This window comes from Melospiza georgiana, chromosome 17 (genome assembly GCF_028018845.1).
Source record: "Melospiza georgiana isolate bMelGeo1 chromosome 17, bMelGeo1.pri, whole genome shotgun sequence".
Classification (NCBI taxonomy): domain Eukaryota; kingdom Metazoa; phylum Chordata; class Aves; order Passeriformes; family Passerellidae; genus Melospiza; species Melospiza georgiana.
Window position 1 is genome coordinate 12,587,172 of NC_080446.1, and position 139,155 is coordinate 12,726,326.

The following is a 139,155-nucleotide window of genomic DNA, read 5'->3' on the forward strand; positions in this document are numbered from 1 at the left end:
TCTGCTGGAGCAGCACCCACAGGGGGTGGAGAAGAGCTTTGGGGTGGTAGCAGGTCCCAGGTGAGTGAGGGCTGGGGGTGCAGGCTGCACAAGGATGCACAAGGATGATGTTCTCCAGGCCAGGGGGGTGGCTGGCTGTGGGAATCTGACCAATCTCATGGGGCTGCTTAGCTCTAATCACAGATCTGCTGTGCCTTTTGCAGCTTTCCCCAAACCCTCTGATTTTATGGATGCCCACAGCTGGTGTCCCTCCTGTCCCCTGTGCCATCCCACTGTGGAGGCTGTCACAATGCATTTTCCCCCAGCTCAGCAGAGGCTCTGCTGCTGCAAGGAAAGCCCCAGTGCCCCCTGGAGCAGGTGGCATCTGCCCCAGCCCTCCTCCCTCACTCATTCCCCTCACCCCAGACCCCTTCCCACTGCCTCAGCTCCACTGCTGGCACCACTGCTGGGTTTTGGGAGCTGAGCAGGGACTGGAGCCCCTCTGTCCCTCCCTGGCAGTGCTGGGGACAGCTCCAGCCATGGGCACAGCTGCTGGGGCACAGTGCCAGCCCCAGAGCCACGTGCTGCCAGCGTGGCAGGCCATCAGCAGGTACACCCTGCCAGGAGCACTGCAGGAAATATTTTTTCCCCTATAAAACACGCTTGACAATCCATATCAGGCCAGCTGGCTCCCTGGGCTGGGTGTCACAGCTGGCCAGTGCTGTGTCCCCTGCCCATCCCCGGGCAGCTCACAGCCAGGAGGAAGAGGAGCTGAGTGCAATAAGGACTGAAGGCTCCTGGGATGCTCCTGGGCTGCCACTCCACCCAGAGCCCCCCAGGCAGCTCAGACACCGGCTTGGGAGCAGGAGAAATAAATAAATAAATTCACATGAAAAGAGCAAAGGAGCAAAACAGCGGCAGGGCCGAGGGCAGGCAGCCCCCGCTGGCCACAGGAGGGAATGGAGGGACAGGGAGGTGACAGAGGTGACAGAGGCTGTGCCCACGTCCTCCCGCATGCTGGTGGGGTCCTGGAGACGCTGGCCCGGGTCAGTTGTTGTTCATGATCCACCAGGAGGCTGGGAAGAGAGGGAAAGCAGGGAGCTGAGGGCAGTGTGAGACTGGGAGTGGGGATTTGGGGTGGCAGAGATGGGGGACGTGACCCTGCAGGTCCCTAAAGCACCCACCCCACCCTGGGCAGGGAGCCTGGAGAGGGGGGAACCCCTGGAGCTGTGGCAATTCTGCAGGAGAGCACTGGGAATGGGGTCAGGGGCACTGGGAATGGGGTCAGTGGTACTGGGGGTCAGTGGCACTGGGGGTCAGTGGCACTGGGAATGGGGTCAGTGGTACTGGGAGTGTGATCAGTGGCACTGGAATGTGGTCGGGGGCACTGGGAATGGGGTCAGGGGCACTGGGAATGGGGTCAGGGGCACTGGAAATGTGGTCAGTGGTACTGGGAGTGTGGTCAGTGGCACTGGGAGTGTGGTCAGTGGTACTGGGGGTCAGTGGCACTGGGAATGGGGTCAGTGGCACTGGGAATGGGGTCAGTGGCACTGGGAATGGGGTCAGGGGCACTGGGAATGTGGTCAGTGGTTACTGGGAATGTGATCAGTAGTTACTGGGAATGAGGTCAGTGGCACTGGGAGTGTGGTCAGTGGCACTGGGGGTCAGTGGTACTGGGAATGGGGTCAGTGGCACTGGGAATGGGGTCAGTGGCACTGGGAATGTGATCAGTGGCACTGGGAGTGTGGTCAGTGGCACTGGGAGTGTGGTCAGTGGTACTGGAATGGGGTCAGTGGCACTGGGGGTCAGTGGTACTGGAATGGGGTCAGTGGCACTGGGGGTCAGTGGTACTGGGAATGGGGTCAGTGGCACTGGCAACTCAGGAGCAGCAGGGTTCTTCAGTCTAATTTAATCCATGTTTTATGGACAAATATTTTCCAAGACCCTGCAGTGATCCCTGAAAGCAAACCGGGGCTGAATTTGGTTCCCAGTCCCCACAGTCCCCACATTGCCATGGGTACCCTGGCAATGGCACATTCCCTGTGCTGGCCTGCCCTGCCCCAGCTGGGCTGGAGCCCCTGGCACTGAGCTGGGAGCAGCAGCACTTGGCAGAGCAGGTTCAGCCTCAGGGGAAACACAAAATGAGGCTCCAGGTGCATCTGGGCCAGGACTCAGCTTATCTGCTGCCTGGGCAGTGTCCCTGCTCCTGGCTGTGCCCACCTTGGGCAGGGGACAGAGCCCAGCTCACACAGCCAAACCTGCTGGGGACAACAGGCCTCACCCTGAGGACTGAAAAATCTCATTGAGGTCACCCCAAAGGGATTTTGTGCCCTGAAGGGAGCCCCAGTGCCTGCTCCTGCCCTGTGCAGCAGCAGAGCAGGGCTGGGGCAGCCTCACCTGGGAACAGCATGGTGGTCAGCAGCTCTGGGGACTCCAGCAGGCTCAGGATGGACTGCTGGAAGGTCTTGCTGCAGCTGGACTGCAAATGGCTGGAAAACAGGGTGTGGGCTCAGGGGGAGGTGGTGCCAGGCCCTGTGCCCACACAGAGCAGCTTCTGCACCCCCAGCCCCTGCTCCCCACACCCTTTATGGGGGTGCTGCCCCCGCTGGGAGCTGCAGCTGCCCCAGGGCACACAGGGCAGGGCAGGGCAGGGCTGGGCACGGGAAGGGAGCAGGGGGCACCCCCTGTGAGCCCCCAGCCCCTCACATGGGCACTGCCCCACCTTCTCCACGAGGGCACGTCCTGCCAGAACTCGTACAGGATGAAGCAGGGCTCGTCAGTCAGCTTGCAGGCAGAGACACTGTGGGGACAGAGGGACCCTGAGCCCTGGGCAGGCTGGCACGGCCCTGGCATGGCCCTGGCATGGCCCTGGCATAGCCCTGGCATGAGCTTGGCATGGCACTGGCACAGCAGGGCACTGCTGTGCCCATCACTCTCCCCACAAAGCTCCCAAAGCACATTTTGGGTGCATTCACATCTCCAGATGATCCCAAACCCAATTCCTGCTGCACAGCTCCTGTGTCCAGGTGGCAGAGGAGCTGTACAGCACTCACACTGCTCTTTGCTGCTGCCTAGGAACCAGCATCTTCTGTATTTTATTATTTCTTACTCTATTTTATTATTTCTTACTGTGTTTTATTATTTCTTTCCCCTCCCCAGCACTACCACATCGCATCCCTCCAGCCCCTTGGAGCAGCTTGGTGTCACCCTTCACACGGGGGGAAACTGAGGCAGGGGGGCAGGAGCTGAGCCCCCCAGCACAGACCCCCAGCTCTCTGTGTCCAGAATGATGATTCCCCATTCCCTGGTGCCCAGGAGAGGCTGGGGCTGGTGCTGGGGAGGAGTAAGAAATAATAAAACACAGTAAGAAATAATAAAATAGAGTAAGAAATAATAAAATAGAGTAAGAAATAATAAAACACAGTAAGAAATTGCCCCAGAGCCCTGCAGTGCTGGGGTGCAGCTGAGCCAGGGGAAGCAGCTGTGCAGGGCAGCAGCAGCAGCAATCCCAGCTGAGGCCAAGCCTTTCTGCAGCTGCTGAGGGGCCAGGCCCTGGGGGACAGCCCAGAATGTCACCCAGCAGCTCTGGGGCTCTGTGATGCCCTGCAGGGACCCGGCCCCACAGAGTGTCCCCAGGCTCAGCTTTGTGCTCACAGCCCACACACCAGCACCCTGCTGCCTCCACAAATAACCCTGATGAGATAAAAACCCATCAGTTCCAAACAAAACCCCTCCCGTTCTCTCCACCACACGTGTCACAGCGAGCATCTCCCTTTTGTTTGGACTGAAAATGTGGATTTGTGCTGTTGACAGTGAAGAGCTGAGGAAGGACACTCGAAACGGGAGCAGCAGGAACGTTCCCTGCTGGAGGCAGCCTGGAGTGCACAGGGAGTGCCAGCTGTGCCAGCAGGGCCAGCTTGGCACTGCCATGGCCCTGCAGGGCTCTGGGGCAGCCTTGGCCTCCCCAGGGCAGCTTCAGGTGCTCGTGGCAGCTCCCCCAGGCTCTGCATCCACCAGAGCTCTGCAGGAGCCCTGCCCTGGACCTTCCACTGCTGCTGAGTCCCTCAGTGCTGTATTCACTCACAGAACACTCCACAGCCACTCCTGCTGGCACAAACCCCCCGCTCCTCCCCAGGCACTGGTTCTTACTGGGAACACCTGCAGCGGATGGGATGGCACTGGGGGCACGCTGCCTGCCAGCTCCCAGCCCAGCCTCGCACACAAAACACCCCACACACCCCCCTGTGTCCCCCTAAAAGCCTGGCTGTGAGGAGCAGGGCTGGGGACAGGGCTGGGCACGTCCCACCCGGTACCTCTCGTGTTCCACCCATTCCCACCTCTCCCGTCCCACCCCAGTCCGTTCGTGTCCAATCCTGGTACTTCTCCCATCCTACCCAGTACCTCTCCCACCCCACCCTGTCGCATCTCTGCTGTCCCACCCCGGTACCTCTCCTCTCCCATTCCATCCCAGTACCTTCCCTGTCCCAGTACCTGTCCCGTCCCAGCCCAGCACCTCTCCCATCCTACCTTAGTACCTCTCCCACCCCGGTACCTCTGCTGTCCCACCCTGTTCCCCGCCACCAATTCTGGATGGGAACCCCCAAAACACCCCAAAAACACCCCCAAAGCACCCCCAAAACACCCCAAAAGCGCCCATAAAGCACACACAGCACTCACTGCAGGCAGCTGCTGTGGCCGGCCGTGCCCTCGGTGTAGGAGCGCACCGCCCTCCGGAACTGCTCGATGCTGCTCGTGGCCACCGAGATCTGCCTCTTGGCCACCAGGATGTGCTGCCAGGGACAGCACAGGGTCAGGGGCTGTCCCCTCCCGCCCCCTGCTCCCCTCCGGTGCCACCGCAGCGCTGGGGACAGCGGGGACACCGAGGGGCGCTGCCCACCTGGACAGGAGATGCTGCATCCCCCTGGGGGGGTCCTGCTGCAGATCCCCCCAGAAAGGGGCTCGGGGACCCCTCCCCTTGGGGACCCCTCCCCTGGCTCTGTGGGCACTCACAGGCACAGGGTGCCACCCTCCGGGCTGGCAGGGACACGAGGGAGCTGCACTTGTCCCCAGGCTGCGCCATCAGCGGGGCACGGCAGGGCTGCAGGATGGGCAGCGTGGGACAGGGGGCACCGCCCACCAGGGACAGGGACAGGGATGGGACAGGGATGGGGACAGGGAAATGACAGGGACAGGGACTGGGACAGGGACAGGGACTGGGACAGGGATGGGGACAGGGAAATGACAGGGGCAGGGACAGGGATGGGACAGGGATGGGGACAGGGATGAGGATGGGGACAGGGGTAGGGACAGAGGGACAGGGACAGGGATGGGGACAGGGACAGGGATGGGGAAGGGGATGGAGATGGGGACAGGGACCAGGACACGGAAAGGGACAGGGAAAGGAATGGGGAGAGGGAAATGACAGGGACAGGGACAGGGAAACGACAGGGACAAGGATGGGGACAGGGACAGGACAGGGACAAGGACTTACTGCATCCTGTCCCTTGCACATGGCTTCCTCCTTCAGTGGCTCCAGGCGGGGGCTCTGCGTAAGCACCAGGGAAAAACAAGATTTACCATGAAAAAACAGCATTACTGGGATAAACCTGAGTTACTGGGATGAACCAGAGTTACTGGGATAAACCAGAGTTACTGGGATAAACCTGGGTTACCAGGAAAAGCCAGTGTTACTGGGATGAACCAGAGTTACCGGGAGAGCTCTGCAGCAGGAGTGGCACCAGCCCAGGGACAGCTGGGCACCGCCCCAGGGACACTCCCTGTGGCACCTGGGCAGGGCAGGGCTGTGCCCTGCTCACCTGTGGGGTCACTGGGGCCTGGGGACTCCTCAGCCCCCCGGGGAAGGCAGGACAGGGTCAGCAGAGGAGGGGAAGGGCATGCAGGGCTGGGGCAGCTCTGTGCCAATGCCAGGGCTGAAGAGGGGGTGCTGGCACTGATGGGAGGGGGTCCCAGCACTGCTGTGGCCGTGCCCAGGGGTGGGGCAGCCCCAGCACCCCCTGGGCACACACACACCTTGCACTCCAGCTTCTCGATGAGCTGCTGGAGCCTGTTGATCTGAGCCATCCACTGGCTGTTGTCCTCAACACAAACACCTGCAGGGCAAAGGGCACAGAGGTGTCACCCAAAAAAAGCTCAGCTTTGTCATGGCCAAAGCTTGCTCAAGACCCAAACCCCACAAAATCTTCTAAACCTCGGATTTAATCCAAAAAACTTAATTTTTTTCCTACTATCCAAGAGACACAACATCCCCAAGAAGCTCCAGCTGGCACCTGGGTGAGATGCTCCAGGCTCCATCCTGGAGGAGCCCTCACTGCCCAGTGCTGCTGGAGATGTGGCATTTGGGGACACAGGTTACAGGTGGCCCTGGCAGAGCTGGGGGAATGGTTGGACTCAATCCTGGAGATCTTTTCCCACCTTACTGTGATTCTGTGCTGGTCCCACACCCCCTCCAGGCTCCAGCAGGACACAAAGAACTGAGGAACAGCAGGTACCTGTTGTCAGCATCCCAGAGTAGGGGTCTGTTGGGGACAGACAGACGTTCTTCTGTCCCCTGCGCCCACAGCGCCTCCCTGACCTCAGGCCAACCGAAGTCTGCGGGTTCTTGATCTCTTTTCTGGAATTAAACAAAAAAAAAAAAAAAAAGCAAAAGGAGGGGTTGAAGCCATTCCTGGAGGTGTCAGCTCGGCACTGGGCTGGGAAAGGGCTGCTGACTGTGAGGAGCAGGGCTGGGGACAGGGGCTGGACATGTTCTACCCAGTACCTCTTGTGTCCCACCTGGTACCTCTCATGTTCCACCCATTCCCACCTCTCCTGTCCCACCCTGTTCTCTCGTGTCCAGTTCCAGTACCTCTCCCACCCCACCCTGTCCCATTTCTGCTGTCCCACCCCAGTACCTCTCCTCTCCCATTCCATCCCAGTACCTTTCCTGTCCCAGTACCTTCCCTGTCCCAGCCCAGTACCTCTTGTGTCCCATCCTGGTACTTCTCCCGTCCAACCTTGGTACCTTTCCCGTCCCACCCTGTTCCACCTCTCCCATCCCATCCCATCCCATCCCATCCAGTACCTTCCCTGTCCCAGTACCTGTCCTGTCCCAGTACCTCTCCCATCCTACCTCAGTACCTCTCCCACCCTGATACCTCTTGTGTCCCACCCCAGTGCCTCTCCTGCCCCATCCTGGTACTTCTCCCATCCAATCTCGGTACCTTTCCCGTCCCACCCTGTACCACCTCTCCCATCCCATCCCATCCCATCCCATCCCATCCCATCCCATCCCATCCCATCCCATCCCATCCCATCCCATCCCATCCAGTACCTCTCCCATCCCAGTACCTCTCCTGCCCCATCCTGGTACTTCTCCCATCCAATCTCGGTACCTTACCCTGTCCCACCTCTCCCATCCCATCCCACCCCACCCCACCCCTGTACCTCTCCCGCCCCGCCTGCTCCTCCACGGTGTCCACAGCACACTCGAGGGACGCCTGCAGGGACTGCAGCTGGTGCATGGTTTCCCGCAGCAGGAACCGCGTCAGGAACTGCTCCATCTTGGAGGCTGTCTCGTACCTCTGGGCAGAGGGGACAGCACCTGTCAGACCTGCCCCTGGGCAGGGCCACACCTGGAAGGGGCTGTCCCTTAAACAAACAGAACGGGGCGGTGTGACGGTGCTCACAGGGGTTTTCAGGTGAGGGAAGAGATGAGGATCTGACTCCATGTTTCAGAAGGCTGATTTATTATTTATGATATATATTACATTAAAACTATACTACAAAGAACAGAAGAAAAGGTTTCATCTCAGAAGGCTAGCTAAGCTAAGAATAGAAAAACAAGAATGATAACAAAGGCAGCTGCCTCAGTCTGTCCGAGCCAGCTGACTGTGATTGGCCATTAATTAGAAACAACCACATCAGACCAATCACAGATGCACCTGTTGCATTCCACAGCAGCAGATAATCAATGTTTACATTTTGTTCCTGAAGCCTCTCAGCTTCTCAGGAGGAAAAAAAATCTTAAGGAAAGATTTTTAATGAAAAGATGTCTGCAACAGGGTGGGTTTTGATCAAACTTTAATTATCACCACAAGTGACATTTGGGGGTAGAAGTGAGGCTGTGGGGCAGGAGAACCCTCGGGGTGCATTGCTGTGAGATCACAGCAGGGCATGCAGCCATGCTTCCATGGGCACCCCTGCCCAGCACCACAGGCCAGCCCTGCCAGCCCTGCCAGCTCCAGGAGGGCACATGGACACCAGCCACAAGGTCAGGGTCACCCTCAGGGACAGCCCCAGCCCCAGGGAGGGCCCCAGGCTGGCACAGCATCCCCTGTGCCCCTGCTCACACACTGCAGGGCTTGGAGACAGGCTGGGAGCCTGTGGTGGCCCCTGGGTGCTGGCAGCTCCTCCAGAGACCCTTTCACCACTGGCAGGGCTGGCTTTGTGCCCTCTATGCCCAGGGAAACAGTGCCAGCCTGGCTGCTCCCATGAGACACTCCCTGATGAATTCCTGATGGGTGGTGTAAAAGTGCAACCAGAGAGGCATGTGAGAAGCTATGGGGAGAACTAATCACAGAATCACAGACTCACAGATCACAGAATAATGAGGTTGGAAGAGACCTCTAAGACCATCGAGTCCAACCTCTGCCCTAACACCTCAACCAGACTACAGCACCAAGTGCCATGTGCAGTCTTTGTTTAAACACATCCAGAGATGGTGATTCCACCACCTCCCTGGGGTGCATACTTGAATGGGAAGAGCACTCCAGTACTTTATTATTCTTTTGGTGAAAAACTTCTTCCTAATATCCAACCTACACCTTCCTTAACATAGCTGGAGACTGTGTCCTCTAAAGGGTCACCTGGCCTGGAGAGTGCCCAAAGAACAGGTCAAGAGGCACACCATGCCACAGGAGCAGGTCTGGGAGGCACAGAGAGCCAGGGAAGGGCCTCGACACACACAGAGGCACCCCAAACTCCTGCCCTTCTCTGCCAGCTGGGATCACAGCTCCTCTCAGCTCCTCTCTGTGTGCTATGGGCTCTGCTGGCAGCACCATTTATGGAATCAGAGGATGTTAAGGGATTGGAATGGACCTCAGAGATCATCCAGTTCCAATGTCCCCTGCCATGGCAGGGACACCTTCCACTGTCCCAGAGGGCTCCAAGCCCTGTCCAACCTGGCCTTGGGCACTTCCAGGGATCCAGGGGCAGCCACAGCTGCTCTGGGAAATCTGTCCCATGGTCTGCCCACCCTCACCCTCAAAGAACTTCATGCATTTAATATCCAACCTAAATTTCCCCTTTTTTAGTTTGATCCCATTCCCCTTGTCCTGTCACCACAGTTCCTGACAGAGTCCTCTGCCGCTTCCCTGTAGCCCCTTCACACCTGGGAAGGTGCTGGGAGGTCTCCACACAACCTTCTCTTCTCCAGCCTTAACTGACCCAGCTCTCTCAGCCTCTCTCCAGAGGGGAGGTGTTTCAGTACCCTCAGAAACTCTGTGGTCTCCTCTGGAATTGCTCCAACAGTTCCATGTCCTTCTTACAGTGGAGACACCAGAACTGTGCACAATATTCCAAATGGGGTCTCACAAGAGCAGAGCAGATGAGCAGAGTCACCTCCTCTGACCTTCTGGCACCTCTCCTTCAGATACAGCCCAGGATTTGGTCCACACACTTAATTTTCCTGTCCAGTGTTCCCTTGCTTCCTTAGAACCACCTGAACTTCTGTCCTTGCGCTGTCACAGAACCTCAGGGGATGGAGACAAGGAGGGATGCTCAGTGAGACAGGGAACAGGAGGGACAAACCCAGCCACTTCCAGAGCAGACACTGCTGTCCTCCAGTGGGGCAGAGCAGGCACCTGAGCCTGCTCTGCCCTCACCAGACCCCTCCTGTCCCACTGCAGGCTGTTCCTCCATGCCTGTTATCCCTGAGGAGCCCCAGCCATGCTGAAGCCCGCGGTGGTCATCGACAGCGGCAGCCGCTTCACGCGGGGCGGCTTCGCAGGCCAGGAGCAGCCCCAGTGCGTGCTGAGGACGCTGCTGCCCTGCAGCCTGGGCACCCCCTGGGACCCCTGGCAGCCCCGCCCTGGCACGGAGAGCCCGCGCTGCTTGACCCCGGCCCCGCGGCGCTGCCCGCTCAGGTACGGCCTGGTTGAGGACTGGCACAGCATGAGAACCCTGTGGGACCACCTGATCTGCTGCTGCCTCAAGGTGTCCCCAGAGGAGCACCCAGTGCTGCTGGCAGAGTCCCCGTCCTGCCCTGGCACCGACAGGGTGAAGGCGGCCGAGGTGCTGTTCGAGGGCCTGGGGGTGCCCGCGCTGCACCTGGCCAACACCGGGTTCCTGTCGCTCTGTGCCCACGGCAGGGTCACGGGGCTGGCTGTGGAGGCCGGGGCGGCCGTGTCCCATGTCACCTCCGTCTGGGGGGGCCAGACCCTGAGGAAGGGCACCCGCAGCCTGGGGGTGGCTGGGGATCACCTGTCCAGGTACCTGCAGCAGCTGCTGCTGCAGCAGAGCCACACGGCGCCCTCGGGGCTCCAGGCCCTGACGAAGAAGGTGCTGACCCAGCTGAAGGAGCAGTGCTGCTACGTGTCCCTGGACTATGAGGGAGACCTCCAGGAGGAGGGATCCCATCATCCAGCCAGATTCCAGACCCCTGACGGGCGCTGGATCACCCTGGGCAAGGAGCGCTTCTGCTGCCCCGAGCCGCTGTTCCGGCCCGAGCTGCTGCAGCTCAGCTGCCCCGGCCTGCACCAGCTGGCCTGGCAGAGCCTGCACACCGTGCCCCAGCGGGCCAGGAGATACGTGCTGGGCAACATCGTGCTCTCAGGGGGCTCCTCCATGTTCCCTGGCTTTCCTGAGAGGATGTGCTTGGAGCTGAACCTGCTGTTCCGAGGAGCAGGAGTGCACATCGAGGTGCTGGCCAGCCCCAAGAGGGCCACGGCAGCCTGGGCTGGGGGCTCCATGGCAGCCTCACTCACCTCCTTCCAGCACACCTGGATGACAAAGGGAGAGTACCAGGAGCACGGGGCCCAGTATGTGCACACAAAATTCCAGTAGGGAGGTGGCAGCCATCCCTTGTGGCACTGAAACACTGCCCTGCCCCAGGGGCAGCTGCAGCAGTGCTTGAGTGGCTCCTGTGCTGCTGCAGGGCTGCAAAGTCAATAAAGTGCCCCAAAAGAAGCAAAGTGCTTTCATTGACACTCCAGGTTGTTTCCTGTCTAACAAAGGTGTCTCCTCTCAGGCTGGAAAACAATCAGGGCTCATGCTGGGGATGCAGGCCATGCTGACTGCCTCGTCTGGGTACATTTAGGCAATCCTAATGCTCCAGGCTGCATTTCCCAACTGGAAATGCAGCTGCCAGGATGAGGAAGGGAATTTCTCCAGCTGCAGGACCCCCAAGGGGAGCCACAGGTGTGGGAGGAAGGAGCTGAGCAGGGCAAGGTCCCCAGAGCACCTGCACTGCAGCCACTCCTTGCAGGAGGTGATTCCCCACCTGGCACTGGAACAGGTCAGCACTGGCTGAGGAGGATGATCTGAAAAGCAACTTTCACTCCTTTAATTTTGGTCTAAAGGTCGTTTGGTGCTGCAGGTAGCCAACTCAGCTCCCTGAGCAGGCATTTCCTCACCTGGCACTGCCTGCCTGAACTCACTCAGCTGGGCAGATGATCTGAAAGGGATCAGAGGTGGTGAAGGAACAGCTGGGGAGCACAGCCCAGCTGTCACAGCACACTGCTGTCCCCATGGCCAGCCCCGTGCCAGCTCCCCAAGGGACACAGAAACCACAGGAGTCACCGTGAGCTCTGAGAAAGACAGGAGCAGCAGTGGGAGGGCGAGGAAGGAGCCTGCACATGATGCAGGAGGGCTGGCTGCTCCCCAGGAGCATCCACCAGGAGAAATCCACCCCTTTCCTGGACAAGACAAGGCAGAGCAGCATCCCTGCCCTCCCTGGGTGTCCTCGTGTGACCCCTAAGGCTGCAGCACCCAGAGCTGCCCTCACCCCCCCAGATCCATGAACCACATCCAAAATCATGTCCAGCAATGCCACCCCATCACTGGGGTCAAATATTTCCAATTCCTGCTGAGTTTCTCTCCAGCACACTGAGGATCTGGAATTCCAGAAGCTCTGCACAGATGGATTTCATTGTAACCCTTCCACTGCTGGTGCCAAAGAAAGGGAGCAGTGGGGAGGGTCCTGAGCCCCTCATGGCTCTCTGGTTGCTCTGTGCCAGTCCAGGAGCTGGGTCTGACTGGGCACAGCTGTGGCTGGATGGGAAAGGAAGGGAAGGAAACTGGAGAGAGTGGAGAGGATGGATGCTCATCCCCCAAGCTCTGGGCTGGAGCCAGCAAAGGATGGTCACAGCTCCCCCCAGCACCAGGGGCCAGGGGGATGGGGCTTTCATCCCTGCTGGAAAATGAATCTCATTTTCCTGCCTCAGAGACAGGATGGCAGCCACACTGACAAGATGCAGCCACAGCAAACTGAGCTCCAGCTCTGCATCTCCCAGCCAAGCATCATCCCATGTGTACCTACAGCCCCAGAAATGGAGATCTCAGGGCCGGGGATCCCTGCCCACCCTTCTCCTCCTCCTCCCAGGGTGTGCAGGCTTTCAGTGCCCTGGCAGCACTGCCCCTCTGTGCCTGCCCAGCTCCTGCCAGCCTGGACACTCCCTGCTTGAAGGGGAACAAAGATACTCCAACATCCCCAGGACACACCTTGAGGGAGAGAGTGCCCAGGGGGCACAGCAGGAACATCATTCACCCACCACACAGCCCTGCACAGTCAGTTCTGATGCCTCAGGTTTTAGCTTTTCTATTTTTCATATTCTGTGCTGCTTTAGTGTGTGGGTCTGAGCTTCATATGAGGGGATGGTGAGCTCTGTGCACAGAGCAGGGAGACAAAACAATTCCTGCTCCAGCTGGGCACCAAGGACAAATGATCCAAATCTCAGCCCAAGAGCACAAACACCGTGGGCTGGAGAGAGAAAAACAAGCAGGGTGGGACTGCCTGGGCTAAAGCTGGAATGGGACAATGAACTGCAAGGTGCAAATGGAGCAGAACTGATCACAGTGACAGACCCCGTGCCTGGTTGTGCATTTTGGGACCATTTTGGTTCATCTTGGGTGCAGCCCTGGCTGGGCTCTTGTGCTGCCCAAGGTGAATCCATGGAGGAGATCCTTTTAATAAATCCCTGCTTTATTCTTTAGCTCTGCCCAGTCTCTGTTCTAGGTCAGCCTTCACAGGGCATCAGTTTCAGTGCCCAAAATCCAAATCCAAGCCCTGTCATCCCTCTGGCACCACCCAGGGCCCTTCCCCCAGCATCAGGCAAATGAGGTGTGCTCCCTTCCCTGAGGTGTCCTTCCAGCCCTGGGCACACAAACACTTCCCCTGCCCTGGGGCTTGGAGGCTTCTCCCCAGTCACGTCACTCCCCTTCCTGTGGGAATTTATTTAGTTTACTAATTTTATTTTTAGGGGGTACTGAGGTAGTATAATTAATTGTACTACAAACCTGAGTTTCTGTATATAGGATGATGGGGAGTAACATTTAATTATGGATTTTTTTTGTACTGAAACTCAGTACAAAATTGTATTGTTACAGTAGAATATTGTTATTGTATTGTTAAAAATAGAATAGAAGTTTTTAAAACACCTCTCAGATGCCCCATCTCTGGGTCAGAAAAGAGCATAATCTGGCACCAACCCTTCCTCCCAGCACTCCTCATCCTCTCAGCTCCCATCTGAATGCCCCAAGCTCCACATCCCCCATGGATGGAGTTTTATGGCAGGGGCAGAGCTGCTCTCACCAACACCACATATCACCTGCCCTGAGCCCCACAGCTCACCCAGGGCAGCCCCCACACCATGAGAGGAACAGTGGATTTGTCTTTCCAAACAAGCTGTGGGTCTGCTGGTAGATAAACAATGAAAGAAACAATGGGAAGGATTGCACTGATTGATGAACGGAAAAAGATATTTGCCTTTACAAATAAACTGTAGGTTGGCTGATAAATGAAATTGGATATTGAAAGATGAAAGAAACAACGGGTAAGAAAAACCCCTAAATTCCATAAGAATTGAAAATCAAAAAGGAGGGTTACATATAAGAGGGAAATCTTCAGTATCAGGTGATTCAGTCTGTAACTCCCAAGTACCTCAGCCAGTGGGGAAAGAGAGAAGGGAAATGTGGCTGGGAAGTTGGGACAAAAAGGAGGCTGAGTCCTCCAAAAATTAGAGACACCCCAGGGGAATGCCCCATGGCCTCTCCCTTTATTGGAATAAAGTAAAAGGACTCCTGTGTCTCCTTTTTGGACATAAACCTCTGGTGTTTGTGGATGGATTTCCTAACAACCCCAAACACACAGGCACAGGCAGCAGTGTGGGGTGGCACCCCCAGACCCCCCTGGCAGCCCAGGGCAGGCTGTGCCAGGAGGGGACGTGGCTGCACAGGGTCCCATGGGGACATGGCAGTGCCAGCTGCCTCATCAAACACAGCACACCCAGGGGAACGTGCTGGAAATAGCCATCCCCAGGAGAGCTCCAAATGCTGCTCCACATTTCTGCAGCAATTTGGGAAAATTTGTGCCAGGGAGAGAAAGAACTTAAAATCCAGTCCCCATTGCACTCCTCATTTTGGGGCAAAAACCCCAAATCCTCTCATCAGATGCTGCACAGAGGTCAAACCCTCTTATCAATAAACTCACCAAGCACAGCATTTTGTGCTCATGGAAAAGGAAATAACTCAGCAAGCTCAAGACAAAGGAATTTTGGTCCTGCACTGGTATTTCAGCCCTGTTTGCCCAGCTGAAAATCACCAAGTTGCCAAGAGCTGCTATAATTTTGCTTTTGAGGGGTTTTACTGACTTTTTTATGATGATAGTTGAGCTCAGGACAGAATGGGTGGCCACATAATTCCCTGTCAGAGGGTCAATGAGGCTGCCTGCCTTGGAGAGGTATTTATGTGAGGGCTTGCAGTGTTTGCACACTGGAGAATGGAAAGATTTCAGCACACAGACCCCCTGTGAGAAACATCAGGCTGTTTTCTGAGCTATTTCCTCTGTTCACCTCCTACCCCTACACAATTATACTGCAAACATGAAGTTCAGCCACAAAATAAGGTGTAATTAGCACACTACAGCACAGCTACCAAGTAATATTTTACAAATAAGTGGGAATGACAGAATGTGAAGGAAAAACTCTTTCCTAGACAAGGCAAATTTTCTTCAGCATGTTCCTAGTGAGGGAGGATGGAGGCATGGGAACCCCTAATGGTTTGGTTTCCTCCTGCTGACCTGTAAATTCCTAAAAACAACCAGGAGAGGGTTTGCTGCTCACACACACACAGAGCTCCTGCAGTGTGGGATTTATAGAAAAATCTTAAAATCTGACAGAAGGTTCACATAGTACATATTTGTATGTAAACATTGAGATAAGAAATAACTTATAAATATGATAGAATAAGATAGACATTGTTGAGAGAGAAATGAAACTAAAAATAAGTTTTAAAAGCGTTAGCATAAATATAAAGTATATAAGTAAATCTTTTATATATGTAAGTATATAATAAAATATATATAGTGTATATTATATACACTATATATTTTTATATATTATATAAAATATATATTATATAATATTTATATTTCATATAAAATATCTATAATATATATTTTATATATTATATATAAAATATATATTACTATACTCTATAATAACATAGTATATTATTATATATACTATATATACACTATACCTACTATATATATACTATATATACTATACATATAGTATATATAAAAATATATAGTAAATATACTATTTATTAAAATACTATAATTAATATACTATATATTATACTATATATTAAAATATATAGTAAATATACATATAGTGTATATATACCACATATACATATTAAAAAGTATTTTTATGAGTATATATAAGTATGAAGTATAGTATAAAGTAAGTTTTTAAGTTTTAAATATATATTTTATATATTATATATATTTTAATATGTAATATATCTATTTTATATATTATATAAAAATATATAACTGTATTACATAATATTTATATATTATATATAAAATATATTTTTATACTATGTAATAATATAGTATATTATTATATATATTATATATTATATATACACTATACCTATTGTATATAGTATATATAAAAATGTATAGTATATAAAATATATAGTAAATATACATATAGTGAATATATACTATATATACATATTAAAAGTATATATATAAGTATATATATTTAAGTATGAAGTATAGTATAAAATAAATTTTTAAAATAAGCTTTTTAAAATATATATTTTATATATTATATATATTTTAATATATAATTTATATATTTATATTCTAAAACCTTAAATGAAAAGTTTTCTACTATGTGATATTACACACTTCTATTTAAATTACACATTCATAATATTAGTTATACTATTTAATTTTGGAAGCTTTCTCCATGGCCTCAGGTTAAATGCAGTGTTCTCTTGGGGACCAGTGCCTGTCAGCACAGAAAGTCTGAAATTCTCAGTGACCAGGGTTCCAACACTCCATTTTTCTCTGTGCACAAGCAGCTCCCAGCTCATCTGGTTCTTCCACGAGGCTGCTCTGTCTGCCCAAGGGGGGCTCAGAGCAGTGTTTGAACCAGAAGAATTGAGGGGCAGGTGTAATGTGGTGTAAAATTCTGAGGGGCAGGTGTAGAATTCTCTGCCCTGGCTCACAGAGCTGAGAGCTCTGGCTAAAATCCAGCCCACTCATCCCATCACAACTCAACCTCAAGTCCAACTCTGCAAATACAAATGTGGGAGCACACTCATGTGCCAGCAGGTAGGAATGCAGCATTTATCATCTCTGCAGCCTCAAGGCATCCCTCCCAGAGCTCCTGCCCAGAGCAGAGCCCAGCAGAGCAGGGAGTGCAGGGAAGGGACCCCAGGAGCACCAATTCCTGCACTGGGCACTGCAGGGCTGGGTGAGAGCCCCTGATCAGCACAGACCCCTCCTGGGTGGGAGCAGCGCTGGGAACTCTGCACTGCCCCGGCTCCAGGCACATCCAAACACGTGGAGAAACAGGTCCAGCAAAATTTGCTTCAACAGGAAAAACCTGCTCATGATTTCCAGGGAACAGCAGTGGCACAGGAGCTTTGGGAGTGAATGCCTCACAGCAATACTGGGGAGCAGAGAGTGACTGTGCTGCCCTTTGCAGAAACACAGGAGTGTACACATTCAATACCCAAAAAACAGAACAGAAAGGCACTGAAATAAAGCACAGCTCTCTGGTGAGGATTCCTCCTCTCCGTCTGGACTTTTATTTAATAGCTGTGAGTGGGGCTGGGGATCTGAACCAATGAGAAAATTTTCAGAAGATTCCCTGTCCTGGCATGAGATTTCCACACATAGGTTTGAAAACACCTCTCAGTTGCCCCATCTCTGGGTCAGAAAAGGGCTCAATCAGGCACTGCAGTAACTGCAGGCACAGAGGACAAACAGGCTGGGTTTGGCCAGAGGAAAGCCCAGAGAGGATCTGACACTACAGAGGCACAAATACCACTCTGGTGAGTGTGGGACTGGTCCTCCTTCTCTTCTCTGTCTGACCAAGAGCTCAGAGGAGCATTCACACAGATGATGCCCCTCACCTGCTTCAAAGGAAGGCTGTTCCCATGCTCAGCAGCAGCCCAAGCACACAGCTGAGCCCTCTGACACAGCTCAAGTGCAGAAGGAGCTGCTGGTCCCTGGGCAGGGCCCTCCAGTGCTGCCTTTCCCCATTGTCCTTACCCTGAGGCTGCTCAGCACAGCTGGGGCTCAGAGCCTGCCCTAATCAGCACCTCCAAACTTCTCCCATCAGCACAGGGTGAGCACAGGGGCAGGAATGAGCCCTGCACCAGGCTGGGAGAGCAGGAATTGCAGCTGCTCCTGCCCCTCTTCTGCAGCCAGCACTCAGTGCTGCAAGCTGGGCTCCATCCCGAGCACCACCAGCCCTGCAGGGCAGTCTGGAGCCTCACTGCTGGGGGGAAACACTTTGTTCTGGCTCAGAACTCGACACAGGCTCCCAGTGATGCTCCCTGAAAGTGTCTGTGGGGAGGACACTGCAGGGAGCTGCTGGAACAGGCACTGCCAGAGCCCTGCAAGGAGGGGATGATGTCCCCAGAGCATTGATGATATCCCCAGAGCATAGATGATGCTCCCAGAACACAGATAAGGGTCTCCACAGCACAAAAGTTTTAGATTTACCCATCTCTGTGAACACCTTTGAGCCTATTATGGAAACTTCTGGGATGCTGCCCTGGAAGAACTCACAATAGGCTTTGAGAATGCCTCTCACCTTAGGGTGAGTGGAAAGGGGCTTGTCCCAGGGTGTCCTGCAGCAATGTTAACCTGCCCTTTCCTCACAGGTCACTGCCCTTTGTGCTACCCCTGTGCCCCCAAACCATTGGTTCCTGACCCCATACTTAACAAAGGACACTCACTGTTTGCTGTGCCCTTGTCCCTGGGTTCCCTCAGTGTGACTTTACAATAAACCTCACTGGAACTCTACACAGAGACCCTTTCCAGCTGTGCTGACAGTGTGGATTCAGTCTGTAATTGTCCAAGCAGCTTTCTCAGAAGATGCTTTTGGGAAAGGTAGGAGCAAACACCATCCACTGATACCAGGCTGCTGCCCTTGCCCTCCTCCAGGCTGTGTGCCTACACATGCACAGACACCCCTGATTTGAGGGGTTTGCTGCCTCCAAACCCCAAATTCCTAAGAAGCAGCTGAGCTCACCACAGCTCCAATTTCCCACCCTGCTGCCCTCCCCTGTGCCATCCTTACCAGCTTGGTTTTGTCCATGGCTGCCAGCACCGCAGCGTTGAGCGTTTCCAGGGCAGAGAGAACATTCCTGTATTCCCCCAGGTATGCTGAGAAATAATCTGCAGCAGGACAGAACACCATGGTCAGGCTCCTGAGCACCTCCATCCCTGCCTCCCCTGCTCCTGCTCCCCACACTCAGCCCAGAGCTGCAAGGGGGGAATTCACTTCCCTTTCCAGACTCATTCTCCCACTTGGACTGAAATGAAAAGTCCTTCCCTATTGTCCTGGGTTGTAAGATGTGATTTAGGCTGTGTGTACTCTATCCCCATGTGTCAGAGCTGGGGCAGCTCTCTGCTGTTCATGGGGCAGTTTTTCCTTTCTCTCTCCCACAGCCAACCCTCCCTCCAGGAGATCTCTGCTGTCCATGGCCACTGAGTGTCCCTGCAGGGCTGATCCAATCCCAGCATCCCATGGGGAGATGCTCCGCCCAGGGGAGGAGCCAAGCATTCCTGCCTGGATCCAATCTGAGCCTGGCACAGCACAGCAGCCTTTGCCCCCTGCATTGCCAGAGGAGCAGCTTTCTGCTGCCCTGCATGGCCAGAGGGAGCCCAGGCCCATCTGCAGCAGCCCTGGAGCTGCAGAGGAAAACTCCCCCCTTGTGCAGGATCCCTGCTGCAGCAGAGCCACAGCTGGCACTGCAGGAGGGCTGAGCCCCCATGGGATGGGGCTGGGACACCCCCTGGCACACAGGGGGCAGGGCCTGTGATCACTCTGGCAGTAGTTTTTTTATATTACTGCATTTGTATTTTATTTTATTTTGTCCCTAATAAAGAACTGTTATTCCTGCTCCCATATATTTTCCTGAGAGCCCCTTAATTTCAAAATTATAATAATTAAAATAGAAATATTAAAAATATTTAAATATTAAAATATAATTATAATTAAATTATATAATTAAGTATGTATAATTAATTATAATTAATTTAATTAATTCTATATTATTAAATTAATTATAATTAATTTAAAAATTATAATTAATTCTTAACAATATAATTAATTGAAAATTATTATTAAAATATTAAAATATAATATTAAAATATAATATTAAAATATAATGAATAAACTTTCTTGTGATTATAAAATTATAATAATAATTTTGAAATTATTATTATACTTTCAAAATTATAATAATTCAGAGGGAAAGTGCATTTTCCATTTCAGGGGAGGCTCCTGCCTTCCTTAGCAGACACCTGTCCTTTCAAACCAAGACACCTCTCCCCTTGGGAAAAGCACCTCTGTGCTGGGATCCAGCCACAGGGACCTTGGAGCCACCCAGTCCAGCCCAGGTCAGACACACACAAACCCAACACACACCCTGGGGAGGGGAAGCAGGAACATCCCTGACTTACCACACAACTTCTCCGTGTCCACGTTGCTGCAAGAAACACAAAAAAAGCTCCTGTTAGATAGTGGGGCCGGTGTGGGGGAAACAGTGAGGGTGAGCAGAGGTTTGGGGGCTTGTCTTGAGTCCTGGTGGATTTTCATGTTCATGTATTTTCACAACTGAATTAGAAAAATAGGGAGCTGCACAGGTTCAGAGCCAGCAGCTCAGGAGCCATTGCCAGCCCCTGCAGCACCCAGGGGCTGAAGGAGCAGGAAAATCTGCTCCACCAAATCTCCTGGAGCTGGAGTGTGCTGGGAGAGCACCTGTGACAACAGAGAGGGGTTGGATGGAGGTGCCTGTTGAAGATTGCAATGCAAGATGTATTCCATTACCATCTGTATGGCAGATTATCTTTGTCAAGTGGGCAGTTTGCCTTATCTCTCTCTTTGAGTGACCACAATCACTCCTCCCTCAGGGGTGACATCTGCTGATAACAGCTATTGAATGTCCCTGCATGGCTGATAAGAACTACAGCATCCCATTGGGAGATGCTCCACCCAGAGGGAGGAGCCAAGCATTGCTACCCAGATACAATCTGGAGGCTCTGGAACACCAGCACAGCTTCTCCACTGGATTCCCCAGAGGAACAGCAGCTGCCTCTAATTCCACTGGATCTTCAGAGGAAGAGACTGCACCTTTCTCCAGCATCCCTGCTCCAGCAGAACCAGCCCTGACACTGCAGGAGGGCTGAGCCACAATTCCAATGGCACTGCTGCCACCACCCTGACCCACAGGGTGTCAGGCTGGGTTCTGACTCTGGCAGTGTTGTTCTAGTGTACTGCATTGTTTATTTTATCCTTTTATTTTCTTCCCTATTAAAGAACTGTTATTTCCTGCTCCCATATTTTTGCCTGAGAGCCCCTTAATTTAAAATTTATAGCAATTCAGAGGGGTGGGGAGGGTGTACATTCTCCGTTTCAGGGGAGGCTCCTGCCTTCCTTAGCAGACTCCTGGCTTTCCAAACCAAGACAGTGCCTCACACCCCTGGCTGGCCAATTCTGAGCCCTGGAGCTGCTTCTGAAACCCAACCTCTTCCCCCAAAGGTGGGGAGCATCCAGCCAGGGCTCCCTCCTTGTTCATCCCTGACCTCAGCTCAGGTCCTCCCCATGGCCAGACCCCCTCCAGCTCCTCCTCCTCCTCCTCCCTCCCTCAGAGCCCAGGAGCTGTGGAGTTGTCTGCAGGCTCCCAGGGGCTGGGTGACTTCCCAGCCCTCCAGAGCAGTTGTTCCTCTCCTGAAGGTCATTAAAGCAGGGATCTGGCCCCAAAATCCTGGAGGCAGGGGCCAGACACCCACCCTTTGCACTAACAGAGAGCACAATTTCCCCTGGCATCCCTGCAGGGTTGGGGCAGGTCCCTCCTGAGGCTGCTAAAGGTGCTGCTGGGGTGGAGAGGTATGGGAATCTACAAAAGCAGAGGGTTTTGGGAAAGCTGCAAAAGGCAGGCCTCAGAGGCAGCAGAACTGTGATTAGAGCTAAGCAGTAGCCATGAGATTGGTCAGCAGAAAAAAATATTTAAAAAGTAGAAAGGCAAAGACAAATAGAACAATGGTCTGTGTATTAACGCTTGTCTAGAATAACTCCCTAAACTACAGAAAAGTTTAACTAGCAAGATATTAGGAAGTTTGAAGCTTAATAATGGAGCTCTGTGCATTTTGCTTTAAGGCTCACAAGCAGGTATTGTATTTGAAATAAGCAGCATTGTTTTAACCAAAGGTACCTGTGCTTATAGTGGTTGGATAGAACTACTGTCAATGTGCTTTTGCTTTGTGTGATTGGTCAAAAAACTTATAAAGTGAGTTGTAACATTAAGTTCTTTGTCTGCTGCCTGGGATGTGAGCTGGTGGCATCTTCCCATTGTCATAACCATGGAATGAGGTTGATGCTGGAAAATCAAACAGCTCAAGGCACGTTCCAGCAGTCCTGTCCTGTTTGTGATTTGTACAATCACAAACCAGAGACCCCAGCTGGTGATAGAGAGGGAGGAGGGAAATGCTCAAAAGCAGCCCCAGGTTTGGGGATGGGTCTGCAGGAGCTGCTCAGGTGGCCAAAGGCACAAAGGCAGAGATGCTCTCCATGCCCAGAGCCTGCAGGGACAGAGCCCAGCATGGCATTTATTCAAATCAGCCTCAGCTCCAGGCTTTCTGCTGCCTCAAAATCCCCCAGATGATTACAACCAATTTTAATCCTGATTGGGAAAGTGGAAGAGAGCCCCAAAGAGAGCTTTTCAAGTGGTTTTTAAGTGTTGAAGTGCTGTCACACATGGGGGAAGTGGCAGTATCTGGAGTTTGCCAGGCTCCCAGCACAGGGAATGCTGCAGTGCTGCTGCCCAGGGATGGGAAACCATCACCCTGTCCCCCCCTGACACTGCTGACAGGGCAAAGGGACAAAAACACCCTCATGTAAAATTAGAGAACAGTGTGTGAACTGTCCAAAATACCATTTAAAGTGAAATAATTAAGGCAAAAATCTTCCTACAGCTTTTCCTGAGACATCAAAGGCTGTTTGTGTCTCTCCCTTTCTCCTGGGCTCCACTGAGAGCACTTTAACAGTGGGCAGTGGCTCAAAGCAGGGGAATATTTTGGTGTGAGGGTGGCAGAGCCAGGGCAGGGGGCTGCAGGCTGCTCTGGGACTACACCTGGAGCTCTGAGCAGCACACAGGGGCAGGAACACTCAGCTCAGCTATTTTAAACACACAGCAGCTGATTCAGGCAGAGCTCTGTGCACTGACCTGGCACTGCAGGCACTTTGTAAAGGGGATAAAAAAAATCCTGTTTCCCTTGAGACTGGATCCAGATAAACCTGCAGAGCCACAGCCCCTCACTGTGCCCAACTCTGCTGATCCCCCCTCTGGGCAGCTCTGCCTGACACAGACACTGGGGTTTGGGGCACCAGTGTGCACTGGGAAAAGGGTTTGCTCCTTGTGAAGTTTTCCTCTTTATTTCTGGCACCTGCCTGGAGGCTGCAGAGCTGCTGCAGTGCTGCAAGAGCCCTGGCCCTGCAGTATGCACAGCACAGCCCCAGAGCTGCAGGGAAACCCTGGCTCCCACCTGAGAGAGGGGTAAAAATCACCACAGAGGGCATGTGGACACTTTGTGTGCACATTATCCAGGCATTTGCACTGGTCCCAGTGAGCACCTGGGACTGGGGCTGGTTTCAGCAGGAGCAAGGAGCCACCAGCTCAACTCACTGCCATCCCAGGTCCAGCAAGGTGTGACAGGAGCTGCCATCAACTCCCACCCTGTGGCTTCCAAGGTTATTGATAACTCTTATATATATATCTTTATCTATCTTTTTTATATATAAATATATATACATTATATATAGATATATAAATTATATATAAAAATACATATCTTTATATATATATCTTTATCTATCTTTTTATATACATATATAAATAGAAAGATTATATAGATATAGATAGATATATAAATTATATATATATAAAATATATACCTTTATATATATCTTTATATTTTTATATACAAATATATATATAAAAATTATAGAGATATAGATATATAAATTATATATAAAAATACATATCTTTATACATATCTTTATCTATCTTTTTATATACAAATATATATATAAATTATATAGATATATATATAAATTATATATATAAAGATATATATATTTTTATATATTTATATATCTTTTTATATATAAATATATATGTTAATTATAGATAGATATAAAGATAGATAGATAGATACATAGATTACATATATATATAAAGATATATATCTTTATATCTTGGCTGCTTGCTGCTTAAAAAGAAATGTTAACTAATCAATCACTAAACCACTGACCATTGAACCAATCAACATCTCATGGCACAAATCCTCGCTGTGGGAGCTGCCCAGGGGAGGATCTGCAGCCTGTTCCACCAGCAGCCCTGCAGGGGAACCTCTGCCATGTCCCAGAGGCTGCAGCAGCCCCCAGGCACAGGCAGGGGCAGGACAGAGCACAGCAGGCAAACCCTGGGGCTATTCTGATGCTGCAAGAACCACACCAAAACCAGGGTGGAGCTCACCCCCAGAATGTGCACACCAAATGCTGACCCACTTTGCAGGGCTGCCAGGGCAGCAGGCTTTCCTCCCTGCCGCTCCCACTCCAGGAGAAGAGCCATCCTCTGCCTCCAAAGCACTCATCCTGAGACTCTCCACATCTCCCAGAGCTGTATTTTGACTGTGCTCAAACCACTGATTAACTGTAATTAAGCCTGAACTGATGATGGAGGAGCTTGTCATCATTATGCTGTTGGGATTTTGTCAGAATGTGCCTGGAATTTATGCAAGAAAACAGCAATCAGCTGCAGAAAAGCAGACGGGTTTTTTTTTTATTTTTATCATTTATCATGTTGGGAACCTCCACTGCCATCACAGATCTGCTTTCCAAACCCTTTTTTGTGTGACACAGAGTGTTTCAGTCACTCTCCATCATCTGGGGCTGGCAGATGCTGCAGTCTCTGAGTAAAGAGAGGAGAGGGAATTGACTCAAATCCCTTCTTCCACACAATCACACACTTGAGGTAATTCCTACCAAGAGATTTTCAGAGGCACCAGGTCAGAACTTCCATCCCTTGTGGCTCCAGGTCAAAGGCTCTGAGCAATCTTCACCCAATTTCTGAACAACCTCATGCAAAAATGCATTTTCCAGACCTTATTTTTCTAAATTTCCCCAACAGGTGCAGGACAGAAGGACAGGTAAAATCCAAACATCACATCCCTGGGCAGGTTTCACAGGGCAGGCATTCAACCCCTGCAATTCTCAATGCAGCTATGGAGCTCTCAAACTTCCAGAAACATCAGTCTCTCCTCACCCAGATATTTCAGGGGATGAAAATGCTCTTCTCCAGGAAGATGAACCTCACTGTGCCACTGCCAGAGCTGGTGAGGAGCTCTGGGCCAGCACACAAAGCCATGGACCTGCTGTTGTACCAGCTTTTGAATTTGGCTTCAACATAAACTTTGAAATGTCACAGAATTAAAGTGAGAGGATATTTTATGCCAAAATGGAGCCATTTTCTGAAATGCAGAATAAACCCAGCCTGGTGTGGAGATGTAGAATGTGAAGCGACCCCAGCAGAGGTGTGTGATGCACAGGCCCCAGTGTCCCACCTGAGAGCCAGAGGGTGGGAGGTGGACAGAGGACAGCATGGGGCTCTCTGGAAGGACAACAAGAAATGTGGGAGAGCTCTGAAATATTCCTGTTCCCAGCAGCTGCAGGTTCCAGAGGTGGGTGAGGGTCAGGAGGGGTCTGGGCATGGAGATCTCTGCTACTGTCCCTCCTCAGGTCAGCCTGGCAGGGATGAGGAAACAACAGTTCCAGCCTGGACGTGACAAACACAGCACCAAACCCACCTGCTGAATGGAGGTGAAACTTTCCCATCATCACTGAAGCTTCAGGACACAAAAGCACCACAGCAGATCTGCTTGCAGAGCTTGGAGCTGCTCCCCAGCTCTGTAATACTCTTCAGTCTGGCAGCAAATTTTGCCCAGCTCTCTGAAATGTTAAGTTCCTGACAGTGCAAGGGACAAGGCCAGGGGAGAGGGGCTGTCCAAGCCACCATGGGGACAGCAGGGCACCAGCACAGCCCTCAAACAACACCAAATCTTGCACACCCCAAACCCCATGCTCCCTACATTTGCAGGAATTTGCAAACAGCTCTGTCTGAGGGTCCCTTCTGCTCTTGGTGGCAGGAAGAGAACAAGGACCCAAGGCTCACACCCTGCTAACAGGTGTCACCAGCTCAGTGCTGGCACTGCTGCAGCCACAGCTGTGGGCAGCACAGCCCAGCCAGGCCTCCCCAGCTGCTCCAGATGGATGGAACAAACCCCACCTGAAGGCAGGAGACCTTCCCTGCTCAGTTTTGAGCTGGGTTAAAGTTCCCAGCTTCGTAGAACCACAGAATGACCAGGTTGGAAGAGACCTTCAAGATCATCGAGTCGAACCCAGCACCAACCCCTCAACTGAACCCTGGCACCCAGTGCCACATCCAGGCTTTGTTAAACACACCCAGGGATGGGGACTCCACCACCTCCCCGGGCAGAACATTCCAGAACTTCATCACCCTTTTTGGAAAATCTTCTCCCTAATATCCAACCTGTATTTCCCTTGGCACAGCTTTTGCTGCACCCTGTGTTTTCCAGGGGTGCTGTGACTCTGAGATCACCCCAAAATGGAGCAAGAGGAAAGGAGCATTTCCAGAGGAAAGGGAACACTCACTGCAGCTTCCTGGGACCACAGCCCAGAGACAGAGATGTTTTCAGATATGTTCTGCTCCCCACACCCACAAGCCCAACCAGCAGCTCCAAGGAAAGCAGCACAAGGCTGCTGTGTGGACTGACCCCAGCCACGCAATCCAGCAGCACCCAGTTCCTCCCAGTGCCAGGACAGACTCACCCACAGCACCCAGCTGGGCATAGAGACCCCAGTGAGGCCAAAATACCCCAAAAGCAGGGCTGAGAATCCCAGCAGAGCCCAGCAGAGTCCTCTGGATAGCACCACTCATGAGGAGACCAGAGCTAAGCTCAATTCCTTCTCCTGCTCTGTGGGGCTTTTTTCTACAAGTACCTGCCCTAAATTCCCTGTTAGGAGACCAGAGCTAAACACAATTCCTTCTCCTGATCTGTGGGGCTTTCTTTTTTTCACAAGTAGCTGTCCTAAATTCACTGTTAGGAGACCAGACCTAAGCTCAATTCCTTCTCCTGATCTGTGGGGCTTTCTTTTTTTCACAAGTAGCTGTCCTAAATTCACTGTTAGGAGACCAGACCTAAGCTCATATCCTTCTCCTGATCTGTGGGACTTTCTTTTTTTCACAAGTACCTGCCCTAAATTCACTGTTAGGAGACCAGAGCTAAACACAATTCCTTCTCCTGATCTGTGGGGCTTTCTTTTTTTCACAAGTAGCTGTCCTAAATTCACTGTTAGGAGACCAGACCTAAGCTCAATTCCTTCTCCTGATCTGTGGGGCTTTTTTTGACAAGTAGCTGCCCTAAATTCCTGTTACATGCACCAAGCCCACTTGTGGTGGAAAGCAGCTCTTACATAAGTGCCAAGCAGCTCCTGAGTCAGCAGTGGCAGAGTCTGTGACTTTGTGTGTCCCCACAGCAGCTCAGGCTCCTGCAGGCACACAGGGCTGCCTATTCCTGGAGCACATTTTCCAAACCACAAAAATGGCATTTTCAATGCTTGCTTGCCTTCTAGAGCTGCAGGAAATCCAATGGCTGCTCTTAAAATGGTCTGGCTGCTCTCAGCACTGGTTTTCAGTGGCTCTGTGGCAAGAGGTGGGTTTGTCTCACCCTGATTATTTATCACACCCGCCTCCCAAGCTCCTCCACCTCCAGGCAGGCAGTTTTAGCTTCTCCTGCATCTCCTCAGTGCCACCACCACGGTACTCACTCTGAGTGACGCCTGTCAATGCCACTGAACAACTCCCACAGCTCCTCCGAGCTCAGGATGCCATCGGAGAAATAGTTCTTGAACTCCTCAAATGACAGCTTCCCATCATCTGCATTCAAAGGAAAGGGAAGAATAATTATATATCTGTGGAAAGCAGCATCCCAGCCCTGTGTGGGATAGGGCTGGGTGTGTTCTGCATGATAATTACAGCAAAAATCTCCCTGAGAGCCTGGCCCACCAGCCCAGCAAAAACACCGGGTGCTGCTGGAAGTGCAGGAGGGAATTTCAGCCCTTCCCCGAAGGAGTGGTGTTCTCAGAAAGGCACACACACTGTCCAAGAACAGCACACTGAGGGCAGCAGCAGATTTCTATGGAAAGAAAGTGCTCTCCATGGACTCAGGAGGTTTTTCCTTCCTCTCTGTGGAGAACTGCAGGTGCATTGTGACCTGCAATAAAAGCTACCATGAAGGAAAAGAGCCAAGAGAGTGTGGGAAGGCTCAGGGATATCCCTTGTGATTTTGGACCTCTTGGTTTATGGGTGCTGAAGACTAGATTTGCTTGGGGGTTCATTAGCAGGGGCAGGAGTTGAACCATCATTTTTGGGGTATGGGCCCGGTAACTTGTTTAGCTGACCCTACTAGAAAGTAATATAAAGGAAATATGGAGGTTTTTGATTCCTGTAGTGTAGGTTCGATTCCTGCTTTTCTAAGGAACTAAAAACTGGGTGGCAGAGCCTAACTCCCAAATGCCAGGGGCTCCAGGGGCACCCAGAAACAGAATCCCCCAGTCAGGAAGGTGAGACTTTCCCATCATCACTAAAGCTTTGGGACACAAAAGCAGCACACCAGATCTGCTTGCAGAGCTTTAGTGAAGCTCTCCAAGCAGCAAATTTTGGCCAGTTCTCTGAAATATTAAGTTCCTGGCAGTGCAAGGGACAAGGCCAGGGGAGAGGGGCTGTCCAAGCCACCACGGGGACAGCAGGGCACCAGCACAGCCCTCAAACAACACCAAATCCTGCACACCCCAAACCCCATGTTCCCTACATTGAAAATTCCTGCAAAACAACTCTGTCTGAGGGTCCCTTCTGCTCTGTAAAACCCTGGACTGAGCACAGAGACAGAACCAATCCTGGAGGGACCAAGCAGAATCCTGACAGCCCCTGGGCAGGAGAAGGGCTTGGCAGGGGCTGTGTCCTGTGTCCTGAGCCCATTCCCAGCCCTGGGCAGGGATCCAGGTGAAGCAGAAAAGCATTTTCCACCCTCCCTCTCGCAGGCAAAGCTCCCAGTGGGAAGGAGCCAGGCAGGGAGGGGGAGGCAGCAGCAGGAACAAGGCACTCACCGTTCTTGTCGGCTCGCCGGAAAATCTGCAAGACAAAACACAACAGGAGAGAAGGGCAGCTGAGCAGTGAGCCAGGCAGCACCCAGCACCATGAAAAATCACCCCCAGGAGCTCAGGGAGAAGCCCCAGCTGTTGGGACTGCACAGGCTGCCCTGGGAAATTCCCCTTTGCCAATGATTAAACCCATTTCTTGCCCTTAACGCACAGAGCCCTTGGCTGGGTGAGCCCAGCACTCAGAACAAACACCTTTAGAGAGCACACAGGCAAAGCAGAAAGGACTTTGCTGCATCCTTGTGATGGCAACTGTTTAATTTTTCAGTCCATTGAAAGGAAAGAACATTAGGAACAAACCCAGTCTGTAAGGAAGCACTTTGTGCATCTCCAACACTCCAGAACCTGCATCAAGGAGCAGCTCCTGCCCTGAGCTTTGTAAGCAGCCCTCAGCACAGCCCTTCCCAGCTCCTCAGCATGCACACTCACTGTAATTAATCATTAATGCATTAATTCATCTGGAACTGCTTCTGGCACAGGGCACAGCTGGAGAGCTGCTCCAGTTCAGGGTCTCAGCACAGATTCCCAACCATGCCCCAGGAGAGAGCTGGGGCTGCTCAGCTCTGCTGGGATCTGATTCACCAGGAGTTATTGGGGCTGACTCCAGTGAGGAGCAGCATCACTTCTGAACCTGGCAACGTTTTCCCAGACCAAAATGTGCAAGGTTTTGTCCAGCACATCCTAATGGAGGCAACAACAGAAAATTGTCTATATGGAAGCTGTCCTTTATATCATCCTGGCTTGTGGCTGCATTTCTCTTCACAGAGAAAAGCAAGGTACAACTTCCCAAGGATATTTCTGGGAATCACAGAGAGGAACCTCAGAGAACAATAAGAACAATTCTTATCTCATTTACTGCTCCTCTTGTTGTTCACAAGTAGAATGCATTGTGGAAGATTGTTTACCTGAAGGGAATTGATAATTGGATTCTGCTGTGAGTGTTTTGATTCACTGACCAATTGAATCCTGGTGAGTGTGTGTGTCAGGACTGCCACTGACAGTCACAAGATTCTGGGCAGTTGAGTGGAGTTGAGTGCTTGTGCAGATTCAGTGTAATATAATATAGAAAAACATAGTATAATAAAATAATTAATTAATTAGCCTTCTGATAGCGACAGAGTCGACCTCATCATTCCTCCCTTTGTTGGGGTTGCCTTGATTTACTACACTGGCTGATGAAAAAATCTGCAGGTCTGAAGAAAGATTAGGAAAGAAAAAAGGCCGGGAAAGGAGACAGAATTTTCTATTCTTGCTCCCACGCCCAGAGCAGCCCCAGTGCCCAGTGCCAGCAGGCAGAGGCACCACTACCCCTCCTGCACCACCCACTGCCAGCTCCATGCATGTCCCGAGGCCCTGACATCCCCCTGAGAACCTGAGGCAAAGTAGAAGCTGCCAGGAAAATTCCCCAAGGGTCTGGCTTGCAGCTAGGCTAGGCTTTTCTAAGGCTGGAGCTTCCCTGGGAATCAGGAGCAGGAACAGCTCCTTGTAGGATGCTCCTGTGAGCACAGCGAGCTCCTCCTGCCCCAAGCTGAGGAGCTGGGGCTGCCTTGGGCTGGGCAGCATCAGGGAACCATCCCCAGGATCCCAGCTGGCCAGGAAAGGGGGTGAGCACTCCCTGAGCACCACACAGCACACACTGAGCTGAGATGGGAAGCTGCAGCTCCCTAACAGTGGTGAATTCTCTGGATTTTAGAGCAAAGCTTTCTCCAGGCTAACAGGTTCCTTGTGGGGTCTCATGGCTGCAGGGGCAGCACCCGTGGTATTGTATTTACAGTGTTTATTGGATTACAATTTTAAATTTGTATTTATTGTATTCCTGCCCCAAAAAAGGCAGGAATGATGAATCTGACTCCATGTTCCCAGAAGGCTCATTTATTACTTTATGATACTAAATTATATTAAAGAATACTATACTAAAGAATACAGAAAGGATACTTACAGAATGCTAAAAAAGATAATAATGAAAACTGGTGACTCTCTCCAGAGCCCTGACACAGCTTGGCCCTGATTGGCCAAAGAGTGAAAACAACTCCCAGCAGAATGCAATGGAACAATCACCTGTGGGTAAACAATCTCCAAACACATTGCACATGTGAGCACAACACAGGAGAAGCAAATGAGATAAGAATTGTTTTCCTTTATCTCTGAGGCTTCTCAGCTTCCCGGGAGAAAATCCTGGGTGAAGGGATTTTTCCAGAGAATGTGAATGCCACACCTGTGGGTCCCACCCTGCCATGGACTCTCCATCAAGGGGGAAGCTTCATCCTGCAGAGTTGTGTGTCATCAGAGGGACACATGGCTCGTGTGGCTCCAGGTGTCCCAGAGACACCCAAGTGTCACCCAAGCACTTTGAGTAAGGGCAAACATTTCCCACTCACAGGCTGGCCTTGCTCAGCAGGGCTTATCTGTGGGCTCAGAGGCAGAACTCAGCTTCAGGGGAGATTAGAGACCTGAGGCGTGGTGGTGTTCACAGGGGTCCCAGGACCAGGGAAGAGATGAGAATGTTGACTTTATGTTTCAGAAGGCTGGTTTATTATTTTATGATATATATTATTTTAAAACAATACTAAAAGAATAGGAAAAAAGGATTTCATCAGAAGGCTTGCCAAGGAAGCAGAGAGAATGGAATGATAACAAAATCCTGTGACTGACTGAGACAGTCTGGACAGCTGGACTGTCTGGATTGGCCATTAATTGCAAACAACCACATGAGACCAATCACAGATGCACCTGTTGCATTCTACAGATAATCATTGTTTACATTTTGTTCCTGAGGCCTCTCAGCTTCTCAAGAGAAAAATCCTAGCAAAGGGATTTTTCAGAAAATATCATAACTACACTGAGGAGGTCTCTAATCTGGGGTGAGCCCATCCTCAGCAGGAGCCTCAGCACACAGAGTGGATGCCTGTTCCTCCCTCACAAGGCTCAGTGAGTTACACGAGCCAGTGCACACCTGACAGCTGCCTGGAGATCCAGAGGAACATGGCACAGGCAGGAGCTGTGAGAGACCCCGGGGCAAGGCCACTGCTGCAGGGCCCCTGTTGAGGTGTGATGTCCTGGTTTGCCTCAGATACCCTGGGTCTCTCCCTGATAATTCCGTCCCAGGTGTGTCAGTCATCTCTCCTTTCCCCTCCCAGCACTGTCAGTCCTAGAATTCCAGAAGTGATTGGCAGATTCAAGGGATGTCCTTTAGCCCTGGGGGACATTGGGCCATCCAGGTGTCCTTTGTCCCTTTGTCCCTCCCCTCCTGTCCCTGGCTGGTGGCTCCCTGCCCCTTCCCTGCCCCTCTCCCCGGGGTTAAAGGAGCAGCAACCACGGGCTCAGGGAGTTCTGCTGGAGCTGGTGCTGCATTCAGAGGCCTGTGGGCCAGAATAAAGCTCTGGATCCAAACTCTCCATCAGAACCGACTTCTTTCCTTCACCATCGCCTCAAAGCTTCTCTGGCAGAGGGAAACCTGAGGAGCAGCCCCTGTTATGGGGGGAAGCTCCATCCCAGCACCCCCAGAGCTCCTGCAGGCCTGGACTTGTCCCCACGGGCCCAGTGCAGCACCCAGCCAGCCAAAAGTGTCTGTGGGGTGAAACACCACACACCCAGCCAGCCCAAAGTGTCTGTGGGGTGAAACACCACACACCCCACAGCCAAAAGTGTCTGTGGGGTGAAACACCACACACCCCACAGCCAAAAGTGTCTGTGGGGTGAAACACCACACACCCACAGCCAAAAGTGTCTGTGGGGTGAAACACCACACACCCAGCCAGGCAAAAGTGTCTGTGGGGTGAAACACCACACACCCACAGCCAAAAGTGTCTATGGGGTGAAACACCACACACCCAGCCAGCCAAAAGGGTCTGTGGGGTGAAACACCACACACCCCACAGCCAAAAGGGTCTGTGGGGTGAAACACCATAGTTGCTGCCTTTTGGTCAAGCATCAAGGGTCAGACACGCTCAGGCATGTCCTGTCCTGCTATATTGGTAATAATTTACCAATATAGCCTGGCATGGCAGGGCTGTGGCTCTGGCTGCCTGCAGCCAGCCCATCCCTGCCTGAGCCCAGGAGCAGCTCCAGCCCAGCCCAGCCACCACAAAGTCCCTTCCACACTCCCCAGGGCCGGTGCTGTCCCCTCCCTGGGCACAGCACCTGCTCAGGGATGGCAGCTGAGCGCTGTCCCCAGTGAGGACAGCACCCTGGGACAAAGGCAGGGGAAGGTGATGCAAAGCCAGGCTGGGAGTGGGATTAGGGCCCGACAAGGAATCCTGAAAGTGGGATTAGGGCCCTCCAAGGAATCCCTCTCTTGCCTCAGGGTGCAGCCCCAGAGCACAGGGCACTGCCTGGAGCCCAGGATGTTTCCCTCAGCCCTTGGGCTTGTGCCCAAGCAGCCACAGCCTCACAGGACCGAGGGAAGAGGCACTAAAACAGCATTTATTTATGGGATGAGCCCCACACATGCCTCAGAAAGGAAGGAGATAATAGGATTCCTCCCTGCCTGCAGGTCTGGAGGCAGCTGCGGTGCTGGGGAGGGGACAGCTGCCCTGGGGACAATGTGACAGGTTGGGCAGGCTGCGGCCAGGCAACAGAGTGCCATCCTTCCTGCAGCTCCCGCGTCCCAGGAGGGGACAGAGCAAGCCCCGAGGCTGAGGGATGAATCTCCCCGAGGCTGGAGATGCCGCACAGGGCCATGGCAGCACTGCGGCTCGCACGGCGCCTGCAGTGAAGCATCTCGGGCAAAGCCCTCCTCCTCCTCCTCCTCCTCCTCACTTCTCCCAAAGGCAGGAGATGTGCTGGCAGGTCCCAGAGGAGCAGCAGCCGCCAGGATGTGCTGGGGGCAGGCGGGGATCCTGCCCTGCTGCCGAGGGATGCTCACCCCGACCAGCCTGGGGGGCACAGACACCTTTTGTGGAAAATCCTTTCCTTAGGATTTTTCCTCCTGAGAAGCTGAAAAGCCTCAGGAACAAAATGTAAACATTGATTATCTGCTGCTGGGGAATGCAACAGGTGCATCTGTGATTGGTCTCATGTTGGTTGTTTCTAATTAATGGCCAATCACAGTCAGCCGGCTCAGACAGAGTCTGAGCCACAAACCTTTGTTATCATTCCTTCTTTTTCTATTCTTAGCTGGCCTTCTGATGAAATCCTTTCTTCTATTCTTTTAGTATAGTTTTAATGTAATATATATCATAAAAGAATAAATCAGCCTTCTGAAACATGGAGTCAGATCCTTGTCCCTTCCCTCAACCTGAGACCCCTGTGAACATGGTCACACCTGGGGGCAGCTGGGCACCGGCCAAGTGCCCAGAGCCAAGGGTGCAGAGGTGAAACTCACCCTGCCGAGCTCTGAGGCAAAGCTGGGAGCAAAGGAGTCACAGGGTGGAGGAAGAGAAGCCGCCAGAACCCGGAAAGCAGCTGCTAGCGTTGTTAACATTTCCCATTTTAATTGCTTTAATGACACCCTGAGGGATGGATGTGCGACTCAGCGAGTGCCCTGAGGAGCTGAGCTGGAACACAGCTGTCACCACCCGCCCCCTCCTGCCCACCTCCCCTCAGCCGAGTAATTAGCGCGGTTAATGAAGCTGGCAGCCCGAGCCCCCCAGGCAGGAGAGAGACCCTGACCCCAGCTGGCAGCTGAGCGGCACCACGGCTTCCCAGCGCCTCCTGGGCATGCCGGGGGGTTTGGACTGGACCAGAGGTGGCTGGTCCACACCGGGATCTGCTGCTCCCCTCCTCTGGCATGGGCTGGGGCACGGGGTGAACCTGGAGCGGGTCAGGATGGAGACGGCAGCTGGGACACGACAGCTGGCACCAACCTGAGCTGTGCCAGTGCCCGGGCACCCCATCCTTAACTGCCTTTCTCCTCCTCCTCCTCGTCCCTGCGGCAGGGCACCTCTGTCCCCGCATGTCCCTGGTCCCCAGGGTGGCTCGGAGCTCAGCGGTGCCGGACACTCGGCAATGCCAGGGCTGTCACCAGGGCGATTTGGGCAGGAGCAGGAGGGCCGGAGGTGCTGCAGGGGTGGCTCTGTCCCGGGCTGTGCCCCTGGCCCTGGCACACGGCCGGCATGCAGCCACCTTCCCCCCGGAGCCCCGGCCCCTGGCACCGGAGGGGACGCGGTGTGACAGCAGGAACCGTGCCAGCATCCCCGAACACAAAGAGCCACCACCTGCATTTCCAACTCCCCCGTGCCACCCACAGCCGCCAGGATGCCGAGGCAACCTCCAACCCACACGGGGCATCCTCCTCCACAATCCCGGAGCGTCGGGAGCGGGCAGGGACAGGGCTGCACCCGGGGGCCGCCGCAGGCACCGCTCTGCTGGATGCCACGGCTGTGAACAGCCCCGGGGAACCTTCCCCGGCGTTCCTGCCACACAGCTCCCGCTGCGGGGGTCATGACAGCCAGCTCCGGATGAGGCGTGGGCTGCTGCCAGCCACCAGAGGCCCAGCATTCAGCAGAAGGACACATCCCTACTGAAGCCATCACGACCAGGCTGGCAGGGGCACATCCCCCGGGCCGGTTCCTGCGGGAAGGAGCCCCACCGAGCGGGGCACAGGATGCGGAGTCCCCCATCGGTACTCACGTCGTGGAAGATGGGCAGCGGCTGGCGGCGGGGCTTGGGGCCGCGATCTGCGGACAGCAGGCACACGGCCAGCAGCTCGGCACACGACATCATGGTCCCGCCGGGCGCGGCGCTGCGGGGAGCGGAGCGGGGCCGGGGGTGCGGTGCCTTAGGGTGCGGTGCGCTGCCCGGGATGCGGTGCGGTAGCGCAGGGCACGGGTTCGGTGCGGTGCCTTAGGGTGCGGTGCGGTGCCCGGGATGCGGTGCGGTAGCGCAGGGCACGGGTTCGATGTGGTGCCCGGGATGCTGTCCGGTAGCGCAGGGCACGGGTTCGGTGCGGTGCCCTGGGATGTGGTGCGGTGCCCGGGATGCGGTGCGGTGCCGCAGGGCACGGGTTCGATGCGGTGCCCGGGATGCGGTGCAGAACCGCAGGGCACGGGTTCGGTGCGGTGCCGCAGGGCAGGAGCGCTGGTGTACGGATGGGTTCGGTGGGGTGCCGTAGGACGCGGTACGGTACCGCAAGGCACGGCTCGGTGCGGTACCGTAGAGATGGGCTGGGTGCGGAAAGAACGGCCTCGGTGCGGCAGGGATGGGTCTGGTTCCGTGCCTTAGCGATCAGCTGCGTGCCGGAGGGATGCGTTCGGTTCTGTTCGATGCTGTAGGGATGGCTTCGGCAGGGATGGTTCGGCAGGGTGGCTCGGCTCGGCTCGGTCCGTGTGCCGGTCGCGCCCCGCCGATCCCGACTCAGCCGAGCGGCTCCGCCGCCCCAGCCAACTTTGGCTCCGCGGAGGGCCCGCCCCCGCCGCCATCCGATTGGTCATGAGCTGTGATTGACATCAGTAACACCAATGGGCTTGGCGGGTGGGCGAGGGGCGGGGCCGCGCTGGGTCCGGGTGCCCGCTCGCCGCTGGGGCGGTCCTGTTGGACCCAGAACAGCCCCGTGGGCTCCCAGTGCTGGGCTGTGTGGCCGTCCTTGAGTGTCCCAGTGTGACCATCAGTGCTGGCCCCACAGCAGTCCTGGGTACCCCAGCTGATCCCAGGGTGGCCACAGGTGGTCTCCATGTGGTCACTGTAGGCCCCACAGTAACACTGGTTGCCCCAGCTGGCCCTGGGGTGCCTCTAGTCTGGTGATGGATGGTCCCAGTGTGGTCGTTGTTGACCCCACCGTAGCCCTGGGTGCCCTAAGCGAGGCCCCAGTTGGTCTCAGTTTGACTGTGGGTGGTCCCAGTGTGGTTGCCATTGGCCCCACCGCAGGCCTGATGACACCAATGTGGCCCCAGTTGGTCCCAGTTTGAGCCATGGATGCTCCCAGTGTGGTTGCTCTTGCCCCCAAGGTAGCCCTGGTTGCCCCAGATGGCCCTGGGGCTGCCCCAGTTTGGCTGTGGGTGGTCACAGTGGGGTCATGGCTGGTCCCAGCATAGCCGTGGTTGTCCCACTGGGGCTCCAGTTGGTCCAGGTTTGACCACAGGTAGTCCCGACATGGGCACTGATGGCACTGGGAAAGTCCTGCTTTCCTCAGTTGGCCCTGGGTTGGCCCCAGTTTGACCACAGGTGGTTCCACTGTGGTTTTGGTGGCCCTAGATCCCAGGGTGGTTTCAAATGAGTTCCTGGTGGTGCCAGCCCCTCCATGCCCTCAGTGCCAGACAGCCTTGGTTCCGAGCTGCTTCCCTCCAGAGCAGCATGCCAGGATCCTGGTTCCAGGGATGGGAACCCCCTGCCCCAGCAGGCTGGGGGACACAAGGAAGAGGAGGAAGAGGAGCAATCCCCATCCCTTGCCTGGCACAGGCACCTGGGGGCCTGTGCCTCCGTTCCAGGACTTCCCTTCCTGAGAAAGGGCCATGAACCTGGTTTTTTTTTGGATTTTGCAGAATTCCAGGCAGGCTTTGCCTCCCTCAGCACCACCTCTGCTTTCACAGGGAGCTCTGCAGGACACCCTGATTGCTGAGCTCAGCTCTGCTTGAGCCTGGTCTCAGATCCAAGCCCCAACGTGACCCAGTGCAGCACGTGGAGCTCCCTCACCTCCTGCTCCCCCTGGGACAACGTGCTCCAAGCTGAGCCCAAGGCATCACAGCTATTTTTACCATCTCCCAGCTGTTCCAGGTGTGTGCAAAGCAAAAGAGGTGGAAAAAGCCCAGCTGGGGCCTGGCAGGGGCATCCAAGGGCTCCAGGGTGCACGTGCACTCCCTGCCCTTGGCACGGGGCTGTCCCTGTCCCCAGGGAGGCACAGAGCTCCAGGGGCTGGAGCTGCTGAGTGTGGCCAGCACCAAATCCACCTGAAATGGGAGCAGGAGCAGAGCACAGGCCAGGGCTGCAGCAGGGACAGGGCTCACCTTGCATGGAGCATGGAAGGGGCTGGGGTGATGGTGAGGCTCTGCCCTGGATCAAAATATCCCTCTTGGAAGGGCTTCCCACACTCCCATCTGCCCCAAAACCCCACACTTGGTGCCCAGGGGGATCCCTGGGAGTCAGTGTGGGTTTCCATGTGGGAAGGAGCAGCCTGAGAGTGAGGGGAAGTTCAGGCTGATGGCAGGAGGTGACAGGTGTGACGGTGTTCACAGGGGTCTGAGGATGAGGGAGGAGACCAGGATCTGACTCCATGTTTCAGAAGGCTGATTTTTTCTTTTATGATATATATTACATTAAAACTACACTAAAAGAATAGAAGAAAGGATTTCATCAGAAGGCCAGCTAAGAATAGAATAAGAAGGAATGAATAACAAAGGTTTGTGTCTCAGACTCTCTGTCTGAGCCAGCTGACTGTGATTGGCCATTAGTTAGAAATAAGCACATGAGACCAATCACAGATGCACCTGTTGCATTCCCCAGCAGCAGATAACCATTGTTTACATTTTGTTCCTGAGGCTTTTCAGCTTCTCAGGAGGAAAAATCCTAAGGAAAGATTTTCCATAAAAGATGTCCGTGACAGACAGGTGCTCCCAATCCCAGGGAAGGGGGACATGGCCCAGCTGTGGGGGACGCCAGGGCTCTGCTCTGCTCCCCAGCACCTCAGCATGGAGGAATTCAAGGGAGCAGCCACTCAACAGCATCCCAGGAATAAACAATGCTGCTCCTTACCTCCCTAAGCTCCCTCCTTTGGAGGAAACAGGAGAGGGTTTTGGGAATAGGGAAGGGTGCGATGGGATGCAGAGGTGGGGCAGGACACCCCTGCCTAAAGGGACACCAAACCCCCCTAGGAGCCTCTGAGGGGGATCAGGTTAAAGGTACAAACCCTTATGGGGGGCATTAATGCCCCTGCCAGCCTATCCCAGAGCTCACCCCACTGTGGAGCTCTCCTGATCCCCCAGATCCCAACCCCACAGCCCAGGGCCATGACACCCCAGGGCTGCTATAGGTATTTAATTCCAATTCCTGGGCTCAGCACCGTGCCCACACCCTGCCCAGCATTTTCCAGTGCCACTGGGGTCACCATGGTCCCTGTGGGGTGACACTCCTGGCAATGAGCTGAGAGCCCAAGGATGAGTGCAAGGTGCCATCCCCTGACCTGCTGCCTTCACCTGGCACAGAAAAGCAGCTTTGCAGCAGATAAATCAAACCAGGCAGTGCCTGGGGCTGCCTCCCAGCGCTGCCATGTGCTCTTCTACCATCAGCTCCCTCTCCAGGCACCCGAAATAGCAGAGGGAAGCCCTTCAGCTGCATCATGGATCATCCTGGGAGGCACAGTGGTTATTTTTACGTGGCTCACGTGGAGCTGGGCAGTGCTGCTGCAGTGGGACACAGCCCTGTCCCTGTGGTGGTGTTCACAGGGGTCCCAGGACGAGGGAAGAGATGAGAATCTTGACTCCGTGTTTCAGAAGGCTGATTTATAAAAATATTATTTTATTAAACTATTTTATAAAATTTTAAAAATATATTTTATAAAATTTTAAAAATATATTTTATAAAATTTTAAAATAGAAATTATTATTCTATGATATATATTATATTATTAAAAGAAAATGATATATTATAACTATACTAAAAGAATAGAAGAAAGGATTTTATCAGAAGGCTAGCAAGCAATAGAAAAGAATGATAATAAAATCTTATGACTGCTCACAACCTCAACACAGGTGGTTTTCATTGATCATCAAGTAAAAACAAATTCGCATGCTGGGTAAACAATTCTCTAAATCTCATTCCAAAGCAGGAAAACATGGAGAAGCTGAAGCTTCTCAGCTTCTCAGGAGAAAAGATCCTAACAAAAGGATTTTTCATAAAATCTGTCTGTGACACTTTGCCTTGTCTCGGGGGAAAGAGGCAGAGCTGTGCTACTGCTCTGGAGCTGGGGATGGCAGAGCAAATCCTCTCCTGTGCCCCCTGGATCCCATAAAAACCATTTCCTGTGCTGGGGTGTAGGAGTGTCAGGGGGTAGGACGGTCAGGACAGACGGACAGGAGAGATCTCTGCAGCCAGGGCTGGAACTTGGGGTTTATTGCAAAGGGCCTGGGGGCAGGGCCCTGCTGGGAGCTGCCAGACACAGCTCAGAGCAGGCTGAGAGAGGAGAGGGGGAGAGAGGGTGAGAGGGTGAGAGAGTGGTGAAGAGGATGAGTAAAAGGGTAAAGAGAGCGAAGTTCCCATTCCAATACAATAAATCTTCTGTGCTGAATATTCTGATTCTCGCCAACCAATCTAGTACAAGATACAAATCCTACAGCATTTCCATACAGCCTATAAGAATCATTATATTCCCATACTGTGTTACATTTTAAACCCTAAAAACTCCTCTTTGGGCCCCTTCTGCCAAGCCAGTGGGGTCTGCTCTGAGCCTTTGGCCTGTCTGCAGGCAGAGGGTGTTGTTCCATCAAAAGGGGATCACCTTCAGCTGGCCATGCCATTGTTTTCCAGTTGTTCAGTAACTAAATTATCTCAAAGCTTGCTTTCATTTCAATCTCATTTATAGTTTCCATATTCTCAAAATCTTTTGCCAGGCAATCATATTGATAAGGCTTTCCTGTTTCATCTTCCCCAAAGCCGGGGTCTCTCCACTTTGCAGCACTGCAGGTCACCATCACCATCAGGGTCCATCACCATTGGACTAAGCAGAGGAGAGGGGATGGCTGGGCAGGAGCTGCCATGGGCTGGGCTGGGCACTCTGCAATGTTGGTTACCTGCTGCTGATTCCCTGACTTCTGGGTTATGGCTGGGCCCTCCCTGGGGGCTCCCCTGTTGGGGGAGACCCTCCTGGGGTGGTTCTGTGTCAGGAAACAGAGACACACCAGATCTTTTCAGTCTTCAGGTTCTTGTTTATTGTTATCTTATGTGGAGTTTTACACACTGTCCACACCAGGCTCAGTGCACTGGAAGAGCACCACAAAAATGGCAACAATCTCTTGTTCCAAGGTCTTTTAAGGCTAAACTATCCAATTAAGCACTGACACCTGGATTAATTTCCCTTTTAACCCAATAACTGGTCCCACAGAGCCCCCAATGCAGACTTGTCTGCCCAATTACAAAACGCCACCCAAACCCACGGAGGAGAAGGTGTGGGAAGAGAGGCACAAGGGTGCAGGCAGGATGCCAGGCAGTGTGATGGGCTCTCTGTGCCACCCAGCAGCCTGTGCTGACCTGGGATCCCATTGCCTGCCGCTGCAGGAGCAGGGGTAGTTTACACAACGTGCTCAGGGTGAAATATTTATCAGTCTGTTTAAAGGAAAACCAGGCAGGAGGAGGGGAGAAAGGGCACGAACACAGGCAGGAAGGGGCACAGCCCTGGCTGCGCCACTAGGGAGCCCCTGAGCCCCATCCCGGCTGCCAGGAGCCCCTGGGAGCTCCAAGCTCCCCTCGCTGGGGTCCCCAGTGTCCCCAGTGTCCGTCAGTCCTGCTGTGCTGCAGAGGGATCAGGGCAGGGCTGCTGCTGCTGGCAGTGCGTCTGTCCCCAGGCAGCAAGGACACAGGGACCTCGAACTTTGGGCCAGAAAGCTGTGCCAGCAGGTGCCTTAGGGCAGCACCAAGGGCTGGGTGAATGGGGAAAACTGGGAACTCAGTGCATGGAGTGGCTTCACACTGGGCCCATGCTGTAGCCCTCGGAACTCAGCACGTCCCTCTGGGTGTCCAGGGTTCCCAGGACCCCGCCGGGGGGCTCAGAGACCCTGGCACACAGCCCAGAGCACCTGGGGATTTGATTATAACCCTTGGAGCAAGTTACCAGCTTTGTATGAGGACCTGAAAGTCACACAGGTTTGAATGGTGTAATAATAAAATGATCACAGGGTGAAAATGTAGATTTTAGGATTTTTGGTGTGGGGGTTATGGGGACAAGATGGAGGAACTTGGGCGTGTCTAGCCCTTCTTCTTTCTTTTTCTTGCTCTCCATTTTCTGCAGTGATGTTGGCACTTTGGGATTGGTTTGGAGTAGAAGTGCACTGTCTAACATAGGTGATGGGTATTGGGAATTAAGTGTAAATATGTTATATGTTGTTTGTAGTATAAAAGGACAACACAGAGTGTCTGTGGCTGCCCTGCTGAGCAGATCTCGGCTGGGCAGAAAGAAAATTTTATAGATAAGAATTGATAAACAACCTCAAGACCGAAAGGTGAAGAGTCCAGACTCGTTCTTCAGTTGTGTGGGCTGAAACAGAGACATCCTGCACATCTCAGGGCAGCAATTGTCAACAGCAACCTGAGGCAGCCCCAGCCAGGAAAATGCTGCCCCAAAACCAGGGGGAAGGTGGGGAAGGGAACCAGGCACGAGAGGGGCCAGGTGGGGACAGGGGCTGCTGGAAGGAAAGCAAACCCCATCCAGCCCCATCACCCCATCCTCCTGCAGCTCAGCCTCTGTGGAGGAGCAGGGAGGGCAGGGCCAGGCCCAGATCCCACCCTAAGTGGGACCAAGCACCAAAGCACCTCTGGCAGCCCCAGGTATGGACATCTCTGGCCGTGGATTTCAAGTTCAAAGTGGAGAACAGAGCACAAAGTAACCCCAAACCTCTCAGTTTCTCAGCTGAGGTCCCCACCACCCCTCACACCCCCCAGGCACCTGAGCACAGCCAGAGGGCAGAGTCAGTAGAAACCTTTATTAAACACAAAGCTCCGAGGAACACAAGCTTGTTAATTGGCAGTAAAAGTGAAAGTGCGTCTCCAGCTCGGCCCAGGGGCACCCCAGGACCCCCCTGCCCTCCTCTGCCAGCCCCAGTGGCCTGGGCATGGGCAGCCAGAGCCAAAGGGCTGCACAGGGAGGGGAAGAAAAGCCTGGAGACAGCACAGTTGGGTGCTCACCTGCAGAAATGCTCCCCCTGGCCACCTGTGTCCCCTGAGGGGACAAGCACACGGTGCCAGGGCCACCAGCCCCCCCAGCCCCGTCCCCACTGCCACCTGCCACAGCCTTGCCAGCCTTGTTCTGGACCCAAGCAAAGCCAGGATGTGCTGGTGGGACCCTGGTGACACCCTCCATGTCCCACCAGCACCGTCCTCCTGCCCCCTCCGTGTCCTGGGAGAGCTCCACACGCCATAAATAATAAATAAATACCCCACGCTCAGCCAGGCCGTGGGCAGCCCCCAGGCAGGGGGACAGCCCTGAGCCAGCACCCCCCACACCTCCACCACCCCCTCCCAGCACAACAAAAACTCTCAGCACCCCCACTCTGCTGTACAGCCCCCCCAAACCCCCGTGGAAATGAAACGCTGTCCCCAGGGGACAATAATAAATTAATCAAATCATTAATCTATACACAGGACTGCTTAAAGCTCTGCAACGGGCTCCTGGGGGGCAGCGGCTCTGCCCTGGGCAGTGCCCCCGATCAGGGCCCTATTGGGGGGGTTCCCCCAAGATGGGAACCCCACCCTGGCATCCTCCCCGTGGGGCTGGAGCTGGGGATGCCACCGGGCTGGAGGGATAACGAGAAAATATTGCAAAAACGGGTGGGGGAGGAACAGGGGGCACGGGAGCCAGAGGGGCTGCCCTGCCCTGGCACTGCCCCAGGCACCCAGGAGGGCACAGCCTCAGAAGTCCAAGGGGGTGAAGTCCCCGAAGTTGCAGTCGAAGAGCTCGCTGATGCCCTCGCCCTCCTCCAGCCCGAAGTGATAGTCCTGTGCCTGCGGCGGCGACAGGTTGATGAACTCATCGGGCAGGAAAGCCGCCAGCTCCTCCCTGCTCTGCTCCAGCAGCATGTCCATGGAGGCCAGGGGAGACAGGCTCACCTCCTCCTCCTCTTCCTCCTCCTCCTCCTCCTTGGGGCCCTTGCTGGGCAGCGCGCTCGGCCCTGGCAGCAGCGCTTCTGTGGGCATGGCAACAGCTGTAAATCCCATAATGCTCTCCAAAGAAACCCCAAAAAAGGCTTCTGTGCCTGGGGAGATCCTGCCTTCCCACCTCCCTGCCTTGCTGGGGTGCCTGAGCAGCGTGCCAGCTCCTTGCTTGTGCCACTACAGAGGGGCTGAGAGCCACCGTGACATCTCACCAGCTCCCTTGTGTCCCCAGGCCCTCCATGTCCCCAGGCCCCTCGTGTCCCCAGCCTCTTTGTGTCCCCAGCTCCCTCGTGTCCCCAGCCCCTCATCTCCCCAGGCTCCTTGTGTCCCCAGCACCTCCCTTGTGTCCCCAGCCCCTCATGTCCCCAGGCCCCTTGTGTCCCCAGCCTCTTTGTGTCCCCAGGCCCCTCGTGTCCCCAGGCCCTCATCTCCCCAGGTTCCTTGTGTCTCCAGCCTCTTTGTGGCCCCAGCTCCCTTGTGTCCCCAGGCCCCTTGTGTCCCCAGCCTCTTTGTGTCCCCAGCACCTTCTTTGTGTCCCCAGCACCTCCCTTGTGTCCCCAGGCCCTCCCTTGTGTCCCCAGCCCTCTCACGTCCCCAGCCCCCTTGTGTCCTCAGGCTCCTCTGTCGTGTCCTCGGGCTGTCCCCAGCCCCACCTTCCTCTCCAGGCCTGTGTCACTACAGAGAGACTGATGAGAGCCACCATGACATCCCACCAGCCCCCTCATATCCCCAGGCTCCTTGTGTCCCCCAGCCCCTCGTGCCCCCAGCCCCCTCGTGTCCCCAGGCTGTCCCCAGCCCCACCTTGCTCTCCAGGCAGCAGAGGCATGTTCACATCCTGGGCAGGATGCAGGAGCAGGGGGCCTCTGGGCTGTGAGTGGCTGGGAGGAGAGTCCTCAGGAGGGGCTTTGAAGGGGCTCTTGACAGGGCTGCAGACCCCCGAGCTGTCCTCGGGGCACAGGAACACATCGATGGGGCCCTGAGTGCTTCTCACCGAGACCTGGAACGCCTGGGGAGGGGACAGGAGCGACACAGGGTGGCACAGGGACACGCAGAGTGTTGGGGGAGATGAAACAGGAAAGCCTTATCAATATGATTGCCTGGCAAAAGATTTTGAGAATATGGAAACTATAAGTGAGATTGAAATGAAAGCAAGCTTTGAGATCCCTCAGTTACTGAACAACTGGAAAACAATGGCATGGCCAGCTGAAGGTGATCCCCTTTTGATGGAACAACACCCTCTGCTTGCAGGCAGGCCCAAGGCTCAGAGCAGACCCTACAGCTTGGCAGAAGGGCCCAAAGAGGAGTTTTTAGGGTTTAAAATGTAACACAGTGTGGTAATGTAATGATTGTTATAGGCTGTATGGAAATGCTGTAGGATTTGTACATTGTACGTGAGAATCAGAATATTTAACACAGAGGGTGATTTATTGTATTGTAAGGAGAACCTCGCTGTCTTACCCTTTTACTCTCTTACCTTTTTTACTCCCTTATCCCTCACCCTCTCATCCTCTCTCCCCCTCTCCCCTCTCAGCCTGCTCTGAGCTGTGTCTGGCAGCTCCCAGCAGGGCCCTGCCCCAGGCCCTTTGCAATAAACCCCGAGTTCCAGCCCTGGCTGCAGAGATCTCTCCTGTCCGTCTGTCCTGACCATCCTACCCCCGATGCTCCTACAGCATCTCCTACCAGAGAACCCTGGGCTGCTCAGGGAGGGCACAGGAGGAGCAGTGTGACCCCAGCTCACCTCTGCAGGGTCTGACACCTGCAGCTGGGTCTCTGGGGGGGCTTTGATCACCATCACCATTTGCTCCGCGGGGTCCACGATGCTGCGGAGGTCCTGGCAGGTCACGTAGGCTGCGGTGGGGCGGGTCAAGGAAGGGACACACAAGGGGATGTGGGCTGAGCGCCGCCCTGCCTGCGCCTCCAGGGCTCAACCACAGCCCCACCCAGCCAGCCCCGCCCCGCAAGCAAAGGATATTGCTGGTTGGCGGGGTCCTCGGTGAGCAGGCGCAGCTGCACCGTGCACATCTGGATGAGGTCATCCAGCTGCCGCTCGGCCGCCTGCAGCTCCCGCAGCTCCTTCTCCAGCAGCCGGTGCCGGCCTGGCGCTCCCACGGTGGCCTGGCTGCCCCTGGGGAGCACCGTGCCCATCAGCAGCCAGCCCCCACAGCTTGCTGTGCCCCCAAGGAGAACCAGCCCTGCAGGCATTTTAGCAGCAGAGCGCTCCCCGAGGCTGGATGGAGCCTCACCACTCCCCTGGATAACTTGGGGGGCCCCAGAGGACACACAGGAGTTTCCTGCCACTAAGCACAGCCCTCCCTGCAGCAGAAACTCTGGTGACCCCACCCTGAAACTCCCCACCCAAATAAGACCATCCTCCACCCAGACAGCTCCCCCACGCCAGGCACAGCCCCATGAGTCCCAGGGACGTACAGCCACTGGATGTGGTTCTTGGATTTCTTGGTGATGAGCTGTATGCCCTCCAGGACGTTGGTGATGTCGTAGATGCGCCTCTTCTGCACCTTCAGCACCTCGGCTGCCCAGTTGAGGTCCACCACACCATCTGGGGACTGGCTCAGCAGCTCCAGGAAGCGCTTGGTGGTGAGGTTCAGGGAGGTTTCATACCGGGACTTCTCTCCAGGAGACTTTGCCCCTGCCAGACGTGGAGGACAAGTGTCATTCCAAGCGTCATTCAGCCACAAGGGAAAAGCAGAGCTGAAAGGTCGCAAAACTCCTGCTACCTGCTTGCAGGTGGCTTGTGGACTAGTAACCAGGACTGGCACCCCAAACCCGATCTGTTTTGTCAGGGCAATGGGGTGAGCTGCCCAAATCCCCTGCAGGAAGGAGGTGGCAGCACCTGGCACAGGCTGTGACACCTGTGCTCCAGGTGTGACTGAGACAGAGAGTGCCAGGCAGGGCTCAGGGGGGAGAGCAGCAGGTCCTCCTGGGACACTGCACTGACACCATGCTGGACCTACAGCTCCATCCCACAGGGAGGGACAGAGCCAGTGTGACACCCAGCAGAAGGGCAGGACAACCGTGCCACCAGCACAGGGCACAGCAGTGAGTGTGGAGAGTGGACAGCCCCAGGGACAGCCCATTCCAAAGGGCTGGAAGAAGCTGCCAGGGATGAGCCTGGGGGAGCAGAGTGGGGCTGCTGGAGCTCTGCTCTGAGCTGGGCTGGCAGGGGGGCCAGCAGGAGTGGAGCTGATACCTTTGGCAGGGTTCCTGGCCTTGCCCCGGCTCACTGGCAAACTCTCCGCTATGTACTGGTGATCCGTCTCCAAGTTCAGCTTCCTCTTCACCTGCAAGGGACGGGGTCAGGCTCCAGTGCTATTGAAGGGTGTCCGTGAGGAACCCCCCAGCCCCGCACCAGGGGGTACAGACACCCCAGATCCGGGCACGAGGGGGTGACAGGAGCTGTCACACACCCGGCGGGCATGGGGGGCTGTCCCCACCGCGGGGGCCCTGCCACGCTGCGGGGAGCGCCCCAAAGGCGGCAGGGCCGTGGGTGGGGAGGCAAAGCACGGCCCGGCGCCCGGGCCTGCGGCTTCCGGAGCGGCGGCGGGGCAGGGCCGGCCCGGCAGGTGCTGCGTGGCACGGCCCGGCCGTACAGCCTGGCACAGCCGGGGGCACCGGGCACGGGCTGACACCGAGCGGGCACGGCATATGGCACGGGGCACAGCACGGAGCGGTACGGGCCGGCTCGGTATGGAGCCCGGTCCATATACAGCACGGCTCGCTGTACGTTCCGGCTCGGTACAGCACAAAGCACGGCCCGGTATCCAGCCGGGCCCATTGTATAGCCCGGCTCCGTGTGCTCCGGTGGGGTATACGGCCCGGTGGGGTATACGGCCCGGTCGGTACACAGCCAGTTCGAGGCTCAATACTGCCCAGCCCATAACACAGCCCGAGCCCGCCGCTCCCCGGAGCCCCCCCCGGCCCCGTCCCCCGCCCCCCTCCCCATCCCACTCGCGGGGGTTACCGGCGGGCGGCCCAGCGCGGGCCGTCTGGGCGCGGCGCCGGGGCGGGCGGGCTGCGGCGTGGCGAAGAGCAGGAGGTCGGTATCGGGGTGGCCGCCGCCCGCGGGCTCCTCGGCGGCGGCGGAGACGATCAGGAGGTGCGGGGAGGCGCTGCCCAGCAGCGCCGCCAGCCCCGCCGCGCCGCCCGCCGCCGCCATGGCTCACATGGCAGCCGGTGCCGCCGGTGCGGCGGGCGGCGCGGCAGGCAGGGCGCGGACAGGGGCGCGGCCCATGGCGGGCGCGGGGCCGCTGCGCTCCGGCTCCGGCTCCGGCTCCGCTGCGCCCGCCGCCGGATTGTTCGGCGCGCCGGCCCCGCGCGCCTTTGCGCGCCAAATCCTTTTTGCCGCGAAAAGCGGCGCGAGCCGCCCCGCCGCCCGCCCATTGGCTGCGCCCGCCGCGGCGGGGAGGTGAAGGCGCGCTGCTATTGGCTGGAGCGAGCGGGGAGGCGGGCGGTGCCGCGCGGCCATTGGCGGGCGGGGGCCGCGCTGACAGGCGGCCAATCAGCGGCGTCGCGCTGGGGCGGCGGCCAATGGGAGCGCGGCTCGGGGACGCGGCGGGGGCGGCGCGTGGGTGCGGCGCGCGCTGTGTGTGTCCCCCCCCCGGGGGTGTCCCCTCCCGTGTCCCCGTTTGTGTCCCCCATAGGAGTGTCCCTCTTTGTGTCCCCCCGGGGTGTTCCCCCCGTCCCTGTTTGTGTACCTGGGTCTCCCCTTAGGGGTGCCTCCTCCCATGTCCCTCTTTGTGTCCCCCTCGGTGGTGTCCCCTCCCGTGTCCTTCTTTGTGTCCCCCATAGGGATGTCCCTGTGTCCCCCATAGGGATGTCCCCTCCCCTGTCCCTGTTTGTCTCCCGTGTCCCCCTCGGGGGTGTCCCCTCCCCTGTCCCTGTTTGTGTCCCCCTCTGAGGTGTCCCCTCCTTGTGTTCCGCCGCGGGTTCCTCGCTCCGACCCGGCCCCAGCTCCCGGTTTTCCCCCGTAGGGAGTTCCAGGCTCGGTCCCGGCCCTGGCTCAGCCCCGCCGGGCTGGCGGGCTCCGGTGCGGCCGCTCCCCGCCCCGGTGCCCGGCAGGACGGGCCACGCACCCACGAGCAAAGTTCAGCTCGCTGCCTGCCCTGCGGGCTGCGCCCCGCCACGGGTGTCACCGCTGGGGAAGGGGGTGGCTTTGGGCTCTGCAGGGTGTCCCAGGCTGTCCCTGTGTGTTCCCCCAGCCCAGCCCAGCCTGCCCTGCTTTGGGACACCAGTGTTGCTCAGCCGTGCTGGGGCAGGGGCTCTCCTGTCCTGCAGGGCCAGGTCTCTGCAGGATTTTTGTCCAAAAGTGCTGGAGCGACGCAGGGCTCAGCTCAGGGCTGCCCTTGCTCAAAGCAGCCCCGAGATCACGGGTGAGGCTGTGGAGCAAATCTGGAGGTTTCAGGCTCACGCTGCTTTAGGGATCCAGCAGGCACAGAAACCCCGGGATGCTGCAATCTGCTCCATCCGCTCGGCGTTCTGTGTTTCCGAACACCCAACAGCTCCTTCAGCACTGCCTGATAACCCCTGAGAGGGCACAGGAAAAGCTCTGCCGGCAGCACAACCTGCACTTGACCGTGCCTGGCGCTATCTCCGCCCGTGGCACTGTGTGGCAGGGGACAGGCAGGGACACAGGGACGGCACGCAGAGCCGGGAGTGGCCCCATATGCTGAGAGAGATGAGAGTCCACCCACAGACACGGGACAGGCGGCTCCCAGCGCCACTATCTGCTGCCTGCAGGGCACTGATAACCTCTGCTGCATGAGGAAGCAAAATGAAAAAGGAAAAAAGTACATCCTGCTAATAATAATTAAAAAAAAAAAAAAAAAAAAAAAAAAAAAAAAAAAAAACCCAACCATTTCAAGAATAGGCCTTTTGCAGTGCCCTGATGTGGGGAAGCTCTTGAGGAAAGTGTGGAGCAGGGTCTAATTCAAGCACCCAAACCCCCACTGAGCCAAGCCCAGGGTTTCAGCCCTCTGTGCCCCACAGGAGCTGCCCCACGTGTCCCTGGGGGTTTTTGGTGGAACACAGTGGCCCCCAGCCTGCTGCTGCTGCCAGGCAGGGCTGGGAGCCAGCGCTGGCTCCTGCCCCAGCCCTGCTGCCAAGCCTGACCTGCCTGGGATGCAGGAGAAGGAAGGGCTGTGCAGGAGAAGGAAGGGCTGTTTTTCAGGAGAAGGGCTGTGCAGGAGAAAGAAGAAGGGCTGTTTTTTTTTTTTTTTCCCAGCAGTGCGTGGGATGCAGGAGGCATTTGCAGGGATGAGTTAACTCCTCTGCTGCAGAGCAGATCCTGACATGCAGTGCCCCTGTGCTGGCCTAACAGGTTTCTGGCTTTAAAGGATTTTATGCTGGATATTTTGGCAGTGGTTGCAATTCCCATGGGGATGGCCAGCACTGAGCAGGGCTGTGATTTCCCTGGATCCCTCCATCCTTAAATACAGCAGGACCATGGTGCATGTCCGTGACCAATCAAATCAACTCGCTGTGCCTCATTTCTTCACCAGCACAGAGCAAATAGAAACGCTGCCTCGCTTAAAGGAAATTAATACACTTAATTAACACTTGGCCCTTCTAATATTCCAGGCCTCACTCTCCAGAGCCTTTCCAGTGCAATATCATCATTACTAGGAAGCACGAGCAACAGTTAGACCAGATGTTTGCACACAGTTAATGCTTCTTCCATCTGGGCAAGGGGGAAGAGGCATCCCCAGCAGGCGGGCGGGAGCGCAGGGCTGGCGGAGCTCTCCCCGTCCATCCCTGGGGAGCCCCAGGCCGGCGTTTCCCGGGATGAGGCAGGGTTTGGGACACAGCTGCCGCACCAGCTGCTCCCGCCCGCCTCACAAAGGCTGCCTTCACCCCCCTGATTCATGCAGGGGCTGCTCGGGGGGAGCCGGCTCTGCCCCCTCTGCGGAGCGCCAAAAGGGCCGGCTGTGCAGACAAATGAAAGGCGAACGCTGCTGGGAGAAGGGCGGGCAGGGCCTTTCCTTGCATGTGGATGAGGGGAAGCAGATGAATTGCGTCTCGGCACAACTGCAGCCCCGCTAAGGAGTGCAGACGTGCTCCCAAGATTAGCTGTGCGGCAGGTGCTGCTCCCAGATAAAGCCCTGTCTGCACAGCCCTGCTCGGCTGGAGAGCATCGGGAGCCTGCTCTGACACTCTGTGCCCCAGCAGGACTCGGCCTGCAGGAGTTTGGGTGGGTTTGGCACCGTGGGATGGGCTCAGAGCAAGGGGTGTGTGCTGGGAAAAGGCAGCAGCTGGAGCACAGCTGGTACCTGTGCTGGAAAATCCCCTGGCAGCGGGAGCAGGGGGAGGAGAGCTGGCAGGATGGAAACCCACAGTTACTGTCCCTGCCATCACAGCCACTCCTGCCCCCAGCAGCTCCCACATGAAGTGTTCTTGTTTCTGTGGTTAAGATGACCCCAAGGTGTCAGAAAGTCTCTTTTTTCCCAGCCCCGCAACTGAAGAAGTTGTTGAGATTTGTCAGTTCTGCTTTTCAAGGTTGTTTATTTTTTCTTATCTATTCCATTCTTTCTCTGACCTGCTGAGATCTGTCCAGCAGGTTGGGTTGTGGCACAGTCCCTGCCCTTGGGGTGGTGTTGGCTTTTTATACTAAAAACTGGGTGTACTTTATTGACAATAATTTTCCAGTATCTATCACCCATGTTAGACAGTCTGTCTCTACTCTAAACCAATCCAGAAGTGCCACCATCACAGCAGAAGATGGAGGACAAGAAGAAGAAGAAGAAGGAGAAGGACAGGATATGCCCAGATTCCTCCATCTTGCCTCTTGAACCCTCATTCCAAATCGCCAAAATTCTACTTTTTCACCCTGTGACAAATTCAATATCATTCTACTCAAACTCTTGTGGTTTGTACATCTTCACGCACAGTTGGTAATTGTTTCCATGGGCTAAAATCAAAGGCACAGGTGTGTTTGACCTCATGCCAAGGTCTCTGAGCCCCCAGCCAGGGTCTTGAGTCCTCCAGGGCAGTCAGAGGAATGTCCTGGGTTCTGACAGAGTGTGCTGAGCTGGCTCATGGAAGGACAGCAGGACTTCCCTGGGGTCTCCTGCCAATGCCCCTGTCCCCAGGTTTGTTCACAAGATGGTGACTTGGCAGTGTGGCACAATCTGCAGCTGGGGAAAGCCCAGAGCCCCCCAGTTGTGCTGCCCTGACCCAGCAGTCCCCAGCTCTGCCACCAGAGCTATCACTGTTGTTCTGTGCAAACCAAAGCAATTTTCTGGAAGCATAAACAATGTCTAAAGCTGCCTTGTGGCAGAAGAGAGCAGCCCGGGCTTAGGTGTCTCCTCTCAGATCCCAGTCCCCAAAGCCAGGCAGTGCCTGTTCCCTTGCATCTTTACAGGAGATGACACAGTTCTTCCCACAGGACACCAGGCCAGCTCCTCTTTTGGATGCTGGGCACACCAGACTGAGCAGTGCCACCTCCTCCTCTCCTGTGGTGGCACCTGCTTTTAAAGCTCACATCATCAGTGTCTCTCAGGGAAGCCATGGGCACAGAGCCTGTTCCCCTCCTTCTCTGCTCCACACCCAGCCAGGGCAGCCTTGTCTCATCCTCTGTTGTGGTGTGCTGCAATGTCCCATCTTGGCCTTCCAGGTCATTCCCCCAGGTGTGCCTATGCCTCTCTCCCTTCCCCCTTGCCCCCATGCTGAGTGAGTCCTGTCAATCAGGCTGAACATTCCAGCAAGGCGTCGTGTGGTTGGTCAAGTTCAAAGGGTGCCCCTATGCCCAGGGGTCATTGGCCTGTCTGGGTGTCATCTTCCCCTGAGACCCTGCCCCTCTCACCTGGTTGGTGGCTCACCTGTACCTCCCCTCCCCCTGTCCCTGAGCTTAAAAAGGTGATCAGACCATGCGGCCGGGTTCTGTTGGAGCAGTTGCTCACGTTCAGACCTCTGTAACCATGGAATAAACCTCTGGACATTAAACCCTCCAGCAGAATCCTTCCTTTTTCTCTTCACCACCGCCTGAAGCCATTCCTCCTGAGGTAAACGGGGTTCCTAACAAGCCTGGACTTGTTCAGTGCCCAGCTGCAACCACCAGCAAGCCAAGGTATCTCTGGGGTGACACACCGCAGTTGCTGCCTTTGGCCCAGCAGCGAGGGTCAGACTGGCCCAGGCACAATCTAACTGGGAATATTGGGAGCCTTTTCCAATAATCCTCTGAGCCAAAACACCACAAACACTGAGAGCCACTCCATTCCACAGGGCTCTTCAATTCCTTCACTCAAAGGAAGTGTTCTTCACCCATGGAAGAACAGAGAGGCTGAAATGTTTCTGGGAGCCTGGGGCTTTTATCCAGGAGTGATTTGGGAATATGCCAGGCTCTGGTTTCTGCCTCTCTTAAGAGTGGTCAAATACTGGAATCATCTACCCAGGGAGGTGGTGGAGTCACCATCCCTCGAAGAGTTTAAAAAAAGACTGGATGTGGCACTTGGTGCCATGATCTAGTTGAGGTGTTAGAACATGGGTTGGACTCGATGATCTTAAAGGTCTTTTCCAACCTAGAATTTCTGTGATTCTGTGATTCTTTAGTGTCTGCAGCCAGTCCAGGTTCACTTCCCACCACACGGTCACTGAGAACCCAAAAGTGTTGGAACGCTTTTGCTTTTGTCAGAATAAAACCTACAGGTCACCCAGAGCTTCACCTGGGCTCAGACAGTGTGAGACACTCTGTAAGGAGGAAAAAACCACTTGAGGGTAGCACTGGCATCAGTGTGGGGGTTTTAATTTGGCTTCTCATGGCCCAGGCTGGACACTCCAGCATTTTAGCCACAAAGCTGAAGGTTTGATCTTACACTCAGCAACTGCTTCATCCCACCACCACAGCAGTCACCTCTACAGCACATTTCCTTTTAGCTTGGAAGAGGCAGCAAAACCATCCCTAGACATCCTTATTTTCTTTATTTGTCACATTTTAAAAACCAAAAAGGGGTGTCAGCCATCCCAATTTGTTTCTGCAGCTGGCATCCTTACCCCTGCAGGAATTAAATCTGATGCTGGGGTCAAAGCAGCCCCAGCTGTTGTTTCCAAGCTGGTAACACCAGAGCCCAAACCATGCCCAAACTGCACCTTGTGCATGGCTTTTCTACATCCAGGACTGCAGACATACAATAATCAAGCACTGTTTCAAAGATTTTAATTTAAAAATAATGACAGTAAAAAAGGACAAAAAATTAGGAATTTTATTTGTAGACAAAGCACAGTACTGTAATATTCAAAGAGTGATTATACAGAAATAATGGCCTCAAGAAGGTGATTCATAGTGGACAGAGCCACATCAACAACCCCCTGCCCTCTCTTTTTATTGTTTTAAACCCAAATCCAAGATATTTCTACAAGCATCTGATCAATGTCACATAAGTTACCTGAGTTTATGTTCTTTATTTTATTCTATGCTGTCAGAAAATCAAGGCCTGGATTACACAGTAATTATGAATATAAAATACATCTCAAAAGCAGAGGTAATAATACCTGTATTATAGAGCTTTTAGTTTGTTTTTCTCCCTCCTCACCAGCAGAGTGAGGAGGGAGACATGAAAATTCTTCTAAATAAAGAGAAGAATGAAAATTCTTCTAAATAAAGAGAAAAGTTACCTCCTCCAGCAATCTGGTAGGAACACACAGGTTGAAAACTCAAGATTAACACCCCAAAAATATTAACAGTGGCAGACAGACATGATGCCTCATTTCCCCTCCTCCCTTATCTGCTGGGTTTCAAAAGCAGCATCAGAAAACACACTCAGCTCCAGGCTGCCATGGGCCAGGGAGACAAACACAGCCTGGCAAACAGGGAGCAGCACACAGCTTGGGGTATTAACCAAAGGTCACCTTTGTGCTGATGCAGGGAAAATGAGCTGGAGCTCCCCAGCAGCTTCTCCTGCTGAGGGATCTGCACAGGGTTTGGTGGCTCCAGCAGCACCATGCAGGCAGCCAAGGCAGGTCCCAGCAGAGCTCACTCTGCACAGGGGGGCTCTGTCAGCAGCCAGGGATCATCTCTGCCCTTCCACACACACCCAGCTGGGTGTAAAGCAGAGCTTGACCCATCCTAGCAGGGCAGCAAAGTCTCACAGCACCCATATCAAAGGTGCTCTGCACCCTCCCCACCCTGGCACAGGCGCCCAGAGCAGCTGGGGCTGCCCCTGGATCCCTGGCAGTGCCCAAGGCCAGGCTGGACAGGGCTGGGAGCAGCCTGGGATGGTGAAAGGTGTCCTTGCCATGGCAGGGGCTGGGATGGTTTTTAAGGTCCCATCTAACCTGAACCATCCCATAATTCTCTGATGAATGCCCTGAGCAGGGCAGTTCTCTGGGTTCTGTCCCATCACAGACACGGGGTCACACCCCCAGCATCCTCAAACCTCCTCTGCAGCACTGAATGGCCAAACACAGGTTCAAACACCCTCTCCTTCACTGCCAGCATCAAACACAGCCCAGAAAAGCTTCCCTAACCCAAATGTCAGGCAGCTGTCTCATTTTCACCTTTGTTAAATAATGCAATTGTCCCGGAAAGGGTTCTGCAGCCCAGCACACAAGCTGTCCTCCAAAGGGAAGGGAAGCACAGTGGGTATGCCAGGGCAGCAGGCAGCAGCAGTAAATAACCCTGAGCCTGCTTTGTTCCTTCATAAAATAAATGATTAATAGCCCAGGATAGTCAGTCTGCTTGAAAAGCTCAGGATTGCTGAAAACTTTTGATCAGTTTGATTCATTAACCTTTAAAACTGCCTCTAAGAGAGGCTTAAAATCTGAGGGAGAAGCATCATTTTAAACCCTTCAATTTTATCCAGAGTGACAAACTGAGCAAAGACAGAGACTCTGCTCCTCTTTAGAGACACTCGGCATCAGTCAGGTGTCAAGGAATAAATAACAAGGGGGAAAATAAAGTTGTTGTAGACAAACATCCCCATGCTCATCTTAAAATTCAAAACCAGTCAGGGCTGAGGGGAGAAAATGACCCTTCTTTGTGATCCTTAAGCACTGGCCATACTGCAGGTGCCTTCCCAACTGTCTCTTTATTTCTTTTGCGTTTAATGCTAATAAAAAAAGGAACCCAAACAGGGCACTCCATTCCCCAAACAATGCCCTGGGGGAGGGCAGGGAGTGTCACTTACATATCCCAAAAGTCTGACTCAGACAAATTACTTCTAGTTCACTTCCCCACGACACTCCTGCATTGTTCCAACACCTTGGCAGCAGAAGGGGCTCATCCCCAGCTATCTGCTCCCAGGACAGCCAGGGGGGCTGATGTCATTAAGGAGCTGTCCCAATTACTTCCCTGGGGAAAGCACTGACTTGCAGCTTAACGTCCTGGCCCAGCCCAGCAGGGAAACCAACGGTCAGCAGAGCCCCAAGGGTTTGGGATCCAGGGAGGAGCTGGGATGCAGGGATGGCAGCTGCCCCCTGCAGCTCAGCCAGGGCTTCCTTACAGAGCCCCGAGAGAAAAAGGGAGTTTTGAACTGAGGAGGAGCCATGGTACTGCTGCCAGGCTGACTGCAGACACTGGGTTTTGGCTGGGATTTGTTTTCTGGAGAGGACAGAAAGCAGTGTGAAAGGTCAGGAGTTGGGATGGCAGCTCCAATGCAGATTCCCAAGAGAAAAAGGGAGTTTTGAACTAAGGAGAAGTCATGGCACTGCTGCCAGACTGATTGCATACACTGGTTTTTGGCTGGGTTTTATTTTCTGGAGAGGACACAGAGCAGTGTGAAAAGGTCAGAGCTGGGATCCAGGGATGGCAGCTCCACTGCAGCTCCATGGCAGGCTCAGGCATGGCTTTCTAAGAAAGGAAGAGATTCCCAAGAGAAAAAGGGAGTTTTGAATCAGGGAGAAGTCATGGTCACTGCTGCCAGGCTGATTGCAGACATTGGTTTTTGGCTGGGTTTTATTTTCTGGAGAGGACACAGAGCAGTGTGGAAAGGTCAGGAGTTGGGGTGGCAGCTCCACTGCAGGCTCAGGCATGGCTTCCTTAGAAAGGAGAGATTCCCCCCAAAAAAAGGGCATTTTGAACCAAGGAGAAGCCATGGTACTGCTGCAAGGCTGATTGCAGACATTGGTTTTTGGGTGGGATTTATTTTCTGGAGAGGACACAGAGCAGTGTGAAAAGGTCAGAGCTGGGATCCAGGGATGGCAGCTCCACTGCAGGCTCAGCCATGGCTTCCTTAGAAAGGAGAGATTTCCAAATAAAAAGGGCATTTTGAACTGAGGAGGAGCCATGGTACTGCTGCCAGGCTGATTGCATACACTGGGTTTTGGCTGGGATTTGTTTTCTGGAGAGGACACAGAGCAGTGTGGAAAGGTCAGGAGTTGGGATGGCAGCTCCACTGCAGGCTCAGGCATGGCTTTCTAAGAAAGGAGAGATTCCCAAGAGAAAAAGGGAATTTTGAACCAAGGAGAAGCCATGGTACTGCTGCCAGGCTGATTGCAGACACTGGGTTTTGGCTGGGATTTGTTTTCTGGAGAAGACAGAGAGCAATGTGGAAAGGTCAGGAGTTGGGATGGCAGCTCCACTGCAGGCTCAGCCATGGCTTTCTTAGAAAGGAGAGATTCCCAAGAGAAAAAGGGAGTTCTGAACCAAGAAATCATGGTACTGCTGCCAGACTGATTGCATACATTGGTTTTTGGCTGAGCTTTATTTTCTAAAGGGCACAGAGCAATGAAAAGGTCAGGAAAGGCCCCTGGTCCTTCCACCAGCAGCCACAATGCCCAGCAGAGGAAGGTTATTCCACCTCTAAGGGAACCACAAGCTACAAATCTCACAGATCAAAACCTTCTCAGAGACACCCAGCCCACAGCTTCTTTGGCTGCAATAATTACACATGGTCAAGGATTTGTGAGTTTAATAGTTTTAGGGAGCATTTCCCAAGGCACAGCTGTCAGCTTTCTGAAATCCCATCAAAGCTTGCAGGAATTCTGCAATTTTAGCAGAATATCAATGCTCTTAGTTGGAACAATACTGAGGCTTCTGACAGAAAAACTGAGATGCTTCAAACACCCAACAGTGGTGGAAAGATTTTTATAAAGGAATCAGACCTCACCTGTAGCTTCAGCAGCTTTTCTGTATTGAACCTTTATGTTTCTCTATACAGAGAAAAATATTTAACCAAAAGAAACCACCCAAATTCCTGATTTTACAGCTTTCATGGGGTCTGATGGCTTTCAACTCAATTATTCAGTCCAGACTGTAACAGCAGTTAATTAGAAATCAGCAATGAAATTAGAAGTTGAAGGGATCATTATGACAAAGAAGTATCTTGGTTTTTGGGCACCATGGACATCATGGGTTTGCATGGACAAAGAAAAGGGGAAAATAAAGAAAAGCAAAAAAATAAAAGGGGAAAAATAAAGCAAAGCAGCACTCTGAATATGTGCAACAGTAATAAAGGAGTTCAGGAGGACAAGGAAAAATGACTTAAGAGGAAATTGAGAAGTTTTTTTTTTAAATCAGAAGCTCCCTGAAGTGAAATGTACCATTTCAGCTGTATATACAGAGAAACATATTTAGCCAAAGGAAACAAATTCCTAATTTTACAGCTTCCATGGGGCTTGATGGATTCCAATTCAATTATTCAGTCCAAACTGTAACAGCAGTTAATCAGAAGTTAGCAATGAAATTAGAAGTTGAAGGGATCATAGAAAGTTATTATGACAAGAAGTGTCTTGGTTTTTAGGCATCATGGATTTGCATGGACAAAGAAAAGGGGAAAAATAAAGAATAAGGAGGACTCTGAATATGAGCAGCAATAATAAAGGAGGTTAGGAGGACAAGGAAAAATGACTTCAGAAGAAATTGAGATTTTTTTTTTTAAAATCAGAAGCTCCCTGAAGTGAAATGTACTATTTCAGCTGTACCATAGGAGAAATTGCCAGAGCCTGGAGGGTAAAAAGTTCCAAGGATGATGAAGAGAGCATCAGCAGGACTATGAAATGCCATGGGCAGGTCAGGGAAAAGCAGGTGGGTACAGGGAAAGTGAACCAAACAGTCCCAACTGAGCCAAAAGGGAGCAGGGAATTTCATGATTCCCTTGGAAATATCACCCCATCAAAGCAGGAATTATTTCAATGCACATCACTGAGTAAAGTGTGTAGTTATTTGCACTATGAGGAGTTTGAATTTATTAATTGATTAATGAAACCAGTTTTTGTGCTTTCTCAGCTATCTTCTGCCATAACCCAGGGTGTGCTGCCCTATCCTGGGGCTCAGCAGAGTGTTTTTGAGAGGAAGATAATTAATACATTAATCAATTAAATTAATTAATTAAGCCTGCACAAACTACAGGTACAAAATCAGATTCAAATCTGGTTACAGCCAGCACTTTCCACAGCTGTGGAAGGCAGATTCTGGACCTCAGAGAAACCCTTGCCATGCTCCACCAAAATAAAATAAATAAAAGTGCTTGGGAAATGCCCCCTTAGACACACAAAATCCCCAGCATGAGATCTGACCCCTGGTCATAGAGGAGCCCAAGTTGTGTAACTGTTTTTGGTATTTAGTTCAAGCAGCTTTTAAAAGCTTTACAAACAAGTGTAAAATAATTACAGGGTATTCATTAGTGCACTTTATAGGGGCACAGATTCAGCCCAAGTGCAGGAAAGGAACCAAGCAAAAATAGTGTTTGCAAGCCTGATTTACCAGGCTGGTACAAGACAATCCTAACAGTTCAATTCTCACACATTTTATTGTCTCCCTGAGGGAAAATTGCAGAGGAACTCTCTCAAGAAGCACAGAACTGTCCTTATAATAGTTTGAACAGGATTCTCAGCCATCCACAGCAATGAAGAAATGATGGCCCTGCTCTCAGAGCTCAGCAGATCCCCCACTCCCTTCACCCTCAATCCCACCACAGTGAGCACAACAGCACAGAAAAAAACACTTGTAAACATTCAGATGAGCCCTAGAACATGGTTTCATACTCTCCACTTAGTGTCAGGCTGTCATTTTATAAATATATTTAGTTTTTCAAGAACAAACCCCAATGCCACACTTGTAGGGAAAATAAGGCCTCTTAAAACCAGACTTGCAACAAATTTCTGTGGGGGTTGAGCTTGCTCTAAAAGGAGCCAAAAAACTGATCAGAACATTCTGGCTTGGAGATAAGAGCCAACTCTGCTTGATGGATGTTAATTTTAAAAAACCACAGGTCAAAAGCAACAGAACAACCTTTTCCCCCAGCTGCTGGGAGGTCCCATCCCATTCCAAGGTGGTTTGGAGGGCAGCACCTACTTGCTGTCTGTCCTTTTGTTGTAGATGAGGAAGTCAGACACGTCGTGCCACACCTCACTGTCCTCGTACAGGTAGGTCATGGAGGACTGCAGGGAGGGCTGCAGAGTGTCCCTGTGGTACTCAAAGAGCCACAGGACTGTCCCCCACACCAGGGCAGCCAGCAGAGGGAAGGGATCCTGCCTGGGCTGGGGGATGTAGCCCTTCTGCACAGCCAGCCGGGACAGCCCGAACAGGATGCGGGACAGCAGGTACATGATGATCTGCAGAGAGGAGAAATGTGGGCACCCACAAAATCAGAGGGGTTGGGAAAGCTGCAAAAGGCCTCAGAGACAGTAAAACTGTGATTAGAGCTAAGCAGTAGCCATGAGATTGGTCAGCAGAAAAATTATTTAACTGTAGAAAAGCAAGGACAAATAGAACAATGGTGTGTGTATTAACTCTTATCTAGAATAACTCCCTAAGCTACAGAAAAGTTTATCTAGTGAGATATTAGGAAATTTGAAGCTTAATAATGGAGCTCTGTGCATTGTGCTTTAAGGCTCACAAGCAGGTATTGTATTTGAAATAAGCAGCATTGTTTAACCAAAGGTACCTGTGCTTATAGTGGTTGGATAGAACTACTGTCAATGTGCTTTTGCTTTGTGTGACTGGTCAAAAAACTCATAAAGTGAGTTGTAACATTGAGTTCTTTGTCTGCTGCCTGGGATGTGAGCTGGTGGCATCTTCCCATTGTCATAACCATGGAATGAGACTGATGCTGGAAAATCAAACAGCTCAAGGCATGTTCCAGCAGTCCTGTCCTGTTTGTGATTGGTACAGAGAAACCCAGGGAGCAGGGTGAGAACTGAGCACAGCCACCTCCAGGGCTTCACAAGTGACAATCCAGCCAGGAGGGACAGGAACAACCCCTCCACTTCAAAGCCAACAGGGGGACATTGCCCCTGTCAGCACTCTGCCAAAACTCTGTTTGTTCTCCTGCAAGGCCTGCTGCTCTGATTTGCCAACCACAGGCTGCATTTCCTGCAGCACTGCTGGGCAGTTGCACAACTTCTGTCTCTACCCAGCTCATGCCACCTCAGATGGTGCTGACAGAACAGTCCTGCCAAGCAGGTGAGAGTCTGAGCACAGCCTAACACCAGGCCTGACTGCATACATTGGGATTAATCTGCAGCTCTGTGTTTTACTCCTTGGTGACTGTGTGTTAACAACCAGCTTTAATCAAACACCCCCTGAGCAGCTTTCATCAGTTTAACCAGTTTAGTGGTGAGTTTAACCACTTTAGGGGTGAATTTAACCAGTTTAGGAGTAAGTTTAGCTGTCAGATTAACCAGTTTAGTTGTCAGTTTAGCTGTCAGATTAACCAGTTTAGTGGTCAATTTAGCTGTCAGTTTACCCAGTTTAATTGCCAGTTTACCCAGTTCAGTGATCAGTTTAGCCAGTTTAGTTGTCAGTTTGGTCAGTTTAGCTGTCAGATTAACCAGTTTAGCTATCATTTTAGCCAGTTTAGTTGTCAGTTTAACCAGTTTGGTGGTCAGTTAAGCCCGTTTAGTGGTCAGTTTTAGCCAGTTTAGTGGTCAGTTAAGCCAGTTTAGTGGTCAGTTTAGCTGTTTGTTTAGCCAGTTTAGTTGACAGTTTGGCCAGTTCAGTGGCAAGTTTATCTGTCAGATTAACCAGTTTAGTGGTCAGTTTAGTTGCCACTTTAACCAGTTTAGTGGTCAGTTTAGTTGCCACTTTAACCAGTTTAGTTGCCAGTTTAACCAGTCTAGTGGTCAGTTTAGTTGCCAGTTTAGTGGTCAGTTTAGTCAGTTCAGTGGCCAATGTATCTGTCTGATTAACCAGTTTGGTGGTCAGTTTAGTTACCAGCTTCACCAGTTTAGTTGTTAGTTTAACCAGTTTAGCTCAGTCCAGCTCTATCTGATCAAGTCCTACACTCACAACACTCCAGGTGAGGAGTTTAACCCTGTGATGGCCACACCAGGAACACACAGCAGTGACCACAGGTGACAGCTGGGACAACCCCACAGCTCTGGGTTACCTGACTGCCTTCCTCCAAACCCAGTGCAGCCCTGGAGGCAAACCTGGGCTTCCAGCACCCACAGTGCTCATGGAAACACACAGCCACACCTGGGACTTGAGTGCAGAGCAGTCAAAACTGCAATTTGTGCAGAGAAAATGATAAAAGAGCAACGCTCTGGTCACAGCCACCAAAAACAGGAGCCCTCACCCAATTCCTGGCACACCTCTTGTTTTTCCTGGCCACAGAAACTTTCAGCAAGTGCCTTTACCTGGCTGTTGATGGGATTGTTGTCACCAAACACCAGCCAGCCCCCAATGCAGGCTGCAAGGAAGGAATGGAATGGGATTTTTTTGCCCTGCAGCCGGGACTGGGCTGCCAGGAGCCCCTTGTAGGTGAACACAAAATAAGCCAGGTTCCGGGAGTGGGCGTACGTGGCCTGAGCAATGGACTTCAGCTTCTCCCTGAAACTGAGGCAAAGAGACAATTACAGGAGAGAAAAGGCAAAATCCTGCACTCACCCAGCCTGGGCACTGCACTCCCCACCTACATTGGTTTGGGCACCCCCAGGAATGTTTTGGGAATGAGGAGAAATTCCCTCATCAGAGCACAGCCTTGCCCAGACTGTGGACTGGGTTTCATTTTCCCTCTATTCAAACAGCCCTTTAAAAACTTTTTTATTGCTAAATACAAACTTTTTTATTGCTAAATGCAAACCTCAGGCACTCAGGGAAAGGCACAATATGCACTGCTACAGCCTGGGTTCCCATATTTCAACACAGCACAGAACATTGCTGTTGGCATCTGTTAATTCTCCCTCTGTCCTCATCAACAATTGCACGAGTGATTAAATCCCTCAATTATATATATTTGTGTGTATTTCATATCAGTACAAGCTCAACCATGGCTCACACATTTTTCTGCTTTTAAACCACCTACAAACATGGAAAATAAACAGCTGCTATGAAAACATTCAAAGCAGCAACACAAAACACAGATTTAGAGTTTGTACCTTCCACTCTTGAACAGGAAAGTCATCACCAGGGCGTGTGGGGCACGGATTTTGGCTCCATAACTGTAAAGGTCGACAAATATTTCACAAAGTTCGTTTTATACTATGAAATTATTGTATTTCTAGTCTACTAACAGACAAAAAAAAGGTTGTTTAGCCAAATATCTATTACTTTTAAGCCAGTCCAGCAGCACAGCAAGCCGGGAGGAGCAGAGCAGGAGAGAGAAAAGCACAGGCACCTCAGCGAGCCAGGCCCGAGGGGACCCTCAACCCTCAGGCCCGAAGGGGACCCCAAACCCAGCCCAGGCCACCCAACAGCGGCTGAGGGAGCGGAACCGCCTCCCCCTCACAGCACCCCCGCCACAGCACCCCGGGAGGGATGGGGACCCCGCGGCCGGGCCCGGCACTCACACGGCGCCGTTCCGGAAGCCTTTGATGACGGCGAGCGCGGCGTGGTAGCGGCGCTGCTGCAGGAGCGCGTTGGCGGCGCGGAGCAGAGCGCGAAGCGAATCCTCCCCACCCGCCATGGCCCCGCCGGCCATGGCGCCCCGCCGCACGCCGCTTCCGGGGGCGCCGCCCCGCCCGCCGCTCCCATTGGCCCGCGCTGCTGTCAATCACTGCTTTTGACCAATAAGCGGCACCACCTCACTCTCGCACTGATGCGGACAGCCTATCCTGCAGCCAATGGGCGCCGAGCGAGGCGTCCCGCCCACCCGCTCCGTGCGGGCGGCGGGCGCCGCTGTGAGCCCGGCCCGGCACAGCCCGGTCATGGGCCGGGGGTCGTGGCCGCCGCGGCCGCGCCGGGAGTCCGAACGGGGCAGGGGCGGCCACCGGGCGGTCCCTGCCCGGTCTGCGCGAGCTGTCGCGGTGCCGCTCCGCCGCGCCCCGAGTTGAACACAATCCCCCGCCCCCGGGGCCTCCCCCGCCTCTCCCGCGCTGTGGGTCCGTAGCGGGCGGCGGGCGCCCCCTGGCGGCGCCGCTGCCGCCGCCGCTCCAAGATGGCGCAGGCGATCTTCGAGGCGCTGGAAGGTAACGGGGCCAGACCGGGGCCGCGCCGGGACCTCCCGAGCCGCGGCCACAGCCGGGGTGCGCGAACCCCGCTCCTCCGAGCTCCCCCCGTCCAGCGCCGCCGCCGCGCGGGTGGCGGAGCCGCGGTGGGGCCGCCCCGTGAGGCCCGGCCCGGCGCGGCGTGTGGCGCTCCCGGGAGCCCCGCGCTGCTCCCGCGCTGCTGCTGCGCTGCCCGCACCGCAGGCACGGCTGCAGCCCCCGCCACAGCCCCACGCCGTGCGCGGCTCCGTGCGGCGCCACTGTCACCTCCGGTCCCCCTGCCCTGTGCCACCTCCCGCCTGTGCATCCCCGAGCAGTGCCCGGAGCGCCGGGCAGCCCTCGTTAACCACGGGCCCTGGGCTCGGTGCGCCGCATCCCCACCCTGTGCCAGTGCCCGACGGCCCCAGGCATTCTGTGCTTTCCTTGTCCTGTCCCTGCTGCTCTCGGGCACCGCATCCCCACCCTGTCCCTGTGCGTGCTGCTCCTGGACGCTCCATCCCTACCCTGTGCGTGCTGCTCCTGGATATTCCGTCCCCATCCTGCCCCTGCTGCTCCAGGTCCTGTCACCTCCTTCCTTCTCCTGTGCCCACCGGAGCATTCCCATCCCCGCTGTCTCCGTGCCCAGGGCACTGTCACCACCCCTGCACCTCCTGTGTCCCTGCATGCTGGGGTCCCCCATCCTCCCCCAGCTCACTCTGCCCGTCCCACTGCTGTGCCAGGCTCTGTGCCAGCCCTTGGGATGGTGCCTGGGTGGGTGCTGGCCCCTGCATGTGTATTTTGAGGGGTGTGCTCTGCCTGTTGCGTGGGTGAACAGGTTGTGCTCAGACACATCTCACTGTAGTGTTGGGGACACTGCTACAGCCAGGTGCCATCCGAGGATGAGGTGCTGAGCTGTGGCATTCTGACATTGGGCTGGGGCTACTTTCTTTGCAGAGAAACTATTTCATAGGTATTAATTTCCTAAATTGGATTAGAGAAGTATTTTCCTTTCCATGACACCACTGCCTGGAAGGTGTGACATCGGGATTGTTACCTGTGCTTTTGAGTATCACCTGTGACCACAGCAGCAAAGAATAAATTTTTTTTTCTCTATTTTGTCAGATTACTTGGTGCATTTGCCAGCACGCCCGTGTAGAAACAGGTCCCTATTTCCTCTCTGCAATCAGCTCCTCATTGTGTTCCTTTCCCTGCAGCATTCAGGACAGCAAAGCTTTTTAGCAAATTGAAAAAGAGTGGGGGTTTTTCAAGCCCGCAGCAATTGGCAGCTTTTAGTGCCTGAGCTTGTTTGTTTTGTCTTGTTGATTGGATTACAAGTCGATGGTGGCTTGGCATTCTTAGAGCAGCCTGGTGTCAGGGTGCTGCAGGGCACAGGTGCATTGTCACCTGTCACTAAAGCACCTGGTGCTCCTGTCAGAAAAAAAGGCTTTATCACAGGGACAAATTAGCACCTGGGTGACATGGACAGCCCTGCTTCATCTCCAGCTGAGAGAAATTTGAAAGGGAAGGAAAAAAGGGCAGATCAGTCGTCCTGTGCTTTTATCTTGGCTTCCCCAAATCACTTTGGTTTTGTCAGGCTCTGGGCACCTCGGGAGCTGGGATTTTTCAGTTCCATGGCTGAAGAGCATCCTGCAGGCAGGGCAGGATCCATCCAGAGCTTTCTCCTGGGCTCTGTGCATGAAGAGCATCCTGCAGGTAGGGCAGGATCCATCCAGAGCTTTCTCCTGGGCTCTGTGCATGAAGAGCATCCTGCAGGCAGGGCAGGATCCATCCAGAGCTTTCTCCTGGGCTCTGTGCATGGCTGTGAGTGGCATCCCTGTAACCAAGTAGCTGCCAGCCTGGCTTCCTGGGTTGTTAGCCATCTCCTCAGGGGTTTCCCTCTGGGAAGTGTGGTGATGTGCAGTTCCTCAGTGAAGTGCAGGGACTCTGATTGCCAAATAAACATTTCTGTTGTCCTGGGCCATTTTTCTCCATCGAGAGGCTGAGTGCAGCCCTGCCAATGTTGCTGCATCATTGTGTTCAGGTCTGGCCTCTCCAGAAGCTTCTTCCTCCTCGTGGCATCAAGGCAATTGTTTGGCTTTTTTCCTTGCAAGATCTGACTCTGTGCCAGAAGGAAACCCAGTTGCCCAGTGCCAGGCATACCAACAGTGGCACTGTTTGTGCAGTCATGATTATCCCCATATTAAACTTCACCTGAATTTTTGATCCTTTTTCCCCTAGCTTATTTTTGCTGGAGAAGCTGCTGCATGCCCCTGTGTGCTTTAAGGCTGCAGTGCTCCCTTTGAGGTTGCCCAGAGGTTCTTTGTGCAGGGGGAGATGGTGAATTTTGAGCAAGGCTCTGGCTGGAGTGAGGAACCCTCCCAGCACTGTTCTGCCAGCAGGGCTGAGCTGCAGGGCTGCCTCCAGCTCTCCCTGCAAGCCAGGGCTTGCTGAACTGGACCTGCAGCTTTGCTGTGCCTGTGATCTGTGGGAAAGGCTGCCCACAGATGGCAGGGTGGGAATTTGATGGCAGTGTGGGATGTGCTGGGATCTGCTGCCTCCCAGCAGCTGCTTGTGCCCTTGAGGGGTGGTGCTGTTCTCTCTCCCAGGGACACGAGCAGGGGTTGCAGCATCGCCTCAGTGAAAGGATGAAAAAGTGTTCACAGAATCTTAATGTGACATGCAGGAGAAATGAGTAGTTAGGGTATCTTTAAAAGGCTCTAGATTATTTGGGTACTCCCCACCATGAAGGGAACATTCCAGTTGTGCAGGAGAAATTTTAGGAGAGGAGCTTGGGGTGGTGGGTGCTCCTGCTGTGCTGGTCCCTTTTGCTGTGATCTGCTGTGGTGCTTCACTGTCTTTCCTTCTGCTGTCTGCTCTGAGCAACCTCCCCTCATCCCAGCACAGTCCTCACCTCACTGCTTAGCAGTGATCAGACCCACTGATTTTCCTTTCCTGTGGCACATAACTCTGAGTTCAGAGCTTTGCACTTTTGTTTTGCAAAGATCTGGAAGTGAAAAACCACCTAAGAACCGCCCAGCTTTCTTCTCTCCCTTAATCCACAAGATCTAACATACAACCTTGCTGGGCCATTTGCTTCCTTTGTGAATTCTGTGTCATAAAAGAGTGATAGGAAGGAGTGGTAAAAATCACCCCTTTTTGCTCTTTTTCTCCCAAAATCAGGCTGTCCTTTGTGTCTTTACATCCAATTTCTAAACAGAGTGTGTCATGCTTAATGCACAATCCCAGGTTGTCTCCCTAGATGAGCAGTCCCAATCTTATGTATTTATCTGGAATATTTTAAAATCTTTTAGCTGTAGTGAAAAATGTTTGTGCTAAAGCAAGTAAGGTGGTTCTAATAACAGATCTGAGTGTGTGTGTGTGCCCTGTGTCTGACATTTGTGCCACCTCTGCTGGGAGAGCTGCTGCACACAAGGATTTTGTGTGCCCTGAGCTCGGTGTCTGTGCTGCATCCCCAGGCAGTTCCAGCCAGGCCCCTGCCCTGTGACATCCCCACACTCCTGTGACATTCTCAGCTCTTCTCATACCCAGGATTATGAGCATCCTTCCTTTCTGCACCAGGTGCTGAAACCAAACCCCCTTTTGGCTTTCCCTGTCCTTCTTCCCTTCTCTTTTGCACCAAAGCAGTTCTGAAGACAGGTGGGTGTTGCTGTTGTGTGGGTTTGGTGCTGTTGGAGGGTGACAAGGTGACAGTGGCTCAGGGGGCAGGGAGCAGCAGCTGGAGGCTGTCCCAGTGCCCAGACACCCCAGTGTGGCTGTGTTCAGCTCACCATCCATGCTTGTGTCTCCTTTCAGGGATGGATAACCAGACTGTGCTGGCTGTGCAGTCCTTGCTGGATGGCCAAGGAGGTGTCACGGACCCGTCTGCTGCCAATGTCAACTCCTCTGCAGCCATCCAGCCCATGGGTGAGTCCTGCTGGCACTGGGACACAGCACAGGGCAGGGGGGCTGCACAGCTCCCCTGCACAGCTGGCACAACAGCTGGGTGTGCAGGGTACTGCTGTGAGTGTTGTGAGCCCTCAGCAGGACCAGACTGAGCAGGAGGAAGGGACAAGTGCCCGAGCAAGCAATGATGTTTTGGAGACAGTCATGGCAACAGACTTGACCATGAGCTTCCAATAAAGGCACAAAGGGAGGGAGAAGCCACTGTGCCCACATCTAGTGCCTGTTACTGTTCATGTTTTTTATTTAATATCCACTCCTTCTCCTCTAGAGATGCTCCATTCCTGCAACACCTCTGTGTTAATGAATATGGGAACTGGTCATTGCTGTGCATGTGGACCCTCACAGTGCTGCACTAGAATGTGTTGGGGGAATGGGGAGTTACCCCCAAGGAGTTACACAGTCTGTGTCCCCAAAAAAGATCAACTTCAGGCTGTGACTCAGACAGGGGAACAGCCTTGTGAGTCTGCTGGATGGAGTGCAAATGGTGTGTGGTTTGCTAACGCTGCAGATTTCAGCTGGGACTGGAACTGGGTTGTCTTCTTTCTGCTTCCAATGTCAGCCATAGGTGCCAAACCCAGCAGTGTTGTGGAAGGGTGTTAGGGCAGTGCTGACAGTGACTCTGTGCCCTTATCCAAGGTACTTCTTGTGCTTTGTGCAGTCTGAGTTATAAAATCTGCCTCAGCCAGCATAATGCTGATGCTTTGGCAGGAACTGCTTTGACTAAAAGCAGAGGGTGCTCCAGGTGCAAGGTTGGCTGTTGCTGTATTTGGGATGAGAAGACAGACAGTGGGATTAGTGTGTCCCAGGGAGACATGGGGTTTGTGTGTGGGAGCAGGGCTGGGATGGGCTCAGTCACATCACTTGGCTTTAGGGACAGCTTGGCCCTTGCAGCTGCTCTGTCCTGCCAAGGATGCCCTCAAGGTGCTGAGATCCAAAGGTGGGTGCTGGCTGGAGCACTGGGGAATGCAGGACAAGGCCTGAAGCTCTGCTCTTCCTCACTGCAGATGATGAAGACGTGTTCCTGTGTGGGAAGTGTAAGAAGCAGTTCAACTCCCTGCCTGCCTTCATGACCCACAAGAGAGAGCAGTGCCAGGGCAGTGCCCCATCCCTGTCCTCAGTGTCTCTGGCCACCAACAGTGTGTACACCCCCTCCATCACCTCAGTGCAGCAGGCTCCCAGTGCTGCCCGCCAGGTACCGTGTGCAGGCACAGGCTCTGTGCTCTGCTGCTGGGGTTTGGGGCTGGGGGGCATTGGGGTGATGGTTTTGGATCCAGTGGTGTCTCATGACTGAGCTCTTTTCTTGGAGGCTCAGCTGTTGTCCCTCTGTTGGCTTTTCACCTCATGGTTAAAGTGGGGCCCTCTGCAGTGAGGTGACACAGCAGGAGTGTCTGACAGCCTTTTTTCAGGACAGGACAGAGGGGGTTTCATGTTCTGTCTGTGCTGCAGCCAGACCTTGGCTCTACTGAGCAGCCCCAGTGTCAGAGCCTGGCCACAAGCCTGGGGGCACTCTCACAGTGCTCTGCTGTCCCCTGGGCTGTGGTCTGGCTCATGGGCAGAAGTGGAGCAGCTCTGTCCCTGCATCCCTCCTCTCTCACTCTTGCAAATAAGCCAGTGTAATGTGCTGTGATGAGTGCTGGGGGAATATCCCCTCTGGAGTAATTCTCATTCCCTAGAGAATCCTCCAGTGGGAGTCCCTGGTGCATGACATGTAATGTGCCTGCAGTTGTGGCTTCCAAAGTGCTTTCAAACCAGCTGCTTTTGCAAGTTAATGTAGTCCCAGTGGATGGTGCCTCTTCCCAGGGCTGTAAACACAGGTTATTTACTGCCAAGAAATTCAACAGCCTCCCTCCCCTGCTATAACCTGAGTCCAGTCTTAAGAGATGAGCCTGACATTCACCATCTGAGCCAGAGCAGCTTCCCTGAGTTTTCCACCCAGGAGAGGCCTGAACTTGTCCGTGACCAGTTTGTCCTGCAGATCTTGTTTAATAACCCCTGACTTGCAGCCAGTGGCCACTTTCTGAGCCACTGTGATATTTTTTTCCTCCTTTCTGAAGAACATTTGTGGAGCTAAAAACTCCCATGGACTCAGCAGGAAGCTGCAGATAATTACTGTGGCTCACTGCTGACCAGAGGCAGTGAAAGCAGAGACCCTGAGGCTCAGGAAAAAGCAGTATCACTGTTTTTTAGGTGTTGTTTTGTCCTGTTGCTGCTTAACAGTGGATCTTTCTTTTCTTTCAGCAAATCTCTACGTACATCACAGTTCCCCCATCACCTTTGATCCAGACCCTGGTGCAGGGGAACATCTTGGTCAGTGATGAGGTGCTGATGTCAGCCATGTCTGCTTTCACCTCCTTGGACCAGCCCATGCCAGCAGTGCAGCCCCCAGTGCAGGTAAGGGGCACGTGTGGATCCAGGCAGTCACGGGTAAAGCTCTCCCAGTTCCAGCCCCTTGGCCTTGGCAGTGACACCTTCCACTATCCCAGGCTGCTCCAAGCCCTGTCCACCCTGGCCTTGACCACTTCCAGGGGTACTGCCCACACTGCTGAGGATGCCAGTGCCCACAGCTGGCTCATGCTGGGCTTCTCATGCACCAGCTCTCCCAAGTCCTTCCCCTCAGGGCTGCCCTCAACCATTCACTGCCCATCTGTGCTTGGGATCGCCCTGATCCAGGTGCAGCACTTTGCATTTGTTCTTGCTGAACTCCCTGAGGTTCACACAGACCTCTCAGTCCTGTCCAGGTCCTTCTGGATGCCCATTCCTGCCCTCCTGTGCTTGGACTGCACCACAGCTTGGTGTTGCTCACAAACCCATATGTTGCTGGATGCTCAGATCTTTGTCATGTGGTCTCTCCAGCTTTTTTTGAGCCTCCATATCATGATTGGCTTCCAGGGCCCTTGTCAGCTTCCTCCATGGATTCCTCTCCTCCTGGGAGCTTTGTTTGGGCTCTCCCCAGACTGGCTGGGCTGTACATGCTCTCCATGCTCTAAAAATATTCCTTGCAACCAGAAGGATTAAAAGCTTTAAAAACAAATCAATAAGGGGATGGGTTTTGGAGGAGGCCATGTGTACCTGCGGGTCATTCCAGGCCTGCAGCACAGTGTGGTCCAACCTGCCAGCTGGATGTGCTGTGTTTAGCCAAGACATCCCTGCAGTTCTGCAGGCAGATTAGGATGGGGAAGGTGTGAGGGAGCAGCCCCTCAGCCCTGCCAGCTGGATGTGCTGTGTTTAGCCAGGACATCCCTGCAGTTCCTGCAGACACATGGGGATGGGGAAGGTGTGAGGGAGCAGCCCCTCAGCTCTGCCAGCTGGATGTGCTGTGTTTAGCCAGGACACCCCTGCAGTTCCTGCAGACACATGGGGATGGGGAAGGTGTGAGGGAGCAGCCCCTCAGCTCTGCCAGCTGGATGTGCTGTGTTTAGCCAGGACATCCCCGCTGTTCCTGCAGACACATGGGGATGGGGAAGGTGTGAGGGAGCAGCCCCTCAGCTCGTGCTGCTGCATTTCCAACGTGCCGTGTGTCTCCGCTTGCAGAGCAGCATGAGCCTGCACGCCGGGGCCGGTTACCTGTCCCAGCCGCCGCCGCCGCCGCCGCCGCCCCCGCCGCAGCCGCCGCCTCCCCCGCCGAGCCTGGCGGCTCCCGGGCAGCCCGGCGGCGGCAGCGGCGTGGTGGAGGTGTACAGCGCCCCTGCTCCCATGGCAGCAGCCGGCACCGTGGAGATCCAGACCCTGGGCATGCAGCCCTACCCGCCCATGGAGGTAAGGCTGCTCCTAAGGATCTGTCCTCAGAGAATCGCACAATGGGTTGGGTTGGAAGGGACCTTAAACTCATCCCGTCTTGGGGATGGACACCTCCCACTGGAGCAGATTGCTGCAAGCCCCGTCCAATCTGGCCTTGAGGAATGTGGAATTACAGTGTGGGAGGAGGAGCTAGGTGATTTGGCAACAATTATTTTCTCTGGGAGAAGGCGGCAACAGGAGATCAGTAAGATGATGAGGATTCTGAGGAGAAACAGCTAACAGAGACAGAGGACAGGCTTAGGAGACCTGAACATTTGTTTCTGACCTGCATATGCTGGGAGTGAGGGGGAATAGAGGTGAGAGCCTCACCTTCTGTAGAAGCACAGAGCATCACACTGCACACTTCAGCTTGTGTGGGGAGAAGAATCCAGTCTAAATCTCAATGAGCTTGTCAAGGTGGCTTTTGCTAAAGAGTGGCACAGGCAAGGTGTGGATTTACTGGTGGATCAGCTGTTTGCAGTCTCTACATTTGCACTGCCCTTCACAACAGGAGCTGCTGGGTGTGGCATCCTTACCTGTGTAACTGGAATCTGATCTGGAAGTGCCAGTGCACAGGAATGGATGGGGATGTTGGATAAATAATGGTCTGTGTTAATTTATCAGACTGGGCAGCAGCAATGCCTTTAAACTATCACCCCAGACTGGTCACTCTGTCTCTTAAGTGTTCTTTCCTAATACTGATGCTGACATAAACATCTGTGCTTTGGCACCTGGAGTTTCCTTGTGCCTTCCTTCCCTTCTGCAGTCCTGCCAGGACAGGAAGCAGGACCTGGAGGTCCCTGCTTCAGGATTGGTGTGAACCCACAGAGTTCCTTCCCTGATCCTTCTGGTAACCTGCTCCAGAGGGATGAGAGACTCTTGAGGCATGAGGCACAGATGGGGCACAAGACAGCTCCCTCAGAGTGTTTCTTTGCTCCCTGTTCCTGCTGTAAGAATTTCTGGATGCTTTTGATGTTCAACAGGAGAGTTCCACATTGTGCAGGGTATCAGTTTTGGTTAGAGAGACATTGTTGGCCTGGTGAACCAGAAATTTGATCCAGTTTGGCAGAAGAAAAGTCAACCCAAGTGCAGCCTGGTGTGGGTGGAGATGGAAGTTAGGGCATGGTGTGGTTCTCTGTAGCAAACCTGTTCCACTGATGAACTGCCCTCTCACAGGTACCAAGCCAGTGTGTGGAAAGCCCAGTGTACCCCTCTCCCCCAGTGTACAGCCCTGGGAAGCAGGGCTTCAAGGCCAAGAGCACCAGTGCTGCCACCCCCCTGAGCAGTGCAGGGGGAGGCTCTGTGGTTGGCTTTGATTCCCCTGCTGCTGCCAAAACTCGCCGCTGCAAGAACGAGGCTGGGCTGCAGGAAGGTGAGTGCCCTCCAGCCCCTGCCCTGAGGGTCACTGGCTTGTCCTGGGTGGGCTGCAGGAAGGTGAGTGCCCTCCACACCTGCCCTGAGGGTCACTGGGTTTGTCCCAGCTGGGCTGCAGGAAGGTGAGTGCCCTCCAGACCCTGCCCTGAGGGTCACTGGCTTGTCTTGGGTGGGCTGCAGCAAGGTGAGTGCCCTCCACACCTGCCCTGAGGGTCACTGGCTTGTCTTGGGTGGGCTGCAGCAAGGTGAGTGCCCTCCAGCCCCTGCCCTGAGGGTCACTGGGCTTGTCCCAGCTGGGCTGCAGGAAGGTGAGTGCCTTCCATCCCCTGCCCTGAGGGTCACTGGCTTGTCCCAGCTGGGCTGCAGGAAGGTGAGTGCCCTCCACACCTGCCCTGAGGGTCACTGGCTTGTCCTGAGTGGGCTGCAGGAAGGTGAGTCCCCTCCACACCTGCCCTGAGGGTCACTGGCTTGTCCTGAGTGGCCTGCAGGAAGGTGAGTGCCTTCCATTCCCTGCCCTGAGGGTCACTGGCTTGTCCCGGGTGGGCTGCAGGAAGGTGAGTGCCTTCCAACCCCTGTCCTGAGGGTCACTGGCTTGTCCCAGCTGGGCTGCTGAGCCAGGGGCTCCCTGAGGGGTGGCACTGGCTGTGCAGCTCTGGAAGGGGAACACAAGGCCTTGCATGAAGTTGGTGGATGTGAACCTGGGGGGTTCACAGCACAGACAGAGCTGAGGCCCTTCCTCTCACTCGTGCTGTGTTTTTTCCCAATGCCCAGAGCACCTTTAAGGCTGGTGCTCTGTAGGTCCCTGGAAGGCAGTGGTTGATGCCTGAGGGGATGCCCTCCCCAGCAGACTGCACTGCTCAGGGTTTGTAGGGTTCTCTCAGGCTGTATTAATGAATGTTTGTGCCCATGACCACTCCCCAGTCTGGCCAGGCAGATCTTATCTTCCTGTAAGCTCTTTAGTGGTCCTGAGCAGCCATGTCCTGGGCTGAGGGCCCTGTGAGCTGTGGGGACAGGGCTGTGCCACATGATCTCATTCCTGTGTGTGCTCTTCCTTTCAGGCAAACCCAAGTCCCCCAAGCTGAAGTGCACATACTGTGACAAGGCCTTTACCAAGAACTTTGACCTGCAGCAGCACATCAGGAGGTAACAGTGCCCTGCCCTGCACACAGCAGTGACTGGGCTGGGGCAGGGCACAGCTCTGCTGAGGGACTCTGTGCAGCCCAGTTTGTTATGTCCCAGAATCTGTGCTGCAATGGGAGGGATTCTTCTTTCTTCTCACCCTAGGATACCTTTTCCTCAGTGACTGGAGTAAAGGCTGTATCCTGGATCTAATCTTCATGCTGATTATGTGCTGGGACTTAGAGGCTCATTTTCCTTGCTGATGAGACCTTGTCAGCCAAACCTTTTGTCACCTGATCACTGGAGTAGCAGCATTCTCACTGCTTGCCTCTGCCCTTCCCTTTCCTCTCCCTCCCTAGCAAGCTGCAGCCTTCCTGTTTGCTGCTGCTAGCAAAGTGTAAGCCAAGCTCAGGGTCTGTACAGGGAGCTCCAATCACAGAGCTTTTCCCTGGCAGGAGGAAGCTGAAATCTGCAGAGTTCTTTCCCCCAGTGGAGTTATCTGGACTCAGAACAGATGGGAAGGAGCAAGTGGTGGTTTTTGCACCTCTTCCCAGCCTGGACTCTTGACTTTCTCTTGAAGCAGAAGGGCAGAGTAGAAAAACCTTTTTGCTATAGACAAAGGAGAGCACATTCAGGCAGATCCGGGGGCTGCAAGCTAGAAAAGATGTGTGCAGGAGAGAGAAGGGTGACAGGGAAGGAAAGGCTTGTACCCTTGAGAAAATGATGAGGTCCCCAAGGTCTGTGCAGGGACCCTGATGTTGCTGCAGAGCTGTTTTCCTCTCCTGCTTCTTCCTTTGATCCCCTGTCATTCCCAGACCACAGGTGTTTTGTCTGTGCACCAGACAAATGCACTTCTCACAATGCACTTCTCTGGTGAATCAGGTCTCAAAGCCCTGTTTGGTGTGTCCAGGTGTGATCAGCCCAGCACAGGCCCTGCCTGGGGGCTCCCTCCTGTCTCCACACTGCTGACCTGGTGCCTTGTCCTCCAGCCACACAGGTGAGAAGCCCTTCCAGTGCATCGTGTGTGGCCGTGCCTTTGCCCAGAAGTCCAACGTGAAGAAGCACATGCAGACCCACAAGGTGTGGCCTCCAGGGCTGGGCTGCACCATCTCCCGCAGCTCCATCACTGTGCAGGTCATGGCCCTGAACCCCAGCCAGCCTGAGGATGAGGAGAACACAGGTGTGGTGTGTGTGGGGCTCAGCACTGGTGTGAGGAGGCTGCACCTCCACCCAGGGAGGGAGGGGAGCTGTGTGTGCTGTCTGCATTCCTTGGTTGTGTTTAGCATCTCACACTAAAGTGGCATTTGCTCAGCTCCAGCTGGAAGCTGCATCATTTCATACCCCTGTGGTGGGTGCAGGTGCTGGTGGGGACAGTGGCTCCAATCTCTGTCCCAGTCTGTGCACAAACAGGGCCAGGTGTCTTCCCCTCCTCACTCTCTGGCAGCACAGCTTTGGCAGTGCACAAGCCACACCTGGCAGCTCTGGCCCAGGGGACACACAGCTGCTGGTTTGGGATAGCCCAGTGCTCTGGCTTTGCACTGTGCAGGTCATGCCAGGCTGGATCTGCTCACAGTGGCCTGTAAATACCTGAGGCAGAGAAGAGCTCCTTGCTGGTGTCTGGATGCTCTTTCTGCTGGTGGCCTCAGACCTGCTAAGGGAGGGAATGCAGTGGCAATGTCATGTCTAGGACAAGGCACAACTGAGGCTCTGTTTGTGTGCATCATGGGCTGTGAACCACTGGCTGGATCTTACCTCCTGTCTCCTGCCAGGGGTGGGAGTAAATCTGGCTCTGGTTCACTGGTGGAGGCTGTGGTGGTGTTCACAGGGGTTTTAGGATGAGGAAGAGACGAGAATGTTGACTCTCTGTTTTAGAAGGTTTGATTTATTATTTTATGATATATATTATATTAAAACTATACTAAAAGAATAGAAGAAAGGATTTCATCAGAAGGCTAGCTAAGAACAGAAAAGGAATGATAACAAAGGTTTGATTGACTGAGACAGTCTGAGACAGCTGGACTGTGATTGGCTATTAATTAAAAACAAGTACATGAGACTAATTACAGATCCACCTGTTGCATTCCACAGCAGCAGATAATTATTGTTTACCTTTTGTTTTTGAGGCCTCTCACCTTCTCAGGAGAAAAAATCCTAAGGAAAGGATTTTCATAAAACATGTCTGTGTCAGGAGGCCTGTTCTGACTGCTCCACAGAGCACAGTTATATCCCTGGAAAAAGAGAACGGGCTAGGGAGGGGAAGATGGAGTGGTCAGAGTCCTTAATAATCTGTCAACAAATTTTGTTGTGATATTTTTGTTAGTGGTATTCATGTGATCTGAAGAGCCTGTCTTTGAAGGGGAGGAAGGCCAGGCCTGGTGTGTGCTGGCAGCAGGGTGCTTGCAGAGCTGTCTCATGGCAGGCTGGGACTCTCTCTCCCCAGGTTTGCCCCCCAGGAACGCAGTGCCCCCGGCCCAGGAGCTGAGCCCCTTGGAGGAGAGCGAGGCAGCCAAGCTGGAGGCCAAGCAGGTTGTCCTCATTGACAGCTCCTACCAGTGCCAGTTCTGCCCCAGCAAGTTCAACACCTACTTCCAGCTCAAGTCACACATGACACAGCACAAGAATGAGCAGGTAGGGACAGAGGGTGCCTGGCTGGGTGGCAATATTGGGATTGGCTCCACATAATGCACCTGTTATCGGGGTCTGACCTGAGCCTTTTGGTCTGCAGAGCTGCCAGTTCTTCACATGCAGCTCAGCTCTCAGGGTTGTAGCTGTGTGGTATGGGTGGCTTTGAAAACTTTGAAAACTGAGTGAGAAATTCAGCCAAGCAGGTTTGGGTGGCTAGAGAGGAAGCAAAGAGGTGAAGTATGGAAGTATGGCCCTTCACTTCCAGAAAGACATGGAGGTGCTGGAGCCTGCCCGTAGAAGGGCAGCAGAGCTGGGGAAGGGTTCTAGAGAGTAAGGCAGAGGAGAGGGGCTGAGGGAGCTGGGGAAGCTCAGCCTGGAGAAAAGGAGGCTCAGAGGGAACCTTCTCATTCTTCACAACTCCTGACAAAAGGGTGCAGCCAGAGGGGAGTCAGGCTCTGTTCCCACAAGGGACAGGACGAGAGGAAACAGCCCCAAGCTGTGCCAGGGGAGGTTCAGGCTGGACATCAGGAGGGATTGCTTTGTTGAGAGGGTTCTCAGGCAGTGGCCTGGGCTGTCCAGGGAACTGGTGCAATCATCCTCCCTGGAAGTGTTCAGTAACTGACTGCACTTGGTGTTCTCTCAGAGATTGGACTCGCTGACCTTGGAGGTCTTTTCCAACCTTTATGATTCTGTGAAGTCCAAAATTTTCAGTGTAAGTGGCAGCTCTTGGGTCCTGGGGCAATCACTTTGGGGTGTTGTGGTCCCACCCACTCAAGTGCTTTCAAGCCCTCACAACAGCACCCCTCTGTCCCACCTTGCTTTCTCAGGGGTGTGCCCTGACAGTCTGTGCTTCTTTCCAGAAAAGAAGGCAGTTCTGCCTGTTGGCACAGGCTTTCCCTACCTCTTTCCATGGTCAGCCTCTCCAGTTGCTCTCCCTTCCCCCAGGTGTACAAATGTGTGGTGAAGACCTGTGCCCAGACCTTCCAGAAGCTGGAGTCCTTCCTTGAGCACATCAAGAGCCACCAGGAGGAGCTGAGCTACCGCTGCCACCTGTGCAGCAAGGACTTCCCCTCTCTGTACGAGCTGGGCGTGCACCAGTACTCGCACAGCCTGCTGCCCCAGCACAGCCCCAAGAAGGACATGGCCGTGTACAAGTACAGTACAATCGCTGCTCACAAGGCTTGTAGGAGTGAGTGGGTGCAGAGCATGCTTGGTGGGACCTTAGAGGGGACAGGGGGCCCTGTGTCCAGTGGCTGTGATGCTTTTGGACACCCAGGTGGCACATGGAGGGGGTTCCCTCCACCAGACTGCAAAGGCCGAGCACTTTGAATGCGAGGAGTCATTCTGAATGCAGGGAGTTGTGGTGGTGTTCACAGGGGTCCCAGGACCAGGGAAGAGATGAGAATCTTCATGATTTTATGATATATATTATATTAAAACTATGCTAAAGGAATAGAAGAAAGGATTTCATCAGGAGTGAAAGAAGTGAAGTGGAATGATAATAAAATCTTGTGACTCTCCAGAGAGTCCAAGACAGCTGACTGTGATTGGCCATTAATTAGAAACAACCAACACTGGACCAATCAAAGATGCACCTGTTGCATTCCACAGCAGCAGATAATCATTGTTTTTCTTTTCCTCTGAGGCTTCTCAGCTTCTCAGGAGAAAAATCCTGGCAAAGGGATTTTTCAGAAAATATTATGGCTATAGGGAGTCTCTTTGAATGACAGTGAAAAGCTGGGATTGGTTATATGGGAAGATCCTGTCACTGCAAGTCTTCTTATCACCAGTCAAGAGTGAGATGGTGTCTGGGGTGACTTTATGATGCTGAATTGTATCCCCATTCATCTGTTTAGCCCAGAAATAAGTTTTGCACCTTTAAGACTGGTTCTGACAGTGAAGGGAGGGGGAGAGAAGTGCACAGTTTTTTTTCAGAAGCTGCACTCACTCCTCCACAATCCTTCTCCTGGACAGTGTTTTGTGTGGAACGGACAGTGAGAGAGAGCTCTCCTTTCCTTTTAGTTTCTCTGCTGGCTGAGGCAGTGAAATTCCCAGGGAACCAGGACCCTAAACCAGGACAAATACACATGGCTGAACCTGCCCTGGGCTGGGTCAGAGAGCCAGGGAAGCTCTTCCCAACCTGTTTTCTATGATTCTTCACCTGCAGCAAAGGGGTTGTGGGTTGTTGTCTTGGTTTGGAAAGGCAGGTGTGTGCTAAGGAAGGCAGGAGCCTCCCCTGAAATGGAAAATGTGAACCCCCTCCCTCCAAATTGCTGTAACTTTTAAATTAAGGGGCTCTCAGGCAAAAAAAATATAGGAGCAGAAAATAGCAGTTCTTTAATAGGGAAGAAAATTTAAAAAATAAAATAAACAATGCAATAAACACAACCAACACTGCCAGAGTCAGAACCCAACCTGACACCCTGTGGGTCAGGGTGGTGGCAGCAGTCCCATTGGAATTGTGGCTCAGCCCTCCTGCAGTGTCAGGGCTGGTTCTGCTGGAGCAGGGATCCTGGAGAAAGGTGCAGTCTCTTCCTCTGAAGATCCAGGGGCAGAGGCAGCTGCTGTTCCTCTGGGGAATCCAGTGGAGAAGCTGTGCTGGTGTTCCAGAACCTCCAGATTATATCTGGGTAGAAATGCTTGGCTCCTCCCTCTGGGCTCACATCTCCCAATGGGATGCTGTAGTTCTTATCAGCCATGCAGTGACATTCAATAGCTGTTATCAGCAGGTGTCCCCCTGGAGGGAGGAGTGATTGTGGAGGAGATAAGGCAAATTGCCCACTGACCAGAAGACAGCTGCCATACAGATGGCAAAGAGAACAGATCTTGCCTTGCAGTGTGGAACAGTTGTAGAATCCGTGCTCAGAAAAAAGTTTCCTACCCCTTTGCTGCAAAAGGGTCTATTCCTTGGAAAGCTTCTCTACTCCTGTGGAGGGAAGGTGTGAGGAGTTCCACAAAGAGCTCCACATAGCTTTTGGAATGCCCATAGAAATGTTCAGGGGGAGTAGGAAGCCCAGGAGATACTGGAGTCACTTAGGAGCTTCATGGAATAAATATCTGCTAATTCTTGCCTAGACTATGGTTTCTAGTTATCCTTGCATTACAGAGCTTTGTTCTGCAGCTTGGTAGTGGGGATCCCTGAGACCAGAGCCCTGCTTGAGCTTGAGGAGGTTTTAGTGTGACCTAGGGAGAAGGGGTTTCACAGCAGGAGCAGGGTGTGAGTGCCTCTGTCCTCACTGCTGGTGGTGCCTGTCCCAGTGCCTGCTGTCAGTCAGCTTTGGCAGAAGCCCTGGCAGGATGTGTGACCCCTGCCATGCTGTGTCCCCACTCAGCTCCTTCTCTGGGGGCTGATGTCTTCAAGCAGTGAAGATGGAAGGAGGTGTTTGAAGTAAAGTGAAGTCCTTACCTAAGGCTTGATCCATCAGGAAGCAGTGTGGAATATGTGCTCAAGTCTGGCTGCTCCCATGGCAGCCTGTGGAAGGTGCACTAACATTTAAAGGCTTCTACACCCACTTTTCCAGCATCTCCCTCTCTGAAGGCTGCTAAGTGTGAGTGTGAACTGGCATGTGGGTTGCTGAGGTTTTAGAGCACCTGAGTGGTTATTTTGTGTATCAGTCCTGTCAAAGATCACCCTGGAAGGTGGCTGGGCTGGGCAGCTGTGCCTGTGCTGTGGGCTGTGCTGCAGTAGCCTTGCTCACAGGCTCTGTCCTTTCCACGTGCAGGTGTGTGAAGTGTGTCAATAAATACTCCACCCCAGAAGCCCTGGAGCACCATCTGCAGACAGCAACGCACAACTTCCCCTGCCCCCACTGCCAGAAGGTGAGTGCTGACCATGGATGGTCAGCATGGCCTGCTGAGCCAGCCTGGACACCTGGCACGGGCTCTGAGGGGGACAGGAACCCTCAGCTCCATGAGTAGGAGCTTTGGATACATCATGATGAAGCTTCACTTCAAAAAGTGAAGTTAACTCTGTGGGGAAGGTAGGAATTGCTGGGGATCCTTGCCCAGCCCATCCTACTGCTGGCTTTGGTGGGAGACTGGGCATCCCTCTGAGATGCTGCTCCTCAGCACAGAGTTACATAATTGACAGCAAGATTTCAGTTTATGGGTTTCTTAAAAAAAAGTTTTGGCACTTTTTCTGTTTTGAATTTTTGTTGGCTTTTGTTTTTAAAGCCTTGTCTATACTTTCATTATACAATCCTGAAGGTTTTCACAGTGCATCCTTCCTGGGAAAGCAGTGACTGAGCTTCTTGCTCAGGTTGCCCAGAGCAGCTGTGGCTGCCCCATCCCTGGAAGTGTCCAAGGCCAGGCTGAACAGGGCTTGGAGCAGCCTGAGATAGTGAAAGGTGTCCCTGCTTACAGCAGCAGGACTGGTTGATCTTTAAGATCCCTTCCAACCCAAATCATTCCATGATTCTTATGTATTTTGTCCTGGCTACACACTCTCTGCCAGCTCTGTGATGTCCCATGTGTGGGGCCAGCTCTGAGCTGTGTGTTTGTGTATTCCAGGTGTTCCCCCTGAGCTCTGTGTGTTTGTGTCTTGCAGGTGTTCCCCCTGAGCTCTGTGTTTGTGTGTAGTAGATGTTCCCTCTGAGCTCTGTGTGTGTTCCAGGTGTCCCCCTGATCTGTGTGTATGTGTTCCAGGTGTGTGTTCCAGGTGTCCCCTGATCTCTGTGTGTTCCAGGTGTCCCCCTGATCTCTGTCTGTGTGTTCCAGGTGTTCCCCCTGAGCTCTGTGTGTTTGTGTCTTGCAGGTGTTCCCCCTGAGCTCTGTGTTTGTGTGTAGTAGATGTTCCCTCTGAGCTCTGTGTGTGTTCCAGGTGTCCCCCTGATCTCTGTGTCTGTGTGTTCCAGGTGTCCCCTGATCTCTGTGTCTGTGTATTCCAGGTGTCTCTCTGATCTCTGTGTCTGTGTGTTCCAGGTGTCCCCTGATCTCTGTGTGTTCCAGGTGTCCCCTGACCTCTGTGTGTTCCAGGTGTCCCCTGATCTCTGTGTGTGTGTGTTCCAGGTGTCCCCTGATCTGTGTCTCTGTGTTCCAGGTGTCCCCTGATCTGTGTCTCTGTTCCAGGTGTCCCCTGATCTGTGTGTGTGTGTTCCAGGTGTCCCCTGATCTCTGTGTGTTCCAGGTGTCCCCTGATCTCTGTGTGTGTGTGTTCCAGGTGTCCCCTGATCTGTGTCTCTGTGTGTTCCAGGCATCCCCTGATCTGTGTCTCTGTTCCAGGTGTCCCCTGATCTGTGTCTCTGTTCCAGGTGTCCCCTGATCTGTGTCTGTGTGTTCCAGGTGTCCCCTGATCTGTGTCTCTGTGTTCCAGGTGTCCCCTGACCTGTGTCTGTGTGTTCCAGGTGTCCCCTGATCTCTGTGTGTTCCAGGTGTCCCCTGATCTGTGTGTGTTCCAGGTGTCCCCTGATCTGTGTCTCTGTGTTCCAGGTGTCCCCCTGATCTCTGTGTGTTCCAGGTGTCCCCTGATCTCTGTGTGTTCCAGGTGTCTCCTGATCTCTCTGTGTTCCAGGTGTCCCCTGATCTCTGTGTGTTCCAGGTGTCTCCTGATCTCTCTGTGTTCCAGGTGTTCCCCTGATCTCTGTCTCTGTGTTCCAGGTGTCCCCTGATCTGTGTCTGTGTGTTCCAGGTGTCCCCTGATCTGTGTCTCTGTGTGTTCCAGGTGTCCCCTGATCTGTGTCTCTGTGTTCCAGGTGTTCCCCTGATCTCTCTGTGTTCCAGGTGTCCCCTGATCTGTGTCTGTGTGTTCCAGGTGTCCCCTGATCTGTGTCTCTGTTCCAGGTGTCCCCTGATCTGTGTCTCTGTTCCAGGTGTCCCCTGATCTGTGTCTCTGTTCCAGGTGTTCCCCTGTGAGCGGTACCTGCGCCGCCACATCCCCACGCACGGCGGGGGCAGCAAGTTCAAGTGCCAGATCTGTAAGAAGTTCTTCCGGCGGGAGCACTACCTCAAGCTGCACGCCCACATCCACTCGGGTATGGCTCCCTGCTGCCAGTGCTCCCCACTCTGTGCCACAGCCCTGTGCCCTGTGCCCTGGCAGCAGGAGTGACACAGTCATTTGTGGTAAACGTGGTTTCAGATCTGTGGGTTTGGATCAGCCTGCACTCATTAGAAATGGGGGACACAGGGGGCTTCCCCACTTGCTGTGCTGGCCCTGAAGAGCAAGACCAGTTTGCAGCACAGATTGTGCCCATCCATTTATTATTTTATTGAGAAGCAGCTGAGGGATTTAGGGTTGTTCAGTCTGGAGAAAAGGAGGCTCAGGGGAGACCTTATCACTGTCTACACCTCCCTGACAGGAGGCTGTAGCCACGTAGGCATCAGGCTCTTCTCCCAGGCAACCAGCAACAGGACAGGAGGAGACAGCATAAAGCTGTGCCAGTTTGACTAGGGGAAGTTTAAGCTGGAAGCTTAGGCTGGACATCAGGAAGAATTTCACAGAAGGGGCGATTGGGCACTGGAATGAGCTGCTCAGGGAAGTGGTGGAGTCACCCTCCCTGGAGGTGTTTGAGAAAAGCCTGGATGTGGCACTCAGTGCCATGGTCTAGTTGACAAGGTGGTGTTATAGATTATAAATTGGACTCTATGACTTCAAAGATGTTCTCCAACCAAATTCTGTGTGATTTATCCATAGTGCAGGGTAGTTTCTGGTGTGGCCCAGCTGGCCTGTCCTGGCCAGAGCAGCCTGTGTGGCTGCAGTGTCCCTGAGGCCTGCTCTGTTCCTCCCCAGGTGAGAAGCCCTTCAAGTGCTCGGTGTGTGACGCAGCGTTCAACCGCAAGGACAAGCTCAAGCGCCACATGCTCATCCACGAGCCCTTCAAGAAATACAAATGTCCCTTCTCGTATGTAGTGTGCCTGCACATGGCAGCATATCTGACTGGGCTTCTGGGAGGGGGGAATGTGTCCTGCAGGTGTCCTAAGGGACACTGTGGCACCTGCCAGGCTGCCTGGGGAGGTTGGAATGCTGTGTGCTGTTGAACTGGAAACAGAGAGTCTCAATTCTTTGTCACTGACTTCCTGTAGGGCCACATTTTATTGCTTCATCAGCCTTGTAAAATAACTGCTACCTTCATGGGAGGCTTGGGGGAGCACTAGAGAGAGAAAGAGCATTATTTGACTGCAGAGATTCCCTGGATGATGAGCTCTCACTCAGTGTCACAAAATCATGTGACATGCTGTTGTCACATCCAAAAGCATGTGACAACATAAGACCTATGGAGAAGCCAGAGGAACCGAGTTTTGAAAGGTGCAGTCCCAAATGGACTTCCTGAGATAGCCCAAGCTGACTGGCTTCTCCTTGCTCCAACCAACCTCCTTCCAAAATGCTTCTGTCTCCAGCTGGGATCTTGAACCTGCTGCATTTTAGAGCATTCATAGTGAGACACAGAGCCTGTGTAGTTTAGGAGAAGCCACGTGTCCCTGTGGCAGCCTGTTTAGTTCTTGCCCCTCCCAGAAAGGCTGAAATAGTGGAACCCCTGCTGAGGCTGCACCAAGAGAAACATCCAGGTGCTGCTAAGGAGAAGGGCCATGGATGTCTTTGTGATCTGGGATCTGTCTATGCATTGCTCCTCAGCTGGTTCCCACATCTCACCAGCATTTGTTGTTGTTGTTGCAGAAGCCACACAGGCTGCAATAAAGAGTTCAACAGGCCTGACAAGCTGAAGGCTCACATTCTGTCCCATTCAGGTGAGTGGTGGGAATGCAGTCACTGGGATTCCCTGTGGTGCTGTAGGAGCATGTGACAGAAGGACTAAGCCTGGGAAATAAGAATCATTTACTAGCTTTAGATATTTTTTTCTCTCTGCAGGCCTGTTTAAGTGAGTGTCTATTCAGGGTTATGTCTAAGCTTTGGGCTGGTTTCTAGGACAATATAATCTGTAGGCAGGGCCTGCTGGTGAGACTCAGGAGCTGAGCTGGATTATTTGGTCTGTTTGCTATCAAGTGAATATTCAGAGTGCTCTGTCCACTCCTCCCCAGTCCCACCTCACATGCAAAAGAAAATTTCATGGCATTTGATTCCCTTCTAAAATGATGCTCACAATTCTAATAAAGACAAATAATTTATTCCCATGTCCCAGGGGAACAATCAGACTTTTATGTCTTGGGGTAAAAGGGATATCTTTCCTTGTGCCCAAAGCCCTGCAGGGTGGGATCAGATGGGATGGGCTGATAGTGCAGTCATGGGCTCTTTCAGAGTGTACATTCCCATTTTTTGGAGGGGAAAAAAAGTGACAATTTCTTTATTTACTAAATACACTTGAAAAAAAATATTTCAAGATTGTTTTGCATTTTGTATCACAATTAACTTGACATGTTGTTCTGGTGCTATTTTAATGCTCTTGCTTGAGGCAAGAATATTTATTTGCAGTGTGCAGCTTCTTCCTGAGGGACAGTGAAGGGACAGGCACTGATCTCTGCTCTCTGTGACAGTGACAGGACTGAGGGCATGGCTGGAGCTGTGTCAGAGGGGTTTAGGTTGGATACCAGGGAAAGGCTCTTCCCCAGAGGGTGCTGGCACTGCCCAGGCTCCCCAGGGAATGGGCACTGAGGCTGCCAGAGCTGCCAGGGGTGCCCAGGGTGGGGCTGTTGGGGTGTCTGTGCAGGGCTGGGGCTGCCCTGGCTGATCCTGGGGGTCCCTCCCAGCTCAGGACATTTGATGACTTTACAAAGTCACGAGTGGTTATGGTTAAACACAGACATTGAAGCTGTAACCACCCAGCTTTACTGTGTGTGGCACAATCTCCTCCCATTGATCAGGGATCACCTCCTTTGAGGAGCCAGAGCTGTCCCCCCGGGGGGATGGCTGGGTGTAACTCATCTCCCTCTGCGTGCAGGGATGAAGATCCACAAGTGCCAGTACTGTAACAAGTCCTTCAGCCGCCGCGCCCACATGGTGGAGCACCAGCGCTCGCACACCGGCAACTACAAATACCGCTGTGCCACGTGCAGCAAGGGCTTCACCCGCCACAAGTACCTGCGGGAGCACAAGTGCCGCCTGGGCTCGCCCAAGGACAAGGAGCTGCAGCTCAGGAAGGCGCAGAAGAAGCGGGCGGGGCGGGCCCGCAAGGCGGGGCTGGCCCTGGGGCTGCCCGAGCTCAAGGACGGCGCTGCCGGGGACAGCTCCCCCGAGAGCGGCCCCAACAAGGAGCCCTTCCCGCAGTCGGATGCTGTGCTGTCCATCGTGGTTGGTGGGTCAGGAGCTGCAGAGCCTGGGCTGGTCCCAGGGCAGCCCAACAGCATGGGCTCCGACCTGGCCCTGGCGGAGCTGCAGACAGCCTCGGACGGGCCCTGCACCATGCTGGCTGTGCCTGTGTACATCCAGACCTCCGAGTGACAATGCCCAGAGCCACCGTGTGGCTGGGGGCTGCTGCTGGCGCTGTCCCACTTGGTGCTCAAGTTTATCCCTGTGGAAAAGACCAAAGCTCTTCTGGGGAGGTAGATGGATATGGGAGGGAATGGCTTCCATCTCCACTGGTTCTTCCCATCCTTGGGCAGAGGACTGCTTGGAGGCCACTGATGCCTACAAGGCACTGAAGAGGGTGGCTCCATTATTTCTTGTCCCTCTGCACCACGGGTCAGCTTAGGGCAAGAAAGACAAAGATCCCTGAATCAGGGAAGAAGAAGGACCATGCAAACTTGCAACAAACAGAGCTGCTGAAATCAGGTGGCTTTGCAAATCACAGCCTGTCCCATCTGTGGTTTTTCTGGCCTAAAAACTGTATTGCCCAGTATTTGGGTGGCCCTTCTGAGAGCAAACATCCTTCCTAGTGGAAGCAAGTTCATCCTGAGATCCTTTGGGAACACTGTTCAGAAATCCCCTGATAGACTTCTGTCTGGTATCTTCTCTCTGTCTGTCTCAGTAGAAAGATCACCGTGTCTGTACTACAAGTTATAAACACCCTGGACCTCACCTGTGGACTCAGTGTGTTGGGGGGAGTGCTGGGTGATGCTCCTCTGTCTGGGTACTGATCTCTCCACAGTGTTCATGGTTTTTCCCCAGATCCAGGGATTTCTGAGTGCCTTTGACATCAATGAGTCAATCCCTGGGAACAGTTCAATGTGAGCCCTCTGTTCACTAAGGGCTGGGTGAGGTGACCTGGCCAGGTCACACAGGAAACCTGTGATGCCTCCAGGAGCCAATGTCCCAGTGTCAGCTCTGGGCCAGGTGCTGCAGGGAAGCTCTGGCAGCTGCTTCTACATTCCCTCAGCTCAGTGCTTGTCAGCAGTTTCATGGGGAGTTGGTGTGGTTCAGCAGCAAGGAACTCTGGTGTCCCTGGGACATTTGTTGTCCTCTTGGCTTCTCTGATTTCCTAAACAGGAGTCCCAAGCCAGAAACTGAAAATTCCCATTGTGCAGGGGTGGGTCTGGAGCCCAGGCAGGGGTGCTGCTGCCTGCTCCAGTGCCCTGCCAGGCTCCTTGTCCCTGTACTGCCCCCAGCCTCTGCTTTTGCACTGCCACAGCCTGCACTGGCTTTAGGGCAAGGATCTGCACCCACACCTGCTCATCCCTGCTGGGATGTGTGTCCCCATGCTCTGCTCTCCCATTCTTTCTCCCTGCTCTAAGGGGAGGGCAAGCCAAGCTGAGCTTTCCCAGGTGAGTTTGTGTGATGAGCTGCTGAGGTGTCTGTGGCTGCAAAGGGCTGCATTCCCAGCCTGCTTATCCAGAGTTCAGTCAGTCCTGGCTATGGAATCCTGGCAGGGTTCAGTCAGTCCTGGCTATGGAAATCCTGGCAGGGTTCAGTCCTGGCTATGGAATCCTGGCAGAGTCTGTCAGTCCTGGCTATGGAAATCCTGGCAGGGTCAGTCAGTCCTGGCTATGGAAATCCTGGCAGGGTTCAGTCAGTCCTGGCTATGGAAATCCTGACAGGGTCAGTCAGTCCTGGCTATGGAAATGCTGGCAGGGTTCAGTCCTGGCTATGGAATCCTGGCAGAGTCTGTCAGTCCTGGCTATGGAATCCTGGCAGGGTCAGTCAGTCCTGGCTATGGAAATCCTGGCAGGGTTCTGTCAGTCCTGGCTATGGAATCCTGGCAGGGTTCTGTCAGTCCTGGCTATGGAAATCCTGGCAGAGTCAGTCAGTCCTGGGTTCTGGAAATCCTGGCTGTGTCTGGGACTCTGTGCTGCTCTGGCCACTGCAGCAGTCAGCCCAGCATTACTGGTCAGACTGGTCTGATCCAACCCATTTTTTGACCTCAAGGTGTTCCTGTCTCCTTCCTTAATTCTTAAATTCCTAAAACCAGCAGCTTGCAGAGGGCTGTACACTGTGCTTCCTGAGTGCTCTGTGTAATGGTGGCTTACACTGTCACTGCTGGGACACTGTCACACGGTCACAGTCTGCATAGGTCTGCCACCAGTTCACTTCCTAACTTAATTTCTGCTCATTTCACTTTTTTGATGCTGTTTGTGCAGCTCCAGCTGTTGGTGGGTGGGAGGAAATGGAGCTCAGGGCTTCCAGGGGAGGCTGGGAGAAGGGGTTGTTGAGGATTTACATGAGGTTAAGGAGAAGTCTTGTCCCTGCCTCATAGAAGGGGGTGGAGAAGGTGGAGCCAGGCTGCAGGGGTGCACAGGGATGGGAACAGAGGGATGGGGATGTGGTGAAATGTGGCAACTGCCAGTACTTAAAGGGACTTTTCACAAGGGCCTGGACAAGGGGAAATGGCCTCAAGCTGATGGAAGATTTAAATGTGATATTAGGAAGAAATTCTTCCCTGTGAGGGTGCTGAGGCCCTGGCACAGGGTGCCCAGAGCAGCTGTGGCTGCCCCTGGATCCCTGGCAGTGCCCAAGGCCAGGCTGGACAGGGCTGGGAGCACCTGGGACAGTGGAAGGTGTCCCTGCCATGGCAGGGGTGGGATAAGATGATTTTTGGGGTCCCTTCCAACCCAAACCACTCTTTGATTCCATGATCTGAGTCAGTACAAGGAAGGAGCCTGCAGAGATGTCCTGAGACCTCATCACCGATTTTCACAGAGTATCCTGCCCTGGGTGGATGTGCTTGGCATGAGCTGACTGGGCTGGGGACATCGAGGTGGTCCTCCTTAGGTGTGCCCAAGCTTCTGTGAAAGCTCCTGTCTGTTTGAAGGGCTGTTTATTTACCCACAGTGTTTGTTTTACCCTGCTCTCCCAGGAGGGGAACAGGATCAGGAAGCAGTTGGCTAAATACACATTTCCTATTTCCCTTCCCTCTGTCCCTGTGTAGGTGTCATTTTGTGTCCTGTGCACTCAGGTCTATTTTGGGGTGCTGATGTGTGGGTGCAGCTCCTCCAGCTCACAAGCCCTGTCTGGGCGGGTGTCACTGGGACATCTGCTGTCCTCCTGGCTTCTCTGATTTCCTAAGCAGGAGTCCCAAAGCCAGAAACTGAAAATTCCCATTGTGCAGGGGTGGGTCTGGAGCCCAGGCAGGGGTGCTGCTGCCTGCTCCAGTGCCCTGCCAGGCTCCTTGTCCCTGTGCTGCCCCCAGCCTCTGCTTTTGCACTGCCACAGCCTGCACTGGCTTCAGGGCAAGGATCTGCACCCACACCTGGCCTGCCCTTCCCAAATGCTGCTTTCCCCCAGCTCAGTGGGATGCTGGAACCCACTGGGGATGGGAACAGAGCCACCCTGCTGCCCTGAGTGTGGCTGCTGAGGGACACAAGGCTGGGCACTTCCCCTGACACACCTGTGGGACACCTGTGGGACACCAGGGCTCAGAGATGCCACCCTGGGTGTTTGATAGGTGTTTGCATATGGGGTGGTGTTGAACCAGAACAAGTGTTATCCTGAGCAAAATGATTGTCCTCTTGGGGTAAACCTTGGAGTGATTGTTCTCCCTGCCCTGCTTTTGTCCAGCTGCCTCAGCTCCTGCAAACTCAAGCATGTCTACAAGCTCTTCCATTTGCTGCAGGGAAGATTTCTGCCTGAATTCCTTTTGTTTCTGTTTCCCTGGCAGAGCCCTGCCCATGGGCTGGGGGGGATCAGAGGTCCTCAGGGCACTGCTTTTCTCCCTGTGTCCTGGGTGTGGGGGTCCCAGTTGTGGGTTTCTCTGGCTCTGGACTGAAGGCACTTGAGACAGTAATTCATGTTCAGACTCAGGTGTTTATTATTCCTTATCAGTAAAACAGTTTCACCACTGTGAGTTCTGCAGCTTTTCATTAGAAGGCACAAAATGGCAACAATCTCTTGGTACAAGGGCTTTTAAAGCTAAACTATCCAATTAAGAACTGACACCTGGATTATTTTCCCTTTTAACCCAGTAACTGATCCCACAGAACTGCAATGAGGGCTTTCCTGCCCAATTACAAAATGCCACCAAACCCATGGAGAAGGAGGAAGAAGAAGCATGAAGAAGAAACCCAGGATGACACCCTGTGCCCTCCACCTTGCTGCCATCCACAACACACTAAAAATCCCAAAACCTCAATTTCTCACCAAGTGATACACCTACACTGCTCTCTATAATGTTTCACACTTTTGTGGATTCCAGTCTATTCTGGAGTTTAGGAAACTTTCTCCATGAATGAGGGTCACAGTCAGTGCTGCCCTGGGGGTCAGGGCACCCCAGAGCAGACACAGAAATATTCCCTGGGCCCTGGGTTTGCACACCTGGGCACTGCTGTTTTCTTTACAACCCCAGCTCCAGAAGCATCTTTTGGAAGCATTTTCTGGAAGTTCCCAGGAGAACCTCAGCACTAGAGCCATGCCCGGGGAGAAGTGAATCAGAGCAAAGGTCTGTGGTGCTCAGTGACAGCAGACACTTGTGTGGGAGGAAGCAAAGGGCACATAAAAGCCATCTCTACTGTGTCCTCCTCAGCCCCCAGTGCTGTCAGCTGGAGCTTTCCTGCCCTGGCAGTGTTTCCATCAGCCTCAGTGATTTTTTTCTGTGTATTTGCCTTTCCCACCCACCTGCAGTGTCAGGGAGGTGGAACAGGGCAGGAGCCATTACAGGGCTCTGTTGCTCATCTCCCACCTGCTACCTAGGACATTCTTTGTGTTTCCCAGAGCAGTGCTTTTCCCTCTTTCTCAGGGCACAAAAAAGCTCTCTAACCCAACCAGCATTTGTTTGGGTCATTTTCCCTCTTTTCCATGTGATGTGTGATATTCCAGCCCTGCTCCAAAGCAGTGATCAATTTTCTTGGGTGATTTCCAGCGCCAAACATTATTATTGTCTAAGTCTGTTATTAATTATCTGTTGTCACAACCCTGCTGTGACTGGAGATGGGGTTTTATCACTTTTACAGGTGATTGAGGCCAAGCACAGAGAAAGAGAAATCAAAAGTATCCAGTTGTCAGCAGGATGAGGGATTCAAGACTTGATTTCCTCATGGGATTTTGTCTGTAGGTATTTCTGTCTGTGAAATGATGGATTCCATTACGGAATGTCCATGCTGCCCCCACAGCTCAGAGCATGTGCTTTATGTGTCCTGGAAATGAGCTCACAGTGAGTCACCACCCACTAAACATCCCTGCTGGTAATTGTGGATTTAAACACTTGCCTCTGTACAGTTGGCACACCGGAAAAGGAAGTTTGAAAGAATAAACATCTCGACACTGGAGCAAGCTTGAGGGGTACATAGAGGGGAGTCACCCTGGCCGTGGGGATGGGTGCTGGAGGAGGGGATTGGCACTGACTCGAGGCTTTGCTCCCCTGGGCACTTCTTGGGCACCTCAGGCGTGTCCAGGGAGGGGAATGGAGCACCGGGAACAGCTGGGAACGGGCTCAGCCTGGAGAAAAGGAGGCTCAGGGGGGACTTTGTGGCTCTGCACAGCTCCTGACAGGAGGGGACAGCCGGGGCGCTCGGGCTGTGCCCCCAGGTAGAGGAGGAGAGGGAACGGCCTCAGGCTGAGCCAGGATGGATATTACGAAGAATTTATTGATGGAAAAAGTTGTCGGGTGTTAAAAACAGGTTAGAAAATGCTGCAAAATAGCCCGTTGTTAATATCAGGCATTGTCAGAGGCTCCCCAGGGAGGTTCGGAGTCCCCGTCCCTGAGGGTCCAAGGCAGGTCTGGACGCGGCGCTCTGGGCTGGGGACACGGCGTGGCTCCCTGGTGAACCCCTCAGTGACCGTGCCGGGCTTTTCCACCTCCAATCACTCTGTGACGCTCCACCCGCGGCTTCGTGTGTCCCCTGCCCGATCGCCGCCCGCCGGAGCCGCTCCTCAGGCCGGGCCGGGGCCGCCCCCGCTCCATCCCCGCTCCGTCCCGGCCACAGCCCGGCGCGGCACCGCGCGTGACGTCACGCTTCCCGTGACGTCACCACCACGTAACGGCAGGCGCCCCAGCGCCACTGCCGGGTTCTGCTCAGAGGCACCGCCTTCCCGGCGTGCCCCGCGCCTCGCTGCGGTCGCGCCTCAATCTCCCAGCAGTCCCCGCCCGCAGAGCCCTCCGGCGCTCGCGGCGCTGCCGCGCAAGGCACGCCGGGAGTTGTAGGCGGTGCGGGGGCGACGGGGCGAGGCGAGGGGGCGGAGTCGGGCGGCGGCAGCGGCGGCTTCGGGCTTCGGGCCTCGGGTCAGTGTGTGCGGGGAGCGGAGTGAGGGGAGCGGGCACCGCAGCTGCACGGCCTCGGCCCGGCCCCGCGCAGCCATGTCGGGGCTCCTGGGGAAGCTGTTCGGGACGGGCGCCGGCGGGAAGGGCGGCGGGAAGGGCCCGTCCCCGCAGGAGGCGATCCAGCGGCTCCGCGACACGGAGGAGATGCTGAGTAAGAAGCAGGAGTTCCTGGAAAAGAAGATCGAGCAGGAACTGGCGGCCGCCCGCAAGCACGGCACCAAAAACAAGCGCGGTGAGCGGGGGGGGGCCGGGCCGGGCCGCGCCGAACGCCGGCAACAGGTCGGGAGGGCCTTGGCCAGCGCAGGCGCGGCTGTGCTGCTGTGTTTTACACCCAGAGCCTTTATTTTTATACCTTAGTGCCTTTATTTTGTACTTACTGGCACTGTCCTATCTCTCCGCGGCCGTACCGCCCTCCCGGCGCGGTTCCCGCCCCAGCCGGGTTTCCTCAGAGGGGAGGACACGTCCCCTTCCCTTCCCTTCCCTTCCCTTGGGCTGCCCCGTGTGGGAATCTCGTGACTCCCATGTCGCGATAGTGCTCGGCTCCTCCGTGGTGTTGCTGCCCCTCACTGTGGGGAGAGCTCCGGGAAATATCCCTGAAAAGGAAAGGGAAAAGCCGGGCAGCACCCTGCTATCAGCCCTTGATTTGCCTTGCTGGTGGTTTTAATTCCAACCCACAAAAGTCTTTGCTATCTGTGTTTATTTTCATCACGTCTTGCCAAAAGTTCTGAGCGTGCTGGGGAGGACAGGAGTTACAGCCTGAATGTTTGTGTTGGTTGTTTTTTGTTGTTGGGGTGAAGAATTTCCAGGGAGAAAACTGGCCAGCATTAAAAGGGTTTCTGTAAAATAGGTAAGTTAATATCCCACAGACAACAAACAGCACACACATTCAGGCTGTCGCTCCTGCTCTCCCCAACACACTTAGAACTTTTGGTAAGAGCTGACGAAAATAAACATAGATTTAATAGTTAATGTTCCCTCTTCTGGGAATAACTTGGGGTATGTTTGTGCTTTGTTTTGTGTTCTCATGGAAATACTCATTCTTTTGGAAGCAGTGTTTGTTTTGGGGGTTATTCCCACTGCTCAGCCCCCTCCAAGAGGCTCTTCCACACACTCTCTTAGGTTAATTAATGGAATTGCTGTTTCCCAGGTGGAACTTGACTTCCCCAGGCAGGTCTGGCTGTGCTTGATGAGTCTGGAGATAAGGCAGTTGTCACATTACATATTACAGTGCTCTGAAAGTCCACTTCTTCCTTGTTTTAGCTTGGCAGTAAAAGTTTCCAGGAAAGCACATCCTGATTTCTGTGTGGATGTTGTTGCCCTCTCTGTGCAGGAGCAGGAGTGGCTCTGCCTGTGGCACAGGGAGCTGCAAACACGTCTGGCAAGGGTTCATCGGCAGTAATTACCCTCAGGAGTTTCATGTCACTCCTGCAGTCAGCACTTTGAGCTCCTTCAGACTCCAGAACTTCCTTGTGTGTGGGTGACGTGGATGGAGCTGCCTCATGAGGGCTCGGGGATTATCAGTGACCTCAGCAGAGCCTGACTTGAGGCTTTACCAAGTCAGTTCTAAACCAAATACACTGCAGCAGTTCCAAGAAGCGAGCCTGGCCTGTGGTTCTTGTGGCAATGAGAACCAAAATGTGTCTCTGCAGTTTCTTCATCTCCTGGGTCACACTGGGCCTTTGAACTGCTAAACTTTCTGTTCGGCTTTGTCTCCCTGCTGTAGAGGCATCTCTCAGTGTGCTGCCCTTCAGAACCTGGCCAGGGGAGGGATTGAATTTCCTTGGAGGCGGAGGAAGGAGCAGAACCTGCCCATCCACGGCGGCGCTCTGGCTCGCACTAATTGAGGGCTTGCAGCAGCGCAGGAGTAATGAAGGAGCTGTGAATAGGAGAAGGGCAGGGATGGGTTTCTGCTGGAAAAGGAAACCACTCTTTTTCCATTTCTGGAACTGAGAGGCCGACTGTTCTCACTGGGCTGGGAGTTAAGGCAGCTGATTGTCTGTGCCTTGCTGGGAAGTGAATTCCCCTCAGGACACACTCAGTTTTTCTGAGTTCATCAGCTGAGCTCCTACAAATTGCATTTTTTGATATCCAGATACTGGATTTTCTCTGACCTTAGGTTGTTTTATAATCCATTATCTATGCGATTTTGATGCAAAGTCACTTAAATCCATATTTTAACTGAATATAAAAATAAATTGGTTTTATATGTGAAAATGTCATTTTAATGGAAATACTTTGGTATAGTTAAAATGCTTTCAAGTAAAACTGAATGAAAGATAATTAGCTAGAGATTATTTTAAGTGTTGGATCAACTTTTAAAAATTAAATTTGGAGAATCCTTAGGCTTAGTTCTCCAAGATTTAATCACTTCACTCTGGAATCCCTGCTGCTCCTGGGGGATCTCCTGTGGATGCTGCACATCCCTCACTCAGCTGGGCAGTCCTGGAAGCTGCTGTGGGACAGCCAAAAGAAGGTGAAAGAATGGTGCAGGGAGCTTACCTGGAAGCTGAAATCACCTTGGGAAAACCTGGAATGGCTTTTTTATAGTCCCAGAGGAAAGGCTGTCTGGAACACTTGAGGAAACAAAAGGAAACATTCTGAGCTGCCCAGCACACTGGGTGATTGTTCAGGTGCCAAGTGAGCCGCTTTCCAAAGGCTCATTCACTCATTCCTGCAGCACTTCTGGAGCCCTAGGAAAGCTAAATCTTAGAAATTTAGAGGTTTCTGGTTCCTGTGCCCGCCCCAAGCACATGCAGGGTTTTGTTAATTTATGAACTTGTTTTACCTGTGTGTTTTTTGTAATCTGTATTTAGGGTATCCAGGCTGTGTAACCAAACAACTCAGGACATTCTGGGATTATAATAAGGAACTTTGCAGTAGAAATTCCCTCAGTCTGTGTTGTTTCTTGGCATGGGAGGCTTTAATCTTGTATGAAAAGTTCTGAGTGTGCTGGGGAGAGCAGCAGTGATGGCTTTAATGTCCTTGCCGCGTTTTGTCCATGGGATGAAAAATTCTCAAGATTAATCATCATTGGAAGGGTTGTTTGGAAACAGGCAAGTTACTCTTCCCTCTTCAGAGAGGAACTTGGGCTATGCTTGTGCTTTGTGTTCTCATGGAAACGTTCAGCCTTTTGAAAACAGCGTTCTGGGCTTTGTCCCTCCCCTCTGAGAAACCCTCCCACACTTCAGCTCTACCTCGTGAGTAGCGATTTACTCCTCAATGAATTTCTCGCAGCAGCAGCACTGCTGACTAATTTAAACACTGCTCAGCCAGTTCCTCCCTCATTTTACATCTGCCCTGGAAATCAACTTTGCTCTAACAAAAGCAGAGTGCAGCTGTGAGCCTGATGCTCTGGGAGCCCCGTGCTGCTGCTGCTGCCTCCTTTTATTCCGCTCCAGTTCGTCCGTGCCGTTGTTTCAGCTGGGATGTTTTCTCAGTGCCCAAACCTCGTGATACAAACTGAGCTGCTCCATCTACTCCAGCGGTTCTGGGTTCAGTTTCAGGGGAGTTGAAGCTGATCCTAATCTCTGCTGCTCTGCTGTTTCTGTTCCTGTGGCTGATCACGCAAAGCTGAGCTGCCAGAGTGGCCTGGTTTAGGGCAAATTTGGGAGAAAACCTCCAAAGGGGCCCCTCCAGACAGCAAACCCACACAGCCCTTCCCCCCAGTCGGTTCAGGAAGGATTCTTCAGAGAGAAGTGGAAAAAAACTGTTTATTTAACAGGCACAGCACCCCCAGCACACAAAATGAACAATACTGGATGACACCACTCTGAAAAAGATGACAAAATCAGAAAGTCTCTGTGGGGGTGGTTGCTCTGTTCTCAGTCCCTCCTGTGCTGGGGCAGCTGCTGCAGCCACAAGGTGCAAACTCTCGGTGTTCCCAGGGCCCAGTCTGGAGCAGCTTTGAGTGGTCCCAGAAAAAGGAAAGAAAAACAGTCCAGGGAAAAATTTGGACTGCTTAGCTAAACTAACTAATGAGCAGGAGCAAAAAGCAAGAGCAAAGCAGAAGGAAAAGCAAAGCAAAAAGCCAAAGCAGCACCACCACGTATTGCCCCGTCTGTGTGTCCCACCAGCCGTGGGGGAGTGGCTGATAACAAAACCAAAACAAAACTTTCACTCTTCAGAGCCAGCCTTGAAGGCACAGAACATAATATCCAGCATGAACTGAACACACAACTGGGGATACAAGCATCATAATGTCACCCTAGGACACAGAGGAATAGCACAGGCACACAGACAACAAGGGGTTAATGCCTTTAGCTCTGACTACCTCGGTTATAACAATTCCACAGTCTGTTTCTCCTGGAACCTGAAGCTCAAGTTATGTCTGAGTGTGAGGATACAGGAGGGAGGGAAGCTCAGGGCTGCTTCAGAGTGCCAGTGTTAAAAGCAGCTCGTTCAGATTCACATCTGGGGTGAGTGGATGCTCTTTTGTGCCTGCCTGCCACTGATCTTACCTGTCTGTTAGCTAACACTAGGGCTACAAACAGCAGAATGGGTGAAAAACCAATTTTGTGCCAGAATGTATTCAGGCTTTAGCAGGAGAGTGACATTTCATGGATTTTCCTTACACTCTGGTTTCTGTCAGTGAGCAGTTTTCTTTTCTGATGTCAAAGTTTTTCTTTTCACTGTACATACACAGTGTTGGGTTTTTCCCCAGCACTGAGTACACAAAATAGATGCAAACCCACTGCTAGATACCTGCTGTATAATTCAGACTTTTCCTAGAGAGAGAACACTCCTGTTCTCCACCCAGCACCAAAACCAAACCAACCAGGAGCTTGGGCTTGGCTGATTTGAAGGGCCCACCTGGGGCTCTCAGTGCTGCCTCAGGTGATGGTTTGTGATGGAAATGAACTCCTTACATCCCTTTACCTTTTTTAAGCTGTCCCATCAGGCTGTAGCTGTGATTTGCCTGCAGCTGGAGGGTTCTGGTATCAGAGCTGGGACTGGCTGAGTGAGGCTGCTCCAGGAGTGGCCCTGCCTGTTCCTCTGTGCTGCTCTTGTTTGTGTGGGCTGGCCACGACTTGGATTAACTTGCTGAGCCAGACAAAACCCAACTCTTACAAAAAACAAAAAAGAGAGAGAAAAGTTGTTTTCCACACTTAACCACACAAATGCTGGAGCTGGCTGGAATTTGATAGGAAGGAGGAGGAAGGGCAGCTCTGTTATCACAATACCTGTGATAACATCTGAGGGACACAGGGCAATGAGCTCGTGGCAGCAGGAAGGAGGGCCAGGATGGTTCTGTGTGCAAGGCTGGGTGCTCCAAAGCTGGCAGGGAAAGCTGCAGCCTCAGCTCTGGGCACAGGCAGGGATTCAGAGGGTGAAACCCTGTGAGTGTGTGTGAGGCCTCTGACATGTTTGGGAACACAGCTCAAAGCTCCTGCTTGCCAGCAGAAGTGATTCTGCTCCCAGAATCAAATGCGCCCCTGGTTTTGTTTGCATGAACCATCAGGTGATGTGCAGGGAGTCCTGCAGCACTCCCAGCCCATCTCCAGCCCCTCAGCCTGCCCTCTCTGTGTTTTAAGTCTCAGTTTAATGGGAAATTGATGTTTGAGTTCCAGGTGCTTCTCTATAAGCCAGGGTTTCAGTGCAGGAATATTGATGGCAGTGCAGGCCTGAGTGCTTCATCTTCCCCCGAGGTTAATGAGATGGGCATTCACCACCTGCCTTGGGAAAAGTGATAATTGCTCTTTTTAATTAGATCTTGAAAAAAAAAAGAACCTTCCTCTTTGCATTCTACCCTACCTATGTTTAGCAGGGGTTTTTGGAGACAAGACCCTCATGTGTAAAACAGTTTGGGAGCAGTGGTGGGATTCACGAACACATTTTTAAAAACTGCTCTTAAAAATGGCATAAAAAAAATCCCCAAACTCTGTGATTCTGAAATACATGATTTGGTAACTGTACTTGATGCAATACATCCTTCCTCTGTTCCTGTACCCTGTCAGGAGGGAAGCCTGGCATGTTTGCAGCTACTGAGTTTGTGTTTATTTTTTTTTTCTCTCAAAATATATTAAATGTTGGATTCTAGTACCTTATTCAACTCCAGGCCTAATTACTGAATCCTGCTCCTAGGCTAATTCAAGAACTATAATTTGCAGATGATGCAAATCATCAATTTGGTTTAACCCTCTTTTACTTAGACTTGTGCTGAGCTGTGGAGAGTTTATCTGGACTGGGATGTGTTGGGCTTTGTATTTGTATCATTCAGATCTGTCTGTCAATCCCTTATTGCTCCCAAAACCCCAAAATTACGTTGCCATTTCAGTTTTTGGGTATATGATGTTTGTCCCAGAGACTTTGGGTAGCAGATTGTGGCCTGAATTTTGCAGCCAGCAAAGTTTGAGCGGGGTTTAAAGTAAAATCTTGTCACTGCTTAAAATGGATGATTTTTGCAAAGCTAAAAGCTGGAGCAATCTCATCTTTGACTTCCCATCATGTTTGCAGCCAGGTGTTCAACAAACTGGAACTCCTGGCACAAAGTGTGTGAAACCAACAGGATGCAGTAGGAGAATGCAGAGCATCAATGCTGTCAGGGTTTTGCTTTTCCCTGAGACAGCCCAAGGCTGCAGCAGAGCTGGTGATCAGGAGCTTGGATCTGCTCTGAATCATCCCCCAGAGCCTGGAGCAGGGTTCCAGAGCCTGAAGGAAGGGCTGGAACTGGGGGTGCTCCCCGGGACAGGTGAGGGCTCTGAGGAGAGCCCAGAGCCCCTTGCAGGGCCTGAAGGGGCTCCAGGAGAGCTGCAGAGGGACTGGGGACAAGGGATGGATGGCAGGATAACCAGCAATGGTTTCACACTGCCAGAGTGGGACACTGGGGAGGAATTCCCCCTGTGAGGGTGGGCAGGCCCTGGCACAGGGTGCCCAGAGCAGCTGTGGCTGCCCCTGGATCCCTGGCAGTGCCCAAGGCCAGGCTGGACAGGGCTGGGAGCAACTGGGACAGTGGAAGGTGTCCCTGTTGTGGCAGGGGTGACACTGGGTGATCTTTAAGGTCCCCTTTAACCCAAACCACTGTGATCCCATGGAACCTTCCTTGTGGCCACTACCAAGGGCCCAGAAGAGCAGAGTGTGAACCTCAGTGCCAGGCTGTGGCAAAGGCAGCAACAGTTCTGTCCATGGTGTCCTTCCAGGTGGAAGCCCAGTTGGAAAAGCTCTGCTGTGACTTCCCCTGGTTCACTGCTGAGATGAAGCCTTGCCAATTAGCAGTTTCTAGGAGCTAACGGAGTTACAGGATAATTATGTGGGCAGCTTTTGTCTTGCAGCTCTTGACTAGTGGCAGTGAATGATGGAAGTTTGATGATAGCACAATATTTTAGAAAAGTGAGTAGTTCGAGCCTGCCCAGAGTTGCCACTTTTCGGTTTCTCGGCTGTTTTATGGCCTGGAAAGGCCCGGGGTGGCCCTGGGCAGCCCGCGTTTCAAAAGACAAAAAGAGGCTTCAAGTTTTTTCTCAGTCTTCAGTGTTTATTAGTTATTTATCTAAAAGATTTTCTCTCAGCTTGACAGAAGTCTACACAGCACGCTAGCTATGAGCACACTGAGCGCCCCCGGGGCGGTCACTTATCTTTATACTCAAAATTACGTATACAATATTTACTTATTTTCTCCAATACCTTTTACCTTTATTAACTAGTGCACTTTTAGTAATAACTAATCTCAAAGTGCTAACATCACCACAAAAGATAGAAGCTAAGAAGAAGAAGAAAAACAAAACACGCTTCAATTCTTCTATCTTACTTCTCTAGACTCCTCTGTACAAAAATCTTAAACTCTATGTTTCACACTCTAATTAACTTATCTCTTCACTATTTACTCCAGTAAAATCCTCTCATCTTCATACAAGTGTCTTCTCCTGTGTAAGATCAAAGTCCAGCCACCAGACACTTCTGGCAACATTCCAAGATTCCCGAGCCCCCCAAGGGTGGTCTCAGTCACTCTGCACATCAGTCCTGAAGTGCTGAGATCCCACAAATAAGAATTAATTTTCACATGTATTATGTAAAAATAGCCCATTTTCTTATTTTCTTTTTCCTTATCCTAGCCTATTCTAAGCTGCTTATTTCTGTATAAACTGTATAAATTGTCTTATTTCAATGTTGGAAAGCAAAAGAAGGAAATTAGCCCCTCAAAACACTTACAAAAGGCACTGTATGTTTTTAGTTTTTTGAACTGCTCCTTGATAAATTCTAATTTTCTAACTGTTGACATGTTAGTAGTAATTTGCATCTCCAGCTCAAACAGAAAGCCCTCTGGAAGTTTGGAGGTGTCCAAATAACCAGTGTCATTCCCTGGGATGTGATGGGATGTGTGCAGTGGGGGGCTGAAAGTGTCACCAAACCCCCACACTGTGTGTGCCCCTCAGGGCCTGGCAGGATTTCATCCACATTTAGGGGCTCTGTGCACAGAGCTGGCTCAGGTGTTGTGGAACTGAAAAGAGAAATGGCAGAGTGACAGGAATCAGTGGTGTTGAAACATTTGGAGGTGATTTTGGTTGGTTATGAAATAAAAACAAGTTAATAGAAAGCAAACTTCATTGTGGGCTCCCTGGGAGCTGCATCTCCAGTGAAGGTGAGGATTTTACCTGCTGAAAATGCTCTCCATGGTGGGCTCTGCACGTGCCCTGTCCTGGGGGGACAGTGAGGGGCAGAAAGGCTTTTTTGGGACTGCATCCCTGGCAGCCCCATCAGCAGGAGCAGAATTTATTGCTGAGCCTGGCTCTGGAGCTGATCCCAGCCTCAGAGCATGGCATTGCCATTCAAAACTGCAACTCACCCCCAAAAATACTGCAGTGTTGCCTCTGGAGTGTTTGGAGGCTGAGTCAAAAAATACAAACTTTTTAAAAATAAATATGGTTTGTCTTACTTGCTTTATAACTTTTGGCTTTCTGAAGGTTTGTGTTCTCAGCTTTTCCTCCCTAGTCAGTGTTGGAATCTCAGCATTCACCAAAAAAAAATCTTTGTTACATCCCAAAATATCTCATCTGGGGAAGTCAGGCTGTTAAGAGAAATGCTAAATATTATGACAGCATCAATGAAATTTTTAGACTTGGCAAGGCTCTAATAATAATGGTCCAAGGCTGGAAAATGCCTGATGGATTCCCAGGCAGCCACTCTTTGAATTCCCCAGCAAGAAAAGGTCTTAAATGTGCCATTTCAGGGTAGGATCTTCTCAGTTTGTGAATTAATTACAAAAACACTGTTCAGCTTAGAGAACTGAGTTGTTTGTTTGTTTTTTTTCCTGTGAGAAACCAGCATTTTGAGATACTTAAGAGCTGTTCCTGCAAAGCTGAACCTGATGAATTTCTGGCAGAGATTCAAAGGAAGATTCTGGGTTTTCACTGGAATTCTCTTTAACAAGGTACCTTCAGCAACTACAAAATAAAAGAGAAAACCCATAAATAGTATTTGCAGGCTGTGAGAATCTCAGGGACAGCTTAGGGAACACACATTTCTCATCCTAAAAGTTTAGATTTTGGTTGAGTACTTAAACTTTTTAGAAGTTTAATAGTAATAAAATGGTTATAAAAATAGTAATACAATTAGAGTAATAATAATTTGGACAGTTTGAATTAGGACAATATGAGACAATACAGACAAAGAGTTATGGATGTTTTCCCACAGCATGAGCCTAAAAAAGAACCCACATTAACAGAGGATTAACAGCCTGTTGCATATTCATACACCTCATCCATGGTGCATAAATTCCATTCAAACACAGCATTCTGTCTGGTCAGTCTCAGCTTCTTCCTCTGAATCCTCAAAGCACCTTCAAGGTGGGAAGAAGTTCATTTCTTCTGATAAGAGAGCAATAAATTTTTTTTCTGTGAAAGATTCAGGTGTCCTGTGGCTGCTATCTCACTGCGAGTCCTTTCTTTAATAAAATATCCTACACAGCATCGTTTCTATTTTAATAATTTTTATAACCTAAAACTGTATTTAACACAGTACTTAAGAGAATTAACACAGCATTACTTTCTAACACAGCACATTTAATATTCATGTGAATATTTGCAAAAAGCCAATCATAAAATACATGCATTTTTCACAAAACACAGGATTCTGTCTGGGCAGTCTCAGCTTCTTCCTCTGAATCTTGACAGCACCTTCAAGGTGGGAAGAAGTTCATTTCTTCTGATAAGAGAGCAATAAATTCATTTTTTCTGAAAGATTCAGGTGTCCTGTGGCTGCTATCTCACTGCGAGTCCTTTCTTTAAAAAAATATCCTACACAGCATTGTTTCTATTTTAACAATTTTTATAACCTAAAACTCTATTTAACACACTACTTAAGAGAATTAATACAGCATCACTTTCTAACACAACACATATAATATTCGTTTGAATATTTGCAAAAAGCCAATCATAAAATACACATTTCTCACAAGTTGGAAAGAGTAAGAGAGGCTAATTTACTCAGGCAGCTTTAGAAAATACATAATTTAATTTGGAAATTAAATGATTTTTTTGTGATGACTTTTTTCTTGATGACCATTTTTTATTACCTTTTTTTATGACCCTTTTTTAATTACTTTTTTTGATAACCCTGTTTTTTGATTATATTTTTCCCTTTTTTTTTAAACTGACTTGTTTTTTGATGGCCTTTTTTATTACTTTTTTTGACCTTTTTTGATTACTTTTTAAAATTACTTTATTTGATGACCATTTTTTTATTATGTTAATTGATGAGCATTTTTATTATTTTTTTAATGACCATTTTTTAATCACTTTATTCTTATGATCCTTTTTTTGATTAAATTTTTTTCCTTTATTAAAAATTTTTTTGGACAAAAGTGACTTTTTTGATGACTTTTTTTTGGATTACATTTTTCCCTTTTTTTTGATAAAACTGACTTTTTTTGATGGCCTTTTTTAATAACTTTTTTGATGACTTTTTTATTATTTTTTATGACTATTTCTTAATTACTTTTTAATGACCTTTTTTGATTACTTTTTTCCCCTTTTTAAAATTTTTTTTTTACAAAAATTGACTTTTTTTATGACTTTTTTTGATGACTCTATTTTTTTATTACTTTTTTTGGATGACCCTTTTTTATTACTTTTTTTCCTTTTTTTTTTTAATTTTTTTGGACAAAACTGACTTTATTATGACTTTGTTTTTGATGACCTTTTTTATGACTTTTTAATGACTTTTTTGATGGCCTTTTTTTATGACTTTTTTAAAAAGTCATAAAAAAAATAAAAAAAAATTTTTGATGCGTCTTTTTTTTATTACCTTTTTATGACCCTTTTTTATTACATTTTTTTCCTTTTTTTAAAAATTTTTTTTGACAAAACTGACTTTTTTTGATGGCCTTTTTTATGACTTTTTTGATTACCATTTTTTTATTACTTTTTTTGATGACCCTTTTTTTCATTACTTTTTTTTCCTTTTTCTTTTTGACAAAACTGACTTTTTTGGATGGCCTTTTTTATGACTTTTTTTTTTGATGACCCTGTCTGTTTTTTGATATACATTTTTTTCACTTGGACACCACAGGGCTTAAAATCACACCTGGCTCTTTGGACCTCAAAATCACACTAGGCTTTTTGGAGCTTAAAATTAAACCAGGTTTTTTTAACCTTAAAGTCACACCATGTTTTTTTGAGCTTAAAATGATACCTGGCTCTTTGGAGCTTAAAATCACACCAGGTTTTTTGGACCTCAAAATCACACTGGGTTTTTTGGATTTTAAGATCACACCTGGCTTTTTGGACCTCAAAATCACACCTGGCTGTCTGGACCTTAAAATCACACCTGGGTTTTTTGGACCTTAAAATCACACCTGGCTCTTTGGACCTTAAAATCACACCTGGCTCTTTGGAGCTCAAAATCACACTAGGTTTTTTGGAGCTTAAAATCACACCTGGCTTTTTGGACCTTACAATCACACCAGGTTTTTTTGGACCTTAAAATCACACCTGGCTGTTAGGCCCTTAAAATCACACTGGGTATTTTGGAGCTTAAAATCACACCTGGCTGTTTGGACCTTAAAATCACACTGAGTTTTTTGGATTTTAAGATCACACCTGGCTTTTTGGACCTCAAAATCACACTGGGTTTTTTGGATCTTAAAATCACACCTGGCTATTTGGTGCTTAAAATGACACCAGTTTTTTTGTATGACACTGGGTTTTTTGGAGCTTAAAATCACACCTGGCTGTTAGGCCCTTAAAATCACACTGGGTATTTTGGAGCTTAAAATCACACCTGGCTTTTTGGACCTCAAAATCACACTAGGTTTTTTGGATCTTAAAATCACACCTGGCTTTATGGACCTCACAATCACACCAAGTTTTTTTGGACCTTAAAATCACACCTGGCTTTTTGGACCTTAAAATCAAACCTGGCTGTTAGGCCCTTAAAATCACACTGGGTATTTTGGAGCTCAAAATCACACCTGGCTATTTGGTGCTTAAAATCACACCAGGTTTTTTGGAGCTTAAAATCACACTGGGTATTTTGGAGCTTAAAATCACACCTGGCTGTTAGGCCCTTAAAATCACACTGGGTTTTTTGGAGCTTAAAATCATACCTGGCTGTTTAAACCTCTGACATTTTGTTCTGAGACTCCCCTGGGATGAGCCATCCTTGCCATGGCCTGGATGCCTCTGGATGGCACCAGCAAGGGCAGTCCTGGTGTAGCAGCTCTGGAGCCATCAGAACTCTGCTGAAAGGTTTTTATATTCAAGGCAAAAATCAGAGTTTGATCAGTCTGTAGTCACCAGGCTTTTTATCTGCTCACAGACACATTAATCTGTTATTTGGGGATAACTTGTCAATGGCTTTAAATTTTCTTTTTAGGGTTTTTTTTGGAGATCTGTAGGCAGTTTGCTGGACCGCAGCAGTGAGAGATGAGCAGTTGCTGCCCAGGATAAAGCTCCTCACTGCAGGCAATTCCTTGTTTATCCCCTTCCAAGGACAGCCAGGATGTTGTTCCTGATGAAATTTGCTGCCCAGGCAAGTGCCAGGAAGATGGAATAGGATTTTCAGAAGCAGCAAAAATAAAACTGCTGCTTTCTGCAGAGCAAATTACAGATGGATGCACAGAGTAACGTGCAAAATGCTTTTCCACTATTAAGTTGATTATCTCAATCCTATGTAGTGCCTGGACTTGCAGCTTGAGGGGCCAAGGCACCCCAGTTTGGGCAGCTCCTCTGCAGTTCTTGCACTCTATTATTTTGGTGTGGCTGACATTGGGTGCACATTATTTCCTGAGGCTGCTGTGGAACTCCTCATGCCATATTCAAATTGCTGCTGCCATTTCTGCCAGAGAGAATGCAAGAATTAGCTGTGAGATGAAGTTATTTTTCCCCTCAGCTGGAATAATCAGAGCTGTTAACTGCAGTGTTTTCCCCTGGAGGAGAAGCCTCTCTATTTTAGACAAAAATTTATACCCCTGTTTTAGGTGTCAGTGTGAATTTTGGGAGGGTTTTGCAGAGGAAGGAGACACCTGCACTGTGTGGGGACAAATCCTGTGGCATCATCAGCACTTCCACCTTGGTCAGGTGTAATCTTAAATTCAGTGAAAATTGGTCAGGTGTATTTTTGAATTCAGTGAAACTTGGTCCAGGTGTATTTTTGAATTCTGTGAAACTTGGTCAGGTGTATTTTTGAATTCAGTGAAAATTGGTTCAGGTGTATTTTTGAATTCTGTGAAACTTGGCCAGGTGTATTTTTGAATTCAGTGAACCTTGGTCAGGTGTATTCTTGAATTCAGTGAAACTTGGTCAGGAGTATTTTTGAATTCAGTAAAACTTGGTTCAGGTATATTCTTAAATTCAGTGAAACTTGGCCAGATGTATTCCTAAATTCAATGAAACTTGACCAGGTGTATTCCTAAATTCAATGAAACTTGACCAGGTGTATTCCTAAATTCAGTGAAATTTGGCCAGGTGTATTCTTAAATTCAATGAAACATGGTCAGGTGTATTCTTAAATCCAGTGAAACTTGGTCATTTATATTCTTAAATTGAGTGAAACTTGGTAATTTATATTCTTGAATTCAGTGACACTCCTGACTTCTATTCCCAGTGCTCTTTGCTCCTCTCAAGCTGAAATGTGTTTTTGCCAGCAAAACCTAAAGTTCTAATTATGTAAGAAAGCTTTCTTCCAGGTTTTTATCTGCTGATCTGCTCTTTTCTGCTAATGATATTTAAAAGCATTAATTCCACAGCTTTGCTGTGTACATAAATATCCCAGGAACACTGCCTGTCCTGCCAGTGTGTAAGGAATATTTATTTGCAGGAGGGCTCTTGATTTTTAACAAAACCACTGACATTCATAGTCAATTTTCCCTCTCTGAATGCATTCCCATGTAGTAAAATTATATTTTTATTATCCTGCAAGCTGCTTATCACAGTGAATATTTGCCTCATTTGACTGCTGTAAATATTGCAGAGAAAATCATCAGACTTACAACAGTTCATTTAATAATAATAATTTGCCTATACATGGGTTAATATAATTCCAAATACATCACATTCTTACGGAAGCATTTCTGGAGGACAAAATGAAATTATCTGGGTGAGCAGTCATGTTTTTCTGACTGATCTGCTGACAGAGGAGGAGAGTCTGGCTGAGTGACTCTGCTCTTTTCATTTCTGGGTGTTGATCAGGCAGGAGGAGTGACTGGAAACAGAGTTCTGCTGTCACCTGCCATGGTGACATCCCAGTGAAACCCTGAATTCTTGGGAATCTCCACGGTCAAACAGGAGTGCAGAACTTCTGCTGGAATTTCTAGCGATGAGGGATACCACAGGAATTCAAATAAATAGACAAATAAAACAGTATTTACCATAGAAATTCAAATAAATAGACAATTAAAATAGTATTTACCACAGAAATTCAAATAAATAGACAAAACAGTATTTATCACAGAAATTCAAATAAATAGACAATAAAAACATATTTACTACAGAAATTCAAATAAATAGGCAATTAAAACAGTATTTACCACAGAAATTCAAATATATAGACAAAACAGTATTTATCACAGAAATTCAAATAAATAGACAATTAAAACAGTATTTATCACAGAAATTCAAATATGTAGACAAAACAGTATTTATCACAGAAGTTCCAAAAAATAGACAATTAAAACAGTATTTACCACAGAAATTCAAATAAATAGACAATTAAAATAGTATTTACCACAGAAATTCAAATAAATAGACAATAAAAACATATTTACTACAGAAATTCAAATATATAGACAATTAAAACAGTATTTATCACAGAAATTCAAATAAATAGACAAAACAGTATTTATCACAGAAATTCAAAGAAATAGACAATAAAAACATATTTACTACAGAAATTCAAATAAATAGACAATTAAAACAGTATTTACCACAGAAATTCAAATATATAGACAAAACAGTATTTATCACAGAAATTCAAATAAATAGGCAATTAAAACAGTATTTATCACAGAAATTCAAATATATAGACAAAACAGTATTTATCACAGAAATTCAAATAAATAGACAATTAAAACAGTATTTACCACAGAAATTCAAATAAATAGACAGTTAAAACAGTATTTTATACTTCAGTCAAAGACTGGAAATAAAAAAAAACCAACCAGCCAACAATCAGTGAAAAACCATCCTCCAAAATACCCCAAACCAAACCAAAAAGCAGAGGAAGGAATAGGTTTTTAAGTGTTATAAATGTTGAAAAATGTTATTTGAATGTAGTTTTAGGCAGGTTTTATATTCAAGAAATTGAAGCAGCCAGCCCAGATCTGGCTGGACTCAGCTGCAGTTTTATTCCTCTCTTGGATGTGATGTTTTCTTTGTCAGAATTTCTCTGTAAAAAGGAACTGCAGAGATCACAGCCTGATGCTCATTAACCCAGAGAAATTTTACATTCCTTTGCCAATGAAAAAGAGATAATAAACTATTGATACCCATTTTAACTGGTCAGGGCTCTGTGGGGCAATCATTTTAATCTTTATTAATAAAAATTGGTTCCAACATCCCTGTCACAGCTGATAATAAAGACAATTAATATATCAAAATGGAAAAGGACATTTTGAGTCTACTCACAGATGGCAGAAGTCACCCAGGTAGTATTAAATACATTACCTTTAATTAAATGATAATAATAATTATATACAAATATATCCAACTGCTTTTCCCTCAGTCATATGTATTGTCTGAAAGCTTTATTACAATTCAGATAAAGTACAGCTAAGGTTTTTTATCTGCTGATTGGTTCTTTTAGAGGATCTTTTAAGTGTTAGTAATTCATGCTGCACATTGGACTTACAAGTTAAACCACCAGTGTGCCTGGTAAGAAGGAGGTGTGGAAAACACTCTTTTTTGGCAGGTTCTTGCTATTATCCTGTGAAAACTGCCCATGGAATGATCAGATATTTTTGCTGGCATTGAGGGCTGTTAAATCCCCTCTTACAGCAGCTGGTTTTTATGTTGGGAATATACCAGAGTGAGTTCAGCCATTCAGCTGTGGCAGAAGAAGAGCTTTTGGGGGAACCTAGGGTATAAAATTATAATTACAGTCTGCTTATAGTGATAAACAAACCTTTTATTTCTATGGTTTGTAAAATCAGCATTGTTGGGTGTTAGCAGAGTAAGGTTTTGTATCCTCCATGGTCCTCATGGTCCTGCTTTTTGTGTCAGGGGGATATTCCAGAGTGAGTTCAACCATTAAACTGTGGTAGAGGAAGAGCTTTTTGGGGAGCCCGAGGTATAAAATTATCATTACAGTCTGCTTTATGGTGATGAACAAACCTTTGACTCCTGTATTTTGTAAAAGCAGCGTTGCTGGGTGTTAGCAGAGTAAGGTTTTGTATGCTCCATGGTCCTGGTTTTTAAGTCACAAGGATATTGCAGAGTGAGTTCAGCCATTCAGCTGTGGCAGAAGAAGAGCTTTTGGGGGAACCTAGGGTATAAAATTATAATTACAGTCTGCTTATAGTGATAAACAAACCTTTTATTTCTATGTTTCGTAAAAGCAGCATTGTTGGGTGTTAGCAGAGTAAGGTTTTGTATGCTCCATGGTCCTGGTTTTTATGCCACAGGGATATTCCAGAGTGAGTTCAGCCATTCAGCTGTGGCAGAAGAAGAGCTGTTGGGGAACTCAAGGTATAAAATTATCATTGCAGTCTGTTTTATAGTGATGAACAAACCTCTTACTCCTATGTTTTGTAAAAGCAGCATTGTTGGGTGTTAGCAGAATAAGTTTTTGTATCCCCTGTGGTCCTCATGATCCTGCTTTTTGTGTCAGGGGGATATTCCAGAGTGAGTTCAACCATTAAACTGTGGTAGAGGAAGAGCTTTTTGGGGAGCCCAAGGTATAAAATTATCATTACAGTCTGCTTTATGCTGATGAACAAACCTTTGACTCCTGTATTTTGTAAAAGCAGCATTGTTGGGCGTTAGCAGAGTAAGGTTTTGTATGCTCCTGGTTTTTATGCCACAGGGATATTGCGAAGTGAGTTCGGCCATTAGGCTGTGTCAGAAGAGCTGTTGGGAGTCTTTTTGGGGAACCCAGGGTATAAAATTATCATTGGAGCCTGCTTTATGCTGATGAACAAACCTTTTACTACCATGTTTTGTGAAAGCAGCATTGCAGGGTGTTAGCAGAGGAAGGTTTTGTGTGCCCCATGGTCCTGTTTTTCATGTCCCAGGGATATTGCAGGGGAGTTCAGCCCAGCTGGACTCTGCCTATCAGGCCCTGTGCAGTGTCGGTTTCTCGGCTGTTTTTATGGCCTGGAAAGGCCCGGGATGGCCTTGGGCAGCCCGTGCTCCAAAGGACGAGAAGAGGCTTCAGGTTTTTTCTCGGTCTCGGTGTTTATTAATTGTTTATCTAAAAGATTTTCTCTGGGCCCGACAGAGGTCTGCACAGCAGCCAGCCATGAGCACACTGAGAGCCCCCGGGGTGGTCACTTATCTTTATACTCAAAATTACATATACAATATTTATCAATTTCCCCCAATACCTTTCACCCTTATTGACCAGTGCACTTTTAGTAATAACCAATCCCAAAGTGCCACCATCACCACAGAAGATGGAGGCCAAGAAGAAGAAGAAGAAGGACAGGACACGCCCCAATTCCTCCATCTTACTTCTTTAGACCCCCCTGTACAGAAATCCTAAACCCTGTGTTTCACACTCTAATTAACTTATCCCTTCACCATTTACCCAGTGAAATCCTCCCATCCTCATACAGGTGTCGTCTCCCGTGCAGGATCAAAGTCCAGCCACCAGACACTTCTGGCAACATTCCAGGACTCCAGAGCCCCCCAAGGGTGGTCTCGGTCACTCTGCACATCAGTCCTGAGGTGCTGAGATCCCACAGTGCAGGAGCTGCTGGGAGAGGCTGGCCCTGGAAATCCTGCCTGGCTTTGGGTCCCAGATAAGGAGTTTGTCTCACTGCTGGGAAGCTGAGATCAGCTGATTCTGGGAAACCCTGCTGGGTGATTTCTACAGCACCTTCTGGGGCATGAGTGAACTCTGGCTGGCCAGGATAAATGATTGTAACCTTGTGTGTGGTCACAGGTGCTGCTGAAGCAGCTCCACAGCAATTACAGCTGCCTGTAAACTGCATTTCTGCCTCTAATTACTGCCTTGGAAGCAGTAAAGGCATTCTTTGGGGTGTGGGTGCTGAGCAGAGCCTCTGCCAGGGCTGTTGGATGTGATAGCAGCTTTGAGGAGGGCACAGGGAGGCCCTGGCCCACTGCTTTCAGACACACCCAATTCTTGTGTTGCACAGTGCTGCAGGGCATCTGTACCCCACTGCCTCTGGTGCTTATTTAATGGATTTTTTTTTTTTTTTTTTTTTTTTTTTTTGTTTTTGTTTTTTTTTGTTAAGGTTGGGATTAAATGTATTTTTTGTTTGGATTTAGATGTTTATTAGTTCTTATTTATATTATAGTCTTGTAAGTTGTGAGTTTTGTAGTCTTAATTCTAATAAGTTAAAAATGCTACAGGACATTTGTACCCCACTGTCTCTTGTGCTTATTTAATGGATTTTTTGGGGTTTTTTTGGTTTTTTTTTGGTTAAGGTTGGGATTAAATGTATTTTTTGTTTGGATTTAGATGTTTATTAGTTCTTATTTTTATTACAGTCTTGTAAGTTGTGAGTTTTGTAGTCTTAATTCTAATAAGTTAAATGCTACAGGACAGTTGGACCCCACAGGTGCTGCCTTCCTGTGATGGGAGGAAGGTGAGCAAAAATCCATTATTTAATGGATTTTTTGTTTGTTTGTGTTTTTGTTAAGGTTTGAATTAAATGTATTTTTGTTTCGACTTAGATGTTTATTAGTTCTTATTTATACTATAGTCTTATAAGTTGTGAGTTTTGTAGTTCTTAATTTTAATAAGTTAAAAATGCTACAGGACATTTGTACCCCACTGTCTCTTGTGCTTATTTAATGGATTTTTGAGGGTTTTTTTGGTTAAGGTTGATATTAAATGTGTGAGAAGGTTTTTTTGTTTGCACTTAGATGTTTATTAGTTCTTATTTATATTATAGTCTTAAGTTGTGAGTTTTGTAGTGCTTAATTTTAATAAGTTAAAAATGGAGAGGTATGTCTCTCTCTGGAAGATCTTTTAAGGATAAACTTTATTTAAGAAATGACACGTAAAATATTTTTTTAATTTTTAAATATTTAAATCAATTTTAAATATTTAAATAATACTTTTTACTTAATAACTAATTATTTGTGGTTTGCAATGTGGATTTTTTATTTATTTATATAATACTACTCAAATTTATGAAGAAGAAGGTAAAGAAGAAGGACTAGTCTCTGCCCTAAAACTTCTGTCTTGTTTTTTATATATTACTATATTCTGAAACTTTTACGTTTTCTACTGTGTGATATACACACTTCTATTCGAATTACACACTCATAATCTTAGTTCTGTTATTTAATTTTGGAAGTTTTTTCTATAGTTTCAGGTCAAATGCAGTGTTCTCTTGGGGGTCAGTGCCTGGCAGCACAGAAAGTCTTAAAATTCTCAGCAACCAGGGTTCCAACACTTTTATTTATTTCTGATTTTGGAAAAAGATTTTTTTTTTTTTTTTTTGAGAAAAAGAGCCAATGTAATTCCCTTCAGATTAAGTTTTTATAACTTTGACTTTTAATAAAAACATGACAAAAACATGTTACTCTGGCAGTTCATAAGATTTCAGTAGGCTCCTGATCTTTGGCCTTAGGGAGGAGAAAATAAGTATTTTCCTTGGTCTGAAGGGGTGGGAAACAGAAAATACCACAAATCCATGTGCACTGTAAGGGCAGTTGTGGTGCACAGGAGGTGTGGGTGGGAATGGGAGGAACGGGGTAACCCAACAGTCCTGATAAGAACTTGTGATCCTGATAAGAATTTGTGATCACTCAGTGATCCCTGCAGTGTTTGTGTCTGAGCACTTTGTTTTAAACATTGCATGAAATGCAGACAAACTCAAATTGTTCTCAGAGAAAGCTGGAGTGGGGAGCTGGACAGAAATTGTAGCATTTTATTTGGCTTTGTATAATGTTATATAATGCTTAGAAATCTCTGGTTTTGCTAGTAATTCTCCACGAGGCACAAAATTCTCACATCCCCTTGTTGTGGGGCATTTCCCCAGCATGTCACTATACAAACACAGCTATTAACAGTTTTTAATCATTCTGAGTAAGAAAACTTCCTATATTCTTAATTAAACCATCAGTGCAGAATGAACCAGCCTAAATATCCCAGCAATGTGTAATCTGGAATGTTTGGGATGTTTGTGTGGTGCCTCATTCTGCAGATCAGACATTGTCCTTTGCACACCCCCTGTTCCCAGTCCTGTCACACACATGGATGTTGGACTGGCCCAAACTGGGCAGATTTACTGACCACTGGAGGGAAAGTCAGGGCAGAGGCACTGTTTGTTTTGCACTCACTGTTTGTGTTTGTTTTGGGTCCTTGGCGTTTGGACTGGCTTCTCCTAAACAATCCTGAGCTGCTTGGCATCCTTAGCTGGCATCCTTTCCCATAAAAAAGTGCTTTTTTTGTTCTGTAACACATTAGTTAATTCGAACTGAACCAAATACAGCATGTTCATAACCAGTTGCAGAGCTGGAGCTCTGTTTGGGATTTTACCTTGCAGGACTGTCAGATCTGCCAGAACACCTGGGCTGCTTGTGGGCTCCATCAGCTTAATAAACATGTTCATCACATCTCTGAGTTAGCAGCCCTCTGCAAGGGGAGATAAGGGAACCTGTGTCTTGTCAGGATTTCCTACTCTGGAAAGCAGGAAAGCATCTGTCTCAGAGATGGAAAGATGTAAAGTTTTATTTGCCATCATTCCTGGTGTGTGTGACTGAGCTTTTGGTAGGGAAAGATGTAAAGTTTTATTTGCCACCATTCCTGGTGTGTGTGACTGAGCTTTTGGTTTTTAGCAGAGCCAGTCCTGTGTGACATGAAATAGTTTCTGCTGTGAGACTGAGAGATCAGAGCACTGCAGAAATGAGAAGTGTGTGGCTGAGGCTGCTGGAGCAGCAGCTTGGGGCCCAGGTGAGGGTTGGGGTGTGAGCAGGGCTGTCCTGGAGAGCACAGCTCAGCCCAGAGCAGGCAGGGAAGGGCAGTGCCATGCAGGGAGGCTGTATTTGTGCCAAACTCCGTGTGCCACCAGGTGTTTGTTGCTCTGAGCCTGCCCAGCCTGGCCTTGGATGCTGCCAGGGCTGTGGCATCAAGCACATCTTGTACAGCTCTGTGTAAGGTTGGTGTTCCCTGGGTTATACATACATATTATAGTATTATATTATACATACATATTATAATATTCATGCATATTATAATATTGGCTTTTTGCAAATATTACAATGCATTTTATATGTGTACTGTTAAAGTAACTTTGCTATAAATATATAGTTTTTATTTCTGTTGTTAATTAAGCTCAGACATAGTAGTGAAATCGCTGATAAAAGTATGCTTATGTTAAAATACCTACTTAGAAAACATCCAATAAACATATGAAGAAGACACCTACTACAGATACACCAACTGTCAACACTCACCATCTAAAGACAATATGGACCAAAGCCCAATATAAAAGTTATAATAAGAATAGACTAAAACCACAGTCAAGGAATACACATGCTCTAAAAGAAACAAATCTGAAAAAGAACCATACTAAGTACTTCTTAGAATATGTAAACTAATTTGAAGAAAAAAGTTTACTATGCATAATTGTTTATAAATATGTAACAGACTAGTGCAGTAAAAATAGTGTATAAAGAGTGTTTCCAAAATAGCAAATGTGCTCTTAGCTGAGTGCCAGACACACCTGGCTGTAATAATCTTTGCTTTATAATCTTTATCTCCTGTTAAACTTCTTTAAATTTTTTAAAAGTCCTTTACTCAACTTAAATTTTTAAAAGAAAAGGAATGTGTTTTTTCACACCTGTCTGTCTCTGGAACGGCCATGGTTTCTGCCCAGGTGTTTTGGGCAGAGCTGGCTGTGAGCTGTTGTCACCTGCTGGCTGCTCCCTGGCTGGGTGGGGTGGGCAGGGCAGGTTGGACCAGTCCTCCCACCACTCCTGTCCTGGGGGGCTCCTCCTGCACAGCCCACGAGCAGCAAATTGCTCAAACCACCTTCAGTGAGGCTTCTCCCAGCTCAGGCTGTTGTGCAAACACCTTCTAGGACGAGTAACACAAAACATAAAAACATACATAAACACAAAACATAAAAACATACATAAACACCAACATTTTTAGAAGGTGTATTTCACATCTAAGTGCAAAGCTGAGGGAACATTTCTCCTTGGATTTGAACAGGGGTTCAGCAGGAGGGGGGATCTGCAGCAGCACAAAGATCTCACCTGGCAGGAGCTGCACCAGCAGTGCTGCCTTCCTGTGATGGGGGGAAGGTGAACAAGGCTGGTTTTGGTGGATGAGCCTGGATATTGAAGCTTTCTGTTTGCTGTAGCAACCACCCCCAAACAAACATAGAATTAACCCCAGAACTAACCTCCCCAAAAAAAAAACCAAAGAAAAATACAAACCATGATGATAAATCATTGACCAGTCACCCACCAAATTTTACTTTCTTGTAGCTTATAGAAAGCATGACACTGAAGATGTTAAGATGGCTGCCACACACACACCTAAGGACAAAAGACTTAGTCCTGACCTTACTGTCTCTGTGGTGTGTCAGGAGTGAGTCTGGGGTGGCATCTGCTGTGACAGGTGACAGCCACAGGGCAGCAGCCACCTCTGTGCCACCCCTGAAGGATGGCAAATCAAGGTGATCTGTGTAGACAACAAGCACCAGAACATGCTGAATATCTCTCTGTGCTGAGTGCCATTGGTGCAGAGTGTGAGGGGCTGTTTTGGGCACACAGCTCACCAGTGCCACCCTGTCCTTTGCCCTGCAGCTGCCCTGCAGGCCCTGAAGCGCAAGAAGAGGTATGAGAAGCAGCTGGCACAGATAGATGGCACGTTATCAACAATTGAATTCCAGAGGGAAGCCCTGGAGAATGCCAACACCAACACTGAAGTGCTCAAGAACATGGGCTTTGCTGCTAAGGCTATGAAAGCTGCTCATGACAACATGTAAGTCACTCCCTCCTGCATCTTCCCACGGGATCTATGGTTTGGCATTTCTCAGATCTGCTGAATTCCAAACCAAAGGTGGAGCTGGAGCAGCAAAACCTTCTTGTGAAAGGCTCTCACTTCAGCTAAAATTGAACAAAACACACAAATATGATGCTTCCTCAGTTTACTCCTGTTTTATTTTCTATATCCAAAAGCTGGGTAGCACCAGTGTGGTCTGAAGAAAATGGCACAGATCAATTTTGTAACAGCAAGAATTTTAAGCCTCAAAGGGGGTCTTAAAACTTGTTTTTCTGCAGTGGAGTTGGTGTATGTAGCAATAATTAATGGTAAAACTGCATTATGGGAATGTTGTGCTTGCTCCACAAGCAAACATTGTGGACGTAATAATGCTGAATCAGGGAAGAGAGCAAAGTATTATTAATATCAGTGGTGCAGAACAGAAGCTCTCCCTGGTGTCTGTATAACCACTGGGAGCTAAACTTGCAGGAAGAATTAAAAATACATCTCTAATTGTGTTGAGACCAGGGGGATAAAACCCAGACTTGCATGCAAAGTGTATTTTGGGGAAGGGCCTTGGAAATGTCACAGTGGTGGGGATTTCTACAGAAGCCAGGAAATGCAGTGTTGGTTGGGAAGGTGCCTGCTGACACTGAATTCTTTCCTTTTTTTTTCCAGGGACATTGATAAAGTAGATGAATTAATGCAGGACATTGCAGAGCAGCAAGAGCTGGCAGATGAGATCTCTACAGCCATCTCCAAGCCAGTGGGATTTGGGGAGGAATTTGATGAGGTATGGCTTTTCATTTGCTTCTCTTTGTACCAGTGAGGGATGGAATCCTCTGGGTTGGGAAGATCAGGGATCCAACCACTGCCCCAGCACTGCCAGCCCCATCACCAACCCTGAGCACCACATCTTCTTGTGAAGGCTCTGAAATCCCTGCAGGAATTGTGTCCCTCAGGATCTCTCTCTGGAGATCTGCACATTGTTTGTGCCTGGCTGCAGGACTGGGCTCTGAAATCTCTCCTGCAGTTGTTTCTGGCTGTAACCTGAACTTTATGCTCAGAATGGTCTGGATGGCCTGACCTGAGAATATTTGGACTTGGATTTCTTCTTCCCTCCTCTGCTTTTCCCTCCAGGAGATGGAGTACAGGAATCACATCAGAATCAGATTCCTCTGACCCTGTGCATTTGTGCTATTTTCTTTAATAATATGATCAGCTATATCTGATTGGTCATAAATATAACTAAAGTTCCTTCTTTTTTCTTTTTTCTCCTTGAAATCCTAGGATGAACTCATGGCAGAGCTAGAGGAACTAGAACAAGAAGAACTAGACAAGAACTTGCTGGAAATCAGTGGTCCGGAGACAGTACCACTACCAAACGTGCCCTCAATATCAATACCCTCCAAGCCAGGTATGATCAACCTTCATTGCAACATCCTGCATCATTAAAAGTGTGCTTATTCATCTGCCTGCTCCTTGCATTTGGGAGATCTGGCTGCAGGCAGCACAGACATTTTGCTTGGAATTGCTTCCTGAATCCCAAATCACAGCCAGCGATTGCCATTTCTCTGTGAGGGGCACCTGCCTTTCAGAAGCAGCACAAAAATCACTCCCTGTCACAGGAGCAGTTGTTTTCTGCTCCAGCTCATCCAGGTGGGATGGGAGCCATTTTCAGGTGCTGCTGGGCCAACAAGGAAGAAATCTTGGTAAGACACCCTGAGGTCATAAAAGGGAGGGCAGAGTGAATTAACTCATAAATCCTTGCAGTTGGAAAAGACCTCCAGGCTCATCCAGTCCCAGGCAGGTTCACATTCCCCCATGGATCCATGTTTCCTTTGGGTTTTCATTTGATCCCTGCTTTTCTGGCCTTGGGAGGATCTTCCTTTGGGGTTCCCTCTTTAGGAAGGCTGTGGGCTCCTCTGCAGTACCCAAACCAGGCATTCCCAAAGTCAGGGTTATCCCAATCCTAGAGTACACATACCCAGGAAATTGTGAGGATTTTACCTGGAGGATGGACAAGAAATGTTTGTATTTACATAGAGGGTTCAAAGCTGCTCTTAAATCCCTCTTGCATGAACATTCCCCCTGGAATTCAGCTGAGCTGGGACACCTCTGGCAGCACTAATGGGATATGAACCTTTACAAGCCCATTTTGCTGAATCTGCCTGACTGTGATGAATAACTTACAGAATTTGCAGCTCTGTTCCATGTCCTTACTTGGAACAGGAAAAACACTCCAAAAAAAAGCAGTGGATGCAAATAACTCCAGTTGGTCAGTGTATCTGTAATTATCCTGCTGCCTTTCCAGGCCTGGATGGGTGTGGGAAGCAGCAGCAGCACTGCCTGAGCAGGTTCTGCTTTGTGCCATTGCTCCTGGTGTTCCTCTGGTTTTATTCTGCCACTACTGATTTTCTGTGTTCCTTATTCTGACACCACTGATTTTTTTGTGTTCCTGGTTGTGTTTTACCAGGCAGAGCTGCTGACCAGAGTTGGTGAGAGGGGAGGGAGTTCTGTCAGAATATCTGAAATCTGAGACTTTTTCAGATTCAGGAGAAGAAATAGATTAAATGCACCAGTGCATTGCCTTTTTATTGCCTGGTTGGTTTAATGAGGTTTGTTCTCTAAATAGTCTTAAAACACAATGTCTGGACCCAAATCTACTCTTTGCATTTTGTGACTGCACACAAGTAAGGGGTGTTGTAATTGTGGATATATTTAAGGAGCTACACAGCCTAAAACTTAGGGAAACTCCCTAAAATAATACAAATTGTGTACAAGTTTGGTAGTAAAAGCTGCAAGCATAAAGCTCAGTGTTTCACAGGATTTATGTTAAGCTGCTTTTGGGTGGAAATGAGAATTCCATGAATTCCATTAATGTATTTAAGTGGCAGTTCTTGCTTCAATAAAGCTGCCCCCAAGGCTGGCACTTGGGAAAAATTGGGATTCTGGGGTAGTGTTGGGTGGGGATTTTGTGTGGGTTTATTTTTTGAACCTAAATTGATTTTCACTGAAAACTGACTTAACACTGGGATTAAAAGTTTGCTTGTGATTACCATGGTCAGACCTCCAAAGGGAAAACTATCCTAATGGTTCAGGTTCATGTGTAATTGTCTTTTTGGGAATAATAATGTGTCTTTTGAAGTAGAACTGACTCTGTTACCTCATTTTTATCCACTGAAGGGGAGATTACCACGAGCTTTTCCTGCTTTTCCACTTCTCAGGAGCAGTCTGGACTTTGGCTTCAGTCAGATCAGCCTGAGTGAGGAATTTTGTTACTGGTGGTGTCAGGAGAAATTCAGGCAGAAATTGTTTAATGGAGGCTGGAGGAGCTTAATATAGAAAACCAAATCCCAGCCTTGTACAAGTGAGGGGTCTGGAGCTTGGAGCTGACTCAGTTTTCCTGATGTAAACATTTCTTTTGGAATGACACACACCACTTGGACCAGGAATTATTTCACTCTTTGTTTTTTTTTTTTAACATTTTCCAGAATTATTGCAGCTATTTGTGGGTTCATACCTTTGTTGCTGAGTTAATGGAAAGTGAATTTGTCAGGTTCTAACAAAGAGCAGCATTTTCTGCCCTGGAACAACCAGGAAGGAGGAGAGGGCAGTGTCCAGGCTGCTCCCTCCTATCCACATCCACATCCACATCCACATCCACATCCACCCACGTCCAGGGAGCACAGGAGAGGAGGAGTGGGATGTCCCCAGGCCTCTCCAGCCCCTCCACATTCTGTACCTCACCAAAACACCTCATTCCCTGCATTCACGATACTCAGTGATGCAGTAAGGAATTTCATGTGGATGGGGAAGAAATTCATACTGGAGACATCAAATGAGTTTCTGTAAGAAGTTGCATTTCTCTGAAAGAGCCTTGGAAATGATGGGAAAATATCACACTTGAACTTTCATGCCCACTGCCTTCTTCCTGTGGGAGCTGTTGTTTTTTTCCACTCAGGAAGTTTGTGGCTCTTTCAGCAAAGCACTTTTTACTTCAGCTCAAAAAGATTTTATGTATTTTTTGTCCACAGCTTGCCTTAGGTGCTTCATTTACCCATTTGTCAGTGGCACAGAGGGTTCTGTCAGGATTCCCACTCACTTGTTCTCTTTTGTGATCTTGCAGCCAAGAAGAAAGAGGAAGAAGAGGATGATGACATGAAAGAGCTGGAAGCTTGGGCAGGAACCATGTAACCACAGCAGCCCCTGGCTGGAAAAAAGACTTTGGTTACCTATTCTGGGTGCAAATGTGTTTTGTTGAGGAGAAAGCATAAGCAAAATGTCTTTATCTTTAATTTTAACCCAGAGCAGTGGGAACTGCATTGCTGTTTTCTGCATAGCATGGAAAAAAGTCTGCCCAGAGGAGAGAAGGGGGAGCAGGGGAATTGCCTGCTGTCGATACGGTTGAATTTCTGTAGAAAAGGTATTTGCAAAATCCAACACAGCTTTGGGACTGTGCTCCTGCCACTGCTGGATCTTCATCTTCAATTTGGGCCATATATTGAATTGAAATAAGCTGCAAAACATTCTGTAATTTTAAGTCAGTTTAAGTGTGTCTAGGAGTCTTGTAAGGCATTTAAAAACCAGGAAAAGTCGTAAGCCCCCATTGGCTTCTTTATTGTGTTTTAGGTGCAAGAATGCTTTAGGTTTTTAGTTCTTTGCCAGGTCTATTTATATCCCTTGACTGCTGTGTGCCAGCCCTGTGTCTGTCACTGCAACGACGTAGTCACTGTGCCCATTTTAATTGCTGAGAATGATCTGCAGTTGATCCACACTCTCTTGGAAGTAGGGAAGGTTTCAAGTTCTGTTGTACATTTTTCTACACAGCACTACAATGTTTATTGCTTTTTTTGTGATAATTGATAACCCATTCAGATACATGCACACAATTATTTTAATTAAGAAACTACTATGGATTGCACTGCATTAAATATCTCGATTAATTTTCACCTGTGCCTGCTGTGGTCAATTCTGTGTCCTGTTTAAGTGATCTGGATGTGCTTTAGGTGGAGTTTGGCCTTTTTCTACATGTGGGACATCCACTCTAAAGCCTGCTGAGCTATGGGGAACAGGGACAGGACAAGAGGAGAGAACCTCGAGCTGTGCCGAGGGAGGTTCAGGTTGGACATCAGGAGGAATTTCTTCATGGAAGGGTTTGTCAGCTGTGGAAGGGGCTGCCCAGGAAAGTGGTGGAGTCCCCATCCCTGGAGATACTCAAGGAACAGCTGGATTGGTGTGGCTGTGGGCTGCTGACAGGATGGGGGTCAGTCACAGGTTGGACTCAGTGATTTTGGAGATATTTTCCAACCTCAGTGACCCTGAGATTCTGTTCTGTGTGAAAATCCCCACTCCAAGGAGAAATCAGCTGAATGAGGGTGTTAAGAATTAGGGTGTTCACAGTTCAAAGCGAGAGGTTTAGGGACAGACTTGGAGCCCTTGGCTTTGTTTTTCATCATGGAAATCACCTCTGCTGTGCACTGTGCTAACAGATGTTGTTAAAGCAGCTCTGTTTTATTCTGGGAATTCCAGGGAGCAGCTGAAATGCAGTGAAATGTCCCAGCAGGAGCATTCAGGTGGAGCTGGGAGGGGGAAACCCAGCCCAGCAGCCCCATTCATGCTGTGCAGGGTCCTGATGTGGGAGCTGGGAGCAGGGCCAGTGATGCCCCTGGCATTGATGATGGCATTTATCTCACTGGCAGCTTTATCCTAATAATTGTTACCATTGGGTATTGGCCACTCCTTGGCTGGCTCTGGTACACTCACTAAACAGCTCCTAAAGAGTTGGTCTGGCCTTGAATTGGTTAAACATATGTGTCTGAGTTTGTTACTTGGTTAAAGTAACTTAAACATTCCTTTTTGGTTGATTTACAGGTATAGCTGTATTGTCAAAGTAAGTAAGTAAAGTTAACAAGTGTTAATATGTTATTTGATTTAACTCTTACGTTTTTTGTTTAGTTACTTTTTGTAAAAGCTCTCATATATTAAAATATATATTTTAATATATATTTTAATATATATTAAAATATATCATTATATATTTATATATATTTATATATTTATATATATCTATATATTTATATATATATTTGTTATTATATATTTTATATATTATTTAATAATTTTATTATACGTTTATATATTATATATTATATATATTATATATTATATATTATATATTATATATTATATATTATATATTATATATTATACTATTATCTATTTATATATAATATATATTTTAATATATATTTTGTAAAAGCTTTCTTATATATTTTAATATATATTTCAAATATATATAAAATATTTAAATATAATATATATTTATATATTATATATTTTTATATATGTTATATACAATAATATATATTTTTAATATATATTTTTTGTAAAAGCTTTCTTACATATTTTAATTCTTAAGTAATTTTTTTAGTACTTGTTCAGGGACTGGTCAGCTATAAAGCACTAAGCTGTCCCTCTAACATTTCATTTTTAAGCTTTGCTGCTCACTCAGCTGTACCCAAGCACAGGGGACATGCAGCAGGCAGTGTGTGTTGGACTTCTGGTTATTCTGAGGGATGACAACCTCAGCCCCTACAGCCTCTTCTTCCTTCATCCTTTTAATCACTGATGGGATGGTTCTTATTCCTTCAGTTTCACAGGACACCTTTCTGCTTTGGGTTTCCCTGAATTCCTTATCCCTGCCTTAGTGAACAGCTGGAATGTTTACAGGGAATATTTTCTGCCTTGCTCAGAGGTTCTGAGGGCAGAACTTCCCTGTCCAGAGCACCGTGGGGCAGTGCAGGAGGGAGCAGCTATGCCAGCACTTCCTGTGGGTGCCACTCAGTGCCACTCAGTGTCCCTTTTCCTGGCAAAGCCACTCCAGTCCTGCTGGCAAACTCAGCTCAATTCACTTGCCCCCAACAACTCAAGTTCAGCTGTGCCAGTGTTTTCTTGTGGAGCTGTTAAAGGGGGCAAGCAGAAATCTGGGATCCAGGTGTTTTCAGTTTAGGGAAAATCCTTGTTTTTTCCTCTGGGGAAGGTGGGAAGGGTTGTCACTGCTGTGTATGTGTAAGAATGACTCATTTAAAGCAGAGTGAAAAGCTGTGGCTGCCCCTGGATTCCCTGGCAGTGCCCAAGGCCAGGCTGGACAGGGCTTGGAGCAGCCTGGGACAGTGGAAGGTGTCCGTGCCCTGGCAGGGGTGGCACTGGATGGGCTTTAGGGCCTCTTCCAACCCAAACCATTCTGGGATTCTGTGAAAATACAGACTGGGCTGAAGGGTCTCATCATCCCTGCTTTTCCCTTGGAATGCTTTCAGCACAGAGTGGCTGTTGTGCAGCTGGAGAAGCCAGGACATGGAATTTGTATGGGATCCAAGGGAAGCACAGCCCTGGGAGGGACAGGGAAGGGTTTTGGATTTGTGCTGCACATTTGGGTCAGGGGAACAGGAAGGAGATCCCTCCTCGATGGCTGCTCAAGGCTCTGAGTCCACTGACACTGAGGATCTGTGTTTGTACCTCTGGAACAGGATGAACACTCACAGAGCACTTGGAAAAGCTGGGCCAGAGAGGCCAAGGTGAGGTGGATAAAGCAGGATAAGTAAACCTGAGATAAATAAACCTGAGCAGATATCTACCCTGGGGCTGCAGCAGCTGGGGCACTGTTCCCTCCAGGACAATGGCAATCCATGGCTCTGCTCAGTACTGCCCAGTCAGACTGAATCTTTAGTTTCTGTCAGACTGGATCCAGCTGGATCTTCCCCTTCCCAGGTGGATAAGTGGCTCTCCTGTGGGCCTCTCCTGCTCTTCTGGGGCTGTTCTAAGGCACAGACATTGAAGTTCAGTTCAGTGTTAAAGAGTAGGGAATGGGGGGCTTCATCAGCCACTGGGGAGGCAAATTGCTGCTCAGTTGCTTCGCTGGTGAGTTGTTAATGTGTGTGTGGGTTAGTAATGGGTTAGCAGTGGGTTAGTAGGGGATTCTGAGGAGCTGAGAGCTCTCTGGAGAGCCTTTGGCCTCACATGGAAGCAGGTGGGTACAGGAGATGCCAGGGAGCCTCTCAGCATGCACTGAGGGCAATGTCCTCACTAAAATCTGTCATCTACAATTTGTTACTTGAAACATTTGAGGGACAGCACAGCTTCTCCATACAATGCCATCAGATAGATCCTGTGTGCTCTGCCTGCAGGGAAGTGTCCCCTGGAGCAATGTGGGATCTCAGCACCTCAGGACTGAGGTACAGAGAGACCGAGACCACCCTTGGGGGGCTCGGGAGTCCTGGAATGTTGCCAGAAGTGTCTGGTGGCAGGACTTTGATCCTACACAGGAGATGACACCTGTATGAGGACTGGGAGGATTTCACTGGGGTGGATGGTGAAGGGATAAGTTAGTTAGAGTATAATACACGGGGTTTAGGATTTCTGTGCAGGGGGGTCTAAAGAAGTAAGATGGAGGAATTGGGGCGTGTCCTGTCCTTCTTCTTCTTCTTCTTGGCCTCCATCTTCTGTGGTGATGGTGGCACTTTGGGATTGGTCTTTACTAGAAGTGCACCGGTTAATAAGAGTAGAAGGTATTGGAGAAAAATTATAAATATTGTACACGTAACTTTGGGTATAAAGATAAGTGACCGCCCCAGGGGCTGCGGGAGTGTGCCCATGGCTGACTTGCTGTGCAGACCTCTGTTGGGCTGAAAGAAAATCTTTTAGATAAACAATTAATAAACACCGAGACCGAAACAAGATCAGAAGTCTCTCCTCGTCCTTTGAAGCGCCGGGCTGCCCAAGGCCACTCTGGGCCTTTCCAGGCCACCTAAACAGCCGAGAAACCGACAGAGCAACCCACAGGACGTGGCATTCCTGTGAGTGAGAGCTCGTGGCTGCCAGTGCCATAAATCAGGTGCCTTCTCCTGTGTCACATTCCCCCTTGTGTGACATCTCACCCTTGGGTTCTGCTCCTGCTCTGGGGCTAGTTTGACTGCCAACCTGTCACTTTCTCGGCTGTTTGGGTGACCTGGAAAGGCCCAGGGTGGCCTTGGACAACCGGCGCTCCAAAGGACAAGAAGAGACTTCAGATCTTTTCTCGGTCTCGGTATTTATTAATTGTTTATCTAAAAGATTTTCTCTCGGCCCGACAGAGGTCTGCACAGCAGCCAGCCATGGGCACACTGAGAGCCCCCGGGGCGGTCACTTATCTTTATACTCAAAACTACGTATACAATATTTATCAATTTTCCCCAATAGCTTTTACCCTTATTAACCGGTGCACTTTTAGTAATAACCAATCCCAAAGTGCCAACATCACCACAGAAGATGGAGGCGAAGAAGAAGAAGAAGAAGGAGAAGGACAGGACACGCCCCAATTCCTCCATCTTACTTCTCTAGACCCCCCTGTACAGAAATCCCAAACCCTGTGTTTCACACTCTAATTAACTTATCCCTTCACCATTCACCCCAGTGAAATCCTCCCATCCTCATACAGGTGTCATCTCCTGTGTAGGATCAAAGTCCAGCCACCAGACACTTCTGGCAACATTCCAGGACCTCCGAGCCCCCCAAGGGTGGTCTCGGTCACTCTGCACATCAGTCCTGAGGTGCTGAGATCCCACACCAACCCAGCCTTGCTGCAGCTCTCACAGCAGCACATCCCAGCTCCCTGGCTCTGTCTCACCCAAGTTACTGCCTGGTTCCATCTGCTCCCAGTTTTCCCAGCCCTAACTAGACCCTCAGGCTCTGGAGTCCTGCAGGTGTCCCTGTGCTGGGCTGTCCTGCAGGGCTGATGGTGCCATGTGGGATGTGGGATGTGCTGTGCCCAGCTGCAGCTGGAGCCCCAGCTGTGCTTGCTCTGGAGGGACAGAGCTGGTGGCCTGGAGCTCACAGCCTGGGCTAAGCTGCTTGTGCCTCTCTCCTGCTGCTCTCCCCACCTCAGACCTATCCCCTGTGCTAAACCCCACCCCAAACCCCACAGGGCACTCCGGTGATGCTGCAGCTCCTCCATCCCCAGGCACAGCCCCAGGGCCACATCCCGGGCTGCTGGGGACACCTCTGTCACTCTGGGCACCCAAACAGCAGAGAGGGCTGGAGACCCCCTGGGCTGCCCTGGCTGTGGGTTCTCCAGGGGTTCCATCCCTCCACAGCTCCCCTGGGATGCACTCCCCACTGGGTGCCCCCATTGCATCCCAGCCTTTTGGGTTATTATGGCAAAGTGGCTCCAGCCCCACAGATGCCAACAGCAGGGACCACTCTCTCTAATCCCTTTGCAGAGAGGTGTGTGTTTAAATCTCATTTGTGTTTAAATCTCATTCCTTTCATTAAAAGCACTGGGCTCACTGAAGTCCCTGAGTGCAGCATGTTTATAGAATTAGTCTGTAAGGATGAGTTTATTCCCACTGGAGAGATGTAACACCACTAATTGATAGACCAGGTTAATCCCTTTATTAGGGTGCTGCTGAGAGGACCCTCAGGTTAACATTTGGATGGGCCCAGCACTCCCTCCCTCCCCTGCTCATTATTTTTATCATTATTTTGGTTCTTATGACAAAATTGCACAGCTCATCTGGAAAGCTCTTGCCCTTCTAAATCCTGCTGGCTGCTCAGCCCTGTGGCAAAGAAAAGAGCTCTCAACTTCATTTTCAAACATCAAGGCCCATTAAATCAAAGTGATGCTTTCCAAATCTTGTGGCTCTCAGCGGCCCAACTCCATCCCTTCCTCCCTCCTTCCCTCCCTCCTCTTCCTGCCCTTCCTCCCTCCCCTGGCTCCAGGCCTTCAGCTCAGCTGGACACCTCCCAGTCTGCTCAGCTGACAGGATTTTGAGGCCACATTTTAGGGCAATATCAGAGGTTTCCCTTTCCTTGTCTGTGCTGTGGGAACCTGGTGACCTCCTCTGTGTCACCTCAGAGCTGTGGCCAGAGCTGGCTGTCCCTTGGGAGTGAAGGAAGGTGGATCCAGCTGGGGATGGAGCTGGCTCATGTCACCCTCCTGCTGTCCTTGGGGTTCTCCTGCTTCCTTTGGGTTCTGCCATCCCTGGGATTCTCCTGCCATCCTTGGGGTTCTCCTGCCGTCCTTGGGGTTCTCCTGCCGTCCTTGGGGTTCTCCTGCTGTTCTTAGGGTTCTCCTGCCGTCCTTGGGGGTTATCCTGCTGCCCTTGGGGTTCTCCTGCTGTCCTCAGGGTTCTCCTGCGATCCATGGAGTTCTCCTGCCGTCCTTGTGGTTCTCCTGCCATCCTTGGGGTTCTCCTGCAATTATTGGGGTTCTCCTGCCATCCTTGGGGTTCTCCTGCTGTCCTTGGGGTTCTCCTGCTGTCCTTGGGGTTCTCCTGCCATCCATGGGGTTCTCCTGTCGTCCTTGGGGTTCTCCTGCTGTCCCTGGAGTTCTCCTGCTGTCCTGGGGGTTCTTCTACCATCCTTGGGGTTCTCCTGCCGTCCTTGGGGTTCTCCTGCCGTCCTTGGTGTTCTCCTGCTGTTCTTGGAGTTCTCCTGCTTTTCTTAGGGTTCTCCTGCTGTCCTCAGGGTTCTCCTGCGATCCTTGGAGTTCTCCTGCCGTCCTTGTGGTTCTCCTGCCGTCCTTGGGGTTCTCCTGCCATCCATGGGGTTCTCCTGTCGTCCTTGGGGTTCTCCTGCTGTCCCTGGAGTTCTCCTGCTGTCCTGGGGGTACTCCTGCTGTCCTTGGGGTTCTCCTGCCGTCCTTGGGGTTCTCCTGCTATCCTTGGGGTTCTCCTTTGCTGAACTGTTCCCCTGCTCTGGCCCCATCCTCCTCTGTGTGTGATGGGAGGAGGTTTCAGAGGGGTTTGCTCAGCAGGAACAGGGACATGAAGTGCTGGACTTGAGCAGATCTTCCCCATCCACAATGAGCTTTCCAAAACCTCTGCAGCTCCTGGGACTCCCCTGTGGGCATTAGGGAGGAGATGGCTTTGGGATGAGGTAGAACTGAGGCTTCTGGGGCTGTCTGGCTTCAGGATCCCAAATGTCCCAGTGGGGTTTAGGCTGAGCTGTCCAGCAGAGACACACCCTAAAAGCTTGTCCTGCCTTGGCCCGTCCTCTCTGCTGTGCCTGCAGAATCCTCGGATTTGTTTGGGAAGGGACCTTAAAGATCATCCCATTCCACCCCCTGTCATGACAGGGACACTTTCCACTGTCCCAGGTGCTCCCAGCCCTGTCCAGCCTGGCCTTAGGCACTGCCAGGGATCCAGGGGCAGCCCCAGCTGCTCTGGGCACCTGTGCCAGGGCCTGCCCACCCTCCCAGGAAGGGTTCCTGCCCAGCATCCCCCTCCCCAGCCGCTGCAGTGACACACAAACCCCTCCAAGCCACGCTGGAGCGCGGGCCGGTCCCTGCAATTTCCCACTTGAACACTTGGAGGCACAGCTGCCTTTCTGGACAGACAGACAGACAGACAGACAGACAGACGCGGCACAGCAGAGGCTCCTGTCCACCCTTCTTGGCTCTTCCCCTGACATTCCGGGGTCACTAACCCCACACGCCACTTGTCCTGAATGAGGGCCTGACCCAGGGTGCTCTGCCATCCCTCCACCTTCACCTGAGGGGACAAAGGTGATGGGGCACAGGTGACCCTGCTGAGGCCAGCCTGACAAGGTCACCCACACCCTAAATAACAATGGCTCATCACCCAGCACCCCACTTCTCCGGAAAACCATCTCCCAACAAACCACTCTGTGTCTCTCACCTGAGCACCATGAAACTTTAAATTAAATATTTCCCTGCTGTGATGGAGTCACTAGCTGCCAGCTTTTAATAAAAGCACTTTCTACCACTTTAATTTCAGGCTCCCTTTTCCCCAAGGGAAGGCACAGCCCAGAAGGGCTCCAGTCCCTGTTTCTGGTCACTCAGCTGCTTTCCTGACCCTGCTCCAAGCCCCAGGGAAGATCCTCCTCACCCAATCCCTCCGGCTGAGGCCGCTGGTGCCACCAGCCGGGATCTGGGGACGCTGTGGTGCCCAGATGCACATCCAGAGCCAGCACAGCTGCTCCCCAGGATATTTTGGGAGAGCACAGCAGAGGAAAAGCTCATCCGAGAGGGATTTGCCAGCAGAGGGCAATGCCGGGATGGGTTTCCCTCCCTGCTCAGCTCAGGGTGCTGAACCAGCTCCAGCGCGGGAGGAGAAGGTGACAATGCTCGGGTCCCCAAGTGCCTCAGCCCCGGCAGGAGGGGACAGCCCAGCCCCTGTCCCTGGAGGTGACACCGGGAGCTGCCACCCTCTGTCACGAGCAGCGCGATTGGGGTGTCCCAACCCAGGGTGGGGCTGGTGCTGAGTGTGTTGCCCGATTGATAAATGACACAAAACTCGGATAAGTTTTGTGGGTGCTTTATTAAGGGCCCGGGGAACTGGGGGACTCACGTCCCAAAGTCCGAGCCCCCAAATTCACGTATGGGTGCTTCCCTCTTATACATGGGATTCACAACAAAGTCTCCAAGAAACAGTTCCCCGTTCCCCTTGCCTGGTCACAGACCCCTTGTGATACATTCCTTGGTTCACAAACAAGATCATTAATCCTCTGCTTATCTTATTCTAAGAGCATTGTATGCTGCCTCCAGACAGGTTAGCATTCTTACTTTCCTGCACTAGTTTAATTATTTATTAAATCCCTAAGACTACCTGCTAGGTTACACACAAAACCCAACACACTTTTCAACGGCTACAAAACTACTTTTTAACAAACCAGTTCACACACAACTCACTATAATTAAATATTTTGCTAAATTTCATTTCTTTTCCAACAAGTGTGGGGACAGCTCACACAGATCCAGGCTGGGTTTTCTGCTTAGGGCTGGATTTGGCCAGGCCGGGTTCATGGCTGGACTCCATGATCTCGGGGGTCTGTTCCAACCTAAGGGATTCTGAGATTCCCAGTGCCAGAGTCCCTGGGGTCAGGCATGGCCTCTCCTGGCTCTGGTATTCTCATGCCAGGGATGGTTTGGTATCAGCTCCACCTGACCAGCAATGACACAGAGATAAAATGCAAAACACCCTTATTTAGTGCAACAGGGAGCAGCTCTGCCTGGCATGTAAGTTAAAATACAAAATTCAAGTTAAAATTAAATTAAAATACAAAGAGAGAGAGGGAAAAAAAAAAAAAGGCATTTTTAGTTGAACAGCTGGTGATGCCTCAGTAGGCACCTCCATGGGCTGTCACAGCACTTCCCAATCCAATACCTGACATCATTCTTCAGCCTCATTCAGTTCAGTTCCACCTCAGTCCTGAGCAAATATTGACAAATTTGATATAATCTCATGAGCACAGTCCTGGAGAACTTCCTTTTGTTTGTAGGGAGCTTGGTGCCCTCCACATCCCCTGGCCAGGAGCCAAGGGACAGGAGCAGAGTTAAATTGGAAAATAAAGGACAAGGGCAGTGGTTTGCTGGGAGGGCTTTTGGGGACCAGGGATGCTCTTCCCACATGTCTGCCCAGAACAGGGCTGTCAGTGCTGGGTGGCTGTGGGGACTCGCTCCAGTGTCACATTTGCTATCAGAGAATGTGACAAATCTTCCCTCACCCACCTCTTGCACCCCTCACCTGATGTTATTCTCCCCTGCCAAACCATCCCTCAGCAAGGTCAGGAGGTCCTCACTCAGCTCCTCAGCAGGGCTCACCTTATTGCTTGGAAAGTTTGGGGTGCTTTTGTTTTATCAATCCACCAAACAGCAATTCCAGCTCAGGGAGAGCCATGGGAGCGTTGCGATAGAGACTGAGGGAGTGCTGCAGCTTCTCCTGGACATGTGTTTACAGGGTTCCCACCACTTATGTGTGGCCATTGAGGGGCTGGGGTTGTCCCTGCTGGGGCTCTGAGGTTTGGTGACATTGTGGGCATGAAATGCCTCAAATCTGTTGCCTTGAACTGGAGCCAAAGGTTTTGGCCTAGGCAGGGTGCACCTTCGTCCCACTGCTCCCATCCCTGATCCACAATCCGTGGTGGCTTCTCAGCATGGGCACACACACTGACCCTGCAGCTGAAGCTTCATCTCCAGATGTTCATTCTCAATTTAAGGTCTCACTTAAGTCTTCACCTTTAAAAGTTTCCTTCAATCCGCCTGTGACCTGCACCCACCCATTGGGATGTTCTCTGTGACACCCACTGCTTCCACACCCCACAAACCATCCCAACTTCACCCACAGGTGATGTTCTCTTCTAGCAACGTCCAAAAAACCAGGACAGAACCATACTAAGGGCTTGCTCTGGAATTTATTTATGGAGGCATCTCTGCATTTAACTGCCCAGCAGCCTGGTGGAGATGGGCTGTGTTTTTGCATGGTTATGGAAACATGGAGAGGAGCTGCTGTGGAGATGGAAGGGTGATTTTAGCATGGAGCAGCGGGGAGAGAAAAGCCATAAAGATTCACAGAGGAAGGTGGCTTCTCACCATTGGTGAAGTGAGGGAGCCTGGGAGGCCTCACAGCAGCTGAGGAAAGGCCCAAAGGAAAGATGGGGACAGAGGGCTCAGCAGGGCCTGTGGAGAGAGGAGAAGGGGGAATGGTGGAAAACTGAGGGGAGGAAGATGATTTTTTTTTTCCAGTATGGCTGGTGAGACATTGGCACAAACTGTGGATTCCCTGGGAGCATTCAGCATTAGGCTGGACGGAACCCTGAGCAACCTCGTCTGCAGGGCAGGTGCTCAGCATGGAATGGGATGATCTTTAATGCTCATTCAAGCATTCGATCATTCTCTGATCCTTGTCTCTCACTGTGGAGTGGCCCTAGGACTTCTGTGGAGGGCCCAGCGCTGGCCGTGCTGGGCCGGGGCCTGCGGGTGCCGGTGCCCGCGGTGGCTGCAGGGTCGCTGTGGGAGCGCTGGGTGCTGGCACCGAGCCCCGGCGGGGGCGATGGGCAGGGCAGGGCTGCGGGCTCACACAGCAACGAGTGCAACGAGCCCGGGGCCCAGCAGTGCCCGAACTCGGCTCCTTCCCGGGCAGCTTCCCCCAGGCGCTGCCCCCCTGGGCAGGCAGGAGCTCCCCGGCAGTCCCTGCCCGGAGCAGGGCGCCGGCAGCACCGGGGCAGCCCCGGGGGCTCGGCCCGACCCCGCTGGAGGCTCCGTGGCAGCCCCGGGGCAGCCCTGCCGGCCCTGCCCACTGCGCAGCCGCTGCCCTCCCTGCAGCCCCGCTCAGCCCTCGCTGCAGCCCCGCTCAGCGCTCGCTCAGGGAGCAGAGCCCGAGCCCGCACCCGGCGCTCTCCTGCCTTCGTAGCTCCGCTCCACGGCCCCTGGCCCGGCCCGGCCCGGCCCGTCCTGCCCGCTCCGCCTGCGGACCCACAGCCGAGCCCGCCCCGCACCAAACCCTGCTGCTCCCGCACCAAACCCTGCTGCTCCCACACCAAACCTGCTGCCGCTCCAAACCCTGCTGCTGCCGCTCCAAACCCTGCTGTTCCCGCACCAAACCCTGCTGTTCCCGCACCAAACCCTGCTGTTCCCGCACCAAACCCTGCTGCTGCCGCTGTCCGCTCCCACCCCGCCGGGCACTCGGGCCGCAGCTTCCACAGGGTTTGCAGTTTCCTTAGTAGTACTTTATAATTACCCTGTTCCCCACCGAGAGAGAGTAAGCAGGGCCCTCATTGACTCTGCTCTGCTCCTCGTGGTCTCGTCTAAGCGACAGAGTCCCCAGGGAATCAGCTCTGCAGAGCAGAAGCTTTGACAGCTGCTGGCATTTCCAGCCAGGAGCTGCTGAGAAGCTTTGGGAGGATGGGGAGCAGTCCAGGGTGGGTATGGAGGGCAGGCAGGAGGCCACCAAAGGGACACTGGAACTGTGTGACAGAGCTCAGAGACAAGTGCCAGGGAAAGGCTGCTCTGTCCATACCAAGACAGGGCCTCTTACTGGCCCAGAAAACATCAAATCTTTTGAATTTAGCCTTCAGTAGGCAACAAAGTCAAAAGCCAAGGGATTGGGCTGACCTCCCTCTTTGCCGGGCCTGTTGCTGTGCTCCCAGCACCACACCCTGCCTGCAGCAGAGCCTGGACACTCCCCACGAGCTGCCCACCGGGAAACACCACGTCTAGCAGCAAGTTTGCTCAGCTTCCCTTTCCCAAAACAGAACCATTTCCCATCCCAAGAAAATTCAATCTCTGCCTCTTCCAAAGCTCATTTCCTGCAAATCACTGATGAAAAAAGTGCACTGCTGTCCCAGTGAAGGTGCAGTGCCATTCCAGGGAGGGGGGTATCCCCTGACTGCCTGGGCAGGCTGGAGCAAAGTGGTGCTGGTGAGGAACAGAGACTCCCTCTGAGGCATCTTCCTGATATAGCCTGGTAGAGACACCCAAGAGCACATGCAAGTGGATATGGTTAGTGAAGAGAGTATGGAAGTAGATGTAGAAGACACTGCAGAGGAGATGGAGGTTGATGAGGTAGAGGAGCTGGAGGAGATGATGGAGGTTGATATGGAAGAAGAAATGGAGGACATGGAAGTCGATGAGGAAGATGAGGAAGAGCCCATGATCCTGGGATGAAGATGGAGCCCCACAGCAGGACAGGCAGGTGCTGGCCATGCCCTGCCCCTGATGGAGGTGGATGTGGAAGAGTTTGTTGGGGAGCTGGAGGTTGCTATGGAGGAAGAATGGAGGACATGGAGGTCGATGAGGAAGATGAGGAGCAGCCCATGATCCTGGGATGAAGATGGAGCCCCAGGACAGGACAGGCAGGTGTTGGCCATGCCCTGCCCACAGGCAGGGTGGGTCCCCTGCTGCCAGGCTGGGGCTGGGCTGGGTGCCCTGCTCAGGGACACGGTGCCCAGGGGGCTCTGGATTGTGGTGGCACAAACACCACCCCAGCCTGTCCTGTGCTTGCTCTGGGCCACACCAGCCCCATCCCAGCACCTGGGGCCCGGCTCCAGCCCAGCTGGGCTCAGTGCTGGCAGCAGAGTGCCACTGTGCCAGCGTGTGCCAGCCTGGGGGCACAGGGAACAGCCCTCAGGGCTGGGCTGCAATGGTCCTGTGCTGCTTCCCTCTCTTCCAGAACTGACAGAGATGATGGACACAGTCTCTTCTGTATATATGTTCTATAAGCTGTAGTTAGGTTCTTCTGTAAATACATTTCTTAGATTGCTATATAGATCCTTTTACTGTAAATACACTTCATAGATTGTTGTTGTCATAAAGATTCTTATAATTCTGTAGTTCGTTGTTTGTGGTGCTGTTCTGTAAATACATTGTCCTTGTTTGTCACAGTTCTCTTTGCATTTTCTTTGGGCACAAGCAGTGTTTGCAGAGTTGGGGTTTCCACTTTCTCTGGGTTCCTGGGGTTGGAGGTCCCTGAGGATGCTGGCACGGACGCCTGGGGCTGGGGGTCCCTGTGCTCACGGGGTCCCACTGACAGAGGTCTCTTTGCCCCTGCAGTTGCTGGGCAAAACCCCAGCGGGCCCTGGCCCATGGGAGCCCATGAGGGAGCAGGGCCAAGCCTGCATGGTCCTGCAGAGCCTCAGCCATGGCTCGTCCCTTGGTGTCCCTGGTGCCACCGAGGCTGTGCTGGGCTGTGGACACCCCCTGCTCCCGGGCACCCTGAGGGGCTTGAGCCAGAAGGGAGTCTCAGTAACGGGTCCTCTGGCTTGGGCTCAGGCTCCAGGACGCCTTGGGGACAATCAGGGCTGTGTGGGCACCCCAGGGTGCTGCAGGCCCGGCCTCAGCTGCAGGGAGCCAGCGTGGCATGGCTGCTGTGTCTCCATGGGCAGGGTTTGCTTTGGAGCCTGTGCTTGAGGGAGCACAGGGAGCTCTGAGCAGGGCTGGGCATGGACCCATGGCACAGGGAGCTGTGAGCTGGGTTGGGCATGGCTGAGCTGAGCTGGGCCTGGAGCCTCACAACAGGGAGCTCTGAGCTGGGCCTGGACCCACGGCACAGGGAGCTCTGAGCAGGGCTGGGCATGGACCCATGGCACAGGGAGCTCTGAGCTGGGCTGGGCATGGAGCCATGGCCGGGCCTGGACCCACAGCCTGCCCTGCTGCTGCTTGCAGCCACTCTGGGCTGGAGGCCTTGACAAGGGGAGCCCCAGGATCTGCCTCTGCCAGATCCCTTCAGCCCCCACAAGGAAGTGCCCAGCACATTCATTCCTTTCATTTTATCCCTCAGCATCCAAGCGCGCTTAGTTCCTCTCTAAGGATAACACAAAATTCCCCCCTGGTGCCCATGAAGCTGCAGCCCCTCCCGGGCTCATCCACGCCCCAGCTCTGGGTTGTGACCATGGGAAGCACCTGGAGCTGTTGGAGGGAATGCAGAGGAGGCCCCAGAGATGCTGCAGGGGCTGGAGCCCCTCTGCTCTGAGGAAAGGCTGAGAGAGTTGGGGTTGCTCAGCCAGGAGGAGAGAAGGCTTGGGGGAGGCCTCACTGCGGCCTCCCTGGCTGGGGCAGGGTATGGAGGAGTCTCTGGGCATGCAGCCCAGCCCTCTCCTTAAGTAGAAAAAAAAATTAAATGGGCAAAGAAAAGGGGGAAATGTGTTTATTTGTGTATCAAAAACTTGGGGTGACAAAATGAACCCGTTGTCCTCAGGCCCTCGGTGTGATGCAAAGGATAGGCACAATAAATCCAGGTACTCATTACCCGTGGAACCCCCGTGTTTCCTTGGAGGCCACGCTGGGGACAGCCAGATGCCCATGTTGGGGACACCAGCCCTGAGGGCTCCAGGGCTTTCCAAAGTTTGGGAACATTTTTCCTCCAGCTTGTTTCCCTGCTGGCAGGTGAACAGCTTCCAGGCCATTTCCAGTCTACCAGGCAAGGCATCAGAGGGGATGCAAGTTGTGATAAAATGTCTGTCTTTACATACAGCCATAAACTAATCAAGGAAAGCTGAACTCCTGGTAAAAATCATTGGATCACTTTGGACTTCAGGCTTTAATTTTTATCAAGCTTTGATTTTTATCAGGATTTAATTTTACTCAGATCATCTGACTTTTAGGAGATACATCAAGCTTTCATTTTTATCAGACAGGAGCTGCTGGTGGAAGCTCAGTGTGCTGATCGTGGGTGGGTTCTGGTGAGGGTGGTGGGCTGAGCCTTGTGGGTGTCTCACTGCATTCCCTGGCCCAGACAAGCTGCTGCTGTGTCCTGAACCAGAAGCCTGATGAGGAGGAAAGGCTTATGGGAAAACAAGTTTCAATAAAACCTTTCGGTGCTCGTTATAAATGTTGGGAAGAGATGCTGAATATGCCTGGCTCCCCAGCTAAAGCTAGAAGAGTCTTTTAAGCATGGAGCTGAGAATAGCAGATTGGCTGGGGAAAAAGATGATGCTGACATGGACACTGCCCAGCAAGGCAGGAGAGAAGCATGCCCTCACACCCCATGAGGAAACCCTGGTGGCTGTGCTGACCCTCTGCCAGCATTCCCTGGGCTGCTCTGCCTCTCCTGTCTCTGCTTGTCCTTCCTCCCGTGCTTGCACTCCCAGAGGGGTGTTTGTGAGGGGCCCTTGGAAAAGCAGATTAATGAGTGAGACACTGAGAATTAAAGCAATCCACATCCACACACTAAGCAGGGCTGCTGTCAAGTGCCGTTCCCGAGGGAGATAATATCCCTTCCCCCTTAATTTCTTAGTAAATCCATTATGATTAATGCTATTACAGTGGGAACACTATTATTATAAATACATGGGTGATGGCAGAGCTGCAGCATTAATAATGCTGGGTATTACTTTAATTAGCTGCTGTTTTGATAGGACTCTTACCCAGCTGCATTAAGCTGAGTTTTGCATTGCAGCCTTCTCTGGGCTGTCTCTGCTGCTTTGCCCCAAGATGCCTCTGCCCAGAAGAACTCTGGGGTTTGGCTCTGCAGGGCTTTCTCAGCCTGGAAGTTGTGCTGGTGGGATGCTGGAGAGCTGCGTGCTGGGGCTCTGGTGAGCATGGGACAGGGAGGAAAAGTGACAATACATGATGATGATGAGCTAAAATGCATTTAACAAGCTCCTGCTGTCCTTCCACACCCCAGTGCCTGGGCTCATGGATGAGAGGTTCTGTAGCAAAGAGATGGATTAGTCCCACTTGGATCTCACTGAAAGAGAGAGAAAAGCACAGATTTCCCACTCCAAATCTCCAAACCCTCTCTGCTGTTTCTGTCTGGATGCCTCCTACCCCTTCCCAAACTCTCCCCTCTGCTGTATTTGGGAGTTATTAATGTATTTATTTAAATTAATAATAATTTACTCGTTAAAATGCTGCAGATCAGTGGGTTCTTCCTGAAGGAGGAGTGTTTTCAGCTCCAGAGGGTTCATTAGCTGCATGTTGGGATTGGGAGGTGCTGTGCACAGAATGATTTATACACATCCCTGCCACTCGAGCCAATCCAGCCTAGAATAATTCAAAGCCAACTCCATAAATCACTTATAAATTATTACTGAAGTATTTATGCAGCAGAGGTGCCTTCCTGTGAATTGTTGGGTTTTTTACCAGCATTTTCTGCACAGACAAATGAATGTTGATTTTTTTGGTGCATCCTGAGTGCAAGAAGATCCAAATCTTTGGAGTCACCCTGCTCTGCCTGTCTGGCAGAGTCTCTCACTGCAGCCCCAAGCCTGACCACAGCGTGTGTGCCTGCTCCTTGAGTAAGGAGCAGGTATCCTAATTAATCCTCATTTCCAGCAGCAGCCTGAAGGAGCTGCAGGATGAGCACGGTGCTGTTTGATGCAGATGAAGTGTGCTTTGGTGGGAATTCAATTACACAGCTTTTCCTTGCTGAACATAATGCATTTGGACGATACAGTAGTTTCTGTGTTAATGAGATGCATTTTCACTGCTGTGAAGTCTGTATTTCTCCCTGCACTTAGTGCACAGCATCCACATTAATTACAGTTCCAGTGGAGAAAAACCCACAGAGTTACTACCTGCATTTTCCTCCTGGTAATAGCAGTTTCTTTACATGGCCAGGAACATTATGGATTCACTTCTCAGCCACATTTTATACCAAACAACTTGATTGTGATAGCAGGGAGAAAACAACCCTGCTTCCCTTTGGCTGCTCAGGCTGTGCTGTAAAAGGGTCATTTAGAGGGGGGATGAATCAAATGAATTCAAGTCAGAACATCCTGGGAATAAGAGATTTTCTGGATGTTGTTTTAAGAGGGTTTTGTGACACATATGGAGCTCAAACCAGCAGCTGATGGGCTCACAGAAAATGGAGCATCCCCCTGGGATGTGGGGCTGTGTCTGGCTGGAGCCCACCCTGCAGGGCACTCCCCAGCCCTGGAGCCAGCATGGGAAACCACAGGTGTTTTATTCCAAGGAATTAACACATTTATGCTTTGATTTCCTTCTTCTTTTTGAGAGTTTTCAAACTCCCAAGCCTGACAGCATGGAGTTTCCCTCATATTTCTCCAGCAGAAGCTGTGCTTTGGGGGATATCCCACTGTTTGCTGCAAACCCCCACATTTTCGCCATAGATTTTGTTGTCACCTTTCCTGAAAGTGTTCAAAAACCAAGTATTTGTGGCACTTGGCAATACAGTTTAGTGGCAATGGTGGTGTTTGGTTCAAAGTTGGATTTGATCTTTTCCAACCGTAATGATCCTGTGATTCCATGGAAAGCTGAGCAGTCGTGAGGTGTGTAAAGCAGGAGTTCCCAGGGAATAGCACTGCAGAGATATTTAATAAAAAAAATGAGCAAAAATGTTGTAGCATTTTGTATAAATCACTCTGTGACCTTCATTTAACACCACTGCCTCCCCACCTGGAGGTGTGGAAATAATAGCTTAATAGCTGGAAATCCCTTGTAGCCTCTAATGCATCTTGGCAAGTGGCATGGAAACAATTAACAGTTATTAACAGTTATTTCTGTTAATCATTCATGTCTTTATTCAGGTATTTACACATCTCCCTTTGTTTAAATCTCCCCTCCCTCTCAGGAGTTGAAACTCTGCGAATATGGGGGTGGTTAAAAATATAATGATGTGCACAAAGTCTTGGCTTCCCTGAGGAGCATTTGTGGAAAACTGTGGGATTTGGGGCTGTTGTGGTGGGCATGGATGGCAGAGGGGCTTTAGGAAAAGGATTGGCATGGAGCATTGGGGGGAGAGAGATCTTGATCTCTGTGTCCAGGTGAGCGCATTTGGGGAAAAAGCAATGAGAAGGATCTCATCCCACTTTTTCCTTCATTCCTTTGAAAATTAACATTGTCCTTTTTCAAAGAGGCTTCTTTATTTTTCTTTTCCCCCCATTTTTGATACTGGTGTTTAAAGCAAAACCGGGAGCTCACTCTCTCACACTTAAGCTGCAGTTCC

General features: G+C 50.9%; 6 protein-coding genes across 8 annotated transcripts; 3 read left to right on the top strand and 3 right to left on the bottom strand.

Annotated features, from left to right (window-relative positions):
• Positions 1-835: 835 nt before the first annotated feature.
• On the bottom strand, positions 836-36,298 carry NECAB3 (N-terminal EF-hand calcium binding protein 3). 2 transcript variants are annotated; one of them, XM_058036380.1, is made up of 14 exons: positions 35,813-36,187; positions 35,601-35,747; positions 28,980-29,004; positions 27,642-27,750; positions 20,198-20,223; positions 18,810-18,907; positions 7,423-7,559; positions 6,489-6,610; positions 6,010-6,089; positions 5,471-5,524; positions 4,657-4,769; positions 2,702-2,779; positions 2,377-2,468; positions 836-1,055 (listed from the first exon to the last, which is right to left on the bottom strand). In XM_058036380.1, the coding sequence occupies exons 2-14, from the start codon at positions 35,691-35,693 to the stop codon at positions 1,027-1,029; spliced, it is 1,056 nt and encodes a 351-aa protein (XP_057892363.1). In that variant the 5' UTR covers positions 35,694-35,747; positions 35,813-36,187; the 3' UTR covers positions 836-1,026. The 2 variants fall into 2 exon arrangements, with proteins under 2 accessions (XP_057892363.1, XP_057892362.1); XM_058036379.1 differs by having other exon boundaries at positions 35,601-36,298.
• ACTL10 (actin like 10) lies at positions 9,925-11,040 on the top strand. Its single transcript, XM_058036378.1, has one exon. It carries the CDS (start codon positions 9,925-9,927, stop codon positions 11,038-11,040), a length of 1,116 nt encoding a protein of 371 aa, XP_057892361.1.
• A 7,219-nt stretch (positions 36,299-43,517) lies between the features above and the next one.
• On the bottom strand, positions 43,518-47,934 carry E2F1 (E2F transcription factor 1). The gene is made up of 7 exons (XM_058036377.1): positions 47,740-47,934; positions 46,969-47,059; positions 46,188-46,407; positions 45,733-45,885; positions 45,499-45,613; positions 44,562-44,766; positions 43,518-43,792 (listed from the first exon to the last, which is right to left on the bottom strand). The coding sequence occupies exons 1-7, from the start codon at positions 47,932-47,934 to the stop codon at positions 43,518-43,520; spliced, it is 1,254 nt and encodes a 417-aa protein (XP_057892360.1).
• An 8,446-nt stretch (positions 47,935-56,380) lies between these two features.
• On the bottom strand, positions 56,381-63,568 carry PXMP4 (peroxisomal membrane protein 4). Of its 2 annotated transcripts, XR_009115338.1 has the most exons (5): positions 63,438-63,568; positions 63,027-63,089; positions 62,286-62,484; positions 56,999-60,260; positions 56,381-56,619 (listed from the first exon to the last, which is right to left on the bottom strand). XR_009115338.1 is itself a non-coding variant. In XM_058036381.1 (4 exons), exons 1-4 carry the CDS (start codon positions 63,566-63,568, stop codon positions 59,997-59,999), a joined length of 657 nt encoding a protein of 218 aa, XP_057892364.1. In that variant the 3' UTR covers positions 56,381-59,996. The 2 variants fall into 2 exon arrangements, 1 of the variants encoding a protein (XP_057892364.1); XM_058036381.1 differs by having other exon boundaries at positions 56,381-60,260.
• A 430-nt stretch (positions 63,569-63,998) lies between these two features.
• ZNF341 (zinc finger protein 341) lies at positions 63,999-86,804 on the top strand. Its single transcript, XM_058036370.1, has 15 exons — positions 63,999-64,055; positions 67,866-67,976; positions 69,020-69,207; positions 70,254-70,406; positions 71,547-71,771; positions 72,969-73,164; positions 74,225-74,309; positions 75,275-75,465; positions 76,726-76,913; positions 77,856-78,064; positions 80,633-80,729; positions 82,747-82,879; positions 83,635-83,746; positions 84,520-84,590; positions 85,739-86,804. Exons 1-15 carry the CDS (start codon positions 64,025-64,027, stop codon positions 86,236-86,238), a joined length of 2,490 nt encoding a protein of 829 aa, XP_057892353.1. The 5' UTR covers positions 63,999-64,024; the 3' UTR covers positions 86,239-86,804.
• A 5,538-nt stretch (positions 86,805-92,342) lies between these two features.
• On the top strand, positions 92,343-120,927 carry CHMP4B (charged multivesicular body protein 4B). The gene is made up of 5 exons (XM_058036141.1): positions 92,343-92,654; positions 115,798-115,975; positions 116,654-116,768; positions 117,266-117,392; positions 120,105-120,927. The coding sequence occupies exons 1-5, from the start codon at positions 92,459-92,461 to the stop codon at positions 120,170-120,172; spliced, it is 684 nt and encodes a 227-aa protein (XP_057892124.1). The 5' UTR covers positions 92,343-92,458; the 3' UTR covers positions 120,173-120,927.
• The last annotated feature ends 18,228 nt before the right edge of the window (positions 120,928-139,155 follow it).

Coding starts and splice junctions, on each gene's coding strand:
- ZNF341 (XM_058036370.1), top strand. CDS start 64,025: ATGGCGCAGGCGATCTTCGAGGCGCTGGAAG. Junction 64,056..67,865: donor GATCTTCGAGGCGCTGGAAG/GTAACGGGGCCA, acceptor GTCTCCTTTCAG/GGATGGATAACCAGACTGTG. Junction 84,591..85,738: donor TCACATTCTGTCCCATTCAG/GTGAGTGGTGGG, acceptor CTCTGCGTGCAG/GGATGAAGATCCACAAGTGC.
- ACTL10 (XM_058036378.1), top strand. CDS start 9,925: ATGCTGAAGCCCGCGGTGGTCATCGACAGCGGCAGCCGCTTCACGCGG.
- E2F1 (XM_058036377.1), bottom strand. CDS start 47,934: ATGGCGGCGGCGGGCGGCGCGGCGGGGCTGGCGGCGCTGCTGGGCAGC. Junction 45,614..45,732: donor GAGGACCCCGCCAACCAGCA/ATATCCTTTGCT, acceptor GACCCGCCCCAC/CGCAGCCTACGTGACCTGCC. Junction 43,793..44,561: donor TCTGCTGCCTGGAGAGCAAG/GTGGGGCTGGGG, acceptor CCATGCCCACAG/AAGCGCTGCTGCCAGGGCCG.
- CHMP4B (XM_058036141.1), top strand. CDS start 92,459: ATGTCGGGGCTCCTGGGGAAGCTGTTCGGGACGGGCGCCGGCGGGAAG. Junction 115,976..116,653: donor AAAGCTGCTCATGACAACAT/GTAAGTCACTCC, acceptor TTTTTTTTCCAG/GGACATTGATAAAGTAGATG. Junction 117,393..120,104: donor ATCAATACCCTCCAAGCCAG/GTATGATCAACC, acceptor GTGATCTTGCAG/CCAAGAAGAAAGAGGAAGAA.
- PXMP4 (XM_058036381.1), bottom strand. CDS start 63,568: ATGGCCGGCGGGGCCATGGCGGGTGGGGAGGATTCGCTTCGCGCTCTG. Junction 63,090..63,437: donor GGCTTCCGGAACGGCGCCGT/GTGAGTGCCGGG, acceptor CGACCTTTACAG/TTATGGAGCCAAAATCCGTG. Junction 60,261..62,285: donor ACAATCCCATCAACAGCCAG/GTAAAGGCACTT, acceptor TCCTCTCTGCAG/ATCATCATGTACCTGCTGTC.
- NECAB3 (XM_058036379.1), bottom strand. CDS start 35,693: ATGATGTCGTGTGCCGAGCTGCTGGCCGTGTGCCTGCTGTCCGCAGAT. Junction 27,751..28,979: donor CCGGCGAGCCGACAAGAACG/GTGAGTGCCTTG, acceptor CTTTGAATGCAG/ATGATGGGAAGCTGTCATTT. Junction 5,525..6,009: donor TCGAGAAGCTGGAGTGCAAG/GTGTGTGTGTGC, acceptor GTGCTTACGCAG/AGCCCCCGCCTGGAGCCACT.